The sequence below is a fragment of the Pelobates fuscus genome, chromosome 1 (assembly GCF_036172605.1).
Source record: "Pelobates fuscus isolate aPelFus1 chromosome 1, aPelFus1.pri, whole genome shotgun sequence".
NCBI classification, from domain to species: Eukaryota; Metazoa; Chordata; class Amphibia; order Anura; family Pelobatidae; genus Pelobates; species Pelobates fuscus.
The window spans coordinates 133,330,803-133,474,981 of NC_086317.1; the positions used below are offsets into that span (position 1 = coordinate 133,330,803).

Sequence of the window (144,179 nt, forward strand, 5' to 3'; positions counted from 1 at the left end):
CCTATCGTATCTAGCATCTGGCACAAACATTGTCAGAACATTGTCCAGAGCATAACACTGCCTCCACCGCCCTGCCTTCTTCCCATAGTGCACCTTCTGCCATCTCTTCCACAGGTAAACGACACACAGACAGCCATCCACCTGATCTAAAATGAACCGTGATTCATCAGACCAGACAATCTATTTCCATTGCTCCATGATATAGTTCTGAAGCTCACGTCCTCACTGAAGGTGCTTTTGGCAGTGGATGGTGGCCATCATGGGCACTCTGACTGGTTTGTAGCTATGCAGCCCCATATGATGCAAACTGTGATGCACTGTGCACTTGTCCTGGTGCCCCCCCATACGTCTACCCCCCACCCCACACATCCCCACCCCCACACACATGCAGTCAAACAGATACAGACGCAGACACGCATGCATGTAGACACACACAGACACACAGACACACATACAAACACACATAAATACAGACACACATACACACAAACACACATACATACATACAGACACACATACATACAAACACACACACATACACATACACATACACACAGAGACCCATACATACATACACACACAGAGACACATACGTACAGACACATAGACATGTAGACACACATACAATCACACACAGACATACAGACATACAAACACACACAGACATGCAGACAGACAGACACACACACAGATATACTGATACAGACATTCTCTATCACACACACACACTTTTAAGTGTGCGTTCCAGAGAGGGAGAGAGGGAGTTTTTCCTTTTTTTTTCTTCCATGTAGTCTAAATGCCAGAGTGTCTCTCTGCTGCACTGTGACTTTGCTACAGTGATTAATTTGTGTTTTTTAGTTTTCTGTGATTTAATTTAAATAAAAATTTTATAAAACAAAAGAAACCATAACGGATTGTCCACGTACTCCTCACATTCCCCCATCAAGCAAAGTGACTGAGGAAACTGGTAGTCGCCATGTCGCTCCTGGTAGTACCATTACTAGCTAGTCCACCAGTACAAGTGTTAAGAGGCAGAGCACAGGTAGTGGTACACTTGCTTCCTCTTCAACTCACCTGAAGCGGAGGCAAATGAAACCACAGGCGCTGCTAGTGCCACCTCCCTCTTTGCCCCTAGAATGCCTACCTTCCCTCCCACCACCCTCCCACAACTACCCCACTACCATCACCACCACAACTCTGGGGGACCCTACACTGCTCTCCCTAGTAGCCATCACTTGCTCTCACTTTGCACTCTCTCACACACAAATTGATCTAACTATCTGCTCTCACACTCTGCTTACTCTCTGCTCTCACACTCTGCTCACTCTCTGCTCCTAAACTCTCCACAACGATGGTGTCTCAGGGGTGGGATTATATAGTGTGCAAAAGTGTTGCATGCTTGGCTGCACTATCTGTGCAATGAAAATGTAATTTTGTAAATTGTATATATACTAAACTAACACTACTAATTATTAACTAAACCCAGACCACTTTTGAAGATTAAGGGGTCTGGGTACTGCTGTGGTCCACTATGCAATGTTAAACATTGCTGTTTAAGAAAAAAACACACAAATGTTTATTTTTCAAAACGAATGACATTCTGAACTGCCAAACAGCCAAATGAATGAAATGAATGGCATGCCGAACTGCCAAATGCCCGAAATGAATGCTGCATGCCCGAATGCCGAATGTCCAAACAGAATGCCATTTGGAAGTTCCAAAGTGCCGAACCTAACCGAATGCCATTGGTCCGAATTGCTGAAGCAGACAAATGTTTTTACTTACCCGAATTTACGAACCGAACCACATTTTTTACCCATGCACATCCCTATCTAAAGCACTCTAACACTCCACTCCAGCATAGTTAAATTGCAGCTCCCTTTTCCTCCTCAACATGCCTACTTATTTCAATGTACAGGCATTATATCAGTGACTAGTGGCTTCTGCTAGAGAAATTCATTCATATGAAGGCTGGCAATCATAACTAGAGTAAAAGTAAGGGTGAGTGGTCCTTTACGGATTAAATATCATACTGTATAATGCATGAAAAAAAAAACGAACCAAATTTATTGCCCATGCACATTCCTATCCAAAACACTCTAACACTCCACTCCAGCAAAGTTAAATTGCAGCTCCCTTTCCCTCCTCAACATACCCTACTTATTTAATTTCACATTCACTCTTTAAAAAAAGTGTTTGTTTTTTAAAAGTCCTTATCTTTAATATATGTATAAAAATCATTGCTGCCTTCCTTCTCCCCATTTCTTATATCCTGCTAAACCTCTATATCAGTGATGGCGAACCTATGGCACGCGTGCCACAGGTGGCACGCCGGGCCCTTTCTGTGGGCACGCGGCCATAGGTGTGGCATCACTGCAGAGTAGGCACCTGCCTGCCCGGAATGGCAGGCGCCTACTCTGCTTCCGGTTCGGGAGGCAGGGGGAGGCAGGGGAGGGATCTTTGAAGCAGCTCCCCTGTCCTCTCGCGAGCAAGCTGTGTGGAGCGTTGCCGCACGTTACCATGGCAACGCCCCACACAGCATCGCGCGGGAGGACAGGGGAGCTGCTTCAAAGATCCCTCCCCTGCCTCCCAAACCGGAAACCATACTTGCCACCACTGGACTACCAGGGATGACTGTGTCCCCCCCCCCTCCTTCATTAAAGGTAAGAAGGGGGGGGGACAAGATAATAATTTAACATATTTTTTTTTAAAAAAACGTTTACACCCCCCCACACCCCATCCCCACAAACACAGCACCCCTACCCCCCAGCAGTACCCCTACCCCCCACACACACAGCACCCCTACCCCCCACACACACAGCACCCCTACCCCCAGCAGTACCCCTACCCCCACACACACAGCACCCCTACCCCCCACACAGCACCCCTACCCCCACACACACAGCACCCCTACCCACCCCCCACACAGCACCCCTACCCCCCAGCAGTATATACCCTGACCATGCTTTGCAGACCAGGTATCAGTGGTCAGGTGGACCCTTGCCCCAACACTGTGTGCAAGAAATGCCATTACTTTTGCACAATCGAGTACAGGTTGGGGATTGCCTTTTGTGAAAAGAAATTTCGTCCGGGTACCTTCCACTGCGGTATCCCAATAGCCACAAATGTTTTGAACGCCTCAGACTCCACCAGCTTGTATGGTAAAAGCTGGCGGGCTAATAGTTCAGACAAGCCAGCTGTCAGACGCTGGGCAAGGGGGTGACTTTCTGACATTGGCTTCTTACGCTCAAACATGTCCTTGACAGACACCTGACTGTGGGCAGATGAGCGGGAACTGCTCAATGCGAGAGACGGAGTGGCGGATGGTTGAGAAGGGGCAAGGAGGACAGCAGTGATTGACGTGGCTGAAGATGCTAGACCAGGAGGAGGATGGCGGCTTTGAATTTGTGTGCTGCTTGTACTCATGTGTTGCTCCCATAGATGTTTGTGATGTGCGATCATGTGCCTACGCAAAGCAGTTGTACCTAGGTGGGTGTTGGACTTCCCACGACTCAGTTTCTTTTGGCACAGGTTGCAAATGGCATCGCTGTTGTCAGAGGCAGACACAAAAAAAAATGCCACACTGCTGAGCTCTGCAATGACGGCATTCTGGTGGTGGACACAGCATGCGTTGATTGGCGTGCTGTCGGGCTGACCCCGGGTGCCGATGCATGCTGTCTGACTGTGCCACTAGCTCCTTGCGACGACCTCCCCCTGCTTCCAGCTCATCTCCTCCTCCTCCTCTCTGTCTCCCCATCTGAACTTTCGCCCTGTTCTTCTTCTTGCCGAGCGGGCACCCACGTGACATCCATGGACGCATCGTCATCATCAACCGCTTCACTTGCATCTGACAACTCAGCAAAGGAAGCAGCAGCGGGTACAACATCATCATCACACCGTACGTCCACGTGTGTAATGCTGCCTGCCTGAGACATATCCCTGTTATCTGCATCCTCTGGCAATAATGGTTGCGCATCACTCATTTCTTCAAACGGATGTGTAAATAACTCCTCTGACATACCAAGTGAAGCGGCTGTGGTGCTAGTGTTGGTGGTGGCGGCAGGCGGGTGAGTGGTATCTTGAGAGGTGCCCAAAGCTAAGCTTGAGGAGGAGGGTACGTCAAGGTTCCGAGTGGAAGCTGTAGAAGATTGGGTGTCCTGTGTTAGCCAGTCAACTATGTCCTCAGAACTTTTCAAGTTCAGGGTACGTTGCCTCTGAAAACTGGGCATTATTCTAGGGCAAAAGGGAATCACAGCACCACGACCATGATGGTTCCTGCGGGGTGGCCTGCCTCTGCCTGTCATTTTTTTTTGGATTAGTGGTACTATGCGTGTAAGCTACTGTGAGACCAGATATGAGTGGCAATGTGCCCTGGCAGAGGTTGGCAGAGTACACGCTGTAGGCCTGACACCCGCTTGAAGACAACTAACTGCTATTCAATCTATAACAGTGGAAAAAGTTTTTGGGATTTAAATGCACGCTATAGTGACACCAGATATGAGTGGCAAAGTGCATTTTTTAGAGGTTGGCAGAGTACACGCTGAAGGCCTGACACCCGCTTTAATGACACTGACTGCTATTAGCTTACAGTGAAAAACTTTTTTTCTTTTTAAAGACACGCTATCGTGACACCAGATATAAGTGGCAAAGTATACTGGCAGAGGTTGGCAGAGTACACGCTGAAGGCCTGACACACCCGCTTGAAGGACACTGACTGCTATTAGCTTACAGTGAAAAACTTTTTTTTCTTTTTAAAGGCACGCTATAGTGACACCAGATATGAGTGGCAAAGTGCACTTGCAGAGGTTGGCAGAGTACACGCTGAAGGCCTGACACCCGCTTTAAGGACACTGACTGCTATTAGCTTACAGTGAAAAACTTTGTTTCTTTTGAAAGGCACGCTATAGTGACACCAGATATGAGTGGCAAAGTACACTGGCAGAGGTTGGCAGAGTACACCCTGAAGGCCTGACAGACCCACTGTAAGGACACTGACTGCTATTAGCTTACAGTGAAAAACTTTTTTTCTTTTTAAAGGCACGCTATTGTGACACCAGATATGAGTGGCAAAGTGCACTTGCAGAGGTTGGCAGAGTACACGCTGAAGGCCTGACACCCGCTTTTATTAGCTTACAGTGAAAAACTTTTTTCTTTTTAAAGGCACACTATAGTGACACTAGATATGAGTGGCAAAGTGCACTTGCAGAGGTTGGCAGAGTACACGCTGAAGGCCTGACACCCGCTTTAAGGACACTGACTGCTATTAGCTTACAGTGAAAAACTTTTTTTTCTTTTTAAAGGCACGCTATAGTGACACTAGATATGAGTGGCAAAGTGCACTTGCAGAGGTTGGCAGAGTACACGCTGAAGGCCTGACACCCGCTTTAAGGGCACTGACTGCTATTAGCTTACAGTGAAAAACTTTGTTTCTTTTTAAAGGCACGCTATAGTGACACCAGATATGAGTGGCAAAGTGCACTTGCAGAGGTTGGCAGAGTACACGCTGAAGGCCTGACACCCGCTTTAAAGACACTGACTGCTATTAGCTTACAGTGAAAAACTTTTTTTTCTTTTTAAAGGCACACTATAGTGACACCAGATATGAGTGGCAAAGTGCACTTGCAGAGGTTGGCAGAGTACACGCTGAAGGCCTGACACCCGCTTTAAGGACACTGACTGCTATTAGCTTACAGTGAAAAACTTTTTTTTTTTTAACAGCACGCTATAGTGACACTAGATATGAGTGGCAAAGTGCACTTGCAGAGGTTGGCAGAGTACATGCTGAAGGCCTGACACCCGCTTTAAGGGCACTGACTGCTATTAGCTTACAGTGAAAAACTTTGTTTCTTTTTAAAGGCACGCTATAGTGACACCAGATATGAGTGGCAAAGTGCACTTACAGAGGTTGGCAGAGTAAACGCTGAAGGCCTGACACCCAGACGCTTGCAGACAACTAACTGCTATTCAATCTATTACAGTAAAAAAAAAATTTTTGTTTTTAAATGCAAGCTTAAGCTATTGTGACACCAGATATGAGTGGTGGCACTGGGAAAGTGGGCACAGTATCCACTGTGAGCCTGACACAGAAGCTGGCAGGCAGGAAACTGCAATTACATTACAAAAAAAAAAAAAAAAAGCAGACTGATGTTCTAGCCCTAAAAAGGGCTTTTTGGGGTGCTGTCCTTACAGCAGAGATCAGATGAGTCCTTCAGGACTGTAGTGGACACTGAACACCCTAGCCTAGCTATCAATTTCCCTATCTAATGAGCAGCAGCTACACTTTCCCTCCTCTATCTAAGAATGCAGCTTCAGAATGAATCTAAACTGGATGCTGTACAGGAGGTGGGAGGGTCTGGAAGGGAGGGTCTGCTGCTAATTTGCTGGAATGTGTCTGCTGACCGTGAGGCACAGGGTCAAAGTTTACTCAATGATGACGAATAGGGGGCGGATCGAACTGCGTATGTGTTCGCCCGCCGTGGCGAATGCGAACACGCTATGTTCACCGGGAACTATTCGCCAGCGAACAGTTCGGTACATCACTACTGTGTAACTATCACCCTGATCAATACACCAACCAGCTTTAACTTATTTTTGGTAATGATCAATAAATATGTAAATAAATTTAATGTAAGATGTAAACTCACAATTGCAGAGTTGATGAAATGATCAATATCTTTCCGAAAATAATGAACATGCAGCACAAAGATACATTTTACATCTTCGTCCAATAAAGAAAAAAAAAGTAAAATAATTAATGGTGTACACATGTGTAAGACATTAAACTCACATAGCGCAGAGAAGAACATAAAACAAATTCATTGAACAAGACATTAATTTGTACATGACAGTCCCTTTAAATCACAAATACATTCTGCATTACTATGCCGCCTCTCATAGAAATGTAGAAGTTAAATCTAATATTTACTTCCAGCAAGCCTTCTTATCTCCTTGCATGTCAGAATAAGGTTTTCAGAGCTGAGTGCCATTCACAAGATCAGACAAGGATGCTATAAATACTCAGTGAGAATTAAATCTGCAGTAGGCTCTGGCAGAAAACACATTGTAGTAATTCTGCAGTGAATAAACCCCAGAAGGATTGAAGGAGGAAAAGACACAGGAAAGAGAATAAAACTCAGGCTACTGTGAAAATAACGGCTTCTGTTCTAATTGTTTTTTTGCCCTTGAAAAGTGGGAGATGATCTGTCTCGGTGCTGATGGAAGCTGGCTTTTGTTGTCTTAAAATCCCAATGTAATGCCTTCTTGATGTTGCATCCACAAGAGGGCACACATACTCCAAGTTGGAATAGATGTCATTCCTTAAAGCACCACGTTATGACATCATAGGATCAGCTATTTGACATTAATATACGCATTTCAATGCCTTGAAATAAAATGATTTACAGTCAATACTAATTTTTGTTTATTAATATAAAAATAGATATTTATTAATGGGAAAAACATTATATTTGGATTTTGCACTCCACAAATAAAACTTGGAAACCAGTGGAGTTTCGTATTTATTTCAAACATATTTTCTGCATCAAAAAAACCTAATAGTAATCTATCAGTTTTTAGCACATCCTGAAAATCCTTTCATTATCATATACAGACTGGTACATTTCACTAAATTATTGCAAATTGTAAAACTATTAACTATTTTTGTTTTAAAACAAAAATAAAACAACAACACTTGGAGTGGTTTTTAATTAACTTACATAAAGTATAAGCTGCTCCCAGTAACTCCTGCATCTCATAATTGTCCAAATGTGGTTGGAATTCGGTGTATGAAATTAAAGTAAAACACCTGCTTTATGTTGATGGCAACACAAGGTAAAAAAAAAAAAGAGGTCCTAAGAGAAGAAAGAGGGGGATATAGAGGGAAAGGTCCAGGTCAAGGGGAGGTTACCATGGAAGGTTTGTATACTTTTGGAAGTCATCCAGATGGAGACCAAAGCAGCAATGATCTCTTGAAAGTCAGATTCAGGAAGGGTCATCCAATGTAGCCATGAGGCCGTATACATTTATTAATTATCTGCAGCCAGCAGGACTAAGTCCTTAACTGACCAAATATCCTCAATCTTCTAAATTCTTGAACATACTTTTCAATATACTAGGCCATTAAAATTAATTATCATTATCACAATTCCAGTGCATTCAAGCAAACTCACGGCCAGGTTACATCACTAAGATAATTGACACTAACTGATCAAACAGTTAGTTGGAATTAATGTCAGCAGATGTTTAATAGTATCGTCTGCTTTACTGAAACCCTGAACCTGCTAAAGAATTCTAGCAACACACATTAATTTATTCTTAAATATTAAAGGACAACTGTCACCTACATACAATGACAACATTCACCTGAAAACTATATTTAACATAATAATAATAATAATAATAATAATAATAATAATAATAATAATTAATAATAATAATAATGTCATTAACTTTTAAAAGGGAATATACACTTTGAAATTAATTATATTTAAAGAAAATTAGATAAACTCATCCCTACCTTTTGCATATGACAGGATCCTTCAGCCATATACATACACCTTAGGTTAGAAAGTGTTTAAATACCGACATTTAGTCTCTATGGTTTTCCCTGCTTCTGTGCAAAGAGTGAAGAAGCAGGTAAGACCACAAAGACCAACTGTAGTGTTCAAACACTGTCTGACCCAAGGTGCATGTACAAGGCTTAAGGATCCTGTCATGTACTAAAGATATGGAGGAGTTTTAGTTATGGTTTTTACATATACGTAATTTAAAAAAAAAAAATTCCAAAAAAAACTTGGCAAATGGATTATTATATTAAATAATAGTTTTGATGTAAAAAGTTGTCCAGATGTCCTTCAACTTATCATGTGTTTAAACACATCCAGGTTCCTGCAGCTTTCATTGTGCATGGCCTTGATTCCCCCTCTTTGCTGAGTTTCTGCAGGGTCATGCCAGGTCAAAAACCTGCAAGAGTTGCTAGTTAAGATGATGTGACCTGGGTTGATGGTCATGCAGCATTGCATGGGGGCAAAGGCCTGTATCGTGCTGAGTGCCATCCCAAATAGTGGTGACGCAATACATTTCTTTTGCGGGTTTGAGGAACTTACCATTTTTTTTATCAGAAATTTCACAAGTGTGAAGTACAAAAGGTTACAAAAATAGTCAAATATGTTTTCATGTGATAATGAGCAAACAATACACATTAAACAGATAGCAATATGTTTGTGCTGGAATGAATACATAAAAAAGATGTGTAAATATGTATTCTGTTACATGAAGCAACACGACTTTTGAAAAAGGTGCATTTTTCACAAACACAACACGCACAGTTGTGCTGGTTCCTTTGAAACGGAATTGCCCTTAGTCATTTACTAGTGTATTCCTGAATCTGAATCAGAGAGGGCTGGATTCATTCATGTGCTGGAGATATATGATCGTAACAAGCCACTTCATCTTCCAGTGCCTTGGGCATCCAAAATAAATAAATAGTAGCCTCTACAGGGTGAAAATGCATGCTGCGGCTGAGACATTCTGTGCAGAGGATTGATATACTGACAGTGCTCTTTAAGACGAATATACACATATGACTGAATGGGAGAGCTGGAATCAAACTAATAATATGTGCCGGAATGTTGCTGATAAAACTATTAAATATTTTTAGGAAAATAGATTTTTCATTCTAATGTACACATGAGAAATACTGAAAATGCATGTCGAATACATGCTATGAATGCCAGAGGCATTTGTAATTCATTTATATGCAAATCCTCCTGTAAGAGAAAGGGTTAAGTCATTGCGACTGGTGATTATTTGAAGGAAAAAAAAAACAGTGGGTTGAAGCTGATAGGCTGAGATGTAATCCTAGTTAAAAGTCTTCCATCACTATAGGGGGGTATTATCAGCTGGTCTGCTGCAGACTAAAAGAGGATGCAATAGAGATCTGAATGCTTACGCGTAAAATTATTGAGCGTCTGTTCTTTCGCAGAATTCTTTAGCCACTTGCTAAAATGTCATTGGAATATAACTGAACTTGCTGAACAGAGACAAAAAAAAATGTGAAGCACACACCTGGTTTATGTCAGAAAGGCACTAGGACCTAGAGGAATTGCCCTGCCTTATGAGTCAGACCTAGTACTGGAGCTCCCTCAACTCTTGAAACCAGTGAATGAGAGAACAGACATGTGAATGGCTCAGCTGGGGTTCAAAGCACTTTGTGGACTAAGCTGCAGGAGGCTACAAATCAACTGGGTCATCCTGAACTTCATCTCTTTCTGGACCTCTGCATAAAGCATACAGGTAAGCATCTACCTGTATACTCCTGTTCCTGGATGTAGTATTATTTACCTTGCATAAAGTTTGCATTAGGAGTACTCTCTTATATTAATTGCTGTTTCATTTCTCTTAAACACATGCAGAGAAAGACACAGCCTGCCCTGTAAGCAAAGCATTTGAATGCATTTATCAGGGAACAGCTGTATGCTGGTTTGAAACCTGCATAAAATGTTTCAAGGGCAAAATTGCTATATAAGGGGAAAATGGCCATTTGCTGTTTCTGTTTATGGAGCATTTAAATACAGCTTTTGTATCTTTCTACCACAGTCTCAGAGAGAATTCTCACACATTATGAGAATTCTATCAACATGTACTGTAATCTATTCCTCTCCCTTAAACAACTGTTCAATCGGGAACAGTGTTCATTGCAGATGCTTTTAATAGTGGTTTATAAGATTTCTTTTTTAGGTTTAACGTTTATGGCTGTTGTTTAAAGAATGTAGCTAAGGAAATACTAACCTACGATGTATTTCTATGTGCACCTCTGGCAGGTGCTTTTGATTTGATAGTACCTGCTTTGCAGTTGATTTATAATACAGAACTTTAAATTGTAGGTGTCGGCCTGTTGCGTACATTTGAACAATTTTCCCATGAACAGGAAGGTGTGGTGAGGATAAATAAAGTGGTTTGCAGCTTCTGGTTCAACTTCTCTGTATTAGAGATATGCAGGCTTGACTAATTATGTGTACTGGTAACTCCTGTGAGATTGCACTGTCTGAAAGATACAGACAGTACTGACACTAAAATCAGTTTTAAGATTATTGAGAAAGATAATAAATACACACACACACACTTATGCAATATTTTTTTTATGAATATCCACATGAAATATATATATATATATATATATATATATATATATATATATATATATATTTGCATAAGTAAATTCTCAATAATTCCATAGTAGTACCAAGGGGGGGGGGGGGGGGGGGGGGGGAGGGGGGTGTTCTGTGTAACTGTATTTAAAAAAGAACACACACACACTCACTTATGCAATATATCTTTTATGTATATCCACGTGAAAAAGATACTTTGCCAAACTAAATTCTCAGTATTTCCACAGCAGTACCAAGGTGGGTGCTGCAAAAATGTTTATTTTTTTTTATTTTTTTATTCTGTGTAACTTTATTTAAAAAATAAAAACAAAGCATATCTTTAAATGTTACACCATAAAATCAGACAGTGTATAATTTAGCTTAGCCCTTATTCTCTAATCCACTTTGGCTGGCAATGTTCAGACAGCAAAAGGCTGGTGGTTACTAATGTAAGTTCTTACAGGATAAATCTTGGGTGTTTTCACGCATTAAACAGCATTAAGATGAAGCTTGAAAGGTATTAGTGGGAGCAAAGTCTGCCAACCATTAGCAACACGTTGAGCTGGGTATGGCTAGATTTTATATAATACTATTTTTATACTGCTGTGTGTGCCTGGCATGCAAAAGTTATTTAGCACTTTAAAGTGACAGACAGTTGTGTAATTTAACTCACCATAAACTCTGCACAGGCTGGCATGTAATAGGTTAAAAAGCAGAGCGCAAGAAAACATTTGACAATTGTTAACCTGTAATTCTGGTTTTAAAATGTGTTGGCCAAACTAAAATTGATTTTCCTGACTGCCTTAGATATTCTTTTTTTATTTTATTTTATTTTTTTCCTGTGATGCTTGTTGATTAAACTGGTTAAAATATACATTCTGCTGTGCGAAAGGAGTATATGAGACCCTTATATGAAGTGAGCGAGCGAGGGGTCATATTACTTAAAGTTTACAAGCTATCAGCTATTTAAACTATTTGTTTTCTGTTTCACTGTCAAACTTGATCAACTTCATGTTTGCAACAAAATGCTTTTATATGTCCCTCTGGCAATAAATGTGTTAACTCTTTAATTGCCAGAGCAATGGAATATAGGCTTTATTATATCCTCTCCTCTGGCACTCAGGGCTGTTGATATTTTTGTAAAAATGTTAAACGAGCAAATACTTAAAGCAACAATAAGAAAATGTATGTGTGAACATACATATACGGGCGTATGTATTGTGATATAAATGTATTAGTGCGTAACTACACTTTATCAGGTTATCATATTTGTAACGTATCAGTAAGAAAATAAGTTTCACAGCAAGTATGCCTACTGTACTAAACATTAGCATGAAAAGATCCACATATTTAATGCCAAACGCACATATTACTGCTTATTTTAACTTGAATCTGTTGCAGACAAGAGTAACAGAGACAGCTTAGGGGATTGGATTGTTCCCATACTAGTCCTGTATTCCTTGCCAACAATTTTAACCCCCAATGCTACCAGTAGATGCTGCCAAATCAGGCAGCAGAGTAAATGTATGTGTTGAAGCACACGCACACACAGACATCAGATATTTTTATGTTTTTGCATGCGAGTTTAAACGTGTGTGTTTGTGTGTATATTTGTTAATAATATGTATTGTATGAATTCACATATTATATCTAGAGCACTTATTGCACTAGAGCTTTATCTAGCTATAAACAATTGGGTTGTTCTATATGGAAATATTTTTTTTAAAACTGTAATATTAAGATTCATTGCTATTTCTGTTCACAAAACAATTAGAATGTTGGTTTTATTATGCTACTTTGTGGGATGCTCAAATCCTCAAATGCCGCTAAGAAAAATTGAAACCTCTTAATAGTCTGACAAATAGTGGTAAATATATTTTTTTCTATTACTTCTATGTCATAGGCTTACTTAAAATAATTTTAGCAGTATCCCAAAAGCATACAAACTGAGTAATTCAATTTAGGTTGAAAAGAGGCTAATATCTGTTGCACTCATGCATGGCGATATATTGCCTGTGGGAGTAATCAGAGCTTATTCAGAGTAAGCCATGAAAGCTTTGTGCACAATTTGCCAATTTCTGTTTGTTTCTAAAAAGGGAGAAAAAAAGACAAATGTAATCTATTTGACCAGTGGTCTATTTATCTTGGCATTTTGAAAAGTCCTCCATATTTACTAAATTATTTTAGCAACTAATCTTTAAAGAAACATTATCATTGTTTAGAAGAAAACATTTTAATGTTAAGATGGTGTAGCATCATGTTTTATTATGTCACTGATACTGTACAAATCATTCAATCGATGTATTGCTGCATGCTTTGAATAACTTTTTCTGTATGAATAGGTATGCAGTTGTTATCATGCCTTATTTTACAGTGGTGTATAATGAGCTCTAATGAACTCGAGTTATTCATACAATTGGTTCTGATAAAAATGATAAGTGAATAGCAAATTTTTAGAGAAACAATGTAAGTCAAGCATTTTGTTAATTTAGCTATTTTGGTTATAGATGGATTTTCCAAATACTGCACGAGGGACACTTTAAAAAGCTGTCCTTAAAACTACAATGCCCAAATAAAATAAAAAAAATCGCTTGTTAAGTAGATATATCACAACTGAAAACATGCATGCATTTAATAATGTTTTTTTTTCCATTGGGTTTATATCTTAAAACAACTTGCAAAATCTGTAGATCTCTTGTGTGAAGCCTTTGCAAGCCCTCCTCTTCTAACCCCACCCAGAAGTTCTGCGGCTGTCCAATCACAGACTTCCCAATGCAGCTCAGTGAGAAATCTTTGCAAGGCAGATGTTCTGGGCAATTGCTGCTTTTTGAGTTGAGCTCAGCAACCAGGAAGTACAAGTACTGCTAGTCTGATTGACAGCCAAGGTTAATTTATAAAATTGCCAATTTCTATTGAAATGCTCTTTCACACATATAGCATTTCAATAAGCTAAAGTGCTTGAGCCTACCATAAGGAAATCTTACTTGATAAATTATAGAGTGGTTATAGGTGGGACAACATTTTGCATACCTATTGGTTTGCTATAATGTTGGATTTCATCTAACTTGTGTGGGAAAATAGATATATTCATGTATATATAGTTATAGGGTTTCAACATGGCTGTTTGAAGCTGGCCTGTACTTGCAATAGTAGATTGTAAGGATAGAATTACAAAGTTGACATGTATTGACTTTAAGACTTATTTTGATGCTGATTGATTGCTTGGAAATGCTCCTTGATATGCAACTTGAAAAACAAATCTGTCAAGGATTATAGCATAACTGACATTGTCAGCGATACTAAACTGTCCAGCAGACAAAAAGTTAAAAATACGTAAAAATGGTTGAGGGACCTGCGATAAACCTGGAAGCAACAATATGGCTTCATCATCATTTCCAATGGCAAGAATGCTATTGACAAAAAAAATAATGTGCTGGAAAAAAATATCGGGCTCCCTACTAACAAAGGAGCCCTGTATTTTGGACTATGTTATACGCTAAATTTCTCTGACCACGCATCCAGTCACTGTCAATCTACTGAAGCTCACAATATTGCATATTTACCTGAACTTAAATAAAAAAAAAACATAGTTGACTAATACCTTATAGTTGGTATTTAATACATGATGTCCTTGTCTTGCTTATGAAGCCAGAGAATAAGTTGGCCGTTAAATTGTCCCTGGCTACATGTATGGCTATAGTGGGCCTTTGGGCGATCGATAAAACCCCCCTGTACTCCGTATGATCCTACAGAGAGTTGAGAAGGTAAGAGAGACGGGGACAGCTTACGGCCTATATTCACACTCTGAAACCATATTTTAGGGTTTAGTACCCTTTGGTTTTTGCTAATATATGACTTTGTCCTATCTTTAACTCTCTTTTATTAGATCCACTGACCAGACTCGTCTGTATCTTTGTTTAATTTTGTCCTTCTCTTTCTCCCTCATCTTCTCTACCCTTGTGCATTTCTAAATGTTTTGTCCTTCTTTTCTTTTCTTTCTTTCTTTCCTATTGTACATAGTTATTTCCATTCACATCCAAATTCCCCTTCAGGTTACCCCTTTAATCCCTTAAGATGTAGCTTGTACTTCTCCATGATTTTGGGTGGGTGTTACCAGAGTCTTGTACATAGTGTCATTGTGTGTCAGTGTTAGTATTTGAATTTGTGTCAGTGTGCAAGTGTGTATGTTTTCCTCTTTGTCTCTTTGTATCTGACTGTGTGTTTGTATTTGTGTCAGTGTGAATCTGTTTGTATCTGTGCCTGTTTATCTGTATGTGTGTAAGTGTATGTGTGCACCCATGTGTCTGTATCAAACGCCAAACGCCAACAATGCGCAAATATACGCTCCTGCGTTGAAACACCAACAATGCACACAAACACAAACCTGCATTGAAACAACACTATATATAAATACACCTCTGTATTCAAACACTACACACAAACAAAGCCCTGCGTTCAAACGCCATTAATGATACACAACAATGTATTCAAATCAAATGTAAGCACTAAATAGTAATACACCACTGCATTCAAAAGACAACACTTCACACAAATAAACATCTTTATTGTGGTAAAAAATGAATACATTACATTTATGACATCATGTGAAGATGTTCTTTGTGACTGATTTTTTTTTCTTGTTTGTGCATTTACATACATTTTCTATACCTATTTCAGTGGACAAGTTGGCCCTCCAGAACAAATAAGTTTGACACCCCTGCATTAGAGCATTTAGAGCTACTCTAACCTCTAGAGCTGCTACAGGTTATTTTTATGGTTTTGTTGTAAAGAGGCTGTGGTATTATAGTTTTTATTAAACTATTTTTGAGCAGTGTGGCAAAAATGGTCTCTCCTGGGTCCTACATCCCAACCCCTCTGGTGCGACTTGACTAATATAAAAAGGAACATTGGCCTCTCCTTGGATGACAATGATAAGCTATGTGTTCTTGGCTGAATTAAATGTTTTATAAAAATCAAATCTTTTGTCTTTTGATTATAAATGTATGGATTTGTTTTTTTGTTTTTTTAATTAGAGATGCCAAAACTATTCATATCTACATTTTGATAATTATTCTGTTTCTAACCCGAAGGTGACATAGATGTGTTTTATAAAAGACGCCAGCCAAAGTTTGCTTAAATACTGTCCAATATTAACAAACTTACAACCTGTGTTTGATATAGCGTTAGTTGATTTTTTTTTGTAAACAAAAATGTAATTTGAAATAATGCCATTCCATGCAGCTGTTTTATGAATGCGATATTGTTTATGTGATAGTTTAGCTATTGTTTTTAGTCCTCTGTCCCCTGATATTATACTCATTTTTCTAGACTTGCCATGTAACACACTTGGCTCCAGCAAAAGACAACTCCATATGAACCCTGATGCACAAGTCCATGTACTCAAGCTGGTTATAATTTGCTGTGCATCATATCTACAAGCATTCCGTATTTTATGTTTGTAAAAAAAAGAAGAGAGCTGCCAAGGACAAGAGAGCAGATCAAGAAAAATAGAATAAAAAATAGTGAAAGGGAAAAAAAAGGGGGTATTATGACTGTTCTAGTTTTAAAACTTCTCTGTGCAGGAGATGGCCATTGGGAACAATGTTTCATTATGTAGTCTGCTCCCCTATGTGCCAGGTAGAAAGAGCAGGAGAAGCTATTTAGTGTTTCCATACAGTAGCCCATATGATTCTGCACCCTAGACATGGTAATTGTTGAATCTACAAGGTCCCCTGGTTATTATGTAGCACCAGATACCACAAAAGATCTTATTTTATCACCAAAGCTATGATGGCAGGAAAAGCGTGCATCACTCTTGCAAATATGTTCTTGCCATTCTTCCCTACTGCCACAGGTAAGATATATACATTCTTATGTAGTGACGTATATCAACTTTACCGGTTAGCTTATATTCTCTACAGCGAGGCACAAGTAGACCTACCTGTAATGTCATCATTGTAATGTTACCCACTTCACACTTTCATGCTGCCAAAATATCCAATTTTGACAGAACAGTCGTGGTTTATGGGTCTTGTCTCACGGTTCCAACTTTGTTCTCTGAGGTCCCATTTTTGGGGACACCAGGGATCTGTCCCCCAAAAAGTGTAACGTGGGTGCATCATTAGATGCACTTGCATTAGACTCAGGGCACTAGGACCCTACAGAGAGCACTTAAACAATCCTTTGTTGGGACAAACCTCCCCTCTAGCAGATCACTTCACTGCCCTACTACTTCCACCAACATCCTGAGTCACTGGGCATTGATATTGGGAGGTATGCAGTTTGGTCTAATATTTAAGTAGATGCAAATAATTGCATTTTACCACCGACTAGTTCATAAATGAGAACATTAATTAAGATTTATCTTTTGTTAAAGGTAACTTATTATATCATATATCAAAAGAGAATAAGAGATACATATAATGTATTTACTATATCACTATGTTCATATTTCTATGTTCATTGTGAAGTCAGCTTGGCATTCAAACCGTTATCTACTCTCATAGAGTGTAAGTGCTCTGGACTAAAAATAATATATTTTCATGGCAATGTTGATATCAATATGCAGGAACCAGTGTCCTCTGTTACATTAAAATCATTAACAGAAGTTGTTCTACAAACAACTCTATACGAGGTTTAATGAAGTGTATGTTATACAATATGTCTGTTCCACAATATTCATTTAAATGTTGAAGCTGCTATTTGACGTAGCCAAGCATCTATCTTGGTTACAGTTTATTTGCACGATTATAGTAAAGACATGCCTTGTTTTTTTTTGTTTTTGTTTTTTTTCTTGGATAAAATTTGAACATCCAATAGAAAGATCAGAACAAAATCCACAACAACTTTAGCTTAAATTGAAGATCCTATAGGAGCAGATATGTCTGTGTGTACCATCTTACTTTCAAGGGTAAGCTCGTTTGAGCAGGGCCCTCTTCAACCCTTCGTTTCTGTATGTTTTCTTGTCCTATTTATAGTCAAATCCCCCCTCTAATAATATTGTAAAGTGCTACAGAATCTGCTGGCGCTATATAAATCGCAATAATAATAATAAAAGGGTTACTAAGGTGCTTTAACCCCAAAGTTGGACCTCAAGAGCCTAACACAGCATCCCCACCTTTTGTGCTCTTTGCTGCCACCATGGTATGAGCAGTGTTTTGTCAGGAGGCCACTGATATGCTGAGAGTGGCAGCTAAATCAAAGAAAACTCTTCCTGAAGTTGAGACAGTGAGATGAAGTTGTTATTGAGGGGTGCAATGTTCATTTGACTGTGTAACCTTTAGAAATCTGAACTTACTACACCAAATTGATGATCAAATATTTGTTGTACGCATTGATGACGTCTTCTCATCTGCTTACGTGAAGTGAGGTGAATATACATGCTATGTAAAAAAAATTAAATAAATAAATCATTTCTTAGGCTACATAACCACTATATGCCAGTAATTTAAAAATATGAAAAATAAACTTTACTGCTACTTATTGTAAAAACAAACAGGAAACAAAATACTAACTGGGACACACGAGATAAGAATGCACATCCAAATCTAAAAGTGATGCCAAAAATATATTTTGAGAAGACTTAAAAAAGCTGGTTTCCTGTTCATAACTCCCCAATAACCACGATATTAAATTAAAGTACAAAAAATATGTTTAACCCCTTAAGGACCAAACTTCTGGAATAAAAGGGAATCATGACATGTCACACATGTCACGTGTCCTTAAGGGGTTAAAGGGGAGATTTTCTAAAAAATCAGAATGGTCCTAAAATGTGAATTTCAGTATCAGTGTGCCATAAAATCTTCTTCTACCCATCAGTTGTAGTGTGTAAGTTCTGTACCTGAGCAATGCCGTGAGGGTTTGAAACATTTCACCTTGTGGTATTCTCCAGCAGTAGAACATGGTCAATTCAATATTTTGTTACTTTTAAGCAAAGTGAATGAGAACCTTTCTAAATACTTAATTTGGGGATATCGGTGTCAAACTCCAGAAAGGAGCACTCGAAACCCCTGTAATCATTAAAATGTATTACAGCAATTATGGTGCAAGGAATTTTGGGTGCTACCCCTCTCTTTTATAGGAGATAATTTTTGAGTGACTCTCGTGACACCCTGCCATTCAATCACTGTTGTGATAATTCAGTTTCACTTCAACATTAAACATTCATTCTAAACCATCCAACATTGAACATCAATGAGAAGCCCCCACCAATGCTTGCAACCTATCATTGCCATTAAACAGGTACACAACATCTTTCACCATAACCACTGCAATAAACTGTAGGGATCATGGCTTTTAAAATATCCCTTGAAGTTACAACTTGCAGCTTTATTTATGTGGAAAGTTATGGAACTTTAAATATTTTTTTTTTTTTAAATATCTGTAATCCGACTTGTAAAATGCTTCTCTGCAGATGGACAGTTAGAGTTTCATGATGTTTATCAAATGCTTGTGCATATTCAGTTATTGTTTATTATTGGTTGCATAAAGAATTTTTAATACTGTGAGAAAATATCAAGGAGTCCTAAGCAAATCCACAGGGTCCTCGAAACTGTGTTAGGCATGCTAGCTCTTCTACAACCATTGTCTATTTACAGAAAATCTCAAGGGTATTTGAAAACATGGGATTTGTACGTCATATTTATTTCGGAGAATGTGAGTACAATGCAGAAGGTCATAAATTGTTCCTGGATATGGGGTATATGTTGCATTGGATAAAGTAGACTCATCATTGTCTCCCTTTTAATTACAAACTAGTTGTAGAGTGTAATAAAAGGATTTCACATTTTTAAAATAGTAGCCACAAATGACTGGTAACATCAGGGGATTACTCAACACATGGCAATCAAGTGATTTGTATATAAAGCATGCTTGAAAAAAGAAATGGTTAATCTTTTTATCAGCTGTATTCTTAGGAGAACCTACATTACTTATAATTTTTATCAATAGGTTTCTGCATATTTCAAGCGATTCTATTCCTCACCAGTCAGAAATAGGTCCTTCCCATTATGTAATTACCATAAATAGTAAGGAGTAGATATTTTACCACCTCTTCCTAAGCAAGTAGATTATGTTCAGATGATTTGAAAGGACTCTCTGTGCACCATAACCACTGCAGCTTGCTGTAATGTTATGGGTCAAAGAGTCTTTGGGCACCACTACTGGTTTGTGTCACTCCAATCCTGTCTAAACCAGGCATCTCTGCTGCAGGGTGGTAATGATGACATGGGCATGATCTAACATTAACACAACACACTCATCTTTGCACTTTTTAAAATGCTCTCGTCCTACTGTTACCACCGAACGTTGAACAGGTAAATGAGGGACACTGGGAGAACTCTTCTCAAGCCACCCAAAAATGGTTGGACTCAAACTGGAGAGATGGCTCCAATAAACTATTTGGTTTTGGTGCCCACTATTCTTAAGTAAATATAAGCAAACTATAGAGGTGAACAGTTCACAGTTAATGCATCACTGTATGCATTTTTCTCCACAAAGATGTTTGTTATGCTAATTGCTTTCTTTGTTATTAAGTTATTCCTTTACTACATATGTTTTTATATATTCAGACATTAAAGGGTTAATCCAACCCCAAAACTTTTTTTTTTCATAAACCACTCGTTTTAGTTAGAATAAACCTTTATAGGGTGTGTGTCCCAACCCAACTTAAAAATAAATAAATTATAAAAACGTTAAATCTCACTTCCATTTCAGCGCCAAATCCAAGTTCTCCCTGCAGTCAGATTTTCTTTTACTTACTTTCCTTGCCAGAGGGTAGTGAGGTCAGAGAGGACAGACTGAGGGTGGACAGGGGCAGCATGGAGGGGGTGTCTATGCAACCGTTGGTTTCTCGTGTTAGCATGCTGTGCATTCTGGCTTCAAATACCAATTTTGCACAGAATTGACATTACCAAGCCTGGAACTTAGTTTTTGACTAGCTAATAAACCTGCCAGAGGTGGAGTAACATCTCTGGCAGCTAAGGGGTTAATTTCTCTGTATGCAGTGTTTCAAAGCAAAATGCTGGATGCAAAGACTCAAGGTACCATGACCACTTGAAATCACTGAAGTAATCATAATGCTTTAAATAACTCTTTAAGGGTCATTGGTACATACCAACATAATCATAAAATGAAAGCTGGTTGGTGGTATTCGTGTTCATTACCAATAAAATGTTTATCATTAAGTTGGGTAATAGTGTCACTAAGACATCATGACATACTAGCAAAAACTACATAAACCTTTGCTTTTACATCCTTTTAAATATTAAATGTCATGGGATTTTGTATTTGTATTTTTTATTTTACTGTTTTTTATGAACTTTATGCTGCTATGTGCTTTATAATGCAGTGGCTATAGAGTTAAACCCTTCTAAAACATAACGCTTGCACTTGTTCCTGACGTTTACTGTCACGGCCTGCTGACAGTGCAGACAAGTATTCTAATTCGTGACACGAGCGGCAGTCAGTGGACATGACACATAGACCTTTTATCAATAGTGGATAGGGATTCCAAAAAGCTTTGGCATTTAACATGTAACAACATAAACCACTAAGTCAATGAGAAGAAAGTACATAATCCGTAGGTCTTACTGCCAACTGTTTTGTCCTTATGTGCTTAACGGTGTGAATTGAACTTGATAACTCATTCTCCACAATCGTGATGTTAATAGAGAGTAAGAAACATCTGGGCTTTTCTGGGGACAATTATGACCACATTGCATTTTGGGTATAAAATGTTACAAACGTATTTTCTGAACAGTGCACAGATACATAAATGGATAGTAATACAGGCTCTCTTCTTTAAGCATCCATCATTCTACGAGAGAGAGAACCAATCTAAAAGCCTATAGTTAGATCAACATGGCTATGAAATGATCAGTAGTCCCCTACTGAAATATGTCAATAGGCATGTTATTATCATTTTTTTGTTGTTGCTTAATGATTAGCAAAAACTTTGCAGAATTATTTAGAAAAAATAATGTAATAAGAATAGTTGATTACTATTACTATTATTGTTTCTCTGATCTATGTGTGAGGACAAGAACGAGATATCCTAACGAAACACGATCTATCGGACTACTAAATATTGTACTATGGTTATTAAAAGCTTTGTAACAGTGATGCTACATTGTATTTACCTGAAGGCAATGTGACTGGTTTCACACGTCATTTAAGCATTTCACCATTGTAGTAAGCTTCTTTAATTGTCTCATTGAGGTAAATGCAAATGACTTATCAGTGTGATGAAAATAATACTTTTAGCATTTACTGCAGCTGTGAAAGCTTGTGAATATAGTGTTATATTGTGACTGAGGGTGTATAACATAAAGCAAGACCCTGCTGAGGCATTATAAGATTCATGTTCTACGTCATTGCAGATGACTTCAAGTGCCCAATGTACAAGGCTTCCAAAATTGACACATAATAATTAAAGTAGTTAAAAACGGTCATTAAATGTATCTCATTCCTTTTTTTTCAGGGCTGTAAATACCTCTTGATATGAGAATCTTTTTTTCCATATGCATAACATTAGACAAGATATCAACTTCTTGAACTCTTTCTTGTACTTGGTAAATAGATATGATTTTGCAGACTGCTTAAGTTATTTATTTGGACTGATTCAAATTCTTATTCGGCCATTGCTTATTTTGTCCTTTATCCTACAATCAAGTTCTTCTGATATGGCGTTCTTTGTCATTATTCATTATCCCGTGTGCATACATATATTTTATTTTAGGATCTAACACACATGGATTTTGTTCTTTTCATATTGTTCTAGATAGATAATTAGATTACTTAAAGAATAGTCATTAATAGCTTCAACGAGGAATAGAGAAGTATTTAAATATTATTTGGAAATTCATTTTAATGCACGAAAATGGCTCCTACCGAGGGAATAGGAGTCTATTTAATGAAGACAGCAACTCTATTGAGTTCCTCTCAAAAGTAGACAATTGAAGAGAACCAGATGGTAAACATCCGAAGAAATTAAGGGGTGTGATTGCAGCTGCATTGGAATTACTATTTAACCAGTTACCGCTAGCAACTGTAGTTACAGATGTTGTCCTACTTCAAGAAAACAAGATGAATCTAAGCAGCTAGAGCTTTGCATCTGTGATAATATGGAGACACTGTGGAAATCAATGGAACAATCACAATTTAAAACCAGGTTAAAAAAAAAAAGAAAAGAATAGGTTCCTAAAAGAATTGATCCAGGCAAAACTGATAGTTGTAGACTGCGCTGTATATCAGGGTTAGTTATATTTTGAATAAGCTTGTGCTGCATGTTGTGCAAGGCAAGCTATATGTAGAAGGGAAGTATGGATTAGCAGAAGATAATTGTGATTCAATGAAATTCTTTGTGTACCAGGGATGCCTCCAGTACAATGAGTTTTCTCAATGACTATAGCTCCTACCCTGTTTCCATTAGCCAGCTGTTGAAAGGGGAGAAGCCATTGTATGATAAATTGTCTAATTGAGAACATTTTACAGCAGTGAAAGCATTTTGCACCATTTGGAATTGGGAATTCACTAATGTCTGCTCCAAGCCATATGCTACAAACCATCTTACATGCCAGGGTTGATTTATACTTGGATATAGATAAAGAGATTCTTTGGGATTATTGGTGTAGCAAGTGAATTAACTGCCAGATAACAATGTATGATCAGCTATTGAAAATGAGGCAGTCTGTATCTGTTTCAGATCACATGATCCCTGATGTGCAAACCACCACAGTTGTGCAATGAAAATGCCTCTTGGCAGCTTTGTCACTGTTCTCCACCACCCAACCCGCATAAAATAAAGGTAGATATAAGTGTATTACCAGTCCTTGGAGTGGCCAGACGTAATGCCAAATAGAGTATAATAAATGAGCCAAGGGTTAGGGACAATAAAAAGGGAGAATAGTCTAGGATGGTGAAAACCAGGGTCAAGAAACCAAGAAGAGAAAGAGATAAATGCACTTTTGGATCACCTCAAAGGAAGGACCACAACAGGGCACAGTGTAAAGTGAATAATAGGATTATATAGTCTGCAGAGGGCAGTGGCAGTGCTAGGTCGGCTGAGGTCACATGACGCCAGAAAGTTTGTCCATGGCGTTGGTGTGATGATGCATTTACTTTTGCATTGTCAATAAAGTAAGAGAAGTGGGTGACATTTAAGAGTTTGGATGCACAGCGGTTAACATCAAGAAGAAAGTCAGGAGGAGGCATTCGGCCAGTAGGCATGGATGGAGGAGGAGGGAAGGACAGTGTTGGATCTGGAGAAATGACAATGCACTGCACTGGTGCCATGACAAGTTTTGAGACTCTAGAAAGCAATAACTAAGCTGGATTTCACAAGTATTAAATGCTTTTACTTTATAGGTCATTCTGATAACTGTTATGGGAAACCTTTTATTATGCCCACATAGTTTTGTTATTCTGGTACTGCATATTGGGTGGTAAAGTATAAGCACTATTATTGTCAAGGATATGGACACTCCCATCATAATATATGTTGGGTAGTACAGAACGGGCACCATTATTGTCGGGGACCTTGGTGATCCCATCACACCGCATGCTGCGTAATACAGAATGGGCATTGTAATTGTCAGGAATATAGACACTCCTATCACACTGCATGTTGGGTGATCCAGTATGAACTTTATTGTCAGGAGGTTGGGCGCCCATAACACTATATTTAGAGTAAACATGTGCAAGAGCACAACACATATGTCTGTAGAGCATCCTATGCGATCACAGGAGCCTCAATAGAAAATGCTTTTCTTTCTTCACAGTCCTCACTAATGACAGCTGAGGGAATTGACAAAACTTAATCGCAGTAGTGCTCCACCTTTTGTAAAATTTTTTAATGTGTAGGAAAAATGCAAAACGCATGTCTGATCATTCCAACACCGCTTCTGTGAGTATTTCATAAAGATTTTATCATTATGACATACTCTTTTGCTTTTTGTTTCATTTATTGGGGGTTGGTTGAGCTGATAGGACCACTTTAGCCCCTTTTGAACATTATAGTGAATATAATTTAAGCAAAGCCCCCAACTCAGCATTAATAAGTCATCACCCTAGTGCACATGGATGTTGATTAATCTCCCTACTTAGCTGACCTCCCGTGAGTCCTCTCTACATTGTTGAACCCTCAATTTCATGGTCAATTGCTCATTAATAGAACCATGTCTGTAGTGTGTTTTTGTCAAGCAAATTAACTGATTGTGTGCCAGCCATTCAGTGCTGTTAAGTGTATTTTTGTTTTCTCTGATAGCACTCTTGATGTTGATTGACTGTTATGTAATACCCCTGCCAAACAACATGAAAAAAAAAATCAGCTATCAAGGAGCAATCAATCAACTCTAAAATAATTGTCAGGGTTGGTTCAAGATGGCATAAATTGGCTTTAATTCAAGTCAGCTACAGTCTGCAGGTTAAAGGGTGCCGGCTTAAACCGACCTGGAAGAACTTTATTTCCATTTAAAATTTTGTTAGAATGTCCGACAGCCTCCAAAATAAGTATGGTGCAAAAGTTTTAAAAAAATGGAGCAATCAAGGTTGAAACTAATGAGTATATTAATTGTCACCTGTTAAGGACACTGCTTCAGAACTCTGTTACTAACTGCTGGTTATCCCAAAGCAAATAGAAATGCATATAGGGCTAGATACACCTAGGAGAGAAAGTATGTATCCAGAAATCTATGGGATGATAGGATGAAGAGGATAAAGAGAATTTAGCCATTATGTGAATAAATGTCCATGGCTAGGCTTGCCTTCCAGATTTAAGTCACATGTATTTATCCTCTGACTCATTATTATTGAAAATGTAGATAAATGAATCATCTAAGCACCGGTACTGTAGTAATTATGGTACTTGGAGTGCCATGATCCCCCAGTGTAAGAAGTCAAACAATTTTAGTACAGTGTTGCTTCCTGCCTCCACTGCTTACCCAGAAACTCTATGTCTGAGCTACGGCCTGTGGTGCAGTGCTGTAATCGGCACTCAGCAAATGAGGTAGTACTGCAGAGTTTAGCTCCGAGTAACTATTGGAGCTCCTGCATAGGAACTTCTGGTTCTCCCTAGGAAGTAGTGGAGTCTGTGAGTAGCGCAGAGTGTATACCAGTTAAAAAGTCAAATTACTCTAAAATGCTTTGACTACATAAAATTAGTGATGGGCAGGGTTCTACTTGCACCATAGTGAATGTAGCTCGATGTAGTGGTTAGCATGCTTGGACTGTTTATTTAAACAGCTTAAGGGCCTGTTTTGGATGCTGATGTAACCCGGCATTGGTCTGGATTCTCTTAGCAGAGTAACGGTTTACTCTGGTTAATACATAGCAGTTTTCATTAAACAGAATAAAACTATTACTCTGCTAAGAAAATCTAGCCTATTGTTTAGAAGTTCATACACACTTGATATTATTTTGTGTAATAGAGAGTTACTTAAAGTGAACCTGTTGTGAAAAAAACAACTTACCTCATAGGCGTGCGCAGCCTATTGCATTAGGGTGTGCACCCTAAAGCACAAGCACACGCCGCGTATATATATGTATGTATGTATGTATGTATATATATATGTGTGTATATATACATATACACATACACACACACACACACACACTGCTGTGTGTGTGTGCTGTTAGTGTGATGTGTGTAAGGGTGCTGGTAGTGTACTATGTGGGTGAGGGTGTTTGTGTGTGCGCGCTTGTGAGGGTGCTGTTAATGTACTGTGTGTGGGTGCTTTTTGTGTGTGTGTGTGTGCACTTGTGAGGGTGCTGTTAATGTACTGTGTGTGAGGGTACTGGTAGTGTGCTGTGTGTGTTTGTTAGGGTCCTGTTTGTGTTTGTGAGGGTACTGTTTGTGTGCTGTGTGTTAGGGTGCTGTTTGTGTAATGTGTGTAAGGGTGCTGTGTGTTTTTGTGAGGGTGCTGTATGTGTGTAGGTGCTGTATGTGTGTAGGTGCTGTATGTGTGTAGGTGCTGTATGTCTGTGGGTGCTGTATGTGTGTATGTGCTGTGTATGTGTGTAGGTGCTGTGTATGTGTGTAGGTGCTGTGTATGTGTGAGTGCTGTATGTCTGTGGGTGCTGTGTATGTCTGTGGGTGCTGTATGTGTGTGGGTGCTGTGTATGTCTGTGGGTGCTGTGTATGTCTGTGGGTGCTGTGTATGTCTGTGGGTGCTGTGTATGTCTGTGGGTGCTGTGTATGTCTGTGGGTGCTGTATGTGTGTGGGTGCTGTATGTCTGTGGGCGCTGTATGTGTGTGCTGTATGTGTGTGTGGATGCTGTGTATGTCTGTGGGTGCTGTATGTCTGTAGGTGCTGTATGTGTGTAGGTGCTTTATGTGTGTGGGTGCTGTATGTGTGTGGGTGATTGTGGGGGTACATTACTCAATATCCCCCCTCCCTTCTTGCTTTATGTGGGGAGGGGGGATTCTTGTTCCTTGCTACATTCCCTGGTGGTCCAGTGGAGGTGGGGGCAGATCAGTTAATATCCCCCCTCCCTTGTTACCTGATGCCTGGGAGGGGGGATCCTTGTTCTGCCATCCTTCCCTGGTGGTCCAGTGGTGAGTGAACTCTAGCCTGCGGGGCTAGAGTTCACTCTCGTGAGATCTGAGCATTGCCGCGTCAACGCTCAGATCTCGCGAGAGGAACCCGGCGGAGCTGCTGGCAAGAGCTCCGCCGGTCCTCTCCTGCCTCCCTCACTGCCTGTGGCTCAGTGGGGAGGGAGGCTGAGAGCAGAGCCGGCGTTTGGATAGCGCCGGCTCTGCATGAGCTGACATGGGGGATCCTGAGATCTCCCCTGCCGGTCTCAATACATAGGCATGCAGCGGGGATTAGGGTGTGCCCAGGCACACCCGGCACACACCGTGCGCACGCCTATGACTTACTTACACTTACTCCTATATATATATATATATATATATATCTTATATATAACAAAGATACATGATGTATTCAATGGAAAATATAGAGATTTACTCACCTTTCCTCTGTTAGCACCACTTTGTGGGTGTTATATGTAACACGCACCTGCAGGCCGTCCTCTGCTCTGCCTCCTGTCTTCTTTGATTTGTCCTGCTTGGGGACACATCCTCAAGCAGGGCAAACCTCCTCAGTGATGTTGGTACGTCTCTTCATTCGTATACTCTCTAGTCAGCGCTAGAAGCATGCACTGTGGTTGCTATACGCTGTAGTTGCTATGCGCTGTGGTTACTATGTGCTATGGTTGCTATGGTCTGGAGAGCCGCCTTGACTAATAGCTGGCAGAAAACCCTTTTTTAAATAGGTTTTTCTCCAAATCTATACATTTGCTAGCAAAACTGCTAGCACAGTGTATGGATAGAAGTGTATGCTCAATATGCTGAGCATAGGCTGTTTGGAGCATGGCAGGTCTCCTTTAAAAAATTAGAAATGTGAAATGCTGCTTATACTGTTGATGGTCCTAGAAGAACTGTCAGTTTTTATCTTAGGTCTGACAAACACACATGATCGTGTATTAACTGTGCTCAGTACATAGAACATATGGATCACTTCATCTTGACATTTAGCCCCATACAATATTTTGTTAGTTCCAGAAATAATAGACACACATTTGAACACACGTTTTATAGTATAGTGTAGTTTTAGTGTCTACATCTAGGAAATCATTATTTTCCCATTCATTGACTTTTCTAAAAGTCTACTTGAGACATCAAATCCATAATCACAGACAGTTGTCCGCAGAAGACACTGAACACCACAAATCACATAGAAAAAGTTAAAAAAATAAAATAAAAGCATGTTAAAATGTAATTTTGATTGCCGACTTTCTGAACCTAAGCCCTTTAAAGGTTGAAGTTTGCTGAAGTTCATATTAGGCTGTCACTGTCAGTTCAATAATGCATGACTAATTATGTCCTTAGCATGTTACACACCACAAATAGAACAACTTATTATCAGGGCAGTCAACGCATAGTTTCCTATGGGAAATTGTTTTCCCATTAGGAAAAGTCTGTAGTAGCAAAAATAAATTAATAAACCGCACAAAATACAGGGATTCTGGTCCTGTCTATTTCATTCTGCATTTCAAATAGGAGATTGAGAAATAATGCTGTATTCTTTAAACAAAGAGTATCGCTAAAGGAGATTTTACTGAAGTGGTGGATGCAAAGTTTCACACTTCTGTCATCGTGTGCTCAGTAACTCACTTGTCAGTTTGAAATGAGGCCAGAGCTAGGTTTCGGGCAGCATGTGCACTCATCCACATTTTTCTTGCTTAATCTTGTTGCAATGAATAGTAGCGTGTTTTCACTGTGAGCTCCGCCCTTGATATAATCAAGCACATTATTGCGCTGTAACAGGGTTATTCATAAAAAGTGAGAATTGATAATGATTCAAGTGAGTTTAAGATAAAAAATACCTGAAATTAAAATATTACCTCAGCTATGCTTCCAGTTCAGCTACTTTGGCCTTTAATCTAAAATTTACTTTGAGTTCCACTTGAATTCTCGCTTTAGAATAACCCTGGTGGTGGTTAAGCAAAAAACTATGAACGCTAGCAACCTCAACTTAAGATAACTCTAGTCCTGAGATAATCTGTTCTTAAAAATCCATAAATAAAAATACATTTGAAATATACATTTTAAATACTAAGCAAGGACCTTTGTATTATTTATACAGGTAATAACAAAGTGTTTTTTTCAGATTACTGAAAAAATTGCATAGTTAGCAGATGTGCCACCATCATATTATAAGAGTAATCACTGGATAGTAAATGACCAAACAAGCGATAAGACTTTTCCCACAGAAATCTCACATTTGCAGTGCTGTTACTATTGCAAGGGATTCTGGGTGGGCATATGCAAATGATTTCAGCAAAGAACAACCTTTTTGGCTCATTTATCCCACTGTATTCTTGGATTCCATGGAGTGCAAGGAATCCATGTATAAAGTAGAATAAATGAGGCAAAAAGGTGGTTCTTTTGCTGAACTAATTTGCATATGCCCACCCAGAATCCCTTGCAATAGTAACAGCACTGCAAATGTGAGATTTTTGTAGGAAAAATAAGTCTTATTGCTTGTTTGGTGTGTGCAGATTTGTGTTTAACAATGAATTTACTATACACTGACTTCGGTCAGTAAGACTTAAACTAAAAGCATACTTTAAAGCTGTGTTGAGTAAATTGTTGGCTGCAGACTCGATTCTCCCCAGTTTAGCCTTAAAGTAGGTAGTGAGTGTCAAAGTAAGCACTTTTTATAAGCGTCCCTGATTAAAACTGGCAATGTAATAACCCGAATGTTATTATTGTATTTTCATAAGCATGCATGTCTGCAACACGTGACCAAAGTTTCTTTATTCTCTCCCTTGTAATGTCAGGCAATGAGGACAATGTAAACATGTTTTTGTTTATGTAAAAACACATTTTGCTTGCTTGTAATAGCGTTCTCTCTATTTAATTGGATTATCTAGACTACTTACTGTTGAGCCTTTTGGTTATAAAACCATAGTAAAGTGCAAAAAGTAAGGCCCTATAAATATTTAAAGCTTGGTTAGAGACATTTGCCACCATTTTTTTTTTTGTCAATGGTTTAAAAGGGAGAGATCCTTTAATTTGACTTCTACATGTAAAATAAACGAAGTTTCAAACAACAGAATGTTAAGGCATGCTAAGACAACAGTGACCCCTACTGGTGTAATGCTCATGAATTAAAGTTAAATGTCGTTGTGCATTGGACTAATAGATTTTGAATGTATCAGCCTCAATTCTTTCTTAGAGGATAAAACAAAAGAACATGGAGAGTTTCGCACCAGGGCATCATTGCTTGTATGTATGCCACTGATATCATTGTAACACACAATGTAAGGCAAACTATATCTTAAAATAACTCATATCACACCTGCAATGTTTATTAATAAATTCTACAGGTGTGAGATATACTTTGTAGCCTTGAGCACTTCACAGTCAACATTAAAGTGCATGGGTAACAGCATGTGCAATAGTTATACAGACGTATGGAGAAATACACTAGACTATTATTATTATGTTATTATTTATATAGCGCCAACAAATTCTGCAGCGCTTTACAGTGGGTGGACGAACAAACAACCAATTTGTTAAAATACTAATATATTAGTAATAACATTTGCCTTGCACAGTGTCTCTGTTTGCCTAATGTTTCTCTTCTGACAATCTGTAAGGCTGTCTGCTCTTTTTGCTAATTTTAATAGGGCAAACTTAGTATCTTCCAGACATGTGCATGGTGAAAAATTTATTTAGATCAGAACCTCCGACACTTGTTTAGTTAAAAGTTCAGCTCATACGAATAACATCCCTTAAAAATATTCAGGAATCCCATTTGGAGAAACCAAAAAAAGTGTAAAAATGGGCTAATCAAATTACTGCAAAATATATAGATTATTTTTTTTCCTCACTTGATCTGTAAATATAAACACAATTTAGTGGCTGTTCCTTAGCCATCAGTCATATTTTTTTCCATCAATTATAAAAAAAAAAAAATTGTGCTGCAGACAGAACTCAGAATACCAAACCAAACGAACATGTTTGGCTAGTCGTCACTAGTCGTTTGTGCTGTGATATGTTTGTATGGCACTTTGGAGATATGGAATTCAGCCAGATAGCCGGTGGTCCTAAACTTAGACAAATTGCAAATAGGGCGAAACCACACAAATCTTATGTCTTCTCACTATCTGCCTTTTACTTTAGCATAATGAACTTTACAATAATAAGGAACAAAATATAATAGACATGGTTATTTTAACCTTGGAAAATCATTACATATATTGCACAATGGAACAGCTGAAACTTATGTTTCTTAGTATATTCTTCCATTTCCTCATTTTACTATTACATTGCTATAAATGTTGGAAAGCATTTGAAAAACCTGTTAAGTACTCTCCCATGTGGTAAGAAACACATATTCATAGATGTGTCAGTAAACTGACACTTTTCAAGCTATGCTATTTTAGACTACTGAATTCATAAATGTAGTCAATAATAGGAAATATATGTGATGTTACAACGTTTTTCTGCCTACATGTTCCATCTTCTTAATGATTCATATTTTAGGGCTTATTCAATTTGGATTCTAGTATGATGCTGAGTCAAGACGTTGTCATATTGTTACAGCAATTCATCTGTTCATGCATAGCATATAAGATCTTGGGCTGCTTGCATGTTCTCAGTCATGGATATTTGACATCGTCTGCAAGGAATTGTGCACGTAGATCCTTTTCTTCCAACTTTTGTTACAAACACTGCCAAACATAATATCAAAAATGACAAAATATAACTAGTGCCACCATAAACATGATTAATTTCCAAGTAAATAATGTTTCCAAGATAAAGGGTAAAGCAATAACCAAAGTCATGCATTTATTTTTGATCTCATCACGTACGACCCGTTGATGGATCTGGATTCTACAAGAACCAGGCTGTCGATTTTTTTTTTTCCCACCCCTGTAAGGAAGACAATTATATGTAACTTGGTGAACTCAAATCTTCCCATACTATATGTAACTTTCAAATATGTACCCAATCAAATAAAAAGAGAGATAGGGAGACCTCTTTAGTTCTTATATCCTTCTATCATGGCTGTACCCTAGTCTGTATTGTTAACAGGGGAAACCATGAGACGAGTTAAAAGCGTCCATGTTTGTAGCCTGTTCTCTAAGTGGCGAAGAATGATTTATCCTTCAAGTGATATTTTGGGTGTAACAGCTAAATCCTTTTTTTCTTTTCAGTATTTTATGACAATTTTGATAATGTATTTCTAATCTCTTGTGGGTACTCGATGAAGTTCTCTGAAAGGAAGTTGGAAAATATTTTGTCAGAGTACTTTCATATAATGACAGTCTGACAAGATTAAAGCTCATCCAGTAAAGATAAAATAACATAATAAACATATGAAAAGTAATGGTCGGAATACATTTACTGAATATTTACTAGTTATCTTGTTACTAGATGTGAGTGCGGAGCCACCCAAAAATAATTAGTTGGGAAAAAAAAAATCTGTAGAAATATGGAATTAATTGCTTGTACACTCTCTTCATTCAGATGTATTGACAGGTTTTTATGATGATATTCAAAAATAAGCCTTAAATTGTTTTTGCAAAATGCAATTGGCATAGAGTTAGTATAACGATGTACCTCCTGGCAGGTTGAAACTAGTCTAAAAGATAGGTTTCAAAGAAATGTCCTAATGGGCTACAAAATCTAACTATCCATCACATTTAAGATTATTTACAAAATAAATTTAAAATATATAGGTCTTATTTTCAAGTTGTATATTCTAGTCCTGTCACATCTAACTTGAGGTACTTTTGTCCCATTTAAGAAGTGGCTAAATCGGTGACATTTTTCAGTGATAAGAATATATATTTTAACTTAAAGTCAGGTTATATTAAAAAGTACATTTGGGGAAAAAAAACAATTTTTTTGGAGGTGTTTTTCTTTTTTCTTTTCTGTTACTACGTTAAACTATTTCTTATTGGGGGAAGTCTCCTGCGTGCTTCACTTTACCCTCTTGTATTTGGTAAACATAACGGACTCATTCTCTATAGCCTGTCCATCTCTGAAGGCCTGGAAGAATAAAGCGATACCAATGGCCAGTTCTTTTATGATGCATTCAGGCGACTTGGCTGTGTGTAGCTGATATCATTGCATGGCAATTAAACTGGACAAAGTAGATTTGTATCTGATGACACAAAATCAGTGTAATACACAGCAACATCATTGTGTCTTTACGATGACCGCATTTTTGTGTCTTTGTAATCTTCAAGTAGTGTTTATAGATCACAAAGTAACTGAAATGCCCAGAGCAACTCTAAACCAGTAGTTTGCCGACCAAAATTCCCGCTAATGAACAATGTCTGATAGTGTTATAGATAATTAACAAGCTCTCTAAGTGTTAGTCATTTAACCGCAATTTCTCAATGTCCACTTATAGTACGATATGTCTACATCTAGCCATGTAACATATTGCCTTACATCCTCTGGTCATGTGAGAGGACGCTAAGAAGCCGCACTGTAATTGATAACAAAGTATTCTAGCTTACATTGAATGTATCTCTCAATAATGAGATTCTGCTCACCTTATAGTTTATGTACTGTATGCGACTGTACAGGAAAATAAATTATGGTAATTGAGCGACCTAGCTAATAAATTCTTCAGAGTTTTGAAACATGTTTGGGGAAAGAGAGCATCAGGTTTGATTCAAGCCAGGAGTTTCAAGCTATTAAATATATGTACCATAGCATTACCATAGTGCTAGTATAGGAAAATCTTATTGTAGGGTAATTGAAAAACATTAGCTGATTTGAGATGGCTCAGAAAGACCTCAGAAAGATGCTGACTAGCCAGGAAACCAGTCAAAGCCAAGTAGCAGTAAACATTTAGCTACTAACCAAGGAAGGGATCCATGTTCTTGTTGTCTCCTTTTCTGTTCACCAGTATGAACGGTGGGAGATAAATAAAACAGAACATTCGTTGGACTTCATATCTTACATTTTCAGGGCATCTCAAACTAACCATTTTAATTTATTGCTTGCTATTTTAAATATTCGCTTACAGTTAGCCCTCTAATTACTTTAATAGACTTTTACGCTGAATGCTTGCTTATCTCAGTGCATTGGGGCCACTCACCTTGTAATACCCAATTTGAGGCCACTGACCCTAGTTACAGGAGCCAAATCTTTATGAATTCAACAATAGTATCAGGGAAGCATTCATGCCAGGCCATGGTTAACTGTTCTCTGCCTAAAACTCCAACCAAGTACAATAAAATGTTTAAAGCCCTTAGCTGAATTTAAATAGCCTTTGTCTTAGTGTCCATAAAGTCTGGTCAAGGCTTAACCTCTTCAAATCACTAACTTTGTTATGCTGGACAGTACAAATAGCTGATTTAATGATTTTGAATTATAATTGCTGGAGAATTTGAAATAAGATGATTATAGACAAGGATGATTGTGTATTTAAGTTTATTGAGTACTTGCTACCAATATACTTAATCAGGTTTTAAGGACATGGATTCATATTATCCTCTTTAATGAGCCCTATTTTACCCTATGCCATGGCTTTTATGCTTGTAGCTCATAGCATTGTTGAATGAAAAGTTGTATTTTAGTTGATGTTAGTATAAGCTAAAATAGTAACGTTAAAAAGCTTCTGAAAATACATTGCAATAAACTTAAAAAATACAGGCGTCACAAAATAACCAGCTGTGTTGAGTAAAATATTTCAACTAGAACTACACTTATACAGATAACTGTCAATATCCAAATTACACAATACAAAATTGGATTTTTGTGTTAGAAGTTCCATGAACAAATGAATATTATCCATAGTTGTCTATTTTATGTCTGTCTTGCGTGACTTGGCCAGATTAATATTGAATAATTTTATCTGTTATGAAGCCAACACTTGTACGGAGATGAGGTTTCTTTGGAATGAATAGACGTCTTTGTGGCTAATGAACTTTTCAAATCATCACTATACTTTCTTCGAAGTGGTGCACTGAGCTTTACTTAATGGCTTTTGGATACAACCCCTTAAATCCTTTCCATTCAATATTTAGTGCATAGCTGTGAGGTCAAAGGATGAAAAAAAAAAAAAAAAAGATTTTCTATATACTAATTCCAAGAGGTAATTATAAGATTTGGATGTTGTATTGAGATTTAAAGCTTTTGAAGTAGTTAATCCACTTCTGATTGTGCTTTTTAATAATTCATAAGAAGGCAAATGTTGTAGCTGTTTTATAGCTATTTAGTTTATAGATTTCTAAAAAAGAAAAAAAAAAAAGAAAAAAAAAAAAAGGAAGTGAGAATATAATATTTCCAATTTAGCCTGATTAATTTAGACCTTATTCTCTAAACATTTTGTATAATTTTTTTTGGCAATTTGTTTCAAGTCAGTGTCTGCACTATACTGAATCATCATGTAGTTTAAAAAACTTTAATATACATGTAAAAGAAAATTGAGCATTAAATGAAAAATAAAAGGTTGACACAATGTATAGGTTATTTTCAATGTTTTATTCAATGGTTTCATTTCCAGACAAGCGACCGTTGCCCTTTAAATTCAGCATCTGCAAACAGCAGAACACATCTAATCTCAGGCTTGCTCGCGTAATTCTAATCTAAAGTAAAAGCAAATCCATGGAATTTAAAACTGTCTCATCGGCTGCTGTCGAAAAACAGTAGACTAAACAAAATAAATCATGATTTATAAAAGATAAATACTAGTACTATCATTATCTAATGGACTATTTTCCTAAAATGTACACTTTCAGTGTCACAACGTGTTTTGGTGTTACATATCAGTAATTGTTCATATGGCTGCATGTGTTTATATAATCAACATACATATTTAATAACAAGGCATCAAACATTTATTAGAAATTCTTTAAGGTATATTGTAATGACGCAACACTTTTTTTGAATGTTTATGTTGGAAACACAAGAGGGTTAGAACGGATGCAAGTGTGTTTGACATTCACTGGATCTTATAACTGTAAAAAATGTTAAGACACTTTGATGAGAAGATAAAGTTTAATATGTCTCACATGTTTCATGTTATGTAAACTATAACATGTGAATAATATGTTATTACATGATTTATTAGCATATGTTTTATATAAATTATGTGTAGGTTAATATCAGTTTGTCTGATATTAAATATGTATTCTGCAAAAAGGCACATCCAGGATACTTAATGCAACTTCAAAATGTTTTTGCCTTCTTATGGATCAACTGCAGAAACAGATGTGTGGACGATTGAACTTAATAGACCCGAGCCTTTTTTTAACCTAGATTAAAATGTTAGTATGTATGTAGCTTAGCTTCGGTGACCAGTCACTAAAACAAACTCTAAAGTTTAGTCACCATGGAAATGTATGTGGATCTATTGCCTCTAAGTTGGCGTGTCTTTTAGAAATATGAGGAACTGTGGCAGGATGAGGAGCTAAGAGTAAATGGAACATTAAAAAAAATTCAAAATGGCTGCAGACTTTGACTGGCTTTATGTAAAATGAGTGTATAAATATGTAAATTTGCAAATAACAAAACCTTACATATCAGTTATATATATATACCTTACATATCAGTACCTTATACCTTACATATCAGTATATATACACTTACATAACTTACATATCAGTTATATATATATATATATATATAACTGATATGTAAGGTTTTGTTATTTGCAAATTTACATATTTATACACTCATTTTACATAAAGCCAGTCAAAGTCTGGAGCCATTTTGAATTTTTTTTAATGTTCCATTTTCTCTTTTATATATATATATATATATATATATATATATATATATATATATATATATATATATATATATATATATATATAGCAAGATGGTTACCCTATGAAGCATTAAAAATAGAAAATGGATACTTCCTCTATAAATTCAAACACTAGCAATTCAACAGACTTTTCTTTTATAACTGTATAAGTGAGAAAAACTGGTCAGTCTGGCTACCATGTATCATTCCTTTGGTGCTTTCATTTGTCAATAGTATACTTACAGCCAGGGCCGGATTTTCCTATAGGCTAACTAGGCTTCAGCCTAGGGCCTCAAGATCAACAGGGGCCTACATTCAAATTGTTAGCAAAATTAAAATTACACTATTCTAAAAACAGTGAACACTAAAACACTGAACCGAAAATAAGGAGAAATTCTACGCATATGATATGACCAGTGGCGTACTAAGGGGGGGTGGGGGGGTGTGGTCCACCCCGGGTGCCACTTACTAGTGGGGTGCCCGGGGCAGACTGCAATGCCCCTCCTGCCGCGATCGCCGAGACCGGCAGTCTGCAGCTCCGCAATGTGCAGAGCTGCAGAGCTGCAGAGCTGCAGACCATGGATCTCGCGTGCACTGCCCAATCAGAGCGTTGCCGCGGTTTACCACGGCAACGCTCTGATTGGGTCTCGCGAGATCCATGGTCTGCAGCTCTGCGGAGCTGCAGACTGGAAATGAGGTCCACCGGACCACCAGGGACCCCACCGGACCACCAGGCAGCCCCCACTGGACCACCAGGGATTTAAGGTAATTTTTTTTAGTCACCCCCCCTCTCTTCATCTTGACTTTTTATTTATTATCCGTGCCACATTTTTTATAAAGGTTAGTACCAATCACAACATGTTTCATTTAACATATTGATATATATCACAGTAATGATGCATTTTATTATCTCTCATGTAATTTACTAACTTAAAAATGGGAGGTGAAAGGGCCTCATAAGTGGAATAGCCTAGGGCCTCTTTTCATCTAAATCCGGCCCTGCTCACAGCAACTCCCTTCTATCACTTTGCTGTGTCTCTATTTTTATCTGTACAAACAGGAGGTGACTCTTCTCCATGGGAGTACATACTATTCTGTTAATGAGTGTGGGTCATGACTATAGAGTTTTAATAAAAAATAAAATATCTGGAAGAGTGATCCAGTCAGTTCATTAGTCATTCTGAGAAAGGGAATACACTGCCAGAAAGATTTTCTATTATCATTAGATAATAACACCTGACATTTTAAAACAAGCTCTACTCACCTAATAGACTTAATTTAATCAGAGGCTTGCAACATAAGGCATTTTGCAGGTACCACTCAATATCCAGTTGTGGCAAGATGAAACCTGAATTTGACCTTTTATTTTTTTATGATTATTCAGCTCTAGCCAACATATTTTTTATCTTACACAAAAAATTTAGCCCTGCCCTCAAACTCCCACAACTCCGGTGCGGCAGCAATGGATACAGTACAGATCAGCCCCAATACATACAAGTTTTTTAAAGTTTTTTTTTTAGTCACTCCAAATGCCATTAAAGTGCAAGCTCACTGCCCCTTTAAGGCAAACCTCTTAGGTTAGTCCTACACTAACAATTCACCTTCTGTCTTCAGCTAAAGCATAAACATCTCGAGTGAGAGGGATATTTTTCTGATCCCTACACACTTATTAACCCTTAATAGGGAACACAAGGGGTGGGCAGCAGCACTCTAACATTCTTTTTTGTCTTGTTATTTCTTTGCTGGGGGAATTTATAGCAATTCCTGCCAAGATTAAGGTGTAGGACATCTCTAAACAAAAGGTATACCCCCCCCCCCACCCCCCCCCCCCCCCAGATGTTATAGAGCTAAAACTGCGATTATGCTTTGCAGTACTAGTGTCTGGCAAAGCATAATGGCATTTCTAGCTCTATTACAAATGGTGATCTACCTGGGCAGGAGATGTGGAAAGCCGCTCTACATCTGAATAGATTATATAATGCTTTGGGCACATACGCTGGATTACTTTCCCTCATAAAGCATGCACATAATGGGACGAAGAGGGACCCCGATACTGTGGCTACTTATGTTTTGCTTTTCATTGTATGGTAGGAAGGATACGAATTGGTTCCTTTTGAAGGATACTTAACAATAGTTAATGTTGCCTATGATAGAAAAATATGTTTTTTGTCAACTCAATTCTTTTTGTACTTATTTGTTATGAAAACAAGTTAATGTATAACTTAAAACAGGTTATTTTGCTTTTTTTTTTTGCCATTTGATCGAGTCCCTTATAAAGTTAAAATAATTTTGTCATGCCAATTTCTGCCATTCTCTGTGCATAGGAAAATTAATTTTGCTTTTAGAATTGTCAACATTTAATGAAGCACTCACTGTGGCAACCAATAAAATGGACATTAAACAATATGTGGGTATACTAAAAAGTAAACGCAGGTAATAATATATACAGTTCTTTAGATGGAAATCTATGAGATTTTGTTTTGATGGGGGGGATGTTTTTGCATTAGTTTATTGGTTCTTTTTTTTGTAATATTCTAAAAGGCAAACAAGTATTTAAGATAAAATACTTTCTCTAATAGTACAAATAACATAAAGTATCCTATGACTAGAAGGAACAAAGTTTTTTAATCAGAGGAACAGAATAGAGTAAGGAATAGAAACAAGACTGCCCTCCTCCCTCCCCCATTTCTATAAAATAAAGCCATTTACTTACATTTTTACCTTTTCTTCCCCTCATGATGACGATATCAGATGATCCAATGCTTTTCTATAGGATTGCATTGGGAGGTTAGTGTGCAAGTGCAGCAAAATGCCGCACTGCGCCAGTCTAACAGAGACAATCTCATCTATTAGACGGAATTGCTTCTAGTGGCTGTCAGAGTGGCAGCCACTATAAGCGTATAAACCCTGCGATGTAAGCATTGCTGTTTTTACATGCAAGGTTAAAATGAGAGACATGACAACCAGACCACTTTACTGTGGTCTGGGTGCCTGTAGTGTCCTTTTAGTGGTACTCGTATTATGATATATAAATCACCTCATGCTACACTTAAAATGTTCATAGAGCAGTGCTGCATGAAAAGTTGCTCCAATTATCATTAAAAATAGGGTTTTGTTAATATATTATAGAGCTGTAAAAGGTGCATAATGCTTTATAGTTCTTCATTGTGATAAAATAGAAAGGCTACAAAAACAAGTGTGTCCAGTATAGTTTGCGAGCAGAGCATATATGTAGGGGTACCATCTCCATATCTATCTATTGGAAGTTGGCGAATGTTGTGCCCATTCACAAGAAGGGTAATAGGGAGGAGTCGGGCAACTATAGGCCAGTAAGCCTTACTTCAGAAGTGGGGAAAGTGATGGAAACCATGTTAAAGGATAGGAATGTTGAACATCTAAAAACACATGGATTTCAAGATCAGAGACAACATGGGTTTACTTCAGGGAGATCATGCCAAACTAATCTTATTGATTTTTTTGATTGGGTAACTAAAATTATAGATCAGGGTGGTGCAGTAGACATTGCTTACCTAGATTTCAGTAAGGCTTTTGACACTGTTGCACATAGAAGGCTTATCAATAAACTGCAATCTTTAAGTTTGGATTCCAATATTGTTGAATGGGTGAGGCAGTGGCTGAGTGACAGGCAACAGAGGGTTGTAGTCAATGGAGTATATTCGAAGCTTGGGCTTGTCACCAGTGGGGTACCTCAGGGATCTGTACTTGGACCCATTCTCTTTAATATTTTTATCAGTGATATTGCAGAAGGTCTTGATGGTAAGGTGTGTCTTTTTGCGGATGATACTAAGATATGTAACAGGGTTGATGTTCCAGGAGGGATAAGCCGAATGGCTAATGATTTAGGTAAACTAGAAAAATGGTCAGAGTTGTGGCAACTGACATTTAATGTGGATAAGTGCAAGATAATGCATCCTGGACGTAAAAACCCAAGGGCAGAGTACAGAATATTTGATAGAGTCCTAACCTCAACATCTGAGGAAAGGGATTTAGGGGTGATTATTTCTGATGACTTAAAGGTAGGCAGACAATATAATAGAGCAGCAGGAAATGGTAGCAGAATGCTTGGTTGTATAGGGAGAGGTATTAGCAGTAGAAAGAGGGAAGTGCTCATGCCATTGTACAGAACACTGGTGGGACCTCACTTGGAGTATTGTACGCAGTACTGGAGACCGTATCTTCAGAAGGATATTGATACCTTAGAGAGAGTTCAGAGAAGGGCTACAAAACTGGTTCATGGATTGCAGGATAAAACTTACCAGGAAAGGTTAAAGGATCTTAACATGTATAGCTTGGAGGAAAGACGAGACAGGGGGGATATGATAGAAACATTTAAATACATAAAGGGAATCAACACAGTAAAGGAGGAGACTATATTTAAAAGAAGAAAAACTACCACAACAAGAGGACATAGTCTTAAATTAGAGGGACAAAGGTTTAAAAATAATATCAGGAAGTATTACTTTACTGAGAGGGTAGTGGATGCATGGGATAGCCTTCCAGCTGAAGCCTTCCAGCTGAAGTGGCAGTAAAAGAGTTTAAACATGCGTGGGATAGGCATAAGGCTATCCTAACTATAAGATAAGGCCAGGGACTAATGAAAGTATTTAGAAAATTGGGCAGACTAGATGGGACGAATGGTTCTTATCTGCCGTCACATTCTATGTTTCTATGTTTCTATCATATCACGTATACATATTGATGGAAGGTGTAGAGGATTAAGTAATTAGGCAATGAAGAATCCTGCAGAATATATAACCCTTTTCATGCATTTCCTTAAATATGAAAAAATTATATCTGTCCCTAAAAACATGGTGGATATGGTAATTCTATATATTAGGTATAAATGCTGCTAAAGCTATATAAAAGTAAACGTATATAAAGTAAATGTAATAATTTGTAATTCTAATTTATGTTTTAAATACTAAACTACAAAATACTACAGTTGGGGTAGGCATTTTCTTAATGGCAAATTAGGTGCCTTCCTGGGTATCAAGCTGAAACAAATGCTCTTTTCAAGCATGCCCATGTCATATAAACAATATTTCAGGGGAATTGGTTGTATGTGCGGTGGTGGACAAAATCCTGGTTCCCTTAACCCCTTAAGGACACATGACATGTGTGACATGTCATGATTCCCTTTTATTACAGAAGTTTGGTCCTTAAGGGGTTAACCCCTTAAGGACACATGACATGTGTGACATGTCATGATTCCCTTTTATTCCAGTGTTGTGTTTGATGAGCTATGAACCTTAAAATAGAAATAATCAAGTGTGGATATTTTGTATTTTAGAAAAGGTTTTAAATGGCAAGTCAACTTTAGCACATTTTTATGACTAGCATGAATACAAATGCAGTACACATAGAGCTGTTTGAAAAATAGCCACAGGCATTAGAGAAAAATAGGAAATGAAATGTACTGTTCCTGTTCCTACATGCATAAACCATCTTCATTCAGCTGACTGATGTAAAATGCTCTTGGATAGAGAAACAATAACTTTTATTGCCATTGTGTTAAAAGCCATTGTTCAATAAAAACTTATTTTTTTTATGTATGTTCCATGTTAATCTACCGTGTTTAAAGGGATCCATCACTTCTCTAGAATGTGGATCATTGAATTAAGAAATATTGAATATCACCTATAACGTGCGTTAACCTATTTTCATATGATACACCATTTTCTTTCGAATTTATATTCAAGATTTGGCAAATGGCATCAAAATACAATTCAATCCAGATGCAAGCATGGTACACATTGCAAATAAGGGGGGGGACATAGAAATGTTTCATTTCTACTGTTCCCTGTCTCGTTAATAGGGCCCTCCATTGGCCAGACACAAAAACATCCACAAAAACTATTTAGTAGATATACTCACATTTGAAAATACGCATGCATTTAATTTTGTATTATTTCACTGTAGACATATCTAAAATCATCTGGCAATACCTTTGCCAGCCCACTCCTTCTAACCCAGACTTCATGTGGCTGTCCAATCACAGACTTCCCAAGGTAGCTCAATGAGAATGACACCTTTAGCTTGTCCATTCTAAAGAATATTCAGTTTCGTGAAAAAAAAAAGCCATTGAAAATCAAAGGAAAACTTCAACCCCATAACCATTTTATATTTGGAGTATGTGGGTGCCGTCTTACTTTCAGGGGTTAAACTGCTTTCAAATAATTTAACCTTAAACTTGGTACCCCAGCACCTGACATCTTTGCCGAAAAAGCAATTTTTTGTCCTATAAACTGCCATCAGTCAAACCTTCCAGATGACTACAGCAGCCGGATAAAATAAGAGAGGAGGTAGAACTGTATGTTGCCAGGGGACCAACTTCAAAGTTAAACCATTTGAAAACAGTTTAACCCATTAAGGTATGACAGCATCTAGGCACTATTGCCACCATAACAACTTCATTGAGACCAAGCTGAAATGGCACTCGATGTATTCCTTTAATGTTCAAATGATTATGTTATTCATGTTATATTAGATCAAAAGGTGCTTCATTAGCTTAGAAGAAGTAATGTTTGACATTTCTTGGATGGAGAGTTCTCCACTGACAAAAAAAAATGGAGAGAGAGTTGTTAATTTGCATGCTTGTTTAAAAAAAAAAAAAAAAGATTTCAAATTAAAAACAACAGAAAGATAGAAATGAGTTGGAGTTAGTAATTACTGAAATGTTTTGAGAATAATCCCTGCAACTTCACAGAAACCCTCGTCCATGCTTTGAATAATTTTATTTATGTATACACAGAGTATTGTGAGAGGTAGTAGAATTGCATGTGTCTTTTAAATGGCAAATCGTATGCAGGTCTGTTTTTAACTACTGCATTCTTAGAAGTTGGATTTCAGCTCCCATCTGCTATTCTTTTATCTGTCACACATTTATCTCTGCTTTGATCTCTGTATTTTCCTGTTGCTCAGAAAGAAAGCAAAAAAAAAAAAAAGTCTATTGACAGAAAAGTTTCATTCATGTTCACCAGTAACTGAATAAAACCTGGATATTGTAATTCTTGTTTCATCAGCAATCCTCAGTACAGGGTGTGTTTCCTTAAGTTGATGTTGTTTTCATACTGGAATGTGCGTATCATGAGATTCAGCTTTGGTTTATTACTACAATACAATGGATGGAATATACGGAGTTAAAGGGTTACTGCAATGTCCACTTCTGCTTTTAGAAGTAGTCATGGTGAATGGTATCTGTATTTGCCGTGTTTCTGCTTGACATGATGCACATACAGACATACTTGCACTTGTCCCAGGTGCTAGTTACACGCCCAGCACATATGACTGTGCTCCAGACTGCCAAAATGTATGTCTGCTGGAAATCTTGTGTCCTCCCTCCGTCTTTCATTGCAGCCCTACCACCTTCCTATCAAATACGTTTAATCTTTTTAGGGTACCTCATCTCCCTCCCCACTCCCCCTACTCTTGCCAACTCAGAGCCCATGTGTTCTGTCTGAGCCAGTTAAACGGTCCAATCAAAGGACCCTATTTATTTATTTATTTATTACTGGTATTTATAAAGCGCCAACAGATTCTGCAGTGCTGTACAATTAGTGGAGAATGTACAATATACACAGACAAATACAAGAGGTCGAGAGACCCCTGCCCATAAGATGATATCTAGCCATTGAATCTCTGTTATACAAAGTGCTTAGCTAGATAGCCTGTGAGCTTACAATCTAAAGGATACAATAGGGATTTGAAACAAGAGGTAGCAGAAGAAATTTGGAGGTGATGGCTGTGACAAACTCCCCTTTCCAAGTGAGTTTGCTACAAGCTCCTGAAGGAGCCTGCTTGCCAGCCTCCTGCCCACAGACTATGGACCCTGTAAAATGTAATGTAAAAGTCTCCATTCTAGTATTTGGACTGTATGGTTCGGGAACTGAACAGCCGCACAAACCGGAAACCACCCGGGAGCTTGTAAAGCCAAATTGCTACTTTGTAGCAATTTCCACCGCAGTGTTCTAAGTTTTCATCTGGGTGGCCGCATTTACTATGGACGACCATGAGGTGGAGGCCATCTTGTTTGTATGAACTTGGTCGTCGAGTTAATGGAACTATTTTCAGACACTGAAACTCCTGAACACAACTGGACTTCGGCTTTATAACACTTAGGAAGACACTGTTCTGTGGAAACGTTCCCACGAACAAGGGGAACAAGCTCCAGGGTAAGAATATTGACTATGTTAGGTAGTTTGTTCGGTTTTAAATTACCGAACTAGACCGACCGCTAGCCCTGATCTTGTGGAACTGTTTTGGGCAGGAGCTTCGTGTGCGGTCGCTCAAATTAAGACTTGCAGGGAATTCCTGAACCCCTGAACCAATCTGGGTGATTTTTGGATATGTTGGTCACCCAGATCTGGGCTATCGGGTGATGTAACTTTTAGGTTTTTTTAAAATGTATTTTTAAGGTACATTTGGAGTGTTTGTGAAATGTGTGTTTTTTGTACAGTTCCCGACTCCATTATCCCCCAGGCATAGGGGAGTGATTATCATGTTTTCTGTTTTCTGAGTGTCATGGGCATTCTCAACTGTATATAAAACTGTATAAAAGCAGGCCATCTGGCCATATTAAACATACTCCAACTTGTACTCCCAGAACTATATGTTGTCTGGTTACTGGAAGGGGAAAGGGCTACTGTTTAATCACTGTTCCAGTGTGGAGGATTCAACGGGGAAACGATCAGTGTCGTCCAGTGCCTGGGGGTGTCTAGAGCAAATTCCCCATTCGGCTCCTGGAGGGAGCAGTACAAGGACTCCAGTCAAGCCACGGCGACTGTGTGCAAGAGTGCTGAGGTTTGTGCCCTGTTCCAGCTAGGAAGCGGTCCTTGGTGGAGGTACCCAGCCAGGGGTACAGGGAGCTCTGTTACAATGGTTAAAAGAGTAAACAGAGAGAAGCAGCTATTGTTAAAATATAAAGGGAATGAAGAGGTAATTGTGTGAGAATCTCAAACAGCTGGAGGAGCATGCTATATATTTAGGGGGAGCCTAGGTGGGTAGTGCTGAGGAAAAATGCAGAGCTCGAGTATTGTATATGTGAGATTTTATTGCGAAACGGCAGGAGTGTCATCAGGAAGGGGCATGCTGAGCAGCACTGGGGACTTTGCCCTGCAGTAGATTACAAGTTATACTTTATTTTAAATTCTTTTTTTTTTTTCTCCTTATCATTAAGATTTAATCTAAATTGAAAATGAGTCTCTGTGGGCTTATATATAAAGTGAAATTCTAGGACAAACTTCTAAAAGATGAAGTCACTATTAAAACAATGAAATAGTCTTGTTGATAAGCTCTAACTCCTTCATAATAAAAGAAGTACCTGGACACTACATGATGAATGGCAGAAAAAAAAAACAATACCAATATATGCGCAGCAGTTTCCGTGCCTTTAAAAGGGAAAGTCTCTGTTCTCGTATTTGGACTGTATGGTTCGGGATACTACACTGGGATTTATTCCATTGAATAATACATTGAAATCACTTGTAACATGTTTTATTGAAATCACCTAGAACAATTTTTTCAGAATATGCTTGATTTTCTAAAAAGTTTTAATATAATTTGATATATAAAATAATTTATCTGAAGCTGAGCAGACATGCTTTCTGAGAGCTCCTGAGCCTGATCCGGATTCTTGCCAAAAATCAGGGGTAAAACACCCAAACCAGAACCCATACCTGCTTCACTGTGTACTACAGAGTCTGGGGAACCGGGGGACACCTCGCAAGCCTGAATGCCGGCAGAACTCCCGGAACGGAGACTTGAGCCTACTCTGCACAGGGCAGGGGAGAGACGGCCGCTCTCCCGGCCCACCTAAACAAGCGGCACCCGAAGTATTGGACCTCCCCCCCCCCCCCTGGGACCGGTGGGGGTTATCCCGGTCCTAACCATCTTGCCTCACAACCCAACTTGGTTTACAAATGACGGCAACAGCCTGAAACAAGCAACAAACGAGCAGACTGCCGGTAGCAAAATGGCGGCTGCGGGCCATGCGACCGACCTTGCACCCTCCCGGACCCTCCATGAGCGCCTGGAGACCCTGCTCCGACAATTCTGGGCAAAATTGGAGCACAGAGAGGCCCAACAACGCCCCACACGCCACAAGGAGGAGGTGCTGGCTGCAGCCATGGGGCGGCTGGAGCGGATCCCGGGCAAAACCGCCTTACCACGAAGGGCGGTACGCCCATCCAGACTGGGGGTCACTAGGAGACTTCCTCCAAAACGCCAACCACACCGCGGGAAGGTCACACACCGCCGGCGGTGGATTACCACCAGGACCTTGCACAGCGCCCATAAAGGGAAAGGCCCGGCCCCGAGAGGTAACCGAGCCTGTGGCCACATGGCGACGACCCCACGCACGGTCTGGAGCGGGGGAGAAACAATCCCCCACCGCACACTCACCCCCTCCTCACCCCCAGCTCTCCGGACAACCACTACCACAAAGCCCAGACAGAGCTATGACCCCGCCGATCGAAGAAGAAAGACCAACAGCCCATGGGTCAGGGCCCCCCTCTCAACCTGGAGCTGCAGGGCCTCAGAAATGCCATGCTGCGACACGCTGACAACAACTCTTCAACGCCTGCAACTCAGCCTGACTGCCCACATGCCAGATAAGGGAACCGGTACACCAGAGCAGAGAACAGATTATTCAGTGTGGCCTGCACTGGGAATTGGCTGAAGGCAGCAAACAAAACCCATCCACACGCCCCTCCTGGTGCCAGGCAAACGGACTGATGTAAGACAAACCTCATGGGCACACTGACCGCCCTTACCGAGCTAGAGACTTATGTGCAGTACTAGAATACAGCCTGCTAATTATCACTTAAATGTGTCATAGCATAACCTATACAAATATAACCGACACTTGAATATTTACTATGCCATAGGTTAAATTTGCAACTAGTATTGTGTACATATGCCACTTGCTGTATCACAGAGTCCACGGTGCAAGTAGCTTCATGTGCTATACATTTTAATTACATTACTTGTTGTCCCTACATTGTCGCCCCACAAACTCTTTTCTAGATAGTGAATAAGCCTACAAAAGTCAGGGTCAGTTCATGCCACAGATTTTTGTTCTTGTTTTAATCTCAGTTTAGCCTTAACGTTTAAACTCATAGCACTGCAGTAACTGATTGCAGACACTCAGCCTGTCACTAACACGTTTGTTCACTCAACTATACACCATGTAGTCCTCACGACATACCTGTCTAGGCTCATGCGCACACCGACCTCCCTATTAATGATGATGCTTTGCCTAGCTTAAAACTAGCCTATACATACATCTAGCGAGGTGCAGCCTCTCTGAACAGCGAATACTAATTCACGCATAAGCAGATAAATTACTAGCATGGGCATGTATACATTTTTTCCTTTATGTTCATATCATCTCCAGCACATAGTTTAGTTCATCTTAGTAGGCAAGCAAATACTGGTAACGCACGCTGTACTACAGCATACACAGAAGGATATACCATATGAAAATATGCATTTGTCTGCGTATAACATGTTACATGTCCTGTTATTTTAACAACCACGCTTGTATGTTTCCATGACGGTTTTGCAAAAAAAAACAAAAAAACTATGGCGATCTTTCTTTGAGGTGCATTGCACACCATCTTGTTATCATTAACTCATGTTACCCCACAATGCCTCCTCTTTCTCTTTTGTACCCCATAACGCATATGCCATAATAAAAGAAAGATTGACAAAAAAATAATTTATCTAATTACATCACAATGCCCTTTCGATAAAGCAGAGCCTAGCCATGGGAAACTTTGTAAAGAAAGAGGAGGAATTTAAACATTCTTCTCTCTATGCTTTCTCTATGCTGACTGCCAGGTGCAAAGGACAGACCTTATAACAATGATTCATTCAGTTACAGGTTAAAGAGGTGTGGATTTCTAGATTTAATGTCAATTTCACACCTGACAGACATGTAAGTTATGGTGATATGTAAACAAAATATGAAAAAAAATCTGGGAAATGACAGTGCATTGGGTGTAGAGTTGTTAAGATTTGCCTCCTAAGCAGCATCTCCACACATGATCGCTTTCAGGGAGAATAGTCTGCAAGTCTTGCCATCACTGAAAGTGGTGAAAGTAAGAATTGGGCATCCCTGCAGTGTGTAATCTGCTCTTTTGAAAGATTGATTAAACTTCTTAGTCATACAGTCAGAAAGGGAGACACCATGTCTAACTTACTGTGTTCATGAGTAGTCAACACATTGTTAAACACAGATCTGCACACACCAGTCAAGCCTTAAGACTTGCTTTTCCCACAGAACTCTCACATTTGCGGTGATGCTACTACTGCAAGGGATTCTGGGTGGGCAGATGCAAATGAGTTTGACCTTTTTGCTTCATTATTCCATTTTAAACATGTGTTCCTTAAAGTGTATGTCTGCTGTGTACATCAGCTTTAACCCCTTAAGGACACATGACATGTGTGACATGTCATGATTCCCTTTTATTCCAGAAGTTTGGTCCTTAAGGGGTTAAAACACAACTCAGGAAGAGGTGCAAAGTCAAATCACCACTCATGGACAGTTGATTCAATGTTAATGCAACTCATCATCATTAGGGTGGTTACAGGCTTGCTATTAAGGATTGGCGTTACTTGTGAAGCACAAACCAAGCAAGTTATGGTTGAGGAAATAAGTGATTGAAAAACCCTTCCACCTGACGTCAGTGGATAGTCAATACATTGTTAAACACAGATCTGCACACCAGTCAAGCCATAAGACTTGCTTTTCCCACAGAAATCTCAGCTTTGCAGTGATGTTACTACCACAAGGGATTATGGGTGGGCATATGCAAATGTGTTCTACAAGGAATCACATTTTTGCCTATAGGTTCCATTTTAAACATGAATGTGAGAGGAGAATCTAATCTAGTTACTGTTCTTATTCCCTCTAACATTCCAATCCACCTCCCTTAGTTTAGACAATTACTGGTGAGAACGTTTACTGGTAGGTATATTGACTGTTATAATCATTCCAACTGATCTTAACTACTACCCTTAAATAAAGTTAACCCCAAGTGTATATGCATGTATGTGTGTGTGTGTGTATATATAGATTGGATTAGCCGTAATAGTCCAGTGGACAAGATGCCAAAATACCAGAGCATTGCAGTATGCAATGATACCTTTTTTTATTGGACTAACATATTTCAGACAAGTTTTCGAGAGTTTTCCTCTCTTCCTCAGGTCTAAAGCAGTACTGATCAATCTGATAGAGTTTAACACTTAAAACAACAGATCTTAGAGAAGGGGAGGGAGGGGAGGTGCAATATCCGTTTTTTTTTTTCCTTGTGGTTCTTGATTGAGTGTCTGTTAAGGTTTATTCTGAGATGCAGTTTAAGGCCAGTTTCTCCACCTTTGTCACACACTGTACACTGTATCATGTACACCACATTTGCAGATGTGCACAAATATGATCCCTTAATATTGTATAATTTGTTATTGTGTCTGGCTATGTTATTGCCACATATATGTTGACACAGTTTGCAGAGTGATTTGTTGAATCGTACAGTGCCATTCTGTGTGAGCTCCTGTTCTGTGGTCAATTTGTGTCTAGTCAGCATAGATAAAGGAAATACTACACATTAAATTCATTAATTTCATAGTGTGATGACATATTTTATTGTTACATGTTAAGTAACACAAGCAGCATGCTAATATTTTTAAGTCAAAAAAGTTTAACATTTTGTAACGTATACTAAAAACATTTGTTTTTTTATAAAACAAGTATTTAAACATTGTTTTTAATGTTGTATTATATCATATTAGAAATATTGCTCAATAATCAGTTGCCTTGATGTGATGTATAGGAAGACTATAGAAAGCAGGTGTATTTAGACAGTGAAATTAAAATCAAAAACGATATGACAGTGATAGCCTTGAATAGTATAAGCTTATCTAAGGTCAGAAGCCTCTCACTAATATAATGGCTTTTACAAAATAATGCTTTGCATCTGCTGGATTTGTTAGAGAACAACATTAAATAAAGTGGAGTGCATACAGGGATATATTTATTACACGAGAATTGGTTTCCCGCTAAACCCAAAGAAACACTTACCTGCGGCTGTTAATGGTTCAAGGCTTTAGGAGTATTTAAGGTATACACTAAATAATATATTTATTAGTAAAAAAAACAAAAAACTGGAGAGTACTCTTGATTGAGCAATTAGAGCCAAGTGCAATGGTCCTAATAAATATAGCCCAGGGATTCCTAAGCTAAACCCAAAATGTATATTGTTAACAAGGTTATTTATTTAAAGAAATATTCTAATGTATAATGTCCATTTAGCTTTAGTCCCCACTACAAAAATTGTAGTAACTTATTTTAAATCCAGCACCAGGTCAATCTCCTCAAAGCCTTAACCCTGCCTACAGTAAAGCCATCATCCTTAATGACTTTTGTCCCATTCAAAGCTTCTGGTAAAAAAAAATATTGAGGCCCTACAGCGCAGGGAATGGCTGCATCCTGGTAATCGGTTGCTTCTCACAGAGAAGCATTGACTCCAATTCTTCTCTATGAGATGCATTAATCAGCTGTCTATTTCCAAAGGTCTGTTAAGAGGAAGGACCTCTAATGGATGTCAGTCTAAAGTTTTTATGTTTTCTTTAAATGTAAACACTGCAATTTCATTGAAAAGGCAGTGCTTTACATTGTCACAAAAAAGGGACAACATATATGCACCAAGACCACCTTTTTAATTAATTTCGGTGCTTAGAGTGTCCATCATGGGCCAATGGGCATAATGACCCCAAACATGAATGCCTTCAATTTACTAAGGTTTTACTGTAGAAATGCCTTTAGAGGCTGTCAGTGTAAAATCCACACAACAGGCCTGCCTGTTACAACTATAAACATTGATAACAAATGTTTCTAAGAATTGGCAATGTTTACATTTGTGAGAGAAAATGGGCAGTGTCTATGCACCAACATTACTACATCAAGCTACAGTGGTTTTGGGGCCTATAGTGTTAATATCACCATGTTGTGTCATTAATAAACCAGAGAATTTCAAATTTAAGACCAAAGTAGTTGAGCTAAAAGCATAAGTGAACTAGAGAATGTTTCTAATTCATCTATTTTGACTTAAAATGTTTAATTTTAATTAATCTCACAAGGCTTTCTAGAATTTATCACCGCCAGCAAATGATGAATCCTACATTATACTTGATGGCACCAAACGATTTCAGAGTATTTTTCAAAGCTCCAAATAATGTCTGTGTTTTTCTATGCATTTTTAAGGCAATTTGAATTAAGCGAACATCCTTTTCATTGTGGCATTTTAATAGTATGAGTATCATTTAGAAATATTGGTTTGCATAAAACTGTCTAAACTGATTTCATCATAACATTCACCATCTGATTTTTTTCCTTCGTTTTCAAATGGAAATTTAGAACCTTTTTGGAACTGATAAAACACAGCATTTTTACTCTAATGAAAAATCTCTGATTTTCCAGAGATACACAGTTTTGTGGCCCAGACATTTTTGAGGACATATTTGTGGAATGTTAGGACCAGGATCCATTTCTCATAGATCTGTATATAAAAACACTCATGGAAACTATGTTGTGGCTTTGTTTTGTTTGAATCCAAGTAGCCATCTTGAACTAGTTGGATATTAAATTGCCAAAAATGGTTATATTGTGTAAACAATACCATCTGACAATCATATTACATATATTTTACATTTATTTTTATTTTATTTAAAATGGTCCTTTATAGTATAATAGTAATCCTTAAAATACACATTTCAAATGTTATTGTTATTATAAATGGTGTTTATAGGTTAAAAAATTACAGTTGTGCTTTAGCTACACATCTCAAGTAACCTTGAAAAGTCACCTCGGGCACAATTTTTCAATAATTCTCCCAGAATTCCCAGCTCAACTTGCAAATGAGCCCAGATAGTCATTGTATTGCAAGCTTCATTTGCAATTCTACAGTGACCCTAAGCAAAGGAGTACTGTTTTATATATAGTTTTTTTAGCCAAAATATGGATTATGATCCAAAATGGCAGATATTAACCACAGACTATACAAATTCAAACTTTTGGGTCACCATGCATTAGTTCTGGTCTAGGAGATGAAGTCTTTCTGTCAACATATAGTATAGTACTAATTACCGTGTGGTGAAACCAGACAGGATAAAACTACCCACAACAGTAGTTTCTAAAAGATTTGAGAAACAAGTGTGAAGCTTGATGCCTGTCTGTGCTCATTTGCATGTTCTGCTGGGAATTCTGGGAGAAATACAGAAATATGATTTTTAAGAATTATTGTTTTCCAAAGTCCTACTTGAGCAACAGTAATTTTTGAATTCTTTTTCTCATTTCTAATTTTTTATTCATGTTTCTGTGAAGATAATGTTGAAATCCAAACTATAGCCCATCTTGATTTATTAACTATATTAAAATGTACCAGCAATACTGCTTGTGATGAATTGGTCCTATGTCCTACTCATTATTAAAACACATTCCGTTGCAGCACGGATAAAGCAAATGACTGCTAGTGGCCTTGTAAAGGATGTACACTGGTCGGTCGGTCCCTCAATCTCTCTAATAAAATATTTATCTGAGGTGCTTTCCCTTTAAGAAGTGTGTATGTGTATATATATATATATATATATATATATATATATATGTATATGTATATGTATATGTATATATATATATATGTATATGTATATATATATATATATATATATATATATATATATCTTCGATTTATATATATCCTGTGCCGCTGTCCTCTATTTCCCCATAAATATAAAAACTCAAAATTCAATCTTTAAAAGAAATGAGTTAGCGCACAAAAAATGGTAATAGCTCTCAAATTGCTGTAACCCTTGGGGTCCTGGAAGATTTAGAAAATAATATTATATACACACTGGGACAATATCTTGACTTGCATTAACTTTCTGCTGGATGTAATTTTTTAACAAGTTTTATTTATATTTTTTCGCTCAGTTTGATAGCTATTACCATTTTGTGCGCTCACTCATTTGTTGTAAAAACCCTCAATCTCTCTCCTTTCCCCATAATTTCTACACGTGATCAATTAGCATGTACCTTTAAATATACATGCAATTTTAACCTTGAGCTAAAATCAATATTTTAAACTATTATAACACCGGTTTATAAGGGAAAATTTTGATTTTGCATTGCTACGCAATTCAAGTTTACCTTTAATCTTTGCTCCAACTCCAGGTTTAACCTGGAAAATAAACACATTTTTGTAGGGTCTCCACTCAGTCCTTTGCACACCTACCATAAATGTCATCTTCTTCCTCCTCCCATACATACGGTTTGGCTTTAATGGACTAATTTAAAATTCCCTTTGAATTCAATTTGAAACCCGACAATTCTCTCTTTAGTGAATAACCCTACCAGTATTGTTAGTATAAGCTCTAACACCTGCCTGAGCACCAGATCTACAAACACTAACTTTCTGTGTCCAGCCATCTAATAGAGATATTATTCACACAGGTAAAAATATGACGAGCCTTCACCTGCACGCTGGATACTCACAGAGTGTAATTAAACATAAATCCAGTGCCCAGGCACTGCCGCTATAAGAGAGGGAGAAACTTAAGGATAAATAGAGTGAGAGTGAGTGGAATTGTCTATGTGTTGCTGGAGGCCGAGGGAATGTAATTGCAAATTTGGGAAAGGGGGCAATTGGACTATATAGCTACAAAAAATGGAAATTGTGGCATTATAGCAATTATGGGAGTGCTTTGGAACATATGTGGCATGGATTAGGAGCACATAAATTGTCAAAATTTAACATATTCAAAACTGTATTTGAAGTGTGATTTTGTCATATTTATCTTTGTCATTATGCAATTTGTTCTTAATACTTTTCCTCTCTTTAAATGAGCATTAGCAAAGATATTTGTTTTTGACATTAAAAGTTGTGAAATCTAACCTATGCATACATTGAAAATACACAGAGATACAAATGTATTCAATGTAAAATTGTGAGATATACTCACCTTACCTCAGATCCAGTGTCGCTATTTCCTCAACTTCATAGATGTTACTCTTCTGTAACACCCACCTCTGGTCTGCCCTCCTCTTTGCCTGTAGTCTTTATTAATTTGTCCTACTTCGGTATGCCTCTCTTAAGCAGAGGAAGCCTCCTCTGTTGTGCCACATCGTTACCATAGTTGATGTATGTGGAGAGCAGAAGGACTGCCTTTGGGAGGTATTTTTTGCTCTCCCTTGTCAGCCAATTATTTAGCATAAAGTCTATGCCAAATAATTGACTGACAGGTGGGAGAAAGACATATGTTTTAATATGCCATGAATGAAATTCTATGCTCTTTAGAGAGAACACAGGTTGTAAGTACTGTGAAGGTACCCTTTAAGTGAAATATTTAGAGCTGTAGATTGGTGTGGTGTGCTTTTAATTTAATGAGATCTGTTGTGTAGAATTTACTTTCGAGATTTGTAAATAACTCTAGAAACTAGTGCAGCTACACTTTCTTGAATACGATTTTTATACCGTTGTTCCACGACTCAGGAACTTGCAGTGACAGGCTATTGAAAGGCACACAATGTGAGTTCAGAAACCTCCCTAAATTACTCAATCACCTGTCCGACCAGCCTGGTCACATGTCTGATTTAGGTTTTGTATTTAACACCTTCTATACAAAAACATCCTTGCAAAAAAAAATACTTCTTTGTACATACAAGCTATCAGGATGTCCAATGAGAAGCCTCCAAGCATTCAGTAGGCGGTGCTTCGTTAAATATTAATGCTGATTAGGATCCTAACAAATACCCACTGATTTTTGTGGCCCCTTCCAAATGATGTATGTGTCTATATATATTTTTTTTAATATTTTTATTTATGAGGTTTTCTTTTTTTTAATATCATAATTATTTAGGAATGTAGTCACTAAACAGGAAGAAGTGAAATTTCACAGTTAGAAAATTTAGAAGATTTAAAAAATTCAGAACAAAATTATGGAGTTGACTAATTTTTCTATGGGTTATTTTGGTCACTTTTCCAGCTGACCACAATTTGCTGTATAGTAATAAAACCATCAGTTTTTTGTATGATTGACTCGAGCAGAGGTTGGGGATATCTGTTGTAATCTGTGGCTTCTTTAATTCTCTGCTGGGATAATGCTTGTCGTTCTAAAAGATGCTATACTAGAGCATTGGTGTATTTATTGCAGCGACATTATTGCACGACTATACATGATTAGTAGGCTAGGTTGACTAAATGGCTGTTTTCGCGCGTGTGTATGTGTGTGAAATCTAGTAAATATCTGTGGCTCTCTCTCATCATGTGGTCATAGTGTATTACACCATCATTTTTATATAAATGCCTCATAGTTATGTTTTTTTTTTTTTCAAATATAATATTATACTATTTTACAGCTCGCACTAATTTGCTGACAAGCACCTAACATTTTTTTAGCCATTATAGTTTTTTCTTCTGGTCTCCCAATTCTGAGGCCAACCAGAGAAAAGAAAGCAAAATGCCAATACAAGCATAGTGCGTGGCATTTCTACAAAACAAGCATGCCGCTTCTGTGCTCAGGAAGACCTAACTGATCTCCTGGCATACACTCGCTGTGTTTCCAGCCCCATCCTGATATCATGGGACGTACAGTATGTACTAGGAAGGTTTAACACTTTGTATTTGTTTTTTGTTTTTAATGTGCTTTTGTTTGGTTGTTTAATTTATTAGCACTGAAATTTCTTTAATTCTTTCTCCAGCTCTAGGTTAAAGAGCAAACTATGTTTATCAATTAATTCACTTGTCTCATTTGCCTGTTTATATCTCAATATATCTTGCTTGTTTTTAAAACACACTGTCTGTTTCTACAATATGTAAATTCATCATAACATCTTCCCTTAGTTGTCCTTTCCAAAAATATGGCTAAATTAGTTTATTAAGGAAAATATATTTGATTAATGAGGTTAATCAGTGACATATTTGGCATGAAGTAGGTTTCAAATTCCTTTTAAATTATGAAAGTTCATCTAGATATCCTGTTTCAGTTGCCAAGTTTTTATTTTATTTGTCAAGTTTAAGCAATATAGTAGGCAGAAAAATAGGAGTTTACATACTGTTGTATAGAATTTTACAATGTGCTTTGACCAAGAATGGCATGATTGCAGCACTGCAGTTACACTGGTGGATAATTGCTATTGCCGTATATACCCGAGTATAAGCCGACCCGAATATAAGCCGAGGCCCCTAATTTTACCCCAAAAAACTGGGAAAACTTATTGACTCGAGTATAAGACTAGGGTGGGAAATGCAGCAGCTACTGGTAAATTTCTAAATAAAATTAGACCCTAAAAAATTATGTTAATTGAATATTTATTTACAGTGTGTGTATATAATGAATGCAGTGTGTGTTTGTATGAATGCAGTGTGTGTGTATGAATGCAGTGTGTGTGTGTATGAGTGCAGTGTGTGTGTATGAGTGCAGTGTGTGTGTGAGTGCAGTGTGTGTATATGAATGCAGTGTGTGTATATGAATGCAGTGTGCGTGTGTGTGTTGCAGTGTGTGTGTTTGTGTATGTGTTGGTGGGGGGTGGGCATTTTGATTATTTGTTATTTTATTAATTATTATTTTAATCATTTTTTTGTTCTATTATTATTTACTTTTAAATTATTATGTTAATATTTTTTTTATTATTATTTTTATTTTATAAAAATTATTTTATTTTATTATTTTATTTTATTAATATTTATTTTTCTCCTTCCCTGGTGGTCCAGTGGCATTGGCAGTTCAGTGGGGTGGGAGGGGGGCTGGCAGAGAGCACTTACCTCTCCTGCAGCTCCTGTCAGCTCCCTCCTCCTCCGCGCCGGTCCATGCAGCTCCTCTGTCAGCTCACACTGTAAGTCTCGCGAGAGCCGCACTATGACCCCGCGGCTCTCGCGAGACTTACACTGGGAGCTGACAGAGGTGCTGAAAGGACCGTCGTGGAGGAGAAGGGAGCTGACAGGAGCTGCAGGAGAGGTAAGCGCTCGCTGCCAGCCCCCTGTCTGTATTATGGCAATATAAATTGCCATAATACAGACAGTGACTCGAGTATAAGCCGAGTTGGGGTTTTTCAGCACAAAAAATGTGCTGAAAAACTCTGCTTATACTCGAGTATATACAGTATATGGTTGTTTAGTAAAACACTGTTTTTGGATGGTGTAAGCTTTGCTGGTATAGTTCCCCTCAGCATTCCCATAACAGAAAAAAAAAAATAATGCAAAAAACTAAGGACATGTTCTCCATCCAGACTGATTCTTTTTTGGTAAAGTTATCGCCTCCACCCCCTTTGTTCCAGGAGGGAGGGACATCCCTGAGGATGGGCATATGGAGGACTATTTTCAGTGTGACAGAGTAACAGTACTCCAACTGAGTACCTTCGCCAAGTCCACTTCTTCGCTGCCACAGGAGACTCTGGAACGCTTCAGACCTAATTGCCAAAGCTTGACTGGGGTATCTCTCCAGAACTCTTCCACCTGACCAGGCTGCAGCTCTCTCCTTCCAGGCAGGTATCCCCACCTCTGCCTGTAATAAAATTAGCTCCTGCCTTCATAAAGGTACTTGTGGCTCTCAGGCCTAGCCATTTTGATTGTGTCCCAAACTACAGTGACCATGCAGCCAGCCAACAAATCAGAAGACTATATTACCGATATCCCTGAACAAATCAAAGACACACACATTTAAATGGAACTAGTATACAAAGCTTTATTTTTTTTACTTGGGACTAGCCCATATGCACATTACATTTAACTGTGACATACTTTATACAATAAAATAACTAGAACATGTCAGAAAACATACTGGAACTTATAATAACATAATAGCATATTTTTAAAGGGGTGGGAAAAACCATAACTAACACAAAATATCTTCCCTGCCCGCAGAATTCATGATATGCAAATCTAGTTGAATACATGCAAATTAACCAGCAAATCCATCAAGTGCTCTAAAGTGCACAGAATTACTATAGTGCTCTAAAGTGCACAGAATTACTAAGGGACACTATAGTCACCAAAACAACTTTAGCCCAATTAAGCGTTTTTTATAGATCATGCCTCTGAAGTTTTATTGCTCAATTCACTTAGGAGTTATATCACTTTGTTTCTGTTTATGAAACTATAGCCACAGCTCCCCTGACATGGCCTACATGAAAAAAAAAAAAATTTTTAGATGCAACTTACCTTAAATTATTTTATCTTCTGCTCTAAAAATGTAACTAAGCTATTAACAGAGCAGGCAATAAGAAATTCTGAATTAAACATAATTTGCAATAAAGGAAGTGTAAACATTAGATGACACTTTACAGGAAGTATTTATGAAGGCTGTGTAAGTTACATGTAGGGAGGTGTGACTAGGTGCATAAACAAAGTGATTTAACTCCTAAATAGCAGAGAATTGAGTAGTGAAACTGCAGGAGCATGATCTATACACCAAAACTGCTTCATTAAGCTAAAGTTGTTTTGGTGACTATAGTGTCCCTTTAACATGGGCCTCATTCTCGGCTAACTCTTATTTCAGGTTGGCTCCAATGTGCTATGTCTCTGCATATGCAGCATTTCGTAATAAACCCCTGCACATACAGACTCCAAGCAACAAGACCACTTCTAAACACTGACGTGCTTGGCGAAATCCTTTAACATGGATGATTATCAGAGTTGCAGTCCGATAATTGAATGTAGTAACACTGATGTTAAGTGATTCAGAAAATCAACAAACAGAGACTCATTATAAACATGGTATCCAATTAACTAGTAGATGTTGCCAAGAAATACCAGTTGCTGTTTGTAGCCAAACTGTTTGGTAGGAGAGCTTAGATAGAAACCACAGACCCATTTGATGTTTATTTTGGGACATTGCAGATTTGCTGGCAAAAAAATGCATTGCTTTTTAGTTACATTTTTAAGTTTCTAGTGATCATTCAACAAATGAAAGAGACTGCCACTCGTCAGACTGTCTAACATAGTCTGCCAGAGTACGCAAGATGGCACGAACTGCAACACTTTGAGTGGCAAGGCTGAGAGAAGAGCATTGTCTTGTTCTCTTTTCTGACTATGAAAAGAAACAATAAAATGTGAAACACAAAAATACGCACATGTCAGCCCAGTCTACCCAGCCACTGCCACGTGTCTCTACTACCTGGTTACATTTTAAGTTTACCTTGAATTCCCCAAATTTTGAGTAGCCCCATACGATTTTTATCAAGCATCTTTAAATGTATACCATTGTCAGGGTGTATTTTATGTCTATACTGCCTTCAGAGGTGGAGATTCGCATTCAAAATAGATCTTAATTTGTAATATTAATAATTAATTTTAATAATGAATTAAAGACAAATAAACGTGAAATCGGCAAATAATGATAGTAAATAAAAAAAAAGCAATTTTCAATGATGTCTGTACCAGCCAGGGGGAAATATTATCTTTTGGATTCATTTAACAGATTATGAATGTCAAAAATTGTTGTTGTTTTTTTTACATACTCTATGAAGTATATTTCCTGAAATATTTTCAAAAGGCAGTCAGGGCTCTTAATTCTTATGACATGAGCCTGTTATCTCGCAAAACTCATGTGGAATACTGAATTGAGGATCAAGATTACTATCTGTTAAATACACATGCCAGGTAATTTTACTTATTCTTTTTTTTAGAACAGCTCCAGATTGCACAGATCAGTAACAAAGCACTGTAACCATTCCATATTTAATTTTATCATAAAGACTAAATTTAAAGATTAAAGACTTAACTTCTTAAGAAAATAAAGATTTATATTTTGTTCCAATCAATGTAATTTGCGTGGCTTTTAGTTGTTATAAGATAGATAGATAGATAGATAGATAGATAGACGACTTACCCACAGCCGGAGAGTGATTTTGAAAGGTTTTAAATTGCTTGAATAAAACTCTAAAGTGAATGCATCGGCTGTGAGTCCTTACTGTTCGGATAATGGATCCTACGTACACAAGGGGTTGATCCCCCCAAGGCTGAATAGTGTTAAGTGGCACTCTATCTAATCTTACTTTGTGAGTTCTGGTCCCCACAGATACCGTTTTTGGTTTTGCTTTATACTGGTACTACAATATTGCACTAGGTCTGTAACTTGTTTTTTTAATTTTTTTTATTTAGTGTTAACTGCAATTACATTTTAAATGCCCTATTGCTTATTTAGTGCGATGGGGTCAGTGGTAAATGGACTAAAGCTCTAGGAACATTTAAAAAAAAGAACAAAGGGGGGCGGAGCCTGGCAGAGTACCGGAGCAGACACGCTTTCTCCGAGCTCCGCAATAATCCATGAAAATCGCAAGTTTTGCGGCTGATAACGGGCACATAGACGGTCCACAAAACATATTTACGATACAGCAACCGACATGGGCTGAAAAAATAAAAAGCCGAAAGCCGATAAGGACTTCCCAAGTCGAGATATCGGCGAACTGTTCCGCAATAAGCAGCAGGCCGCGTGGGACAAGATGGCCGCCCTGGGAGAGGATTTCTCCTGTTCCTCGGAGGAATACTCCGTCGACCCGGAGGAAGGAGCTGCCGCTAACCTAAGTGCTGGCCCCGGGCACAAGAAGCGGGACGACGGGGAGCCTGTTACGGCAACTATGCTGAGGGCGATGCTTGCTGAACTGCGCGCCAACATTGCGGGAGACATGGCCCACTTCCAAAAGGCGGTGGACTCCGCGACAACCAAAATTGCCCAACTGGAGGCAGCGCACAGCACCCACGACTCCAGACTATCTGTAGTGGAGAAGAGGTTGGAAGAGCTGGAAAAGCTACACGCTAATACAACGGGCAGACTGGACACGCTGGAAGATGTGAGGAGAAGGTACAACCTCAAGTTCAGAGGGGTGACGGAATCTGTAGGGGTCTCCGACTTACCTCACTTTCTTCGAAGGTTCATTGCGGCCTACATGCCGCCTAAACAAGCGAAGGCAGTCAAACTCGATGGTATGTTTCGGATCCCGGTACCAAAAACTGCTCCACCTTCTACAACTCCAGACCTCCTAGTTCGTTTCCAGTCGCTACAGGACAGGGCCCTGCTCCTCGCAGCAGTGAGGGGGAAGAATCAAATAATATTTGAAGACGCCACGCTGCAGATCTTTCCGGACCTCACCAGAAACACACTAGCCTGGCGCCGCTCCCTGCGCCCTCACCTGCAGCTTATGCGGGCAAAGGACATTACCTACCGCTGGGGCATGCCGAGGTCTCTCCTTTTCCAGGTACAGGGGGAAGCATACCGAGTGAGCACCCTGCAAGACCTCAAAGAACAACTGCACAAGCTGGGCTTTCCCTCCCCGACTGCTACTTCTGGGTCCGGACTGGCTCGTATTGACCCGGCTGAAATCTGGGAGTTCGTGCCCCGCGCTGCACGGGTCTCCCCAAAACCCGGACCTGCAACCTGACTGCAGAATCTGAGACCGTCCCAACAGCAGCATACTAGGGCTTTACAGCCCCTTAAATATCGGGACTAGCCGAAAGATGACATCCAAATGTTTGTTTTTTTTTCCACTCAGTTTTATTACCACCGTATGGTCTTTCATTTTAATGTATTCTATTTCCTTTTTGTTTAAAGTACCGTGCACTTGCTATACTCTGTCATAGGTACACGCATACGATAACTACGACACATAGTCACATACCGGGGAGAGCTTCTTTTTGCCTTATAAGGCTGCTTATACAGCTCGGAACACAGACCAAACCGACCCCTAACACGCTGATACTCTGTCTAACATGACACATAATCTACTGAATTACCCCCCCCCCCACCTCTCACTTATCATAACCCACAGGGACTCTTGAGCCCCCTAATCCTACCCCAACAGGAAAGAGAGGGTGACCCCATAGGTGGTGGCACCTATTAGTTCTCATAGCGATTTGCATCACCACCAATGTTATGCCTTTTCTGACACTAACTTTCTGTTAACATAAAAATGTGCAATGCTTATAATGTCACGTATGTATACAAATATGCGATTGTGAAGCCTGCATACGCTGTTGTGGCAATGTATGCTTCTATTGTTCTTTCCTGCACAACCAAAATAAAGAATTAAAAAAAAAAAAAAAAAAGAACAAAAAAAACATTCCTATATCTTTTTATTTGGTGTTTAATACATTTTCTTTTAGGCAAGCGTTTAACTTGTATAAGCTTTTTAGATTAAAATATTAGGAGCACCATAATTGTTATCATATCTTGGAGAACGATTCTTGCTGGGTTTGAAGCAGTATGTAAATATTGCTAATTAGTAAAATGTAGACTAGCTAATAATATTTTAACATCGGAGCTGGTTTTATCTAACAAGCATTGACCTTTAGTTTTTTCACAAAAGTGAGAATTCCAGGTGAATGCAAAATTAATTTTCAATATAAGGCCGGAAAAAATTCTCTGTCAACTATGCTTCTGTCCCGTCTACTTTGGTTTTAGATTTGAAATCCACTTTGAATTGAATTATCACTTTAGTGACTAACACCGTTTGTAACGGCCATTTAGTGACTAGTAGACTTGAAGTCTGGTTTTGGGCTTCATTCATGAGACATTGTTTCTGACAAATGTACCTGCAATCAATTAGGAAAAAAACATTTTGATCCAACCAAGGTGCGAGAATGCCATCATCACTGTACAGCAAAATATTAATTCTGTATTTTGTAGTCCACTCAGTGGTGTATCCTGGTTTTGTGCTGCCCTAGGCAGGACAAAACTCAGGCGCCCCTCTCCCAACTCCCCCCCCCACCGGCGACACCCCCACCCAACCCTTCCCCACCCCCGTCCCGCCTTCTAAATACACACACACACACACACAAATTCACTGACAGATACGCATACACTAGCTAACAGACAGACACACACACACTCACTAGCAGACACACACCTCACTAACAGACACACACACACACACTCACTGTCAGACACACACACTCTCTGATATATAATACATTATAATATAATATATAATAAAATATATAATATAATATATATAATATAATATATAATATAATAATATATAATATAATATATATAATATAATATATAATATAATATATAATATAATATAATAATATATTATAATATATAATATAATATATAATATATTATAATATATAATATAATATATAATATATTATAATATAATATATAATTATAATATAATATATAATATATATATAATATAATAATATATAATAATATATAATATATATAATATAATAATTATAATATAATATATAAGATATAATAATATATAATTATAATATAATATATAATATAATAATATATAATATATATAATATAATAATTATATATATTATATATATTTATTATATATATTATATTATATATATTATTATATTATATATATTATTATATTATATGATATATTATATTATATATATTATATATTATTATATTATATATTATTATATTATATATATTTAATATATATAATATATATAATTAATATATAATATAATATATATAATATATATATATATATATATATATATATATATATAATTCATTTAACCTACCCCCCCAGCCTCCTTACCTTTGGGAATGCTGGGGGGGGTTTCTTTACCTCCCTGGGGTCTAGTGGGGCTGCCGGTCGGGCTGCTGGGCTGGTTGCTGGTCGGGCGGCTGGCGAGGGAGCACTTCCTCTGAGCTCTCTGCTCAGCTCCCTCGCGCGCCGCAGAGTGAGTCTGGGAGCCGGAAGATGACGTCATATTCCGGCTCCCAGCCTCACTCTGCGGCGCGCGAGGGAGCTGAGCAGAGAGCTCAGAGGAAGAGCTCCCTCGCCAGCCGCCCGACCAGCCCATCAGCCCGACCGGCAGCCCAGTTAGCCGCAAGGCTAACAAGGCACTTGCCCTGGGCATTTGGGGGCGGCGTTTTTTGCCGCCCCCTGGAAAATGCCGCCCAAGGCAAATGCCTTGTTTGCCTCGCGGCTAAAACGCCCCTGAGTCCACTGATTCATTTTTGCACAATTTAATTCACATATTAAGTGAGAATAAGTAAACATAAATGTAAAAGTGAGCAGTATGATATTTAAATATTATATATGCATTAAATATATAATATACACATGTAAACTTTAATTTTATAGCCGATTTGGACATTTTTCTCCAAAAATTCGTATTTCACCCTGAATTATGCAAGCTGTTTACCAAGCTGTAAAATTGTAAGTTTAGTAGATAAACCCTTACAATAAGTACCGTATATACTCGAGTATAAGCCGACCCGAATATAAGCCGAGGCCCCTAATTTTACCCCAAAAAACTGGGAAAACTTATTGACTCGAGTATAAGACTAGGGTGGGAAATGCAGCAGCTACTGGTAAATTTCTAAATAAAATTAGATCCTAAAAAAATATATTAATTGAATATTTACTTACAGTGTGTGTATAATGAATGCAGTGTGTGTGTATGAATGCAGTGTGAGTGTATGAATGCAGTGTGAGTGTATGAATGTCGCGTGTGTGTGTATGAGTGTCGCATGTGTGTATGAGTGCCGCGTGTGTGTATGAGTGCAGTGTGTGTGTATGAATGCAGTGTGTGTGTATGAATGCAGTGTGAGTGTATGAATGCAGTGTGAGTGTATGAATGCAGTGTGAGTGTATGAGTGTCGCGTGTGTGTATGAGTGCCGCGTGTGTGTATGAGTGCCGCGTGTGTGTATGAGTGCAGTGTGTGTGTATGAATGCAGTGTGTGTGTATGAATGCAGTGTGAGTGTATGAATGCAGTGTGAGTGTATGAATGCAGTGTGAGTGTATGAATGCAGTGTGAGTGTATGAGTGTCGCGTGTGTGTATGAGTGCCGCGTGTGTGTATGAGTGCCGCGTGTGTGTATGAGTGCCACGTGTGTATGAGTGCAGTGTGTGTGTGTGTATGAATGCAGTGTGTGTGTGTATATGAATGCAGTGTGTGTGTATGAATGCAGTGTGTGTATGAATGCAGTGTGTGTATGAATGCAGTGTGTGTGTGTATGAATGCAGTGTGTGTGTGTGTATGAGTGCAGTGTGTGTGTATGAGTGCAGTGTGTGTGTATGAATGCAGTGTGTGTGTATGAATGCAGTGTGTGTGTGTATGAGTGCAGTGTGTGTGTGTGTGTGTGTGCAGTGTGTGTGTGTGTGTGTGTGGGGGGGTGGGGGTGGGCAATTTTTTTTTATTTTTTTATTATTTTATTTTTTTTTATTATTATTTATTATTATTTTTATTTAATTTCATTATTATTATTTTTGTATTATTATTTAATGTCATTATTATTATTAATATATATATATATTTTCGTCCCCCCTCCCTGCTTGATATATGGCAGGGAGGGGGGCTCTCCTTCCCTGGTGGTCCAGCATTGGCAGTTCAGTGGGGGGGCTGTGAGAGATCGTTACTTACCTCTCCTGCAGCTCCTGTCAGCTCTCTCCTCCTCCGCGCCGTCCGTGCAGCTCTTCTGTCAGCTCACACTGTAAGTCTCGCGAGAGCCGTGGCTCTCGCAAGACTTACACTGGGAGCTGACCGAGGTGCTGAACGGACGGCGCAGAGGAGGAGAGAGCTGACAGGAGCTGCAAGAGAGGTAAGTAACGATCTCTCACAGCCCCCACAGCCCCTGTCTGTATTATGGCAATGCAAATTGCCATAATACAGACAATTGACTCGAGTATAAGCCGAGTTGGGGTTTTTCAGCACAAAAAATGTGCTGAGAAACTCGGCTTATACTCGAGTATATACGGTAATTTCATTAGTAAACATTAATAACCCCTATGCAATTTATCTGAAGTAAACAGTAAAAGCAATGTTTTATTTAAAGGACCACTATAGGCACCCAGACCACTTCAGCTTAATGAAGTGGTCTGGGTGCCAGGTCCACCCAGGATTAACCCTTTCTGCTGTAAACATAGCAGTTTCAGAGAAACTGCTGTTTACTTTAGGGTTAATCCAGCCTCTAGTGGCTGTCTCATTGACAGCCGCTAGAGGCGCTTCCGCGCTTCTCACTGTGACGGGGAAAGGAGGCGGAGAGTCTCCAGCACTGAGGGAGCCCGGCGCTGGAGAAAGGTAAGTGTTTAACCCCTTCCAATCCATCCAGCCCGGCGGGAGTGGGACCCTGAGGGTGGGGGCACCCTAAGGGCACTATAGTGCCAGGAAAACGAGTGTGTTTTCCTGGCACTATAGTGGTCCTTTAACAATTGGAATATTGTACTGGAAGCTTCGTTTTTTGTTAACAATGTATTACATATAGTGGGCATTTCATTCACTGATTGCTAAGTGAATGCATTTTGAATGCCCCAGTCTGACTTTGTACTTATTCCAAGAGACGGATTTGTGTGGAACAGACTGTGGAGATATGTACATATAAGGAGAAGTAGTATACATTACTGTGTTTATAAAACTCATTAGCAATTCTTTGTTTTCCTTTCTGTCTTAACATGTCTTGTCCTGGCTCCACTTCTATCACCAAGTTCCCCAACTGTAAGACCTGTAGTTAATAGCTTTACAGGAACACGTTCGATATTATTATATCCTTAACCTAAATCTGCCCTGCTGTACAAACTCTTAATAGGAAATGATTTACTTTTCTAGGGCTGAGTACATGGCAAAAAATAATGGTCATTAATAGAATGCAATTTAAAATAAAATAAAATATTAATGCTGCTCTGTAAACAATTCCATTGCCCCTTGTTTATGTCCTTGAAACATGCTTTAGAATGGTTTGTCTTTTAATGCGAATAAAAAGTGCAAGAAAGTCCCCTGGCTGTCGCTATGGATCTGCACATAGTGTTATGACTGTAAAGATTGCACCAAATACAAAAGTATTGCCTAACTCTCATAGGAATATTCCCTTAAAATGGATTTACAGTTTGTCGATTTTAGCCTTAAATTTGAAATTCAATTTGAATTTACTTTGAATGATCAGTCTAGTGAATAACCCTATTAGATATCACAGAAGAAAGCATATGTTTCCCACTGTCCATCCAAGGACACGTACAATGTGGTCCCACCACCTAGAAGGTTCCATCATGACATAGATGTGTATATTGCTCAATTTTACAAATATAAGGATATAACTATCCATATTTTTATTTAATAAAGTAAACTGCTAACAAGTACCCAACTCTATATCCCATAGACCAGGGGTAGACAACCTTTCGGCACCCCAGATGTTGTGGACTACATTCCCCATAATGCTCTTACAGCGATAATGCTGGCAAAGCATCAAGGGTGATATAGACCACAACATTGTGGAAAGTCATGTTCGTGAGATTGGATGCTTAACAATATGGTGGAGTGTGGAAGGTTGCCTACTGCTGCCATAAACCTTTACTGGGTAGGAATTTGTCGGGCATGCTCATCTGCCACTGAAAGAAAAACTAGAATAAGTTAGGTGTCCACATATGGGTGTGGACAAAGCTCACTGTGGGAAGCTGAAAACCCTGGGCAAGAAGTAAAATGGGGAACATCCAGGGCAATCATCTTTTTTAATTCCTATTCAATCATTTAGCTTTTTCAATACATATTTTATCCATTGTATATGATCAGTATTTATTTATTCACATAACCAGAGAACTTCATTTATTGCTGATCTGTCGTATCTTTGTTTGTTTTATTTGTTTTTGCATATTGAAATAATTTACAATCATAATACAGCTGTTTATAAAATTCAAGGTATATGCTATTTTGTTTTTCTAAAATGTATTGCTCAGACTCTTCTTCGTGGAATCCCAGTAGGAATTTTAAATGACTTTCAGTGTGACAGCCCTCCACATTATACTCACAAGTCACAACTCACACCATGTGACTTGACTATTAGCTAACCTCAATCTGTAATAATGAGTTTTCTGTGTTAAAGAAAATACGGTTCTGTTGAATCTCGTGCATAGATTGTGAGATGCAGACTAAAGATTTAAAGCACGGTCAAATACTGAGAAATTCATACTAATTGTGAAATACACAGTTTCCACTGATGCATTTTATGTTACAATAACATATTACTTTGTCAAGTCCACGCCATATTTTTGTAGCCTGCTTTAAAGGTAGTTTTAGAGAAACTATAATGTTGATCTTGTTCTGGAGAAGACAGAGAGAGAAGCTCATTTTAACAATGAGGCATTAATAGAAAGACTCACCGGGTCGGAAGTGGGAATCACCTCAATTACCAGAAGGTTAGTCAGGTTAGTTATATGAACCTTCTTTATTCACTTAAGCAGATTATTTGTTTTCTGTAGATAAATTGTTTTCTTTGTTTACTCAGGTTACATACTGAAAACCGTATCAGAGTCATCTGCCACAGGATACTATGGTTTGATTTGTCCACTTTTCACCATTAACCTCCTGTGAATTGGTGTGATTGAAACATTCTCCGCCAATAGAATGACAATTTAAAGCAGATATTTATCTAGAACCGTTAATGTTTGGTTCTTCAGATATGTTTAATCATACATTTCTCACTCTCTACTGTGGAACTCATTGGGGGGAAATTATAAAACAAAATAAAATAACCTAGCTGCAAACATGATTGGATAATTTTAACATTTAGCCTAATTTTTTTATTCTAGCCCTAAATTAATAATGGAGTGAATAAGCCCCATTATGATTCAGTCTCTGGGAACTCACCTTATATAATATATCGGTTGTCAAACGTTTAAGAAATTTGTGAAAAGGGCAGCTGAATGCTGGGGAATAATAATTTTTTTCTATTTTCAGTTCAGCGTGAAGATGGGAATTGTGTGTACAAATACTTGGACAGATCATTTAAGAAATGTAAACGTATTTTTTTTAAACTTCCTCATTAATCTAAAGTGTTTTTTGTTTGTTTGTTTTTTTAGGTGATACTACTTCTTTAAACAAACTGGCAACTTTGCATGTAAAATGCAAATGTTAATGCTAACGTGACCCTGCCATCAATAGCAAAGGGTAAGGGTAAGTTCCCTTTTTTTGTTTTTATGTATTTTTATTCACCTTTGATTTTATAGAAATAAATAATGGATTTTAGCACTATTTTGTAGTCTGTCCTATTCCAGGTTCCTAATTTGGGAGTGTCACCCCACAAATTGACACCAGGCATTTACACCTGAGAGCCAAGGCTCTTATTTAGGTGAGAGTCCCCTTTATAAAGTGATTTTAGTTTATTATAGACACAGACATACTGCACTATAATCTTGTATGTTTTGCTTGCCTTGAGATCCAGTTTATCCAAGAAAGTTGGGTGCTACCTACAAAAGTACTGCTGCGTTATTATAGAACCTTATCCTCAGGCTCTGAAGATTGTGCGTGTGTCTACTTTTCTTTATTTTGCGTCTAGTACATTGTAAATACTATCTGCACTAGATTTGTTCTATGTTTTTCTCTTTTTCATATTACCCCATATTGAGATTTATATAACCATACAGAGGGGTAAGCTATTATCTGATTCTCTCCTATTCAGCGCTCCACCCACTGATTATAGGGTTTATCCTGTTAATCATTTTTTTTTCTACAAGTATTTTCCATCTACTTCCTTTTTGTTTGATATTATTATCTGTAAACAGAATTGTTCATCACCAGTTTTTTGATAGGGAGTCATTATACCTTGATAAAAGTAAAGGAAATATTTGATTGACAGTATTCCACTTTAAGATCCCTTTAACCCCTTAAGGACACATGCCATGTGTGACATGTCATGATTCCCTTTTATTCCAGAAGTTTGGTCCTTAAGGGGTTAAGCAAAGGCATTTGTATTTTTTTTCCAGTATAAAAGCCAAACATTTGATGAATATTTATTAAGTTTGGACTTGTTTAAAACAAATTGCTGCCAATATATCAAGCATTACACAAAAATTCTTAGATAAAGTGCTGGTTTCCCCACTCTTATCAAACATTTTTCACTGCTCAATGTGCTTTAAGAAATACTCTGCATTTTCTTGGTGCCGAACAGCTGAATTTCTGCCAAAAACCAAAACATGGAAAAATAACACCCAATCTAGACTAAAATAGCTAATCTGTGGCTTTAACTGAGTTTGAGAATTTTACCATCTAGTTTCGCTTTATATTTTTATACTAACTTTAACAAATTATCCAACACTGGATTGCAGCGAACTGGAATCTGAATGAAAAAACATTGTGTAAAATAGTTATTGTAAAAAGTCTCCATCTCGGGCATAGTAATATATTGTCCATTTTAGCCTTAATTTTGCTTTCTGATTTGGATTCACTAATCATAATGGTTTAGTGAATAATATAAATTCCACTGTTTAGGAATTCATGTGTGCATACAGAGTATCAGTGTAACCATCAAAAAATGCATGGTTAACTTTCACTTCCATTGAACTTCAGAGGAGGTGAAGAGTTATTTTCCAGAGAAAAACATTTTTACTTCCTTAAATGTCAGTTGAGTAAAAGTATGCTCATTTTTCTTCTTTGTCATGAAAATTTAACATTTAAGGGAACATTCCTCTTCATGTCTATTTCTGAAAAGAGGAAAATTGCCATTGAAACATTAAAGGGACACTATAGTCACCCAGACCACTTCAGCTCAATGAAGTGGTCTGGGTGCCAGGTCCCTCAGGTTTTAACCCTTCAGATGCAAACTTAGCAGTTTCAGAGAAACTGCTATGTTTACATTTGGGGTTAAGCCTGCCTCTAGTGGCGCATTTGCGACGCTGGAGGCATATTATGCCTCCATCTCGCAGAGCGTCCATAGGAAAGCATTGAGAAATGCTTTCCTATGGACGCTTTGAATGCACGCGCGGCACTTGCCGTGCATGCGCATTCGGCTCCGCTGACGTCGGACGGGGGAGCTGACGTCGGCAGGGGAGGAGAGGTCACCAGTGCCAAGGGAGCCCGGCACTGAATTAAGGTAAGCTGCTGAAGGGGTTTTAACCTCTTTAGGGCCATGAGAGGGGGACCCTGAGGGTGGGGGCACCCTCAGGGCACTATAGTGTCAGGAAAACCGCTTTGTTTTCCTGACACTATAGTGATCCTTTAAAGTAAAACTCAAAGCACTGTAGTGGTTGTGGTGTCAGAAGTGCCCTGCTCCCCTCCCCATTGTAAGTTGTCAAAAAAAAAATGAACTTTGTAATTCTTACACAGGATCAAGCCGGCAGTGGTTATGGTGGTTAGCATGAAAACGGTGGTTCGCAAAAAAAGATAAATATATGTGAAAATACTCTTCCCTTAGAGAAATATTCCCCAGGACTTCACCAAATACCAGCTCTGTGCAGATATGATAAGATTAAAAACCAATTATAATAAACTAAAATAACAGCAGGTCCAACGCCTATCGTCTGTCTGACCATATTTTTTCAGGGACACTCTGTATCTCCAATGGCATATCATTACCTCCTGTAAAATATCAATGTAATCATCGAAAAATGCATGGTTAACTTTCACCTCCATGAACATCAGAGGAGATGAAGAGTCAGATTTTCCAGAGAAAAACATTTTTACTTCCTTAAATGTCAGTTGAGGAAAAGTATGCTCATTTTTCTTTTTTTGTCATGAAAATTGAACATTTAAGGGAACATTCCTCTTCATGTCTATTTCTGAAAAGAGGAAATGGCTTTAAGAAAAAAAAAAGAAGATAAATGAATATTAACAAATAATTAATGCTTTCAAATAAAACCAAATGTCTTAAAATTGTCTTCCTAATTTTCTATTACAATAATGAGCTAGCAGACTCTTTTAGATCTTAAAGAACATCTGCCATTGAAACATTAAAGTAACACCCAAAGCTCTGTAGTGGTTGTGGTGTCAGAAGTGCCCTGCTCCCCTCCCCGTTGTAAGTTGTCAAAACATTTTTAACTTTGAAATTCTTACACAGGATCCAGCCGGCAGTGGTTATGGTAGTTAGCATGTTCCTTTAATATTAGGTTGACAGTAAATCAGATGATGCAGCCAAGCAAGCTTGCCTATGCACATAGTGCTGCTGAAGGTATCTTGTATGGACATAGGTGCCAAGAAGTAGCTATGTACAGGCATAACATGTTCTATAGTAGCAACACAAGTGTGGAGAATGCTAAATTGTAAACCAGAGAAACACTCTAAACAAACAAATATAATAAATATATGTGAAAACACTCTTCCCTTAGAGAAATATTCCCCAGGACTTCACCAAATACCAGCTCCGTGTAGATATGATAAGATTAAAAACCAATTATAATAAACTAAAATAACAGCAGGCCCAACGCCTATCGTCTGTCTGACCATATTTCTTCAGGGACACTCTGTATCTCCAATGGCATATCATTACCTCCTGTAAAAAACTGGGAGAAAGAGAATATGCCATTATAGAGATCCAGCGTGTCGCTGAAGAAGACTGCGCAGGCATAAGACCTATTATATTTTGTTATAGTTGTTTTTTTTTTTTTGTTATCATGGCTATACAGATCTGGTAATGGACAGGTTGTTTGGAATTCCCTTTAGATGAGACCAGGGCCGGATTAACATAGGGGCTGATGGAGCTATTGACATTAGAGGTGTTCTACATTACATTGACATTAGAGGTGTTCTACAGTACGCTCCTGCTGTGATTTATAGTATAGGGCAGGAGTCTCATTCATGACTGTGGTATGCAGTTTTTTTAAAACACATATACTGGATAACTGCATACTGGTATCAGAACCTTGGTGTAGCAATATGAGGGGTGAGAGAGACACTGTTGAACAAGACTGGGCTTACCCTGTAATAACATTTATATCTAATGGTCTAACACAAGAAATGAGGCTTCCGTCACAGAGATATATTTTCCCTGTTACCACATGCTATATTACAAACATTATTTTATATGAAACCATAACTCAAAACTTACACAGCGATGAGAGTGGACAGACAGAGAAAAAAAAACAATGTTTTTTTAAAGGTCACAAATCCACTGCAATGGTCACCATCCACCCACTAATTGACTGATCTCTTTAGCTCTTCATCCCTTAAGATGAACAGAAGGAATTGATGACCCCCCCCCCCCCCAATTCTGCCACTGTTACATTCCCCCCCACATTGCATGGATAAAAACATTGATGAGAAATGAAAAATCTTTAATTCGTGCGGAAACATGGTACAATATATACATTCATTCAAAACGTTCTAAAGAGTATTTTAAATGATACTTTAAGAGTCCAAAAAGAAAAATAATTTGTAATATGTATGTGCCAGCTGCTGTTTTAAACACATTCTGGTCAAGATTTTCAGCATAGATTAGATCTGCATACACTATAATTGGATAATTGTTTCCTTTTGTGCCAAACAGGGAGAGCAGGGCTGAAATCCATGGGCTCTCTTCTCCAATTACTCTTTATAAAATTCTCTTCCATAAACCACAGGGCATGTTGTTGCTATTATAGAATAGTTCTTAAGTGGTTATAAAACCAAGCCCTTTACACGTTAATTTGTCATGGTCAGAGGTTCTACACCAATGTAGAAAAAATAGTAGATGCTTTGCGGGAAGAGTGATATTTCATGTGAATAGCTGTTTGAACCATTGTTAAAGCAGGAATGTCATATTTGAGATTAGCTAATATTTGAAACCAGCAAGGTTCATATAATAATAATAGACACACCTCATGTACTTGTTCCCAACAACCACCTCTGCCTTTTCTTTCTAAACAATCTCCATAATGTTTAGTATTATTTGCATGATGGTCGTGTAATTATTAAGTGAAATATCTAGCATGTCAATGTTTTGAAAAAGTTTAGCAACTGGTAGAAACCAAATAGAAATAGGCATAGTGCAATAATTAAAAATGTTGCTTGTATTTTTCTATTTTTGTGTTTAATGTATTATACATTTTGGAAGAAAGCATATGTTTTAGGAAACCTTCTTGAAAAAAAAGGAGTGTTTTTCACTTCTTTTGTATAGTTTTTCAGTCTTTTGAAATTGGAAGAACACTCCTGGCACTATAACTACTACATTACCTTGAACTCCCTTGTGCTGTTCCGCAATTCAGTGTCAAGCCATTTTTAAATGCGTAGCTTGAAGGTCACCATCTTTCCTGCTTCTTGATGATTTGTCCTCATTAGCCTGAGCACTGACGGGCAACAGGGATAGGCTGAGAGTCACCCATTGCTGGTTCAAATTGGTATGGGTAAGGTGAGTGCAATCTCAGCCTTATAATCACGTAAACCAATAAACTTACATAAATTAATATGGAAAACCTCAGTTGCTCAGCATGTCCTGCAGGATTCATATACACAGGGCTAGAATAACAGGATAATGGAGCTTTTTTAGTTCTCTTTATGTGCTTAGGACGGTGGCCAGTCTAAGGCACACCTGTGCAATAATCATGCTGTCTAATCAGCATCCTGATATGCCACACCTGTGACGTGGATGGATTATCTCCACAAAGGAGAAGTGCTCACTAACAAAGGTGTGTGAACAATATTTAAGAGATAATAATAGGCCTTTTGTGTACATAGAAAAAGTCTTAGATCTTTGAGTTCAGCTCATGAAAAATAGGGACAAAAATAAAAGTGTTGCGTTTATAATTTTGTTCAGTGTGTGTGTATATATATATTTGATCCTGAAAGTCCTATTTGTTGGACTGAAACGTTGATCTTATTTTAAAATGCTACAATAAAGATTAGATTTTTTAAAACTCCGTGAGTGCCGCTATCTCGTTGGATATTATATATATAATACTAAATTGCTTGCACTCCTGGAATAGGTAAATAATCTGCCCGGTGCTGGTCAGGCAAATAGCATAGAAAAACAGAGAATGACCGCACTCAGGGACTTGTAAATATCACAAAAACGTAACTTTTAATGTTCAAAATAAATCAAATCAACGATTCAGCCCCATATTTGGGCTTTCATCAGCCCCATCAAATATGGGGCTGAAACGTTGATTTGATTTATTTTGAACATTAAAAGTTAAGTTTTAGTGATATTTACAAGTCCCTGAGTGCGGTCATTCTATAAACAGAGAATGACCGCACTCAGGGGCTTGTAAATATCACTAAATATCACTAAAACTTAACTTTTAATGTTCAAAATAAATCAAATCAACGTTTCAGCCCCATATTTGATGGGGCTGATGAAAGCCCAAATATGGGGCTGAATCGTTGATTTGATATATATATCTGTATATATACGCAATTTTCTCTCCATTTGAAAAATACATTTTCAGGAATAGTGTTCAATTGGATAAATACACTGTAGAACATTAAAAATAGAAACATGTCAGCTTTTTTAATGGTGATCATGTTGGCAACTTGTAGCAGCATCGCTTACATATTAAGTTTATTTACTCAAGCAGCCTTATATTTTTACTTTATAATCCCAACTTGAAAAGTTTTTAACAGGAAAATAGCAATTTTAAACAATGTTTCTTTTCCAAATGCATGTAACATAAAGAAAACTGTTATTTTTTTTTTAAATCCTGCAAAGAAATTACAAAGTTTTCAATGAATAAAATATCCAAAAAAGTGCAAAAATGTGTGAATATAGGCGCGTATATCAATCAATAATTAAAAAAAATAAGCTGCTAACTACACTTGTGTACGGATTTCTCTTGTAACCAACACCAAAACAAAACCATGTATACAAATGATTTTATGAAGCGCATAAAAAAATTGCAATTTGTTAAAATTAATCCCTCAAAACACAGGTATTATGAGTGTTTCATAAAGATTTTATCTTTATGAAATGCTTAGATTACTTGGAGGGTGACAGATGATTTAAGGGGTGAATCAAGGAAACCGTCTGGTATTTTTTTAGCTGTCTTCCAAAAACAGAGGGATAGTAGGTTTGTTACCTACTTGGTGAACAGCAAATTCACATACAAGGAATCCTACAACTTTATGCAGAGCAAATGTATACCAATACAAATAATGAACAAGATTTAAACATAGGTAAAAAGATGCATACAAAGTTACATGCAAATACATACAAAGTAAAAATCTTGTGCAAGACGTATCTCAAAAACAAACAAAAACAACAAAAATAGTGTAATATTGTTGAAGGCACACTCACATTTGACAGAGCTATAAGAGCCCTGCTGTTATAAACATGAACGGTATAATCCCCATCTGTGGATATCAGGATGAGGGTCAGCAGTCTCAGATCCAGGTAAGGATCACCAATATGTATAAAAACAAACAGAAACAAGGAAGACCAATAGTGCAATATGTTAGCTAACCATAGAAGGTATATAGGTAGTATCCTAATTACAGGAACTACAGAAATGACCTGTTCTAGTAATGTGGATCTTAGGTGGGATGATTCCCATCTGAGCATGTGCAGGATATCCATGAAGTCACACAGATTAAAACATATATATATAAAATTCCAGGGACTGGAATAAATTTTAAAAAGTACTTAATTTAAAACAAATGTGTATACAATAAAGAGTAGGAAAAACCTAAAATACAGAAAATGTACCAGTCCACACGGGAATAAAAAGTTCTCACTTGATGCGTTTCACCAAAGCCTTTTCAAAAGTAACATTTCTGTGAAATATCTGTTGAGTAAAATGGCAACCACTGCGGTCATAAAGATTGTTTGGCCCTTGACCCCTCATAATAAAGTATCTAATGTGGTCCAATTTTAAGTCTTCCTTGCATTTAAAATATTAGTAAAGTGTGGAAAAAGGTAACCATTAATAAAATTAAATACAATTAAGAACTATTGCCATACATTTCCGTGGTGAACTGTGAAGTAAATTGTCTATTTGTCTCAATTGCACAATATGCTCTGTACACTCATTTCAGCCATTTTGCCCTCTTACTCCTTATTTACGTAATTGTGAGTGTGAGGATACATGCGTCTGCTTATAGCTTTCAGAGCTTCCACTATACATTTGGGTAAGATACTGAGAACACCATTTACAACTGATCAAAGGACTTATCTTTAAGGTAATGTTAGGGGAAATGTCCCTGAACACAGACATGCACACCAGAGCAGGGATTCCCTCTAATCTATGCTCGGGGAAATTTCCCGAACATAGGTTAGAGGCATTCCCTGCTCTGGTGCGTTCGGATTCCCTGCTCTGGTTTCTTAGCTGGTTGCATCTTGTGAAGCAACAAAAACATGAAAACAATGTAAATCTTAAATTACAGGTGGTGCTCGTTTTGCGACCTACCTGTTTTATGACTACTCACACTTACAGCCAACTCTCTCATGGGGTGGTAAGGGCGAGCCGTCGTGGGAATTGTTCGGGGACATTTCCCTGAACATAGGCAAACACAACAGAGCAGTGAATCCCTCTAATCTATGTTTGGGGAAATTTCCCTGAGCATAGATTAGTGGGATTCCCTGCTCTTGTGCGTTCATCTATGTTTGGGGAAATGTCCCTGAACACAGACATGCACACCAGAGCAGGGAATCCCTCTAATCTATGCTCTGGGAAATTTCCCGAACATAGGTTAGAGGGATTCCCTGCTCTGGTGCGTTCGTCTGTGTTTTCCCCGAACATAAACAAGCGCACCAGAGCAGGGAATCCCTTAACCCCTCACTTACCGACCAATTCGTTCTACGACCGGGTCGTAGGAGCGGAACCCGTTCGATAAGTGAGGAGTACCTGCATACATTTATAAATAGAGATAATAAATTTCATTGCAAGTCAGGACAATTTTTCTGATCCTTTAGACTTCAGAATTACTTCAGTTTGCTGCAGGCAGGCCAGATAATGTGTGGACCAGAAAACGTGAGTTATATGGTTTTGTTTACCCATGTCAGACTATAAATATGTTTGAAAAAAGACAGATGTTGATCTCACATTAATATAGCTTAGGTCACGGATGGGACATGTCCAAACTATCATCTTTTCTTAATTGGATTAGATGCAATACACATTATTTTTTGTGGAATTTGGAAATATTTTCCAAATAATATGTGTTATAGCTCACCAGTTTTGGAAAGTAGGTTTTGTAAAGTTAACTGTTTTGATATCACACTTTTTCAACCTCTGTTGCAATGAGTTTCCTGTCCATTGTCTTGTTACTAAAGAGGAAATGTCACGGGAGTTTAGTATTATATTTACATATCCCTGTATTTAACTAATATGTACTTGTGAGGTGAGAATGTTACTATTGAATTCCCCAGTTCTTTATCCTGTAACTGGGTGCCTCCATCTTGGTTTCCAGTCAGTCATTGTTGGAAGCCTTTGTATGGGACAGGGGACATACAGAAATCATGCAGAGAAGGGGAGACATAAACAATGTTTCTATTTCTCCTGTTTATTTGCAATATTTGCCTGGCTTTACCTGTCTGAACTGGATTGTGCTGTCATTTGCTAAATCCATAAAGGGTTAGTCCAACTCTCTTTTAAATATCAAATGTAGAAGCTGACTACAACTCTTAGGGGCACGCTGTTTTCAAAATGGTAAATGTACAGAATATTGGCAAGTTATCGGCTATCGGCCTGAAAGTTCACAGATTATCGGTATGGGCTCTAAAAAATCAATATCGGTCGATCCCTAATATATAGAGCAATAGAGCGTGTGTGTGTTTGTGTATATATATATATATATATATATATAGAGAGAGAGAGAGAGAGAGAGAGAGAGAGAGAGAGAGATATAGTGTGTGTGTATATAGATAGCCATATAATGTGTGTGTGTATATATATATAGCCATATAGTGTGTGTATATAGAGAGCCATATAGTGTGTGTATATAGAGAGCCATATAGTGTGTGTGTATATAGAGAGCCGTATAGTGTGTGTGTATATATATAGCCATATAGTGTGTGTATATAGAGCCATATAGTGTGTGTATATAGAGAGCCATATAGTGTGTGTATATAGAGCCATATAGTGTGTGTGTATATAGAGAGCCGTATAGTGTGTGTATATAGAGAGCCATATAGTGTGTGTATATAGAGAGCCATATAGTGTGTGTATATAGAGAGCCATATAGTGTGTGTATATAGAGAGCCATATAGTGTGTGTGTATATAGAGAGCCATATAGTGTGTGTATATAGAGAGCCATATAGTGTGTGTATATAGAGAGCCATATAGTGTGTGTATATAGAGAGCCGTATAGTGTGTGTGTATATAGAGAGCCATATAGTGTGTGTATATAGAGAGCCATATAGTGTGTGTATATAGAGAGCCGTATAGTGTGTGTATATAGAGAGACATATAGTGTGTGTATATAGAGAGCCATATAGTGTGTGTATATAGAGAGCCATATAGTGTGTGTATATAGAGAGCCATATAGTGTGTGTATATAGAGAGCCGTATAGTGTGTGTATATAGAGAGCCATGTAGTGTGTGTATTTAGATAGCCATATAGTGTGTGTATATAGAGAGCCATATAGTGTGTGTATATAGAGAGCCATATAGTGTGTGTATATAGAGAGCCGTATAGTGTGTGTATATAGAGAGCCATATAGTGTTTGTATATAGAGAGCCATATAGTGTGTGTATATAGAGAGCCATATAGTGTGTGTATATAGAGAGCCATATAGTGTGTGTATATAGAGAGCCATATAGTGTATGTATATAGAGAGCCATATAGTGTGTGTATATAGAGAGCCATATTGTGTGTGTATATAGAGAGACATATAGTGTGTGTATATAGAGAGCCATATAGTGTGTGTATATAGAGAGCCATATAGTGTGTGTATATAGAGAGCCATATAGTGTGTGTATTTAGAGAGCCATATAGTGTGTGTATATAGATAGCCGTATAGTGTGTGTATATAGAGAGCCGTATAGTGTGTGTATATAGAGAGCCGTATAGTGTGTGTATATAGAGAGCCGTATAGTGTGTGTATATAGAGAGCCATATAGTGTGTGTGTTTATAGATAGCCATATAATGTGTGTGTGTGTGTATATATATATATATATAGCCATATAGTGTGTGTATCACAGTGAATTGCTGGAGAGCTGTTGTGGAAGGAGTTAGAACCCTAGACTGTAAAAAAGCTGGTTCTTTTAATCAGCAAGCAGCTGGTACTGTTGATATAAAGCACAGCTTGAGTGGAAGTGTTCACAGGGAAAATGATGCCTATGTGTACAGGGCAGGCTGCTGCGATAACCTGTATCCCTTGTGCTTGGGTGTGAGGTTAGTGCTTAGACTCTGGGGAAAAATGAAAACACTTGTTTGAAATAGATAGAACATTCTTAATGATGTCATGAGCCCTGTTTGTTTCAGGCTGAAATGTGCCATATTTTGCCATAATTCTAGGCAAATGTAGGCTAGCAGACTACGTTACTACACCAGCAAACTTGTAGGGCCCCAATACACAACACTTAAAGGGGTACTACAGTGCCAGGAATACAAGGCTGTATTCCTGACACTATGACTCCCTCTGCCTCCCTTTTAAAAACCCTTTATTTACTAACCTGATCCCAGCGCCGATGTCCCCTGGGACTGGGTCACAGCTATGCCTTGTCCAGTGTAGCCTGATGAAGAGGCGATAATGCGCATGCATGACAAGTGCCGCATGTGTATTAGGCCATCCCTATAGGAATGCATTGAATCAATGCTTTCCTAGGGGGAAATAGCTAACGCTGGATGTCCTCATGGAGAGCGTGAGGTCATCCAGCATCAGTTACCGTCAGTTACCGGACCAAAAGTACCACTAGAGACTTGTGTGTTGGATGGGGATCTGTGAATGTTTTGTTGAAACCAGCTGCTATTCTCCAAAGTCATACTATATGTTGCTCTGCTTCACTTGACCCTGAATCTCTTTAATATTTTATAAAAGTTTCTGATTGTCCTAACCTTGGCTTTGTTTACATTTTTCTGCTTTCTGGAATCTTTGACCTGTGTACACAGCAATGAGTATTTCTGGTATCTCTGCTTTGGTTTGAAATAAGGTTTACATAAGCCTTTATTCTTTTTTGCTTCTTTAACCCCTTAAGGACCAAACTTCTGGAATAAAATGGAATCATGACGTGTCACACACGTCATGTGTCCTTAAGGGGTTAAGGTGTTTTGTTAAGCTCGGCGGTTGTTTTTTTAAGGTGACATATCTTTCTGTCTCTGAGTATAATATCACCATTACAGCTATATACAATATGCTTACATGTAAAATTGCTTGCAGAGCTCGTGTTCCACATTTATAAATTAATAGTCACTCACTAATAAATCTGCTTAATTGTCTCTCTCTCTCTCTTTCTCTCTCTCTCTCTCTCTCGCTTAGTTTGCATTTTTACATTTTAAGTTCAATAGATATATACAGAGAATATATTTGAAAATGGGTCCACCTAAAAAAGTATAATTTTATGCTGGCCTAATGAGATTTCCGTTCCGGCTTTTGTTGTGCTCACTAGACTTGTCAGTATTCAGCCTCTCTAAAGGGAAGCCACAATAGGATACATGGTAGAAAGATTTGTGGGACCATAAGCAGATATCTCCTCTGTCCTTCCAATATATTGTGTTTCTGAAACTTTTCAGTCTGTGCTCCCCACCCAGGTATCCCACATTTCCATTGAGTCTATTTTCCCATCATTTTTGCTTTTCCAGTTTTCAGTCTGTCCATGTCTCTTCATTCTTTCTTGAAGGTTCTTTATTTCAGTGTCTTTCTGCCTGACTCACACTGCATGTGTCTCTGTTCTCAAACTTCTGCCTTTGTCTCGCTACTTCTCTGCCAGTCTCTCTTTCTTCTTTGTTATTTTCATCCTATTTCCCCCCAATGAGTTTGCTGATGGAGATGACTGCTTTTATGCAGGGACGTATTAGCCGCGAGGCAAACAAGGCATTTGCCTTGGGTGGCATTTTCCAGGGTGCGGCAAAAAAAGCCACCCCCAAATGCCCAGGGCAAATACCTTGTTAGCCTTGTGGCTAACAGTCCAGGTGGGCAGTCGGTCCGGCGGGCGGCGCTAGCGAGGGAGCACTTCCCCCTGATCTCTCTGCTCAGCTCCCTCGCGCGCCGCCCGCATAGTGATCATGGGAGCCGGAATATGATGTCATGGGAGCATGGGAGCTGAGCAGAGTGCTCAGGGGAAAGTGCTCCCTCGCCAGCGCCGCCCACCCAACCAGCAGCCAAGCAGCCACTGGACCCCCAGGGAATGGGAGAAACCTCCCACAGGTAAGGAGGCTGGGGGGTTAAATTAAAAAAAAAAAGTGAGTGTGTTACTGTGAGTGTCTGTGTGTCTGTTAGTGTGTGTGTCTGTTAGTGTGTGTGTCTGTTAGTGTGTGTGTCTGTTAGTGAGTGTGTGTTTCTGTTAGCTAGTGTATGCGTATCTGTCAGTGAATGTGTGTGTGTGTATTTAGAAAGCGGGGCAGGGGGAAGGGTTGGGTGGCGCGCGGGGGGGAGGGCAGCACAAAACCAAGATACACAACTGTGTGTGTATGGGAAGGCTGTTGTGTTGTGTGTGTTGTATGTGTGTTCGCAGGCAATGTTTGGGGGGGCATGCTTTGTGTATGAGTAGGTTACATGGAGTGATGTCTATATTGATGTCTATATTGTGTGTGTTGTTATTATTAATTTATTATTTATATAGCGCTAGCAAATTCCTTAGCGCTGTACAATGGTTTGGAGTTTGCTGTATCTGTGCGGGGATGCTAGTGAATGTGTTTGAGGTTGTATGTGTTTGGGAGGCTGTGTGTGCGCATTTAAGAAGAAGCTGATTGTGAGTTTGTTGGGCTGTTTGTGTTTGTGAGGCTCTGTGTGTGTAATAATGTGTGTTTTGCTTTGTTTGTTTGGGAGGCTGTGTGTATGTGTGTGGGCTGTATGTTCATTAAACAATGCCCTGTTGTGTACTCCTTGCACATGGTGTTACTCATACCTCAGGTTTAGAGCCAGGGCACTAGGAATATCACACCCACATTTCCTCCATCATATAATTATACAATGATTTGTTGGCAGAGAAAGTTATCAGTGGCAGACACCCCACATTCTGGTTCTACTATTGGAAATATGCATATTTTGTTTTGTAGACTTTCCTCAGCAATTTTCTCTACACCTAATGCTCTCAGGTTTTCCAGCTGGTGAATAAATATTGATTACTGCTTGCATTACTGTGACACTGATTAAAGAAAGGTTTTCATGCATCAATAAATACTATAAATTACTATTAGTTAACTGATTAGAGAGAAAAATTTATGTCTAGTTTTAGGTTGTAGCGATAAATTCACACCCACAAAGTCAAAGTATGGTCCAAAATAAATATATTAGATCACCTGCAGTTCACATGTAAACATGAAACAAGGCCTGAGGTTATGTTCTTTAAATTTCCACTTCAATGGAAGGAAGTCGGAAATCTTCAGGCACATTAGCTTTTTGAAACCAGTTTATTTCAAAAGTATGAAGTTTCCCTAGGCTGGAATGAGACAATGATCTATAGCAATCACATTGAGTCTTCTCCACCTGTTTGGTCTGTTGCCACCAGACCTTTTAAGAGGCTCTTACCCAAAGTAATCCAAAGGCTGGCCTAACATGCACATGTAGAAAACATGTATATGTTTTCAATTAATACTTTTGCAATGGCTATCCTTTAATCTCCACTTTCAACCATTCTTGCGTATTAATTTGGACTAGAACAAAGAACTGACATCACCTCTACCATATTGAATTACAGTTTATAAAGAACACAATTCTTAAGAAGAAAAACTGTATTTCAGTGTTAAAGAACAGGTTTTTTTTTCCAAAATGCCTATAATCAGAGGCAATGTTTGTTCTCACTACACGTTTGGATCATTATGTATCTTTTAACTCCTTCATAACAAGAGTTGCTGTAAAAAGCACTGGAATATTTATTGTATGTATTTATTTTTGTGGTTTGTGTGTATGTACAGGCTGTGTGTGTGTTTTAGTGTGTTTGGATCAGCCCATAATAGATACCAGTTGGTCTCATGGTACCCGATGGCACAGAGGTGAGGGCAGCACTCTGTCATCCTACTTCTAGAACTATTCTTAAAAAAGGGGTGGGGGGCGTTGATGAGTTGCATTTATAAGAATCAGCTGTCCATGAGTGGTCAACTGGCTTTGCATCTCTTCCTGAGTATGGTTAAAGATAGTATTTGCTTAGTCTACAGGGTCACTAAGTGTTCCATGTTTGTCAGTACAACACCACATTTTAAACTCTTGTCCTGGATCCCTGTATATGTCCAACATTCTGAAATATGCCTAGCAGTTCCACTATTAAATTACGTGACAGTCAGATTTCAAAATGCAGGACGTGGCTGTCTCACATGAAACATAAGGCAGGGCCCTCAGACCATGCATGGTCTGCTCTGCGTGGGCCAGCCAGGGAAGCTTGTAGTCGGTCTGGCAGGCACACATGCCATGGTGACCTGCTAACTTTATGGGTGGATCTAATCCTGTAATAGATGTGCTCACCCCCTCGTTGATGCCCACTTTTGGCCTGCACACTAAACTTAAAGAGACACTATAGTCACCTGAACAACTTTAGCTTAATGAAGCAGTTTTGGTGTATAGAACATACCCCTGCAGCCTCACCATTTAGGAGTTAAATCCCTTTGTTTATGAACCCTAGTCACACCTCCCTGCATGTGACTTGCACAGCCTTCCATAAACACTTCCTGTAAAGAGAGCCCTATTTAGGCTTTCTTTATTGCAAGTTCTGTTTAATTAAGATTTTCTTATCCCCTGCTATGTTAATAGCTTGCTAGACCCTGCAAGAGCCTCCTGTATGTGATTAAAGTTCAATTTAGAGATTGGGATACAATTATTTTAGGTAAATTACATCTGTTTGAAAGTGAAACCAGTTTTTTTTTCATGCAGGCTCTGTCAATCATAGCCAGGGGAGGTGTGGCTAGGGCTGCATAAACAGAAACAAAGTGATTTAACTCCTAAATGACAGTGAATTGAGCAGTGAAATTGCAGGGGAATGATCTATACACTAAAACTGCTTTATTTAACTAAAATACTTCAAGCACAGTGCTAATTCTGTTCTCATTAAAGATTATCCCTAAATTCTCAAAGCAGCACCATATCTTGTCAATGTCCCGCTGTTAGATGAACAGTCCTATGCTGGAACAAATCCATACATATGACAGTATCTGACAGTTCACCGCAATAATACTTGTATTAAAGGGAAACTATAGTGCCAGGAAAACAATGTTGCGATTAAAAACTGCAGTAATTACCTTTGCAGGGTTAAAGGACCTGGAACTATGCATCCTGATAACCTCAATGAGCTGACGTGGTCTGGGTACCTATAGTGTCCCTTTATGTATTCATATGTGTTCACATGCATGATACCATAGGCAACAGCACTGGGCTAAGTTGCATATGAATTAATTAGCACTTTTGTTATCACAAAAGGCAGCCCTTCACCCCCCTTCAGCTATATATTATAGGGCTACTATATTTAAGGGCTTCTTCACCACTGCTAAATAGTGTGTTCAAAAGGAGTAGTTAATGTAGGTATGAGTAGTTAATGTAGGTATGAGTAGTTAATGTAGGTAATGTAGGTACAAGTACGTATCCAAGTCCTATGATGTTTTGTCCATAAACAGATATCAGAAACACACCTGTAAGCATGATCATAGGCTGTCTAAGGGACACGCGACATTAGTAAGAACTAATATAGCTTGTCTACATTTTTGGATGTTTTTTAGAAATTGAGATTTGGCATCAGAACGAGACATTGTGAGCATGCTGGCAGTTAACAACTCCAATAAAAACAGGAGAGTGAAATCAAATAATTTCCTCTGGCTCCAGAGCAGAAAGAGCTCTGGATCGGAAAAAATAAATCTCCTTCAGAAACTTTTTTTGGAAATCCTTTTCATTCTCTTGTTTTATGACTCTTTATTACAAAATAGTGTGATAACAAGACTTGTGCATAGCGGGAAAATTTGGTTCGGCAAAAACATTTTTCCTAAAATTTAATTAGGTCAGGACCTCTGACACATTTGATGATCTGACTCGTTTGAATATCGTCCATAGAAAATATTCAGGAAAATGTTTCTGACAAACATAAAAAAGAAGCACAAAAATGGGCCACAAGAGGCACTATAAAATATGTATGTGATATAAATAGTATGTATATATTTCACAGTAGACTGATAGGTGCATTTTCCTGGTATTTGGTTCACAGATCAAGTGAGAAAAAGTAACCAATGCAGGGAAAACGAGGAAGAGCAGTAAGAAAAAAATATTTTTATAAATGTAGAATTTTTTTTAAATATATTATAAATAAACATGGGTGTTTTTACTGCTCCTCCTTTTCTCCCCTCTATCAGTCACTTCTCACTTAATCTGTGAAGAAGAAATGACTGTTCAAATAAGAAACTATTTCAAATAGGAAAATAAAAAAAACCCTAGAAAGGCAAACAAAAGCTTAATAGTTTTGTTCTATAGTTTGAGACAAATCATGGCATCTTTAATGGAATTCATTTGCGGAGTTACAGAGGAGACATTTGGGCAAACGTTACAGAGGAAACATTTGGGCAAAAGTTTGTATATTTTAAAACTGTATGTATATGTGTGTATAAATTATAAATATAGAGATATATAAATGTATATACTGGTAATCCAAATTATTCAAATCCCATTAAAAAAACAATGAACAGAACAAACAAAAGCAATTGAAATAGCTCAACACAACGAATGCATCAAGTGGTTTCCTCAAATGCAACTGAAAATGCAACTTATATTGACTTCTCCAGTCTGAAAGTTATTCAACCCCCTGAATGGAATCCCTTACAACAGCACAAATATACAAAACCGGTATTGTGTCAAGCACACCTGATGCAACTAATCAAGGGCTTCATTAGTTGCACCAGGTGTGCTTGAGCTGGAACACTTGAAATTCCTGAACTGACTAGGGGTTTGCTGAGTGTCATGTTTGACTCCATGTTAGAAATATAGTTATAGGTATTAAAAAATGTGGATATATATATTTTAAAGGCATATACAGTCTAGACAGTGTGGTTCATCATTTGTTATTTAAATGTTCTCTAATGTAGAACTTTACAATCTCATTACTGTGTATTAAGGAGTTTATTCTCTGATGCAATCTGAAATTAAGAGCATATTTCTTTATTTCTACAGCAAATCATTATCTAGACTGCACCTTGTACTGATGGTATGCTGGGCCTCAACTCAGCTCAGCGTCTGGACGCAATAAAGACGGAGCAGGTTTCCCTTTTGAAAACTCAAAGGTATGGTATAAAATATCTACATAGTCCACACGTACTCACAAAAGCCGTTTACACTATCTTATGGCTCTAGGCAAAAGAATAGCTCCCAAATGCTTATGCAGTACATATATTTTTTCCTGAGTATTTCAGAGGTATTGAGTGTATGGAGTAACCTTTGCACAGTAGAGGTGACACAAGAATCCATAACAAGTAAATGTATTCTTCCGGAATCTTCAGTAGTAGCCAGTGAATTTTTATCATCTAATTACATATGTAGTGAAACTGACTTTCCAAGGTTGATTATAGCTTTAATACTCTAGGGAACGAGTCATCTGGTATACTTTCATCGAGAGAATCAAGTCAAGGTTATGGTGTGATATTGGTTTGAAATACTGTAGTACTGAGTAAAAGAGATGAACCTTGATAGTCTCCACGTTTTGCTATAATGGTCAGAGCGTGTCTACCTTACCTATCTGCAGTTAATCTTAAATAAAGTGACCGGTTGATAGCCGAGTTTCAAAGTTAAGCAATTTTCATCCATTTTCAGGTTACAACTATCTATTTTAGAGTATTGGATGTGCCATTAAGGTTTAGAAGCAAGCAGTAAATTTCCATATTCTGAATGTCAAATGTCACTCAGCATTTGGATGTCCTTGCGGGAAGTGCATTATTGTGATAATTAAGATACTGTCACCATTTGTTATGAGTCTCATGGTGATATATTTAAAAGATGGGTGTTGTTGATGGCACGGCTTTTGTTGCAAAGCATGTGTTTACTAAAATCAACACCACTCTTTGTCTAATGATTGTTCTATTTTGTATCCTCCCCATATAATTTAATAGCGTGCTGACACGTTGTAGCTGGTAAGTCAGCATTTCGTAAGAGCATAAATACTTTTTCCCAACATGGGATAAAGGGTAGCTGTTCTCTCAAAGGTGTTCGAAATAAGCTTAATGATGGTAAACTAAAACATTATAGTCACCAAGCCAGATCTTGGTGACTATTTGGAAATAAAACTTGAAGTAGCATGGACATACCGTATATACTCGAGTATAAGCAGAGTTTTTCAGCACATTTTTTGTGCTGAAAAAACCCCAACTCGGCTTATACTCGAGTCACTGTCTGTATTATGGCAATTTACATTGTATGTACATTGCCATAATACAGACAGGGGGCTGGCAGCGCTTACCTCTCCTGTAGCTCCTGTCAGCTCCCTTCTCCTCCGTGCCGGTCCGTTCAGCACCTCTGTCAGCTCCCAGTGTAAATCTCGCGAGAGCCGCGGGGTCATAGTGCAGCTCTCGCGAGACTTACAGTGTGAGCTGACAGAGGAGCTGCATGGACCGGCGCGGAGGAGAAGGGAGCTGACAGGAGCTGCAGGAGAGGTAAGTGCTCTCTGCCAGCCCCCCTCCCCCCCACTGAACTGCCAATACCACTGGACTACCAGGGAGTGAGAGCCCCCCTCGCTGCCATGTATCAAGCAGGGAGGGGGGACGAAAAAAATAATAATAATAAAATAAAATATTAAAAATAATAATATTAAAAAATAAATAAATAAAAATAATAATAAAAAAATTGCAATTATTATAATTAAAAAATAATAATAAAAATGCCCACCCCCCACCAAGGCTCTGCATCACACTCTGCATCACACACACACTGCACTCATACACACACTGCACTCATACACACACTGCACTCATACACACACTGCACTCATACACACACTGCACTCACACACACACACTGCACTCATACACATACACACTGCATTCACACACACACACTGCACTCATATACACACTGCACTCATACACACACACTGCATTCATACATACATACTGCACTCATACACACACTGCACTCCTACACACACTGCACTTATACACACACACTGCACTTATACACACACACACTGCACTCATACACACTGCACTCATACACACACACTGCACTCATACATACACTGCACTCATACACACACACTGCATTCATATACACACACACTGCATTCATACACACACACTGCATTCATTATATACACACACTGTAAATAAAAATTCAATTAATATATTTTTTTTAGGATATAATTTTATTTAGAAATGTACCAGTAGTTGCTGCATTACCCACCCTAGTCTTACACTCGAGTCAATAAGTTTTCCCAGTTTTTTGGGGTAAAATTAGGGGCCTCGGCTTATATTCGGGTCAGCTTATACTCGAGTATATACAGTATATAATTAGTGATCTACAAATGTACAGAGAGGAATTGCTTATAGGTCTTAAGTAGCACCTAATAACTGTCTCTTTAAATTGAAGTTTCTATTATGCGCAATGAGAGTTTCCTTGAATATTTGCCGTTTTCTTATTATTTGGGTTAATGCGATGAAATCTGCTGGAGATTTTCAGGAGCAAAGCTGTGTTCCCGAATGTTGCAGTAAATAATGCATTCATAAAACATTCTAACATAATAGAATTATGCTTTGTGTGAATGACAAGCTGTTAACATAGTGCATTCCTGTACAACACTACACTTTAATGAGCTAAAAACATACTATAATGAATTAAAGGTAAACGTGGAGGTATGTATGATAACTTTCTTTTTATACCAGCGGAATAGTAAAAAAATAAAAGCAAAATAAAATTCAGATTCATATAAATATATGTTTGTGTGCTATTTTTGACATATTCTAGATCAGTTTTGTTATGGAACCTGTTCTGCATTACAGTATAGCGTGTCCCAAACACTATGCGCGTAGAAACAAAACATCATAGAGCGTTTGATGTGGCATATAAAACTGCTCAGGAATCTTTAGCCTTGATAATCGCTTCCTCGTGAAAAGTAGGTCACTAGTTCTATATTTTAAAAAAAAAAAACACAAAAAACACATGCATTCAGTGTCATCTGAAAATGATTACAATGGCCAAAAAGGTTATCAACTATTTAATATATGTTGGATATATTTGGCAGAAAATAATCATCCAGGTTAATCTAAAACAAATATATTCAGTGTCTTTTGTTTTGAGATGCCAGTATGCTTTTGCCAGCGAAGGGATTATAGGATTGAACCAAATTTATAGGATTATGGTTTCGAGGGAAAGAATATTCTCTCTGCTTTGTATTATCTTGCAGATGATGGACAGATTTAGACCATTTCAATATCTATATTATTGTTCAATGGATTCACTTCTCAATTCACAGATGGGCTTTACAATTTTTCTAGTGTCTTCCAAACCAGTTATTTAAATTATGTTTATTTACACAAAACAAATGATTTATTTACGCAAAATAACAACAAACGGTTTTCTTTTCTTTTAAAGGGATGTCAGTTTTTAAAATTCCAGATGAATTCTGCTGCTATTGGGATTCACATTTTTTTTATTCTACCGCATTACTTCTGGTTAGAAACACTGGATAACAGCTAAAATTAAGAAAAAAACTATTAAACGTAAAAAAAAAAAAAAAATTAAAAGAAAAAAGGTACATTAGTATTGAGCAGTGATATATATCCCTGGGCTTGAATCTCTGAGCCCCGTTTTACACATACCTAGACCAAGGGATGCCCAGTACATTGGTTCTAAGTGCCACTTCCCTCTCCTGCCATTATACTCACTGTGGCTAGGGACCACCATGTCCCCGGGCATACATACCGTTTTACCTCTATATAGTTGGAGCAGGGGCTATCCAAATACCCTCATTTTGTTTAATATGTGATCAAAAGACACTTAATCGACTACTAAATACCAATTCTACTTCACTAGCTCATGTCCAACATCAAAATGAATAGATAAAATAGAAATGGTGTATTTACATTCTTAACCACACCAAATAAATTCTAGAAAATGGAGTATGGAGGTTAAATCATAAATTGTTTAACCCCAAAGTTCTCAGATCAGTGCTTCTTAGCTCTGCCCAGCTAATTCTATTTAAGTCTGAGGTTATAATCAGAAATCCTCAGACTGGGCACTGCATTTTTACTCTATTTCAAGGATATGGAGCTACTGATAGGCTCAAAGCATCAGCTGGACCTCCAGTGGAATTCTCATTACGTTTTTATGGTGCCCGGGGTATTCTTTAATGCATAACATGTTCTATCTAAATGCAAACTGATCAAATGTTGAGGGATGTGATTGTATCTTATTGTTTGCCCCAACCTAGCACCTGTTTTTGCCTTAAAGAATCCTCCATTAATCTTCTGTGATAACTTTTTAAAAAGGTTTTTAAAGGAATATTTTTGCACAAACAAAACAGGGAAGTTTAGTACATGTTTTTGTACACATACATACGACTTACTAAAACTGAATTTTATAAGTCTGTGGCACATCAAAGGTGGTCATTTCCACCCAGACATCAGCGGTTATTATCAAAATATCTGTTTTATCTTAATCTTCTTAGCGTTCACTAATCTCTAAGAAAGAGCTTAGTGTCTCTATCAGTTGAGCTTTTCTCATTTTATTTTTAGTTTAAACATAGTTTTAAATTGGAAAATAGTTATAGCTTTGGAAACATTAAAATGCAATATATATATATTTTATATATAAATATTTTAAAACCCTAGCAGAGAGATTTTTTTTTTTATAGAAGCTATACATTTACAGCTACAGTATTAATCTGCTGATGCTTGTTTAAAACAAATAAAGAATTACAATAATGTTCTATATCTTGAATCACAGTAACCTTGAGCATGTGGAGTGTAATAGGTTATTAGCTATTTTCCCACTGGTGGATCTAGCAACCAGTAGGCATATGATGGAAATTGCCTGTGGTGTCACTATGACCCCCACGTTAGTGCAAGGGAGGTATCATAACTCCCCTATCCATTGACTGTTTTCTGTAATAAAGACAAACAAGTGGGCAGGTATTGCTGCAAAGTACCCCCCTCTCACCATGCCCCCATGCTTTAATATAAAGAACAATGGGTGAACAGATCACTGCCCATTCCCCATGCTCTTACAGCGGGGCACATGTAGGGCTCCAATCAAATAATAATGTGTGACATTATTAGACCTAGTGTGTTAATATTGATAAAGGGAATATCTTTGAATAAAATCAACATTTAGTTGCTGTCCCTAGCCATCAATGATGTTTTTTCCATCATATTTGTATGTGCCAAGGACAGAACTCAAAATCATGCAATAAATAAATTGGCTTGTCCCTTTCCCATTCTTCATATGTCCATAAGGTGTTTCAGAGATGTGGGAAATAACCAAATCGCCCAAAATTTGGACAAATTGCAATATGTTTGGATCCAAGTGCACAATGGTTGAGTCACATTTTATGGCTGGATTCTGCCAGCTGAAAGATGGGAGAGGCGGAGAGGGCTCTGAGCACTCTACGTGTTTATGAAAGAGTCATTGGCAGCCTGTAAGCTTTATTTCATGCACATATATTTGGTGTAAATGTATTTACAGCATGTAGGCATTATTTCAACACATGGGAATTATTTGTACTTTGTGGTGGCATTTTAGAACGCTTCATTGCCAGGAATGCAGTCAAATTGCTCATGCATAGCCATACGTATTTGACCATTTTTTCAAACAAGACCACAAGTTTTTCCATTGATAATCTCATCACATTACTAAAATTAGGAGACAGGGAAGTGAACTCAGTAACATAATTTGCAGAAAGGCATACAAATGGCAACATTTTATATGGCAAAGTATATTTAAACGCAATATAAACTGAAGGTCTTGACTGTTAGTTGTCTGATTCCTGATTACAATAGTTTTAAAATAGGATGTATTTTAATAATATACATTCTTAATACAATATATTTAATGTATGTTTTATTGTTTTTTTATTCTTCTAGGTGGATAAAGTAATGTCCATGTTATATTACACTCTGATTATAGCATTTTTGATTGGCATACAGGCTGCACCAAAGACCAAGGACCATGCTCCAGCAAGGTCTTCTACAAGACCTCGCATTCCACATCATACACATCGGACTAAATCCCTTCATCGTTCTCATGGGAAGATAGATGTAAATGGACCCTCAAACTTTCAGAATTTTACAGTGGACCCTAAACTTTTCAAAAAAAGGAAATTTCGCTCTCCAAGAGTTCTGTTTAGCACACAACCGCCTCCATTGTCTGAGGACTGGCGGAACTTGGAGTATTTGGATGATGAGGAGTCTCTCAATAAGACTATCCGGGCTAAGAGGACGGTGCATCCAGTTCTTCACCGCGGGGAGTACTCTGTGTGTGACAGTGTCAGCATGTGGGTTGGGGAGAAGACCACAGCCACAGACATTAAGGGAAAGGAGGTGACTGTTTTGGGGGAAGTGAACATAAATAATAGTGTTTTCAAGCAGTACTTTTTTGAGACCAAATGCATGGACCCAAAGCCAGTGTCAGGTGGATGTCGTGGGATTGATTCAAAGCATTGGAACTCTTATTGTACCACCACGCACACCTTTGTCAAAGCATTGACCATGGAAGGGAAGCAAGCAGCATGGAGGTTCATACGGATTGATACAGCTTGTGTCTGCGTGCTAAGCAGGAAAGGTCGCTCCTAAGTGGATACTTTGTTGCTCCCAAGCTCCTCCCCACCCCTACCTCAGCCTGTAAATTATTTTAAATTATATGGACTGCATGGTATATTTATAGTTTATACTGTAAAAAAGAGAAGCATTATTTATTATTAAACAGTTTTCAAAATTGCTTGTTTGCTTTTATTGAACGGTATTCCTATTTCATTTTACTTTTTTCATGTATGAATTGTCCTATCTATGTATTTAGAACACGTACAAATTAGCAAATAATTAGATTGACATTTGCACAACACTTGAACTCTGTTCTAGATGCCCAGTTAGCCCCATGGATGTGCAATGGGAATGTATTCCCTGATCTAGCATCCTTCTTTCATTAAATACATTCATTTGTGACATGAAATTTAGCTAAACAGGTTCTTGTGCGCATGAAATGTCAAAATGATTAGCTGTTATTGCAAGATCGTGAAAAGCCATGAGAATAATGAATTAAAAAAAAGTAAAAATAAATAAATATATATATATAGATAGATAGATAGATAGATAGATATTATGAATGACAAATTATGTTTAATACATTTCTGTCTATACTCCTATTTTCATACTTGCAGTTCACCGTGCTATACTGGACATGATAAAGATGTGAATCCTACATTGTGCCATGCAAAATGTTTAATTAGAACAAATTAACTGCTACATGGAAGTTTCAAAATATATGTTCATATTTAAGAAAATGGAAACTACTCTAAATATATCATTACTGAAAGGCACACTCAGAACACCATAACCATAATGGTTTCAGAGGTTCCCTCTTGTCCCACTGGGACAAGTAGTCAAACCATTTGAGAATGGTTTAACAACTTACCTTGGGTCCAATTGGTGCTGGTCATATAATCCTCTAAAGCCAGAAGCTCCAGCAAGGAGCTTCTGTTAGCATCACTGAACTAAGCCCTGCAGTACAGTGCTGGCTCATTGGATGAGAGAGTAAGCCGAGTACCAGTTTAACACAGTTCAACACTTACCTGGGCTCCCTTGAGTGCATTTGTTGAGCTGCATAAGTCAGATGTTAATTAATGCAAAACAGTTTCTCTCAAGTTATTCAATGACTAAGAGCAATTTGCTTAAAGTGCTCCTATATTTCCATCTGGTGTTTCCAGCTCAGAAAAAAATAGCCAAGAGGGATGTGGTGGTTGGTGGTGGTCCTTGGAGTGTACCTTTAAAGGTGGACTTGAAGTAAGGAAATATAATGTATCAGAAGATATGTTTTCATGTGAATAAACAGGAATACAAAACAGATTTTTTTTTTTTTTTAAAAAGGAGCCGAACATAAAAGATGAAAAATGTCAAGAGTTAATTTTTTCTTGATTAACTCTTTCTTGATCAATTTTCTATTTAATTAAATACTTTTTGTAATTCATGGAGTGTGGTATTACTTTAATGATTTTTCAAATTGTTACCTAGCTAAAAAGAGACGTGTCCATCAAATTTCTCACATTTGTTTTTGCTGTTGATCCAAAAGAAGGCAAAAAAAAAACCAGTTTGAAGCACTTCCAATTTTGCAACAAACTAGGAACAAATGTCCTCTTGACCAAAGAATGGCAGTCAGATCTTTCCTTTAATCGAGAAGCTTTTACCCCACTAACTAAAAATGATGTCCCTATATATTATGTTCTTGCTAGCCTCCTCTCTGCCTAGCCTGCCTAACTCCTACACAAATATCCCCTCCCCAACCCGCTCCAAAAAAAAGGGAAGTGAAGGCAGCAGGAACATGTCGGCCTGCTTGGTAGTGATGTTGGCGCCATGCTAAGAAATGCAAAGTTGGAAGCCCCTCCAAATATGAACATTGCCTTCAAAAACAGGACATGTTCAGGGAAATCCGGATGTATGGTAAACCTAGTGAATGTCGTCTCATTCAAGAACTGTGAATGGGAAGATTGGCAGATCCTCTTCCAAGTCTCATAGGTACCCATTGCTGATGATGCTTACCCATGCAAGTACAGCATCAGGAACATTAAAGGGTCACTAGGGGCACCATAACATCTTCATCTCAAGGAAGTCTTTATGGTGTCAGAAGGTCCTTTTACAAACAGTTTACCACCAAAGTGCTCTCAACAGAGCTAATCATCAGCACCAACTCCTCCGACACTGCCTTGACAGTGGAAGCCTTTCACTACCAATGACAGTGATGAGCTTAGAGTGTCAACTGATGCCCTCAGTCTATAATTGGCCTTCTGTTGGAAACAAATGCTTTAGACATAAAATAAAAATACAAACATTTGAACTCTGTATTGTCTTATAACAACTCATCAGGGTAACTCATTAAACCTAGAAAGGTGGAACTTGTCAAGGAAATTGCAATTATTATTCCAGTATATCCAAGTTGGAAAGATTAATCTCAGCCAATGATGGGCATTACTTCTGGCTGAGGTAGTCCAAGCAGGGATCAGTACCCACGGACCAGAGGTAAGATATCAAACTATAAAAAAATAGTTGGACTCTTAACAATGGGGGGCGATGTCTGGGATTAGTGGTTATGGTATTTGGAGTCTACTTTAAATAGGCTAAAGGATTTAAGGGGTTTTGGATCGCAGCATGGAATAGTTCAATATATTAAATGCTCAGTTATGTTGAAATGTTCCTTTACTAAAAAAAAAGTAGGTTTGAGGGACTGTTATAGCATGGAGTATAGGTGCATTGAGAGGTTTTTTTTTAAAATATATTATTGGACGTATGTTTCATTTAACAGTTCTGGAAATATTTTTTTCTGGGCTATTTTAGGGACTACAAGGTTGATTTGATTAGCACATGCTACTGGTTGGTGTTTTGGGCACATATCCAGTTCCCATGTAGTTGGGTGCAATGTTTAAGGGATTTGAACAATTTTCTTCTTTATCCACAAAGTCAATATTAGAGCATGAATAATAGAAATATAGAAACAGAGCAAATTACACAAATTCATATAAAATTAACTCTTCTCTGAGCAGTGGATTCTAGTGAGCAGACCAGGACCGTATTTACATGTCAGTTGCCTGACGGCACAGAATTCTAAAGTGCCTCCTGCACTACCCCCTCCCCCCCCTCCCCTGCTTAAATGAATCTTAAAAAAACATACATTAGAATGTGAAAACTGCATATCTATATAATATAGATGTATGTCAATATCTCTGCTTGCAATGTATTTTGTTTGAATATGTTAGTATTGTAAGTGTATGCAGCTGTGTAAAAGGTGGGTTAATGTCGAAGTTAGATTACATAGGGTGTTCAGAGTTGAGGATTAGAACATTGATGTTCTAGTTGTGTTATAGGGGTGCTTAGAATTATTGCGTTTAGGGTTACCATTAAACTTGTACATGGAGGGTCCTGCTATACTCAGGAGACTTCGCTGAACACATAAATGAGTGTTTTAAAAGAGTAAAACATATCACAACAATGATATCGTCAGTGAAACGTGTGTGCAAAACGCAAAAAAAATGCACATTCACTGAACCAGTTCACGAAAAACGGGAACTGCACATTAGAAAACAGTAGAACAGCAGAATTAGAAAAAAAAAAAATCTCCTTCAATTTTTCCAGTGAGGCTGTTTTGAAGAAAAAAAAAAAAAGGAAACTTTTCTTGTCAGTCTTCCATAATTGTTACTGGGAAAATCGTGTGGAATATGTGTCCAAATATGCTTCAAAAATTTAAATGGACAATGGTCACTTTAATTTTAGGAATGTGACTGTGTGTGTGGTCAGGGGCTGGGCTCTCCCGAGGGAAAAAAATAATGTATAAGTATTTTACTGATATTTTTAGGTAATAGGATAGATAAGATTTTATGCTTTCTTGGCTTCTGGAGTGAGGTTGGTAGATATACTCAGGGAGTAGAGGAAGCTAGCAGTCAGTGATAAACTGCATGTCTGACCATCTGACCAAAACTTAGTTAATTTTGAGCATGACCAAGACAGGATTTTTTTCTGCCATGTCCAGTGAAGTGTATGTCAGGGGAGGAGCATTATTCTCTCTCGTCAACTCCTCTCCCAACATATCATCTGTAGAGACTGGCAGGATTATTCACTAAAGTGAGAATGCAAAGAAATTCAAACTTAAGGCCAAAATAGCTGAATTTGAAAAATTATCTAAATTAGCTCTACTTCCAGTTTGGCCTATTATTTGTAATTCACTCTGAATTCACTTTGAAATCTCACTTTAGTGTATATAACCTCGTTCTAATATAACGCCAAACAATTTCAAGCAGACAATGACCAGGAACAGTTTTCAATATCTAGTATGCTTGGTTTCTATGTTTGACAACTGTCTCAAAAACTAAACTACATGCTCAAAAGTAATCATTTAAAAAAATGACAACCTAGAGGATTTGCCAGATGCATTTTGATTTTCTTCACTTGAGCATTTTACCACAATTATGAGTGGATGGTGCAATTATTGCAATTATTCCTTGACTTACAAAGAATATCTGACAAAAGCGCTGCATATTGGAAATATCGTGCTAATCCTTTCAAACAACCTCAACAAACATGATATAGGTGTAGGGATTATTAGAGCATGGTTATTTTTGGTGTCTGGTCCTTAACCCTCTATTTTGTTGCTAGGGCTGCATTTTCAGCCTTTTGTATGCTCTTGAGTTGGCTCAGTAAAATAAGGGGATAAACATAAGAACTGTATGGACAGTTGTAGGGAGAGGAGAAGGATGGGAGAGGGAGTGAGTGTCAGGATCGGGACAGGGATCCAACACGCAGAGTACAAAGAGTGGAAAGGTACGTATACCGGGCCTTAGAATGGCCGGACTAACGTACCGAGAGTAATAGAGAATAGTCAGAGACAAGCCGAGGTCGAGGGAACGAGAAGACAGATAAGCGAGAGACAAGCCGGGTCAAGGGAGAACAGAGAAGCAGGGAAGTACAACAAGCCGAGTCAAAACCAAATAGAGCAAACTAGAATACCAGAGCACTGAGTGACTAGACAAGCTAGAACCACGACAGGGCAATGAGCTGAAGTGAGAAGTAAGCTTAAATACCCTGGCTCTGGATGGTAATCACGCCTCTGACAAGTACCGATTGGATATCGGACACTTGAGTGACAGGTCGCTCGTGATAGCGTCATGACGTCACGTATTGAGCGTCCTGCTAGAAAAGGACGTGGATTCCTCGCGGCCGGTGTTTAAGTGACTGGATGAACCGCGAGGAACGGAGGAAACAGCTCGCCTGGACGGATAAACCACCAAGTCTCTACCTCCCTTAGAGGTAGAGGCCTCAGGTACCCTGACAGTACCCCCCCTCTCAGATACGCCCACCGGGCGGAATGAACCGGGGCGAGATGGGAAGCGGAGGTGAAATGCTCTGCGAAGGCGAGAAGCATGAACGTCCTCCTGAGGTACCCAACTCCTCTCCTCAGGACCATATCCCCTCCAGTTGACCAGATATTGCAATTTTCCCCTTGAAATTCTGGAGTCAATGATGGAGCTGACCTCGTACTCCTCCCGACCCTCCACCTGAACAGGACGAGGTGAGGAGACCTTAGAGGAGAATTTGTTGCAAATAAGAGGTTTCAACAAGGAGACATGAAAGGAGTTAGGAATGCGTAAGGCAGGTGGCAGAGCAAGGCGATACGCAACCGGATTGATACGAGTGAGAACCCTGTAAGGGCCTATGTAACGAGGAGCAAATTTCATAGATGGAACTTTTAGGCGAATATTCTTGGTACTCAACCATACCCTATCCCCAGGAACAAAAACAGGAGCCGCTCTTCTATGCTTGTCAGCGTGTTTCTTGAACAGTGAGGAACTATGTAATAGAATTTGCCGAGTCTGATCCCATAATTTCTTCAGGTTGGCGACATGATCATCAACCGACGGTATCCCCTGAGAAGAGGAAACCGAAGGAAAAATCGAAGGATGAAAGCCATAGTTCATGAAGAAAGGGCTAGAGCGAGTTGAATCGCAAACAAGGTTATTGTGTGCGAACTCCGCCCAAGGAATCAGACCGACCCAATCGTCCTGGTGTTCGGAAACAAAGCAACGTAGATACTGTTCGATCTTTTGATTAGTACGTTCAGCAGCTCCGTTAGACTGAGGGTGATAGGCAGAGGAGAAGTTCAATTTGATGCCCATTTGAGAACAAAAGGATCTCCAGAAACGTGAGACAAATTGAGAACCTCTATCAGAAACAATCTCTGAAGGAATCCCATGTAGGCGAAAAACCTCCCTCGCAAAAATCTCCGCCAATTCAGGAGAAGTCGGAAGTTTAGGTAATGGCACGAAATGTGCCATCTTAGTAAATCTATCCACCACCGTGAGAATAACAGTCTGTCTCTTGGAAGCAGGCAAATCAACTATAAAGTCTATGGACAAACAGGACCAAGGTCTCTCAGGAATGTCCAAGGGGTGTAACAGGCCACATGGAGATGCATGAGGTAGTTTAGTCTTGGCACAAGTCTCACAAGCTGCGACGAACTCCTCAATATCTTTACGAAGTGAAGGCCACCAGAAATCCTTGGATATCAGAGAGTATGTCTTGCGAATACCAGGATGACCAGCTATTTTACTTTCGTGAAAGCATTGTAAGAGCTCCAGTTGAAGTTCAGGAGGAACAAAGTTTCTTCCCTCAGGAGTGTTTCCAGGAGCTAGATGTTGTGACTTCAAGATCTGGTCAAGTAGCGGAGAATGAATTTTGAGACTGGTATTAGCAATAATATTGCATTTGGGTACAATGGAGGACAACAGTGGTTCAACTGAGGCAGAGGGCTCATATTGGCGAGATAGCGCATTGGCTTTAGAATTCTTTGACCCAGGTCTGTAAGTCAGAACGTAATTGAAATGGGTAAGAAACAACGACCAACGAGCCTGCCTGGAGGACAGACGTTTGGCCTCTCCGATATAAGACAAGTTTTTGTGGTCTGTCAGAATGGTAACAGGATGTAAAGTACCTTCCAATAAATGTCTCCACTCTTTCAAAGCCTTGATAACCGCTAGTAATTCTCTGTCACCAATGTCATACCTGCTCTCAGTACCGGTCAATTTTTTAGAGAAAAATCCACATGGATGTAATGGTTTATCAACACCCAACCTTTGAGATAGGACAGCACCTAAACCCGTCTCTGATGCGTCTACCTCAAGTAAAAAAGGCAGAGAAGTGTCGGGGTGGACTAAAATTGGAGCGGAAGCGAAAAGCTCCTTGAGAGTTTTGAACGCCAGGAGAGCTTCAGTAGTCCAATTCTTAGTATCAGCCCCCTGTTTGGTCATGTTAGTGATAGGTGCGATAATGGAAGAATAGCCCTTAATAAAGCGCCTATAATAATTAGAAAAACCAATAAATCTCTGTACGGCTTTAAGACCTTTGGGTAAAGGCCACTCTAGAATGGATTGGAGCTTATCCGGATCCATCTTAAATCCCTCCCCAGAGATCACATAGCCGAGAAAGGTTACCTGGGTTTGATCAAAGCTACATTTCTCCAACTTGCAGTACAAGCCATGCTGGAGAAGCTTGTGCAAAACCCTCCTGACTTGCTTGTGATGAATCTCAATGTCACTAGAATGAATGAGTATATCATCTAGGTATACAATGACGCAATCTTGCTGAAATTCCCTAAGAACCTCATTTATCAGATCCTGGAATACAGCTGGTGCATTGCATAACCCAAAAGGCATAACAGTATATTCATAGTGACCATATCGAGTATTGAATGCCGTCATCCACTCATGTCCCTGCTGGATTCTCACCAAGTTATATGCCCCTCTGAGGTCTAACTTGGTGAAAATTGTAGAGCCCTTCAAACGATCGAAGAGTTCGGTAATCAAGGGAATTGGATAGGCATTTTTAATGGTTATCTTATTTAGGCCTCGATAATCAATACAAGGTCTCAAAGAACCATCCTTCTTTTTAACAAAAAAAAATCCAGCCCCAGCAGGGGAGGAGGACCTTCTAATGAATCCCTTGTCTAAATTTTCGTGAATATACTCCTCTAGAACTGAGTTCTCTTTCGTAGATAACGGGTATACATGACCTCTGGGTGGCATGGTACCAGGGAGTAGGTTAATTTTGCAATCAAAGGACCTGTGTGGGGGTAAGGTATCGGCTTTCTTTTTGTCAAATACAGCCTTTAAATCTAGATACTGAGACGGAATTTGTGTCTCTGTAGAATTATCAGAGTTAGCCGCTGTATTGGTTAAGCCGAGAGGTGAGACTTTCCGCAAGCACTTCTCTTGACAATTCTGTCCCCACGAAACTATCTCCCCTGACTCCCAATTAATAATAGGGTTATGTCTCCTCAACCAGGAGTACCCCAGCACTATGGGAATAGACGGAGAAGAAATGAGCAGTAAGGATATGTCTTCTCTATGTAGGATGCCAACAGTTAAGTTAATCGGTATGGTCTCATGGAAGATAACAGGCTCAAGTAACGGTCTACCATCGATGGCCTCAACGGCCAGTGGTGTCTCTTTTAACTGGGATGGAATAGCATGCTTGGCAGCAAAACCCTGATCTATAAAGCTCTCAGCAGCTCCAGAATCGATTAGTGCCATAGTCTTAACTACTCCCTTCTCCCACTTTAAAGAAACGGGTAACAGAAGCCTGAGCTCTTTGTAGTTGTGAATAGAGGACAAAGTAGAGACACCCAAGGCCTGTCCCCTAGAGGAACTTAGGTGCGAGCGTTTCCCGAACGATTGGGACAGTTTAGGCGTAAATGACCCCTGACTCCACAATACATACATAAGCCCTCCCTTCTCCTGTACTGTCTCTCACTCTCTGTGAGATGAGTACTGCCTATCTGCATAGGTTCAGGAATACGTAAGTCCTCGAACTCAGAAGTTTGAAAAGTAGGCGCTAGTTTAAAGGAGGGTCTACGGGTCCTATCTCGAGTGTTCAGCCTCTCTCTTAAGCGTTCATCAATACGAGATATAAAAGAAATTAAATCCTCCAAATTTTCAGGGAGTTCTCTAGTAGCGACCTCGTCAAGAATTACATCTGATAACCCATTCAGAAACACATCTATATAAGCCTGTTCGTTCCACTTAACTTCTGCCGCCAAGGACCTGAACTCTAGTGCATAATCCACAAGTGTTCGATTGTCTTGTCTAAGGCGCAACAGTAATCTAGCTGCATTGACCCTCCTACCAGGGGGGTCAAAAGTTCTTCTAAACGCAGCTACAAAGGCATTATAATTATAGACTAGTGGGTTATCATTCTCCCATAAAGGATTGGCCCATCTCAAAGCTTTTTCAATGAGTAGAGTGATAATAAATCCAACCTTCGCTCTATCAGTAGGATAAGAGCGGGGTTGTAATTCGAAATGGATGCTAATCTGGTTTAGAAAGCCACGACACTTCTCCGGTGACCCGCCATAACGTACTGGTGGGGTAATACGGGAAGAAGCACCTACAGTGGCTACCTCTAGACCTGAGACTGCAGGAGAAATAGAAGGAGTACGTGTCTCCTCAGGTGGGTTACTAGCACGAGACAAAAGTGCCTGTAGTGCTAGGGCCATCTGATCCATCCTATGCTCCATGGCGTCAAACCTGGGATCAGAAGAACCAAGCTGACTGTTTGTACCTGCAGGATCCATTGGCCCTGTCGTAATGTCAGGATCGGGACAGGGATCCAACACGCAGAGTACAAAGAGTGGAAAGGTACGTATACCGGGCCTTAGAATGGCCGGACTAACGTACCGAGAGTAATAGAGAATAGTCAGAGACAAGCCGAGGTCGAGGGAACGAGAAGACAGATAAGCGAGAGACAAGCCGGGTCAAGGGAGAACAGAGAAGCAGGGAAGTACAACAAGCCGAGTCAAAACCAAATAGAGCAAACTAGAATACCAGAGCACTGAGTGACTAGACAAGCTAGAACCACGACAGGGCAATGAGCTGAAGTGAGAAGTAAGCTTAAATACCCTGGCTCTGGATGGTAATCACGCCTCTGACAAGTACCGATTGGATATCGGACACTTGAGTGACAGGTCGCTCGTGATAGCGTCATGACGTCACGTATTGAGCGTCCTGCTAGAAAAGGACGTGGATTCCTCGCGGCCGGTGTTTAAGTGACTGGATGAACCGCGAGGAACGGAGGAAACAGCTCGCCTGGACGGATAAACCACCAAGTCTCTACCTCCCTTAGAGGTAGAGGCCTCAGGTACCCTGACAGTGAGACCCTGATGGCCTATTTGCCCTGTTCTTTGCCCATTACGTCCAGGGGGTCCATGTTTTGTTGAATTTGGCTGAGGAACCTAGAAGTCGATGAGTAATTTCTTCATTTTCCATCACATGTACTCAGCGTATTACTTTTGTAATCGAGGGAGGTTTTTAGGCTTCCAGTGAAGTGCTAGTTCCATCTTGGAAGTCATGAGGATATGCAGCGGGAACTAGAAGAATATCAGTGCCCTCTTGCCGTCTGCCTCCTCTCTCTCCCCCCCATCCAGTATATTTCGGCAGAGTAGGCACCTTCCATGCAGGTAAGCACGTGCCTCTGTGTTGGTCAGGGGTGTATTAGCCGCGAGGCAAACAAGGCATTTGCCTTGGGCGGCATTTTCCAGGGGGCGGCAAAAAAAGCCGCCCCCAAATGCCCAAGGCAAATGTCTTGTTAGCCTTGCGGCTAACAGACATGCGGGCCGGGCGGCTGGACGATCGGGCGGCACTGCCTGGTGGGCGGGCGGGCGGCCGGCGAGGGAGCACTTCCCCTGAGCTGTCTGCTCAGCTCCCTCGCCAGCCGCAGAGTGAGGCTGGGAGGCGGAGCCGGAATATGACGTCATATTCCGGCTCCCAGCCTCACTCTGAGGCGCGCGAGGGAGCTGAGCAGACAGCTCAGGGGAAGTGCTCCCTCGCCGGCCGCCCGCCCGCCCACCAGGCAGTGCCGCCCGATCGCCCAGCAGCCACTGGACCGCCAGGGAGGAAGAGACACCCCCCCTCCCCAGCATTCCCAAAGGTAAGGAGGCGGGGGGGGGGAGGGTTAAATGAAAAAAAAAATGTGTGAAAAATAAATTCAAAATAAATGTGTGAAAAATAAATTAAAAAAAAATGTGTGAAAAATAAATTAAAAAAAATGTGTTAAAAATAAATTTTAAAAAAATGTGTTAAAAATAAATGTAAAAAAATTTGTTAATGTGGGTGGGTGAGTGTGTGTCTGTGTCTGTTAGTGTGTGTGTGTGTGTGTCAGTGTGTGTGTCTGTCAGTGTGTGTGTCTGTTAGTGTTTGTGTCTGTTAGTGTGTGTGTGTGTCTGTTAGTGTGTGTGTGTCTGTCAGTGTGTGTGTCTGTTAGTGTGTGTGTGTGTGTGTGTGTCTGTCAGTGTGTGTGTGTCTGTCAGTGTGTGTGTCTGTCAGTGTGTGTGTGTCAGTGTGTGTGTCTGTTAGTGTTTGTGTCTGTTAGTGTGTGTGTGTGTGTCTGTTAGTGTGTGTGTGTCTGTCAGTGTGTGTGTCTGTTAGTGTTTCTGTCTGTGTCTGTTAGTGTGTGTGTCTGTGTCTGTTAGTGTGTGTGTCTGTTAGTGTATGTGTGTCTGTTAGTGTGTGTTTGCCTGTGAGTGTGTGTGTGTATGTTAGTGAGTGTGTGTGTCTGCTAGTTTGTGTCTGCTAGTGAGTGAGTGTGTGTCTGTTAGTGAGTGTTTGTCTGTTACTGAGTGTGAGTGTGTCTGTTAGTGTGTGTGTTTCTGTTAGCGAGTGTGTGTTTCTGTTAGCAAGTGTATGCGTATCTGTCAGTGAATGTGTGTGTGTGTATTTAGAATGCGGGGCGGGGGAAAAGGTTGGGTGGGGGTGGCGCGGAGGGAGGGGGGGCGCCTGAGTTTTGTCCTGCCTAAGGCAGCACGAAACCAGGATACACCACTGGTGTTGGTAAATACCTGTCCGCTTTTAGGGGTGTCCTTTGGTGGCCAGATGGCAACCTTCTGGGCCCCCTGTGATGGGCCTTTGGCCTGCTCCTCATGGCACATAAAAAGTGGACCGCCCACCCCCCCCAGTTATGCCACTGTCAATCCTAAAACACTTTCATGTATCCAGCTCTACTGTCTATAGAACATATTTCAAAAGCACACAAATACACAAACATTGGAATTAATCAGTGACTCACTTATCATTTTGGTTATAAATATCACAGTACCACTATTTTTATTTATTCTTCGCTCATCTAATATTCCCGAGTAATATTTTGAAAGATACATACAATAGGTTGATCACACGTCTGCCCGTCTCAGCAATGTCTCACCGTTGCAGAGAGCATTCTCTACTGTAACATTGTATTCAGCAAAAGCAGCCCTTGCTGAGATGGGCAGGGTGGAGTTCTCCCGGTGATGCTGTAAGGAGATACATCAGACGTGGGATCCACCTATTGTAAGTACCGTATTTATTGGCGTATAACACGCACTTTTTCTCCCTGAAAATAGGGGGCAAATGATGTGTGCGTGTTATACGCCGATATACATATTTAACGCTCCATAAGACACACTTTTTTTCCCCTCAAAAGTGAGGGGAAATGTCTGTGCGTCTTATGGAGCGTATGTGAAGGTTTACTTACCTGTCTTGAAGCGTGGGCCGGTGTTCAGCGCGCACCGCGGTACTGGAACTTCAATTTCAGGTTCCAGTTTCCGGCGGGACTGAAAGGAAGTGTGCACACTTCCTTTCAGTCCCGCCGGAAAACGGAACCTGAAATTTAAGTTCCTGTAACGCGGTGCGCGCTGTGAAGCCGGCCCACGCTTCAAGACAGGTAAGTAATTATGGGACAAGGGGAGGGAAAGTGCACTATGGGACAAGGGGAGGGGGGGGACACTATGGGAGGGGGAGAACACTATGGGATGAGGGGGGGAACACTATGGGAGGGGGTGGAAAATACTATGGAATGGGGGGAACACTATGGGATGAGGGTGGGGGAACACTATGGGAGGGGGGGAGAATACTATGGGAGGGGGGGGAAATTTCCTTCTTAAAATGAGGTGCGTGTTAGACGCCGGGGAGTGTTATACGCCAATAAATACGGTATTTTTGTTAATTCTTTAGAGTGGTATAAGGGGTTCCCACTCAGGTGGTTTGTAGCGGTCACTGCTACCACACACATCGATTCACTGTGTATTTCATAGTTACATAGCTGAAAAGAGACTTGCGCCCATCAAGTTCAGCCTTCCTTACATTTGTTTTTTTGCTGTTGATCCAAAAGAAGGCAAAAAAAAACCAGTTTGAAGCACAATTTTGCAACAAGCTAGGAAAAAAAATCCTTCTTGACCCCAGAATGGCAGTCAGATTTATCCTTGGATAAAGCAGTTATTACCCTACATTGAAAGATTATATCCTTGAATATTCTGTTTTTGCAAGTATGCATCTAGTAGCTGTTTGAACATCTGTATGGACTCTGATAAAACCACTTCTTCAGACAAAGAATTCCACATCCTGATTGTTCTTACAGTAAAAAAAACCTTTCCTTTGCCTTAGTCGAAATCTTCTTTCTTCCAGTTTAAACGCATGGCCTCTTGTCCTATGTAAAGTCCGGTTTGTGAATAGATTTCCACACAATGATTTGTATTGGCCCCGAATATATTTGTATAATGTTATCATATCCCCTCTCAGGCAACGTTTTTCTAAACTAGATAGGTTTAAATTTGCTAACCTTTCTTCATAGCTGATATGTTACATTCCTTTTTATTAATTTTGTAGCCCGCCTCTGCACTTTTTCTAGTGCCATAATATCCTTCTTTAGAACAGGTGCCCAAAATTGCACAGCATATTCAATATGTGGTCTTACCAGTGATTTATAAAGAGGCAAAATGATATTCTCGTCCCACGAATTAATTCCCTTTTTCATGCATGACAATACCTTACTGGCCTTAGCCACTGCTGATTGACATTGCACATTGTTGCATAGTTTGTTGTCTATAACAATTCCCAAGTCCTTTTCGTGTGTTGTTATCCCTAATTCGCTTCCCTTGAGGGTATACGTTGCTTGTGCATTCTTTACGCCGAAGTGCATAACTTTGCATTTTTCAACATTAAATGTCATCTGCCATTTGAGTGCCCAGTCCCCCAGTCTATCTAAATCCTTCTGCAGCAAAGTACTATCTTGCTCACATTGTATTATTTTACAAAGTTTTGTGTCATCTGCAAACACTGAAACATGACTTTCAATGCGGTCTTCAAGATCATTTATAAACATGTTAAATAGAAGGGGTCCCAGAACAGACACCTGAGGGACACCACTTGCCATCTCTGTCCAGCTTGAAAATTTACCATTAACGACAACTCTTTGTACTCTGTTTTTAAGCCAATGTTCTACCCAAGAACAAGCATTTTCATCTAGACCGATTTCCTTGAGTTTGAACACTAATCTTTTGTGTGGAACTGTATCAAATGCCTTAGCAAAATCCAAATAGATCACATCCACTGCAACACCCTGATCTATACTTCTACTTACTTCTTCGTAGAATGCAATCAAGTTAGTTTGACACGACCTGTGCTTCATAAAACCGTGCTGATTTTTGCTGATAACCATGTTCTTCTCAAGGAATTCTTGAATATTATCCCTTAATAACCTTTCAAATATTTTACTAGCCACAGAAGTTAAGCTCACAGGTCTATAATTTCCAGGCAAGGATTTTGAACCCTTTTTGAATATAGGAACCACATCTGCCTTCCTCCAATTCTCTGGAACACTTGCTGAAAGAAAAGAATCTTGAAAGATTAAAAACAAAGGTTCACTTATACCTACACTTAGTTCCTTAAGTACACATGGATGGATACCGTCAGGCCCTGGAGCTTTGTTTATTTTAACTTTCTTTAGTTGCTGCAGCACCTTGTCTTGAGTTAACCAATTACAATTATTCTGCAAGTTTTAGTAGCAATCATTTGCACAATCATTTCACCTTTTTTACAATATTTTGAAAGTGTAGACTAAGTAAGCTAAGACTAAGCTAAGTATATATGAAAATAGTGACATCTGCCTGTCAATAAAATACAAGTTAACTTATTGACAGGCCAGTTGTCAACTTCTGACTTCACAGTGGCACTTTAATTTATAATGGTTCTTTTATCTTCAAGGGCCTTTGCATAAAATAATGCAAAAATTATCATTTTGATGCATGTTTTTACATCCCCCTTGGTATCCGGTGGTCCTAAATTACAGTGGAAGTAAATTATATCTGATTAAATCTTTCCCCCGTGGGCACCACCATCTTCTGTCATAAACTCTTGGTTCTTCAGCCCACTAGGAGCCATGCCAATATGAGTATACTGGTATATTGTATTTTATTTTGTTTCTCATCTTGACTGTTATCTATTATTAAGGATTTACTGTCCCTTTAAGTTAACATCAGTAAGTGCTTGATTATGTTTATGGTAATGTGGTAATGCATCAGCCTAAGGGCCTTACAATCAGGAAAATGAATTTTCCATTACAAGAAAAGCAGGAGACTCCTACAGAACCCAAACATTGTTTGATCATGGCTTTCACTCTTCATATTCTCACTGTATCCACAGTTGGTGATTAAAAGGGCGTGTTGCTTCTTTATTATTGCTTTCTTTTTGGAAGCTGTTGAATGATTTACAACAAAAGAAAACTAGTGTACTATACATTTTCCACTAATTGCCTCTTTTGCTGTCAATGTCATTTACCTTTTGGTTCGGGAAGACTTTTCTCTACATATGCATTTGTATCGAAAATAAATAAGTAAAATTGACCTTGTACTGCACACTGTCATTTATTGTGTGTACAATGTCAAAATTTTTACATATAAAATGCAAACATCCAATCACTGTTTTTCGGTAACACCGGCCGGTAGGAAGATCTAGAGATCTCCCTGCACGGCGCTCTGCTGATCACTGTACATGCTGCCTCTGGCTGAGAGTAGTGCTTGGCAAATAATCCCTCCAGGTCAGAGACTGTAAGGGTGCTTTCAGCAGATTCCACAGGTAGCCCAAAAGGTCACCAGGGAAGGTGATCAGATCCCTCGCTCAATGTACAATGGTAAGCAGATGGTGGGGTCATCTAAATATAAAAAAATGAGCACTATGTGGGGAGTCTGAACAAGGAAATACATCCACCCCGCACACAATCTACCCCTAAACAGTCACCCTGTCAAGCAACCCATTCCCCACAGACACACAATCAATCCCCCTGTCATGATACCCCTCCACATACACTCAGTCACCCTGTCACAACAACCTGCCTCCATACATAATCCGTTACTCTGTCACATCACCCCCACACACAATCAGTCCCCATGACACATCACCCCCTCCTCCACACACACAATCAGTCACAATGTCACAGTCACCCTCACACTATCCCATTATCGACAGTCACCATGTCACAAACATCCTGACTTAGGCACCCTCATAAGCACCCAGGCACCCCTTCACAGAAGTTAAATATCATACTTACACAATCACTCCTCACACAGACATCACAGCCCCACCGAATATACAATGCACACAGCAAGATCACAAGCAGCCCCCGCCCCCCCACACACACACTGCAAACAGCTCCCACCACACAAACGCTCACAGACACAGAGTTACACAAACACACACAGACACAGATATGCAAGGCAGGCACAGTAATGGATACAAATACACACAGATACAAACTCACAGATGCACAATTATACTAACTGCCTGACACACACTCTCAGGTACATACACACTACAAATTGCCAGACATGCACACACAGGTACCAATACACAATACTGGACACACTATGTTTGGATGACTGTATCTATTAATGTATGTGTGTGTTTATGGGTCATTGTACATCAGTGTGTTTGTGTGTGTGTGTATGTGTGTGTCATTGGATGTATGTGCATGTCTATTTTTATGTATGTCCAAACTGGCAACATGGCTGCAATGGGAGGATAATATGGCATGGGTAGTGTCATGGTAATGTGGCAACATATACAATATACATAGGGATATATACATATACATACACAACTGTATAGGTGAGACAATTATAGGCTATGTGAGGAAGACATTGTATATATTTACAACTCTGTTTTCCTGTCTGTAACCTCATTAATTGGTAAATAACTGTTGGGTTAAAGAATGCTCTTTTTCTGCAAAGCGCAGAGTAGTGAAGGGGTTAAGAACCTTATCTTATTTGAAAAATGTATAGCAGGAAAGCAGAAGTAGATCCAGTAGTTTGATAAGAAATTACACTTTGTAAACGTGGCTTCCTTTTAACAGTTATTATACAACTATAATGTAGCTAGTTTAAACCTGTTTGTGTGTGTGTGTGTGTTTTAAGTATATGAGTTTTTGATTTACAGCATCTGTAACAAGAATACATCTACAGTAGCACCACGGATAATACTATACAATGTATGGTGATGGAATCGGTAAAGAATAAAGACACAGTATTGACATATAAAGTACCAGGTGCAAAATACCTATATACACACTAATAAAAGCATGACATATAATTTTTTATTTATTTATTTATTTCACTGAAATTGTTTGACAAGCAAATTAAGGTGCACGTTTAGACTTGCATTTCTATGTGATATTTCATATTTTTGTGTTAGAATAGACCAATATACATTTATGAGTGATATTTTGTTGACTGATATTTAAATTACAACACTCCAGTAAGAGTATGTAAAGGGAACTAAAGAACTTGGCAGGATTCTTGTGTACCGTGCCAAAAACTAAATACGCCAAGTAGTCACTGTGGATTACTGTAGACATTTACCTAAGCTGGGTTGAAAAAAGATTAGACCATTGGACCCCTTGAAGGTATATTTTAAAATGATGAAACAACATCAAAAAGTGGCAAACTCTGAAGATGTGCCAATGAAACGCTGGCAATGAAACTCTTAGTAACGATGCTTCATTATTTAAATAATGATGTTATGTTTTGTGAATGAAAGATGAATTCCTACACATTTTGTATGTAACAACTGTTCATAGGATGCAGGAGTTAGTATATATTTGACCATACTTACAGGGTTAGTCAATGCACCATAACCACTAGAGCCTGGTGTAGTGATTTTGATATGAGGAGTGTCCTGGCCCTGTTCCCCAGCAGTGGTGTTGTTTGGAGTAACCCTATAAAGTGCCCCAACAATCTTTCAGATGGTGAGGAATCATATTTTGTTAAAACCTAGATCAAGTGCAACATTTCACTCTAATTCTTTTGTTGACAGTGGTTGCAAGATCGTGCTGGCAATTCAAATAGATATCACTAGCACAGCCTTGTAATATATATATCAAGACTTGTAATATACCTTTCGGAGATGGTAGTAAGACATTAAAAATAATCCAGATTTTTATTTTTGGTCTTTTTTACATTTTAGAGTCTCTTAAAATTTTTCTTCCAGGCACCCTTCACACCATTAAGTTATGAAAATGTAATATGTTGCATATATAATAGGGATGTGCATGGGGAAAATTTTCGGTTCGGCATTCACGACTTCGGCAATTCAGGACTCCAGGACTTCGGAACTTCTGTTCAGTTCGGCACGGCGGAACTTTGGCACTTCAGAATTTCGGAACTACGGCACTTCTCTTGCAGCCACTTAGTAGATAACTCCCTAATTCCCACAGTATTAGGGAGTTATCTACCAAAAGGCTGAAAGACCTAAATTAGTCTTTCAGACAAATTTACTAATACCAAGTAAAAATTAGTAAATTTTGCCCCTACTCGCTATACCGCGAGTAGGGGCATGTCTATTAAACAGCCTGTGGCTGCTCACTGTGAAAAAAAGAAGTGTCCCCCCTCCCGAGACATAAAACACTCCTATCCACATCAAAGGGTCAGAGTCATGGACATTACAATAATAACAGAAAAAATAGCCTCTTACAAGATTAAAAAACTGAGTATATGCAGTCCCAGCTGCTACTCAGAAACGCTTAGTGGTGTCCCTGCACGGGCTCGATCAACACAGCAGCCGGCTTCCACACATCCTCCACAGATAGATAGTCTCACTGTGATCTCTGGCCACCAGTAATTTAGAGCATCGGCTTGGAGTCATCCGGGTACTTTAGTAGCTCCGCCCACTTTGCGTCAACACGTAACCTGCGTGGTTGTCACTGCGTCGTCTACGCGTTTCGCCGTAAAGCTTCCTCAGGACGTCAGACAGTGGTACTTCAATCCCTTGCAAGTCCACTATTTAAGGCAATCCTCTTACACTCTATTGGATGATCGCAGGCAACCTCGTTTGCATAAGTGCCGCTGAACATGGAAGTCCAATGAGCGGTAACTAAATAAATATTCAACCTACAGTCCCAGATACAAGTTGCATTAACACAATAAAAACAATATCATTAATCAAATACTATTATAACCATTGTAACAAACTTTTCTTTCACATAATACATCTTTATACTTATTTTTAAAAACACATAAAAAATACCCTATTTATTTAAGGAGAAAGAAAGAAAAAGGACATAATTAATATTTCATCCTCATAATAAAGGTCTCAGTGCACCCACATTAATATCACCTTCCCAGCTACATATCCATACAGTGCATTTTCCCTTGGTAAAGTGCATTCTCGGATAAAGTGCTCTAATTTAAAGTGCAAAGAGGAACATAAACTCTAAAGTGCATAGTAATGTTCTTTTGACAGAGCGCAAGCAGTAAGGGTGTTATTCCAACTTGCAGATTATGTAGTAATACTCACTTTTACCATACCTTAATAAAAAAAGCTTATTAAAATCTAAAATACCCAAAAATCCTGATAAAAAAGGGAGTAATTCATAAAAATGACTCATAAAAAATTCAAAATCGTTATTAAGGCCAAATGGAATGAGAGTATTGAGTTCAAAAATCCATCTCATTTCCATTTGGCCCAGTTTCCTAGTGCAATCTTCACCTCTCCAATTATAAAGTGCTTTTTGAATGCCCAAAAATAAGCCAGAGGGGTCACTATTGTGGTGTTCTTTAAAATGCAAGGAAACCTGATGTAATGCAAAGCCTCTACGAATGTTGTACACATGTTCCCTTATCCTAGTATTCAATTTGCGTGTGGTGCGTCCTATGTATCTCAATCCACAGGGGCATATAGGCATATAAATCACGTTGCTTGTATGACAAGTTATACATTCCTTTATCTTATAAGACTTAATTTGTGTAGTGAAATGGTCCCTAAATGCCTTCTGAGACCCCGTGGTTCTACACGCATTGCACGTCCCACAATTATAAAAAACATTCTTTAATCCCATAAATTTGTCCATGGACCCCAACTCCTTATTATCTCCCTTATTTGATTTAAAAGTTAAAATATTTTTAATATTCAGGACACCCCTATGGACAATTCAGGGTTGGGTGGGTAGAATGCCATGCAGCACAGGATCCTATAACAAACGGTGCCAATTCTTATTAATAATGTTCCTTATTCTGTCATTATGACTACCTGCATAGTGACAGATAAAAGGAACACCTTCTTTTTCCTTGTCTATCAGTGCGGCATTGTACTCCAATAGGGACCTCCTATCCATCAGTTGTACCTCTTCCATCGCCCTATTTAAAGCCCTCTCTTCGTAAACACTGGCCTTAAAATCTTCAAAAAATTTCTGTCCCTGGTCTAAAAATGACTCATTATCTGTACAATTCCTATGAATGCGGATCAATTGGCTTTTCGGTACATTCCTTAACCAGGGACTATAATGACAGCTGGACATCTCTATATAGCTGTTTACATCGACAGTCTTAAAGAATGTTTTCATTTTGATGGTCTCATCCTCCATAAAAATAGAGAGATCAAGGAAGTCTACTTGAGATCTACTATAATTAAAAACGAGGGATACCCCCCAATCATTAGAATTAACTTCTTTAATAAAAACATCTAAAAGATCTTCACTCCCTTTCCATTTAAAAAACAGACCATCTATGTACCGCTTGTACAGCACCAAGTTCCTCCCCAAGCCACCTCCCATGTCAATAAAATGTTGTTCCCATAGTGCCATAAATAAATTGCCGTCGCTGGGGGCGAACCTGGTGCCCATAACAGTCCCACAGAATTGTAAAAAAAAAAAAAAATCCAGGTACCAGAAATATTATTGTGCAGAATTAACTCAATGGCTTCCAGTACAAAACCAATTTGTTCCTCTGGATCAAATTTAACAATGGACAAACTGAAAGCATAGCTTTAGCTATTTTGACCTTACATTTTAAATTCCCTTTGAATTGACCTTACATTTTCACTTTATCGAATAACCTACCAGTTTTTAATAAACAGTGTGATGTCACCCATTGATAAGTAAGGGATTAAAAAAAAAAATCTGCCAACTGAATTAATAACAATGTACTATTTTATATGATAAGTAAAGCGCTTACAAGTAATAACAAAATAAGTACTCTAGGGTTTTAGAAGCTATACTTCATTCCATCATCTTTATTCCATTCAATGTTGAAGAGATCTTGTAATTAGAGAACACATTTTCAATCTTTACTCTTGGTCTGGAACCTGAAGCACATTCAAATAAACTGATAAGAAACAAATGGAAAATTAAACCAATTTTTTTTTATATTAATTTTATTATAAATCATTTATCTACTCACATATGATGAGATTTACAAGGCTTTAGAAGCTTTGATAATAAACTGTGTTTAGAGGTGAGGTTTTTTTTTTTGTATGTGTTTTCAAATACTCTACATCACTTAATTCAACTTCTTTTAAATGTATGATAGGCAAAATTTAATTTTTCCCCTTGCTGAAGGTAAATATACATATTTATATATTTCTTACATGTTCTATGTTAACTTTTGTATATATTGTGTAATAATATTGTTTTTGTATTTTATTGTACCCTATTGTATCAATGCAATGTTTTGTGGACCCAGGACATACTTGAAAACAAGAGAAATCTCAATGTATCCTTCCTGGTAAAATATTTTATAAATAAATCAGGTTTCTTCCTATCACAAGTTTTTCCTTGTCTTCCGCCAACGAAGACATTTCTGTCTAGTTAAACCAGCCCTGTATAACTTGGACTGTATCACTGCTCCAGTTTCCATATGGATAATGGCTTTAGGTAAATTACTTAAAGGGACTCTCCAGTGCCAGGAAAAACCTGCAATGCCAACCTTCCTCCTGCCCCCATCCCATGTTGCTGAAGGGGTTAAAACCCGTTCAGCTACTTACCTGAATCTAGCGCCGATGTCCCTGGCGCTGGGTCAGGCTCCGCCCATGCTCCTACCCTGCTGCTGGCAGCCGGCGGGGGAGACCTAATGTTAATGTGCGGCAATGCCTGCGCGCGCATTAGACCTCATAGAAAATAATTATTCCGAGATTTCCTATGGGGAATATCTGATGCTGGGGGTCTGTGAGGATGTCCAGCATCAGATAATGGACCAAAAGTCCATTATGAATCCGGGAGCTCCCCCCAGTGGCTGTCTGATAGACAGCTACAGAGAGCAGGCTTAGAGGTGCAATGTAAACATTGCAGTTCTTTGGAACTGCAATGTTTTACATTGCCGCACTAAGTGCAATAGGGGCACAGTGTCCTGGAGTGTTACTTTAAGGAAATGTCATTTAAAACAAATTGCAAAATTGGCTTGTAGTGATGTCCTGAACGGTTCGCTGGCGAATAGTTCCTGGCGAACATAGCGTGTTCGCGTTCGCCACGGATGGCGAACATATGCGATGTTCGGTCCGCCCCCTACTTTTTTTTTGTGGTCATTCAGCCAAATTTTCTAATACTAAGTAAAAATTACTTAGTATTAGTAAATTGTGCCCCTACTCGCAATACCGCGAGTAGGGGCATGTCTATTAAACAGTGAGCAGCCTGTGGCTGCTCACTGTTAAAAAAATAAATAAAAAAAAACGGGTGGGGGCCCTAAAGTAAAAAAACGTATTGTCCTCCCCCCTGGCCCCCACCCCTGAGCGGTGGGTGGGGTCCCTAAATACCAATGGGGGGACCTATTGTCCTCCCCCCGGCCCCCACCCCTGAGCGGTGGGTGGGGTCCCTAAATTCCAATGGGGGACCTATTGTCCTCCCCCCGGCCCCCACCCCTGAGCGGCATGTGGGGGCCCAAAATACCAATAGGGTGGGAGGGCCTAATGTCCTCCCCCCCGGCCCCCACCCATGAGCGGCGGGTGGGGGCCCTAAATACCAATATGGGGACCTATTGTCCTCCCCCCCGGCCGCCACCCCTGAGCGGTGGGTGGGGGCCCTAAATACCAATAGTGGGGACCTATTGTCCTCCCCCCTGGCCCCCACACCTGAGCGGCGGGTGGGGGCCCTAAATACCAATGGGGGAACCTATTGTCCTCCCCCCCGGCCCCCACCCCTGAGCGGTGGGTGGGGTCCCTAAATACCAATGGGGGGGACCTATTGTCCTCCCCCCGGCCCCCACGCCTGAGCGGCAGGTGGGGGCCCTAAATACCAATGGGGGGACCTAATGTCCTCCCTCCGGGCCCCACCCATGAGCGGCGGGTGGGGGCCCTAAATACCAATAGGGGGGCCTATTGTCCTCCCCCCGGCCCCCACCCCTGAGCGGCGGGTGGGGGCCCTAAATACCAATAAGGGGGGACCTAATGTCCTCTCCCCCGGCCCCCACCCCTGAGTGGTGGGTGGGGGTCCTAAAAAAAATGGCCAAAGTACGCGGCGTGCCCTCGAAGGGTGAAGAAGGATTAATTTTTTTTGCGCAGAGTTTTTTTTTTCAAAGTGCGACGGTTATATTGGCTTTTTGGGGGCTGAAGAAAGAAGATTTTAGAAAAAAGACGACATCTAATGGTAAGTTTATTTTTATTTATTTACAGGTTTTTAGTTTTATTGACCCCCCCTCATTATTTTTAAGGTGAGGGTGGTAGGTAGGGGGACCATTTTTTTTGGGGGGGGAGGGGTGACTAAGGGTTTGGGGACCCCTAGTCACCTGGGGGGGACATTTTTTTAGGGCCCCCACCCGCCGCTCATGGGTGGGGGCCGGGGCGGAGGACATTAGGTCCCCCCTATTGGTATTTAGGGCCCCCACCCGCCGCTCAGGGGTGGGGGCCGGGGCGGAGGACATTAGGTCCCCTCCTATTGGTATTTAGGGCCCCCACCCGCCGCTCAGGGGTGGGGGCCGGGGGGAGGACAGTAGGTCCCCCCCTATTGGTATTTAGGGCCCCCACCCGCTGCTGAGGGGTGGGGGCCGGGGGGGGGGGACATTAGGTCCCCCCCAATTGGTATTTAGGGCCCCCACCCGTCGCTCACAGGTGGGGGCCGGGGGAGGACAATAGGTCCCCCCTATTGGTATTTAGGGCCCCCACCCGCCGCTCATGGGTGGGGGCTGGGGGGAGGACAATAGGTCCCCCCTATTGGTATTTAGGGCCCCCACCCGCCGCTCATGGGTGGGGGCCAGGGGGGAGGACATTAGGTCCCCCCCAATTTGTGTTTAGGGCCCCCACCACTCAGGGGTGGGGGCCAGGGGGAGGACATTAGGTCCCCCCCCTTATTCTTGTTTAGGGTCCATCACTATTGTGGCCAGAAAGAGTCCCTGTGGGTTTTAAAATTCACCTGCCTATTGAAGTCTATGGCGGTTCACCCATTCGCGAACATTTGCGGAAGTTCACGTTCGCCGTTCGTGAACGGCAAATTTCATGTTCGCGACATCACTATTGGCTTGTAATCTGGGTGGAATTTGATAGCATGGAAAATAATTTCTATAAACCTGCAAAACTTCATAGCAGGCATAGTCAGTATTGGTCAATCTTTGAAAGCCAACATTCCAGCCAGGTCTCTCGTGATCTGCTGTGTTTTCAGATGCTTATTGTCAAATGTTTTCCAATTTTGGAAATATCTTATTACAGTTAGTTATTATTATTATTATTATTGCCATTTATATAGCGCCAACAGATTCCGTAGCGCTTTACAATATTTTGAGAGGGGGGATGTAACAATAAATAAGACAATTACAAGAAAACTTACAGGAACAATAGGTTGAAGAGAACCCTGCTCAAATGAGCTTACAGTCTATAGGGGGTGGGGTATTAGAAACATTAGGATAGGAAATATCAGGTAGGAGTGAAGCAGAGCTGGAGAAGAGAGCAAAGCACTATCCCATAGGAGAGAGCAAGAGACAGGTATGTAAGGGAGAGATTACTCTGGGAGGCCATACGCTTTCCTGAAGAGATGGGTTTTAAGGCCCTTCTTAAATGATTGAAGACTAGGGGAGAGTCTGATGGCAGTAGGCAAGTTATTCCAAAGGAGAGGAGCCGCCCGTGAGAGGTCCTGCAAGCGTGAGTTGGCCGTACGGGTGCGAGCAGCGGTCAGGAGGTGGTCGCGGGCAGAGCGGAGGGTACGAGGAGGGGCATACCTCTGGATCAGTGAAGAGATATAAGAGGGGCTGGAATTGTTCAGTGTTTTAAATGTATGGGTTAGCACTTTGAATTGACTCCGATAGGATACAGGGAGCCAATGTAAGGACTGGCAGAGGGGCGAGGTGTGAGAGGACCGACTGGATAGGAAAATCAGTCTAGCTGCAGCATTCATTACAGACTGTAGCGGGGCAGTACGGCTTTTGGGGAGACCAATCAGGAGAGAGTTACAGTAATCCATGCGGGAAATTACTAGAGCATGGACAAACTCCTTGGTAGCATCTTGCGTAAGAAAGGGGCGGATGCGGGCTATGTTTTTGAGTTGGAACCTACAGGACTTGGCAACAAACTGGATGTGAGACTCAAAGGTGAGACCAGAGTCAAGTATGACGCCAAGACAGCGCGCTTGTAGGGATGGACTTATGTGGATATCACTGACTTGAAGGGAGAGTGAGAGAGGAGGATCAGTATTAGGAGGAGGAAAGACAAGGAGTTCAGTTTTAGAGAGGTTAAGTTTGAGAAAGCGTGACGACATCCAGTCAGAGATGGAAGAGAGGCAAGCAGTGACACGTTGCAGGACGGCCGGGGAGAGGTCCGGTGAGGAGAGGTATATCTGAGTGTCATCAGCGTACAGGTGGTAGTTGAATCCAAAAGAGGCAATAAGTTTTCCAAGAGAGGCAGTATAAAGAGAAAATAGAAGGGGACCAAGGACAGAGCCTTGGGGAACTCCAACCGAGACAGGGCGAGGGGAGGAGGCATCCTTGGAAAAGGAGACACTAAATGAGCGTTGGGAGAGATAGGAGGAAAACCAAGAGAGGACAGAGTCACAGAGACCGAGTGATTGAAGAGTTTGAAGGAGGAGAGCATGATCAACTGTGTCAAAGGCAGCAGAGAGGTCAAGGAGAATTAATATGGAGTAGTGACCTTTGGATTTAGCAGAGATTAGGTCATTAGTCACTTTGATAAGAGCGGTCTCAGTAGAGTGGAGAGGGCGGAAGCCAGACTGAAGAGGGTCAAGGAGAGAGTTGGAATTAAGGAAGTGAGACACACGGGTAAAGACAAGTCTTTCCAAAAGCTTTGATGAGTAAGGGAGCAGGGATATGGGACGATAGTTAGAGGGGGAGGACGGGTCAAGAGATGTTTTTTTCAGGATAGGTATTACAGTGGCATGTTTAAGGTCAGCAGGAACAGTGCCAGAAGAGAGAGAGCAGTTAAAGATGTGTGTTAGGATAGGCACAAGACAAGGGGAGAGAGATCTGATAAGGTGAGATGGGACAGGATCAAGTGGGCAAGTGGTGGAGCGAGAGGAACGGAGAAGTGCAGCCACCTCTTGTTCAGTAGCTGGGGAGAAAGTCTGAAGGGTAGGGAAAGCATGATTTATGTGTGGTTGAGAAAGAGAACGGCAAGGAGGGGAGAATTGTTTCCTTAGCTGTTCAATCTTGTCAGTAAAGTAATATGCAAAGCTATCAGCTGTAAGGTTAGTTTTGGGGGTGGCCACAGCAGGGCGGAGAAGGGAATTAAAAGTGTCAAAGAGACGTCTGGGATTGCGGGAGCATGAACTAATGAGAGAGGAAAAGTAGGACTGTTTGGCGAGGGCAAGGGCTGCGCTGTATGAAAGCAACATGAATCTATAATGAAGATAGTCTGCCTGGGTGCGGGACTTCCTCCAGGAGCGTTCAGCACAGCGGGAGCAACTCTGCAGATAGCGTGTTGATTTATTATGCCAAGGTTGGGGTTGTGTTCTCCTCGAGGTGCATGTTTGGAGTGGGGCTGCAGTGTTCAAGGCAGATGTGAGGGTAGTGTTATATGTGGAGATGGCCAGTGAGGGACAGGAGAGGGAAGGGATGGATAGCAGTTGTGAATCAATGTCAGCCGACAGCTGCTGGAGGTCAATAGAGTTAAGGTTCCTCCTGAGCTGAGGGGGGTTAGGCTGAGGTTGTTGGGTGAGGGGGTAATTGAGAGCAAACGATAAGAGGTGGTGATCAGAGAGAGGAAATGGAGTATTGAAGATATTAGATAATGTACATGAATAGGAGAAAATAAGGTCAAGGGTATTGCCAGCTACATGAGTGGGAGAATTAGCCCACTGCAATAGTCCAAGGGAGGAAGTAATTGAAAGTAGTTTAGTTCTTTTTGAATGTGAATAAAAATATTTCCTGCCAAGGACCTGGCTATTTTCTGCATTTCAATAACATCCGAGTGCAATATAGAGTTGGAGAGATGGCGATTCTAATTTGGTATCGGGAGGTCTGAGTGAAGAATGGATATCCATATCTAATTCTTTATTGATTAAGGACAATCGAAGTTACAGTCTCACCCACTTGGTAGACATTTTGATCATTTTCTGTTAGCTGTTTATTGTTAATAAACTTATGGTGGTGCAAAATAAAAACAAAAATAACTACTGTCTTAAGACATTGCTCAAATTTGTTGGTGTTCTACATTCCTATACCATAAGACACATATAAAAGCCTGATCCTTGCACAACAGGGCTTAAAGACACACAGAATACCTGAGGATAGCAATAGTACACAGAAAAGCATAAACTGCATTGACAACTCAGATTGTGTGTTCACAATTTTTGATTAATTTCTACTCACTACTCACGCATTCTTCTTTATTATTTCTTTATCAATATTTTTTGGGTGGGACTCAATCACTACAGCACTAGGTTAGTTTGTGGAGGAAGTCTATCAGATAGGACATGTTTTAGTATGTATAAGGTTGTAATGAGGCAAAACAGTAACACAATTCTGTGCTGGAAAGGGTTACTCCAAACAACATAACCACTTCCACCCACTGTAGTAATTATAATGGAGGGCGTAATCTAACATTAGTCTAATACTATCCATACCTTTTGTGTCACTTTACCCCACTCCCTCTAGCATGTAAGCTCATTGAGCAGGGCCCTCAACCCATCTGTTCCTGTGTGTCCAACTTGTCTGGTTACTACTACATGTCTGTTCGTCCACTCACTGTAAAGCCCTGGGGAATTTGTTGGCGCTATATAAATAATAACACCATTTTCTATTAATAGCGAAAACTGTTTTACAATGGATTTCCATTATACCTGGGCCTACCAGTCACCGAGTCTCCTCTGTAGGCAGTTTTATGACATCTGGGTGCTAACGAGCTGCATAAGTCAGATGTTGATTGTGTAGCTCATTGATTGGCTGAGAGCATCGGCTGACTGCTCAGGAAATAAATAAGTATTTGTGCAACAAAATTTGCACAGAACTGACATTAGCCAACCAGGTAACTCTTTTTCTAGGCTGACTGATTGCACTACATGATGCAGCCAGAGGTGGAGTTACAAGTGGTTAAACTCAGTATTAACAGTGTTTAATTCAAACTCAAAGTGGTTATGGTGCTTTAAGTACATTCTAAAATATACCAGTATGAGAAGATATTATACAGCAGATTCCCTTAGCTTGCTACTCATAATCATAAGGCAATGATGTATAACCTCTTCTGTACCAATTACATTTTGCTTGAAAAGATATTGGCAGTACAGTTATTTGAAACAAAAAATGTTTAGCTAGAATATGAACATAATATGAAAAAAAAACACAATTTGGGCAGAGACTGCTTTTCAGACAAACTTTGTAATTATGTAAATCTTCACAATTTTAATTTTTTAATTATTCATCCTTTATAGTGCTGTAGTGGTTTTGCTGTTGAAAGTGTGGTGATGCACCCCCATTGTAAGTAGTCAAGCCATGTTAGAACACTGATTTCTAAACTGAGGTCCACTGCTGTGATGTAATTCCAGTAAAATAAAAGTTTAGCAGGCTAAGATTGCCACAAGGCATATGTATGTACATGTGTTTGTAGTATCAGTTAGTTAGTTACACGTAGCTAAGATACTGTCATCACTGTACTGAGCATGTGCAGGAATGTTGGAACTGGAATTACGCGTCCCTCTCCTTTGTTTCAGATGAGCCACGTGGTTAGACCGGATGGATGAGTTTAGACTCTATTCATTGAATAGGTTAAGGGTATGTGTGGGCGTAGTTAATTGTGGGAGGAGCTACAGTGCTATATAAGGAATGTACTCTATGTATTCAGTGCTCAGATCTTTGCTGTTTTTGGTGACATTAGTCCCTCTGAGTCCCGATCGGTGAACCGAATAAATAATCTCTTCCTTCCTGAAGAAACCTGTGTCCATCTCTCTGTGCTTGGCTTCCGTCAGTTTCTCCGGTATCATTTGGTGCATTGGCCGGGAAGCTCATCGTTCAACGGTAGCTGAGAAGCAGAGGCGTGAGACGGTCTATCTTTGCCCACGTTCTCTACGGCTGCACCCCTGAACTTCTGCGTGGACCTCCCTTCGTCTCGGCGCCACTGGTCTGTTGTCCAGGAGATCATCGGCCTCTACGTAGTAAGTGCTGGGGTGTCCGTCGATGAGTGTGAACTCAGGTTCAGGAACGAGGAGGTAAGACGACCACTGTTTTAGACGGCGGACCCACTAGGGGTATACCGATTGTGCGGTAGGCCCATAAGGGGTTTGAATGGTGTACGGAATCTGCCCCTCCAGTGGAGGGAAGGAGCGAAGGCGCACCGCTCAATTGAACGCTCTTTAGTAAGACCGTTTAATTTGGTTTGGAGTCAGGCGGGGTTCTGTGTAAATAGCCCTAGCCGGACACCGGTGTCTTGTCTAGACTAGCGTTCTAGGGTGTACATTTTGTTCGCTAGGTCGGAGGGACCGGGAGACTAAGCGGCGTCTGTGTAAATTCGGTCCGCTAGCTCTCAACCTATCTTGGCTAAGTGGGAAGGCGTGTAAATTTGGAACCCACTAGACTTTTGATAGAGTAGATAGACTAAGAGGGTTCTGTTGTAAATTCCGCCCTCTAGTTCGCTATATGTGGTGCTTGGGCAGTGTGGCTAACCAAAACGGATGTAGATAGTTTTAGGTAGTCCATCAAGGTACTGGCCAATAGATTAGTTGGGAATTGTATATGTGTTAAAGATTGTTTAGTAGCGTGTATATCTTGTTAGATAGCGTGAGCTCTGCCGTCTAGCGAGAGTGTTAATAGTGTGTTGCTGTATTATAGTGCACGGTACCATAACCCTGTATATTTACTGACACTGTATATAAGTACTAATAATTGTCGTCTATTGCATGTCTAACACCATAACCACTAATAATTCTATTGTGACCTTAAATTGTGCTTTGACCTGTGCTAACCGTACTGTAACTGCTATTTGTAAAAGACGATGTTACTGGGGTATGTTATAGACGGGTAATTCATATATATGAATTATAGCGTGGGTGACGGTATAGTTTCGCCAAAGGGCATAGTATCAGTTATTTAGTGACAGGTGTAACAGCTGTGTGTGTGTACGGGAATTCCCTGAGTGTTTTTTATTGTGTACGTTTCACTTGGTAACTGTACCACGTGGTGCTGTTGCCGAGGGAACGGGTGTGACCGTTGAATAGAGTGCGTGTATAGTATTCGTTGGAAACGACGCTCCATTGCTAAGTATGGGCGCGTCGGACTCTACGATTTTGGATCCCTTAGGATGCATGTTAAAGAATTTTAAAAAGGGATTTACAAAATGTGATTTTGGGGTTAAAATGTCTTCTGCACGTTTGATCACTTTGTGTAATAGGGAATGGCCTACTTTGGTTGCCGCATGGCCGCCACGTGGCAGTTTAGATCCAAATCTGGTACAGCGTGTACACGTGGCTGTATCAGGTAGGCCTGAACTTTACGGACAGTTTCCATACATTGATTGTTGGAGGCAGGCCGTAAATGACTCGCCAAGATGGATCCGAGTATGCCACGAGGAGCAATGTCGCCTCATGGTGGCCAGGACTCGTTTGTCCACTAGGGCCATGATTACGCCCTTTTTGGACACGCCCCCTGAGTCCGAGACCCCTATGCCTCCCCCTTACTCCTCCTCCACAGGAAGAGGAAGAGATACAGGAAGCACTTTCCCCGTTGTCCCCATCGACTTCTTCCTCTAGTTCAGAATCCATCCCCCTCATTGCTAAACCTCCCCTTCCGGTACCAACCCCCGTTAAACCCACATATCCTGATTTGGCGCCATATCAAGCTTCCGGTCAGGCTTCCTCTAGCCCGGCCCGGAATATTTTATTCACCGACCTTCCCCACAATAAAGCTTCCACATCCCCATGCCTTACTACCCCTCGACTGGAACCCCTAATCGACGCACCTCAATGAACCCCTATACTAACCCGACAACTGACTGGTACCCTAAAACCTAGACACTATCAAATGCCACTTCGTTTGACTCCCGGCGCAGCATACCTTAATGATGAAGGTCAAATGGTACATGCTGACTCAGTCTTCGTATACGTCCCGTTCACAACTACAGATCTCTTAATTCCTTAATTCCTCATACACCGACAAACCACAAGCTATGACCGACCTGTTCACCTCAATAGTCCAGACGCATAATCCTACTTGGGCTGATTGCCAGCAATTACTAATGACATTATTTAACAACGAGGAGAGGACTAGGATAAACCAAGCGGCCATTAAAGCGCTGGAAGAAGAAGCCCGTACATTAAATCAAGCTAATCCAGCAGCATGGGCCACAGCCCATTATCCTAACGCTGATCCCAAATGGGATGTTAATGGCGCAGATATTGTTCATTTAAAAGCCTATAGAGACGCTATAATTGCTGGCATGAAAGCCGGAGGGAAGAAACTATAAATATGTCTAAGACGGCTGAGGTGATACAGAAAAGTGATGAACCGCCCAGTGTCTTTTATGACCGATTATTGGAGGCATACCGCTTGTATACCCCCTTTAATCCGGAAGCCCCTGAGAATTCCCGAATGATAAACTCTGCCTTTGTCAGCCAAGCCTACGGAGATATTAAGCGCAAGCTACAAAAGTTAGAAGGGTTTGTAGGAATGTCCATCACCCAACTAATGGAGGTAGCTAATAAGGTTTACATGAACAGGGAATCAGAGTGTAAGAAAGAGGAAGAGCGCAAGATGCGTAAAAAGGCGGATATGCTAGCGGTAGCGATCGCAGGCATAGACAGACGGGGACCGGATAAAGGCGATAGTAAGTGGAATAGGGAACCCCTGAGTAGGAATCAGTGCGCATACTGTAGAGAAGAAGGGCATTGGAGAAGCGAGTGTCCAAAAAGAGAGCAGTATGAGAGAGACCAACCCAGGGCAGGATATGGAAACTTTAGAGGTAGAGCGAGAGGTAGAGGAGGTCCCGGAGGGAGTAATGGTAACAACAGAGGAAGTGTTAGGGAAGATAGATATTATCCCGCAGCGCAGAGATCCCGCGATAGAGAAGACAGGGACTTTGTAGGATTGGCTGACACGGTCATGGATGACTATTGATACCGACCGGGCTCCATCCCCCTTGGCCGAGCGGAGCCTATGGTCGAAGTATCAATAGGGGGGAAAAAGGAGTGCATTCATGATTGATACTGGTGCTGAACATTCGGTGGTGACTGATCTAGTTGCTCCTCCATCTGGAAGAACTATCACCGTAATAGGAGCAACTGGAAGGAGTGCTGCAAAACCGGTTCTTAAAAGTCGACTCTGTACATTGGGAGGCCACGTAGTGAAACATCAATTCCTTTATATGCCTGAATGTCCAGTCCAATTGCTAGGACGTGATATGCTATCAAAACTACAAGCACAGATAACGTTCCTACCAAATGGGACAACATCCTTAAAGTTTAATGGACCTTCAGGTATTATGACATTATCAATACCAAAGGAAGAAGAGTGGCGACTTTATACAGCGTTGACTAGCCAAAACCCTAGGAGTGATGAATCCTTATTCAACATACCAGGAGTTTGGGCAGAGAACAACCCACCAGGACTGGCCCGCAATATTCCACCCATTTGAATTGAACTAAAACTTGGGGTTTATCCAGTGAGCCTACGGCAATATCATATCACAGCACGGACACTGGGGCCATCGAAGGGACGCATATGTCCCGAGCGCGCAGCCCATTCACAAGGAAAGCCCTACGACTGACTTCAGTCCACTTCTAACAGAGCCTTATACTGCCGATTGACTTCATTAACCACAACAGGTTTGATCAGCCACCAGCGGATACAGGGTGGCGATCATTTTTTCTACCATCAGGAATTCGTTCCATCCCTTCCATTCAGACCACCTTTCACAGACTACAGAATCTTCCTACAGGATACAGCATAAAGAAATAGACGACATTGGTGAGATCAACCCACAGATAGTGGGCAAACATATAGTGCACTATATACTGGACTGCCACTTATCAGGACTTTAGTATTTTGTAATTTTTCTATTTCTTTCATTCAATTTTTTTGCATTTTTTCTCATTTTTTCATTTTTTTCATCTTTTTCACAATTTTTTCATTTTCATTTCTCCAATAGTTTTAATTTTTTACACTTTTTTGAACTATTCATTGCACATAGGAAGATACTGTGTCTAGATAGATATTTGTACATAGTTTGTGTATATAGGATGAATTATGTGCTACTTTGATGAAATACCATTACCTTTATGAATTATTCTTATAAGCTTTTCAATAAATACTATGAAATTAAGCATAGGTTTAATAATTATTTAATGTTATTGATTGAGTGCGGTATTCATATTTAGTTTATGATATTGATTAGGAGTTTTTTTGTGGGGTTATACCTCGAATACCGGCACCTAACACTTAATTGAGTGCCAGCACATATTGTTTTTTTGTACGGCAATATCATCTCCCGCAGAAGGCTAAGAAGAATATTCAATCGTATCTGGATAAGTTCATACGGTATGGTATCCTAAAATTCTGTACTTCCCCCTGGAACACCCCATTGATGCCTGTTCAAAAGCCCGGAACAGATGAGTATCGCCCTGTGCAGGACTTGAGAGCAGTCAATGATGCGGTTGTAAGTATACACCCAGTTGTGCCCAATCCATATAACCTGCTTGCTTTAATTCCGGGCGGGGCTACCTATTTTACAGTCTTAGACCTCAAAGATGCCTTCTTTTGCCTCTGAATTGCTGCAGAAAGCCAATGTATCTTCGCTTTCCAATGGGAAAATGCTGTAACGGGCTCGAAACGCCAGATGACTTGGACAAGACTGCCCCAAGGGTTTAAAAATTCACCTACCCTATTTGGTTCAGCTTTAAGTCAAGACTTACTGGATTTCAAGTCCATCCCAGGAGAGTGTGTACTATTACAATATGTAGATGATTTATGGATAGCCGCAGTTACAAGAGAAATATGTCAGCAAGCAACACACGATCTACTACACATTCTCTGGAAGGCAGGATACAAGGTGTCTAGGAAGAAGGCTCAGTTGTGTCTGCCAACTGTCAAATATCTGGGATTCCATATCTCTGAAGGTCAAATAATAATGGGGCCAGAGAGAAAAGAAGCTGTGTGCCAAATACCAATACCCAAGAATAGAAGACAAGTGCGAGAGTTCTTGGGGGCAGCAGGCTTCTGTAGGATATGGATTCCCAGTTATGCGATATTGGCGAAACCTCTGTATGCAGCTATCAAGGGTACGGAACACAACCCCTTCCTATGGACTCAAGAACAGCAAAAGGCATTTGAAGATGTGAAGAAGGCTTTGATGAGTGCCCCAGCATTAGGTCTACCTGATCACACACGACCATTCTACTTATATGTACACGAGCAAAGAAGAATGGCTGTGGGAGTATTGACACAGTACTTGGGATCATGGCAAAGACCTGTTGCCTATATGTCTAAGCAACTGGATGCAGTGGCCAGTGGTCTTCCACCTTGTCTAAGAGCCGTAGCTGCAGCCGCCCTGCTGGTAGCTGAAGCCGATAAACTCACTCTGGGTCAAGAACTTTATGTACGAGTCCCACACGCAGTACAGACGTTGTTGGATTACAAAGGCAATCATTGGTTCAGTAACAGCCGTATGACTAAGTATCAAGCAATGTTGTGTGAAAACCCAAGAGTGCATTTAGAGACTGTCAATACCTTAAATCCAGCTACCCTTTTGCCGCAACCTACTGAAAGTCAACATGATTGTTTGGAGGTGATGGATGAAGTATTTTCAAGTAGACCAGATCTTTGTGATTTTCCCATCCAGAACCCTGATGTCCAATATTATACAGACGGCAGTAGTTATGTGAAAGAAGGGATTCGCTATGCAGGATATGCTGTAACAACGATAGACAAGGTGATAGAAGCTCGGCCACTGTCAAAAGGAACATCAGCACAAAAGGCAGAATTGATAGCACTAACACGAGCGTTACAATTGGCTGAAGGTTTAAGAGTGAACTTCTACACGGACTCCAAGTATGCGTTTTTAACCACTCATGCCCACGGAGCTTTGTATATAGAAAGAGGACTATTGAATTCAGAGGGCAAAGAAATCAAGTACGCAGCTGAAATACTACAACTATTGGAAGCAGTATGGGAACAAAAGAAGTTGGTATTATACATTGTCGAGTGCATCTGAGAGGCGATGGTGATGTAACTAAGGGAAATCGGATGGCAGATAATGCAGCTAAGCGTGCCGCTGAATCAGGAAGACAGGAATATGTGGAACATATAGCTGCTCTTATACCGACTCCACTGTCTCAATGGACTCCAGATTATACAGCTCAAGAAGAGGAGTGGTTAAAGACTGAACCTGGAAAGTACCTGGAGAACAAATGGTATCAGTTAGAAGATGGGAGAATAGTTATTCCAGCATCACTAGCGGTAGAAATTGTCCAAAACTATCACAACGGGACACATTCTGGAAGAGATAGTACAGAAGAATCTCTCAGAAAACATTTCTACATACCAAGATTGTCCAACTTAACTCAAGCCATTGTACGAAGATGTGTAACATGTGCTAAAAATAATGCAAGGCAAGGACCAGTAAAGCCACCAGGAGTTCAGTATATGGGGGGACTCCCTATGTCCGATCTACAAATTGACTATACAGTTATGCCTAAATCTGGTGGACATCGCTACCTACTGGTAGTTGTGTGCACCTATTCAGGCTGGGTAGAAGCATGTCCTACTCGTACAGAGAAAGCAGGAGAAGTTGTGCGATTCCTGCTACGAGAAATAATACCCCGATATGGACTACCCTGCTCTATAGGATCGGATAATGGTCCAGCCTTTGTTCACCTGTGCCTACAACAACTGACTCATATGCTTGGTATTAAGTGGAGACTTCATACAGCATATAGACCTCAGAGTTCTGGTAAAGTAGAAAGAATGAATAGAACTATTAAAAATCAGTTGGCAAAGATGTGTCAGGAAACCCAACTCAAGTGGAATGTGCTTTTGCCCATAGCTCTGTTGCATATTCGAAGTACACCTACCAGAAGGATGGGTCTCTCTCCTTTTGAAATCATGTATGGGCGTCCACCTCCCGTACTTGGTAACTTAAGGGGGGATTTGAGTCAGTTGGGATAAGGAATTACCCGGCAGCAGGTTGTAGAGTTGGGTAAAACTATGGAGGAGGTACAGAAATGGGTACAAGATAGATTACCTGTGAATATTTATCCCCCTGTTCATAGTTACCATCCAGGAGACCAAGTGTGGATTAAAGAGTGGAATAATATACCGTTAGGGCCTAAGTGGAGGGGTCCTTATGTTGTTCTTTTGTCTACCCCTACAGCAATAAAGGTGGCCGAAGTGACTCCGCGGATTCATCACTCCAGGGTTAAACCAGCAGCAGTAGATTCTTGGCAAGCTACAACAGATCCAGAGAATCCCTGCAAGATCCGGTTAAAGCGCACGACTCAGTCGGAGTAACGAGGAAACCTTGTGGATTACAATTATTGTTGTTACAGAGATTGGTAAGTGAGTGTTTAGACGGCCATAATAACGCCTGTCCGCTCACCAACGTGTTATTAAAAGCCAGGAAAGTCTCGAAGGGACCCCTGTGAAGACGAGCAGAACTCCATTCCCTGCAGCCCTTACCCCTGGAAGCTGAGGTGCCATCGCACGGACGAAGACTGAGGATGCAGCCGACGAAAGAAGTGTTAATGATAATGTTTATTTATATGTCTTTTTATATTCAGGAAGGTACCGACACTCCTAGCTGTGAGGTTTGCATTAAGACTACTAGAACAGGTAATCATATTTCCCAGACCCTAATTTGGCATTCACAATATGAGTGTAAAGGTGATGTGTCTCGGTGTAGATACCTAAATATAGAGTATAGTGTATGCCATTTAGGAGTAGGAGAACCTAGGTGCTTCAATCCAGAGTATCAACCTCGTACAATTTGGTTGACCCTCAGGAATGGAGATCCTCAGGGGACCCTAATAAATAAAACTGAGTTAGAAACCGTACATTCTTCGGGTGTTCTGCTATTTGATGCATGTAAAGCGATATCAAGTGGTAGAAAGCCATGGAATGTATGTGGGGATCTTAAGTGGGAGAGAACGTATGGGTCTAATGATAAATATATTTGTCCCAGTAGTAAAAACAAGTATGTAAGTCCGAGATGCCCAGATAGGGAATATAATTTCTGCCCATATTGGTCTTGTGTGGGGTGGGCAACTTGGGGACAGACAGCATACCAGGATATGATTGTTACCAAGTTGCCTACCAAACCATACTGTAAGTCTATGGAATGCAACCCAGTCCATATTCTTATAAATAATCCTGACCGATTCTTAGATAGATATGGTAACTTATTTGGGTTTCAAATATATGGGACGGGTTTAGACCCTGGGACAATATTGTTTATAGGGATAGAGACCGATACTGTAACATCCCAAACTCATCAGGTATTCCATTCTTTTTATGAAGAGATGAGTGTAGATAATAAGATTCCCCATAACGCTAAAAACCTGTTTATAGATTTAGCTGAGAGTATTGCTGGTAGTCTTAATGTAACCAACTGCTATGTGTGTGGAGGTACTAACATGGGAGACCAATGGCCTTGGGAAGCAAAGGAGGTAATGTCCGGTTCTGAGGCAGTTGAACAATTAATATCTTCACAAGCCGATTATCAGATGAGTGTTAGAGGTAAATCTGAGTGGAGATTAAAAACCTCCATCATAGGTTATGTTTGCATAGCAAGGAAAGGAATGATGTTTAATACTTCTGTAGGAGAATTAACTTGTCTAGGGCAAAAAGCTTATGATGATGATACAAAGAATACGACTTGGTGGTCGGCTTCAAATGTCTCAGAACCATCTAACCCGTTTGCAAGATATGCCAATTTAAAGGACGTATGGTTTGACTTATCCATCACATCTAGTTGGAAAGCCCCAGCAAATTTGTACTGGATCTGTGGTAAGAAGGCCTATTCGGAGTTGCCACAGGACTGGGAAGGGGCATGTGTGTTGGGTATGCTCAAACCATCCTTCTTGTTGCCTATTGAAACAGGTGAGACTTTGGGAGTTAAAGTGTATGATGTGAATCATAGGAAGAAAAGAGGACCCATAGAGATAGGCGCCTGGGAAGATGAATGGCCACCCCAGCGTATTATAGATTATTATGGACCAGCCACTTGGGCAGAGGATGGTACTTTCGGGTATAGAACCCCAATATATATGCTCAACCGCATTATAAGGTTATAGGCGGTGGTTGAGATAATTACTAGTGAAACCTCACAAGCTCTCAATCTTCTAGCGAAGCATAACACCAGGATGAGGACAGCAGTGTACCAAAATAGATTAGCCTTGGATTACCTATTGGCAGTAGAGGGAGGTGTATGTGGGAAGTTTAACCTGAGCAATTGCGGTCTTCAAATAGATGAAGGGCAAGCAATAGCTGAGCTTACTAGCCATATGGTTAAACTAGCGCATGTGCCTACTCAGGTATGGAAAGGGTATAATCCAAGTAGTTGGTTTGGTAACTGGTATGAGCAGTTTGGAGGGCTTAAGGCATTGGTAGGCGGGGTCATGCTGATTTTAATGTTGTGTCTACTCCTGCCATGTCTTATTCCTTTAGTAGTTAGGTCAGTGCAGAGCCTGATAGAAAATATAGCAGAGAGAAAGGCTGCAGCACAGATAATGGCCATATATAAATATGAGGCTCTAGATCAGGGAGAACCAATGCAGGAAGAGGAGTGTTTAGGGATTCACATCATAGAAAAGTCTGGTCCGGTTCATGTAACCTGAGGTATATGCAAACCAAGGTTAAGTGATGCCTCAAGTAATTGTGAAATATCAGAGGCATCAAAGGGGGGAATGTGATGTAATTCCAGTAAAATAAAAGTTTAGCAGGCTAAGATTGCCACAAGGCATATGTATGTACATGTGTTTGTAGTATCAGTTAGTTAGTTACACGTAGCTAAGATACTGTCATCACTGTACTGAGCATGTGCAGGAATGTTGGAACTGGAATTACGCGTCCCTCTCCTTTGTTTCAGATGAGCCACGTGGTTAGACCGGATGGATGAGTTTAGACTCTATTCATTGAATAGGTTAAGGGTATGTGTGGGCGTAGTTAATTGTGGGAGGAGCTACAGTGCTATATAAGGAATGTACTCTATGTATTCAGTGCTCAGATCTTTGCTGTTTTTGGTGACATTAGTCCCTCTGAGTCCCGATCGGTGAACCGAATAAATAATCTCTTCCTTCCTGAAGAAACCTGTGTCCATCTCTCTGTGCTTGGCTTCCGTCAGTTTCTCCGGTATCACTGCGTGCCGCACCAATCTCCACTACATCAGTCTTCAATAGGGAATTGTATTTACATTTTAATCATAGAATTGGTTTTACTGTTTTATTACATTTAAAGGCCTATACTTACATTTAAAAGAAACGTAATTTAACACTTTTTTAATACTTTTTCTGAAGCTAGTAAAGGCTGAAACCCGCCGTAACCCTTTAAGGACACATGACATGATTCCCTTTTATTCCAGAAGTTTGGTCCTTAAGGGGTTAAAGGGACACTATAGACATCAAAACAACTTTAGCTTAATAAAGCAGTTTTGGTCTATAGACCATGCTTCTGCAGTTTCATTGCTCAATTCGCTGCAATTTAAGAGTTAAATCGCTTTTTTATGCAGCCATAGGCATAGTTTCCTGCATGTGACTTACACAACCTTCCTTAAGACTTCCTGTGTATACTACCTTTATTGCATATTCTGTTTACTTTAGAATATTTTATCTCCTGCTCTGTTAATAGCTTGTTAGATCCCCCTGTGCTGGATAAGAGTGATACCGGAGAAACTGACGGAAGCCAAGCACAGAGAGATGGACACAGGTTTCTTCAGGAAGGAAGAGATTCTTTATTGGATCACCGATCGGGACTCAGAGGGACTAGCGTCACCAAAATACAGCAAAGTCTGAGTACTGAATACATAGAGTACATTCCTTATATAGCACTGTAGCTCCTCCCACAATTAACTACACCCACACATACCCTTAACCTATTTAATGAATAGAGTCTAAACTCATCCATCCGGTCTAACCACGTGGCTCATCTGATACAAAGGAGAGGGACGCGTAATTCCAGTTCTTACATTCCTGCACCTGGTCAGTACAGTGATGACAGTATCTTAGCTACGTGTAATTAACTAACTGATACTACAAACACATATACATACATATGCCTTGTGGCAATCTTAGCCTGCTAAACTTGTATTTTACTGGAATTACATCACATTCCCCCCTTTGATGCCTCTGATATTTCACAATTACTTGAGGCATCACTTAACCTTGGTTTGCATATACCTCAGGTTACCATGAACCAGACCAGACTTATCTTATGATGTGAATCTTCAACATTCATCTTCTTGCATTGGTTCTCCCTGATCTAGAGCCTTATACTTATATATCGCCATTATCTGTGCAGCAGCCTTCCTCTCTGCTATACTTCCTATCAGGCTTTGCACAGACCTAACTACTAAGGGTATAAGACACGGTAGGAGTAGACACAACAGTAAAATCAGTAGGACTCCACCTACCACTGCCTTAAGCCCTCCAAACCACTCATACCAGCTACCAAACCAACTACTTGGATTGTACCCTTTCCATACCTGAGTAGGCACATGCGCTAGTTTAACCATATGGCTAGTAAGCTCAGCTATTGCTTGCCCTTCGTCATCTATTTGAAGACAGCAATTACTTAGGTTAAACTTCCCACATACACCTCCCTCTACTGCCAAAAGGTAATCCAAGGCTAATCTATTTTGGTAGACTGCTGTCCTCATCCTGGTGTTATGCTTCGCTAGAAGATTGAGCGCTTGTGATGTCTCATTTGTGATAATCTCAACCACCGCCTGTAATCTTATAATACGGTTGAGCATATAAATAGGGGTTCTATAACCAAAGGTACCATCCTCAGCCCACGTGGCTGGCCCATAGTAATCTATAATACGCTGGGGAGGCCATTCATCATCTTCCCAGGCGCCTATCTCTATGGGTCCCCTTTTCTTCCTATGATTCACATCATACACTTTAACACCTAAAGTCTCACCTGTTTCAATCGGTAACAAGAAGAAGGATGGTTTGAGCATACCCAACACACATGCCCCTTCCCAGTCCTGTGGCAGCTCCGAATAGGCTTTCTTACCACAGATCCAGTACAAATTTGCTGGGGCTCTCCAAGTAGATGTGATGGATAGATAAAACCACACGTCCTTTAAATTGGCATATCTAGCAAACGGGTTAGATGGTTCTGAGACATTTGAAGCCGACCACCAAGTTGTATTCTTTGTATCATCATCATAAGCTTTTTGCCCTAGACAAGTTAATTCTCCTACAGAAGTATTATACATTATTCCTTTCCTTGCTATGCAAACATAACCTATGATGGAGGTCTTTAATCTCCACTCAGATTTACCTCTAACACTCATCTGATAATCGGCTTGTGAAGATATTAATTGTTGAACTGCCTCAGAACCGGACATTACCTCCTTTGCTTCCTAAGGCCATTGGTCTCCCATGTTAGTACCTCCACACACATAGCAGTTGGTAACATTAAGACTACCGGCAATACTTTCAGCTAAATCGATGAACAGGTTTTTAGCATTATGGGGGATCTTATTATCTATACTCATCTCTTCGTAAAAGGAATGGTATACTTGATGAGTCTGGGAGGATACCGTATCAGTCTCTATCCCTATAAATAATATTGTCCCAGGGTCTAAACCCGTCCCGTATATTTGAAACCCAAATAAATTACCATATTTATCTAAGAACTTGTCGGGGTTATTTATAAGAATATGGACTGGATTGCATTCCATAGACTTACAGTATGGATTGGTAGGCAACTTAGTCACTATCATGTCTTTGTCTACTGTCTGTCCCCAAGTTGCCCACCCCACACAAGACCAATATGGGCAAAAGTTATAATCTCTATTTGGGCATCTAGGACTTACATATTTATTTTTGCTACTGGGACAAATATATTTATCGTTAGACCCATACGTCCTCTCCCATCTAAGATCCCCACATACATTCCACGGCTTTCTACCACTCGATATCGCTTTACACGCATCAAATAGCAGAACACCCGAAGAATGTACGGATTCTAACACCGTTTTATTAATTAGGGTCCCCTGAGGATCTCCATTCCTGAGAGTCAACCAAATTGTACGAGGCTGATACTCCGGACTGAAGCACTTAGGTTCTCCTACTCCTAAATGGCACACACTATAATCTATATTTAAGTATCTACATCTCGATACATCTCCTTTACATTCGTATTGTGAATGCCAAATTAGGGTTTGGGAAATATGGTTACCTGTTCTCGTAGTCTTAATGCATACCTCACAGCTAGGAGTGTCGGTACCTCTACCTTCCTGAATATAAAAACACATATAAATAAACACTATCAAAAGCACATCTTTCGCCGTCATCCTCAGTCTTCGTCCGTGCGATGGAACCTCAGCTTCCAGGATGTGAGGGCTGCAGGGAATGGAGTTCTGCTCGTCTTCACAGGTGTCCCTTCGAGACTTTCCTGGCTTATACACTATGTGATGGTAAGCGGACAGGCTTTATTATGGCCTTCTCACTCACACCTGTAACAATAAAATTTGTAATCCACAATAATTCCTCGTTACTCCGACTGAGTAGTGCGTTTTAACCGGATCTTGCAGGGATTCTCTGGATCTGCTGTAACTTGCCAAGAATCGACTGCTGCTGGTTTAACCCTGGAGTGATGTATCCACGGAGTCACTTCTGCTACTTTTATTGCTGTAGGGGTAGACAAAAGAACAACATAAGGACCTCTCCACTTGGGCCCTAACGGTACATTATTCCACTCTTTAATCCACACTTGATCTCCTGGATGATAACTATGAACAGGGGGATAAATATTCACAGGTAATCTATCTTGTACCCATTTCTGTACCTCCTCCATAGTCTTACCCAACTCTACAACCTGCTGCCGGGTAATTCCTTCTCCCAACTGACTCAAGTCCCCCCTTAAGTTACCAAGTACGGGAGGTGGTCGCCCATACATGATTTCAAAAGGAGAGAGGCCCATCCTTCTGGTAGGGGTACTGCGGATTCGCAATAAAGCTATGGGTAAGAGAACGTTCCACTTAAGTTGGGTTTCCTGACACATTTTAGCCAACTGGTTCTTTATAGTTCTATTCATTCTCTCTACCTTACCAGAACTCTGGGGTCTATATGCAGTATGAAGCCTCCACTTTATACCAAGCATATGAGTCAGTTGTTGTAGGCACTGATGAACAAAAGCTGGACCATTGTCCGATCCTATAGAACAGGGTAGTCCATATCGGGGTATTATTTCTCGTAGCAGGAATCTCACAACTTCTCCTGCTTTCTCTGTACGAGTAGGACATGCTTCTACCCAGCCTGAATAGGTGCACACAATTACCAGCAGGTAACGATGTCCACCCGACTTAGGCATCACTGTAAAGTCTATTTGTAGATCGGACATGGGGAGTCCCCCCATAAACTGGACTCCTGGTGGCTTTACTGGTCCTTGTCTTGCATTATTCTTAGCACACGTTACACATCTGCGTACAATGGCCTGAGTCAAGTTGGACAATCTTGGTATGTAGAAATGTTTTCTAAGAGATTCTTCAGTACTGTCTCTCCCAGAATGTGTCCCGTTGTGATAATTTTGGACAATTTCTACCGCTAGCGATGCTGGTATAACTATTCTTCCATCTTCTAGCTGATACCACTTGTTCTCCAGATACTTTCCCGGTTCAGTCTTTAACCACTCCTCTTCTTGAGCTGTATAAACTGGAGTCCATTGGGACAGTGGAGTTGGTATAAGAGCAGCTATATGCCCTACATACTCCTGTCTTCCTGATTCAGCAGCACGCTTAGCTGCACTATCTGCCATCCGATTTCCCTTGGTTACATCACCATCTCCTCTCAGATGCGCTCGACAATGTATGATACCGACTTCTTTCGGCTCCCACACTGCTTCCAATAGTTGTAGGATTTCAGCTGCGTACTTGATTTCTTTGCCTTCTGAATTCAGTAGTCCTCTTTCTTTATACAAAGCTCCGTGGGCATGAGTGGTTAAAAACGCATACTTAGAGTCCGTATAGATATTTACTCTTAAACCTTCAGCCAATTGTAACGCTCGTGTTAGTGCTATTAATTCTGCCTTTTGTGCTGATGTTCCTTTCGCCAGTGGCCGAGCTTCTATCACCTTGTCTATGGTTGTTACTGCATATCCTGCATAGCGGATCCCTTCTTTCACATAACTACTGCCGTCTGTATAATATTGAACATCGGGGTTCTGGATGGAAAAATCACGAAGATCTGGTCTACTTGAGAATACTTCATCCATTACTTCCAAACAATCATGTTGACTTTCAGTAGGTTGTGGCAAAAGGGTAGCTGGATTTAAGGTGTTTACAGTCTCTAAATGCACTCTTGGGTTTTCACACAACATTGCTTGATACTTGGTCATACGGCTGTTACTAAACCAATGATTTCCTTTGTAATCCAACAACGTCTGTACTGCATGTGGGACTCGTACATAAAGTTCTTGACCCAGAGTGAGTTTATCGGCTTCAGCTACTAGCAGGGCGGCTGCAGCTACGGCTCTTAGACAAGGTGGAAGTCCGCTGGCCACTGCATCCAGTTGCTTAGACATGTAGGCAACAGGTCTTTGCCATGATCCCAAGTACTGTGTCAATACTCCCACAGCCATTCTTCTTTGCTCGTGTACATATAAGTAGAATGGTCGTGTGTGATCAGGTAGACCTAATGCTGGGGCACTCATCAAAGCCTTCTTCACATCTTCAAATGCCGTTTGCTGTTCTTGGGTCCATAAGAAGGGGTCGTGCTCTGTACCTTTGATAGCTGCGTACAGAGGTTTTGCCAGTATCGCATAGCTGGGAATCCATATCCTACAGAAGCCTGCTGCCCCCAAGAATTCTCGCACTTGTCTTCTATTCTTGGGTATTGGTATTTGGCAGACAGCCTCTTTTCTCTCTGGCCCCATAATTCTTTGACCTTCAGAGATATGGAACCCCAGATACTTGACAGTTGGCAAACACAACTGAGCCTTCTTTCTAGACACCTTGTATCCTGCCTTCCAGAGAATGTGTAGTAGATCGTGCGTTGCTTGCTGACAGATTTCTTTTGTAACTGCTGCTATCAACAAGTCATCTACATATTGTAACAATACACACTCTCCTGGGATGGACTCGAAATCCAATAGATCTTGACTTAGGGCTGAACCAAATAGGGTAGGTGAATTTTTAAACCCTTGGGGCAGTCTTGTCCAAGTCATTTGGCGTTTTGAGCCCGTTACAGCGTTCTCCCATTGGAAAGCAAAAATACATTGACTTTCTGCGGCAATTCGGAGGCAAAAGAAGGCATCTTTGAGGTCTAAAACTGTGAAGTAAGTAGCCCCGCCCGGAATTAAAGCAAGCAGGTTATATGGATTGGGTACAACTGGATGTATACTAACAACCGCATCATTGACTGCTCTTAAGTCCTGCACAGGTCGATACTCATCTGTGCCGGGCTTTTGAACAGGCAGCAATGGGGTGTTCCAGGGGGAAGTACAGAATTTTAGGATACCATACCGTATGAACTTATCCAGGTAGGATTGTATGTTCTTCTTAGCCTTCTGCGGGATGTGATATTGTCTCAGGCTCACTGGATAAACCCCATGTTTAAGTTCAATTTTTATAGGTGGAATATTGCGGGCCAGTCCTGGTGGGTTGTTCTCTGCCCAAACTCCTGGTATGTTAAATAATGTCTCATCACTCCTAGGGTTTTGGCTAGTCAACACTGTATAAAGTCGCCACTCTTCTTCCTTTGGTACGGATAAAGTCATAATACCTGAAGGTCCATTAAACTTTAAAGATGTTGTTCCATCTGGTAGGAACGTAATCTGCGCTTGTAATTTGGATAGCATATCACGTCCCAGCAATTGGACTGGACATTCAGGCATATAAAGGAATTGGTGTTTTACTACGTGGCCTCCCAATGTACAGAGTCGACTTTTAAGAACCGGTTTTTCAGCACTTCTTCCAGTTGCTCCTATCACAGTAATAGTCCTTCCAGATGGAGGAGCAACTAGATTAGTCACCACTGAATGTTCAGCACCAGTGTCGATCATGAACGCACTCCTTTTCCCCCCTATTGATACATCGACCATAGGCTCCGCTCGACCAAGGGGGATGGAGCCCGGTCGGTATCAATAGTCCTCCATGACCGTGTCAGCCAATCCTACAAAGTCCCTACCTTCTCTATCGCGAGACCTTTGCGCTGCTGGAATATACCTGTCTTCCCTAACACTTCCTCTGTTCCCATTACTCCCTCTATAACCATTACTCCCTCCGGGACCTCCTCTACCTCTCGCTCTGCCTCTAAAGTTTCCGTAGCCTGCCCTGGGTTGGTCTCTCTCGTACTGCTCTCTTTGCGGACATTCGTTCCTCCAATGCCCTTCTTCCTTGCAATACGCACACTGATCCCTACTCAAAGGCTCCCTACTCCATCTATTATTGCCTCTATCTGGGCCCCGTTTATCTACGCCTGCGATCGCTACCGCTAGCATATCAGCCTTTTTACGCATCTTGCGCTCCTCCTCTTTCTTGCTTTCTGTTTCCCTATTCATATAGACCTTATTAGCTACCTCCATTAGTTGGGAGATTGACATACCTGCAAACCCTTCTAACTTTTGTAGCTTGCGCTTAATATCTCCGTAAGCTTGGCTGACAAAGGCGGAGTTAACCATTCGGGAATTGTCTGCGTCTTCCGGATTAAAGGGGGTGTACAAGCGGTACGCCTCCAATAATCGGTCATAAAAGACACTGGGCGCTTCATCGCTTTTCTGGATCACCTCAACTGTCTTCGACATGTTAATGGCTTTCTTTCCTCCGGCTTTCATGCCAGCAATTATAGCGTCTCTATAGGCTCTGAGTTGAACCATATCAGCACCATTTACGTTCCAATCGGGATCAGTGTTGGGATAATGTGTTGCGGCCCATGCTGCTGGATTAGCTTGGTTCAAAGCACGGGCTCTATCCTCTAATGCTTTAATGGCTGCTTGATTTATTCTTGTCCTTTCCTCATTGTTAAATAAAGTCATTAATAACTGCTGGCAATCAGCCCATGTCGGATTATGTGTCTGTACTATTGAGGTTAACAGATCAGTCATGGCTTGTGGTTTCTCAGTATACGAGGAATTATGGGTCTTCCAGTTTAAAAGGTCGGTAGTGGTGAAAGGGACATATACGAAGACAGGGTCAGCGTGTGCCATTTGACCTGCGGCATCGATATAAGCTGACCCGGGATTTAAGCGAAGAGGCATCTGATAGTGCTTTAATTGTTGGGCACCAGTCAACTGTCGGGTTTGGATGGGGCTACGTAGGGAAGCGTCAGTCATGGGTTCCGGTCGGGGAGAGATAGGGTATGGGGATGTGGGAGGTTGGTTTTGGGAAAAGGTAGTGAATAGAACACTTCGGGCCGAGCTAGATGAAGCTTGACCGGAAGTCTGAAGTGGCGCCAAATCAGGATATTCATTTTTAATGGAGGTTGGTCTATCTGGTTCCGGAAGGGGGGATTTAGTACGAGGGGGGGTGGATCCTGCACTGGAGGAGGAAGCGGAAGTGGATGGGGGTAGTGAGGGAAGGGTTACAGGACTTCCTGTATTTGCGTCACTTCCTCTTACCGGAAAGTAAGGGGGCGGCAAAGGGATCTCGGACTCAGGGGGCGTGTCCAAAATGGGCCTAACACCAGTCCTAGTGGACGAACAAGTCCTAGCTACCATGAGGCGACACTGCTCCTCGTGGCATGTCCGGAGCCATTTTGGCGAGTCATTTACGGCCTGTCTCCAACAATCAATATAAGGAAACTGGCCGTAAAGTTCAGGCCTACCTGATACAGCCACGTGTAAGCGCTGTACCAGAGTTGGATCCAAACTGCCACGTGGCGGCCATGCCGCAACCAAAGTAGGCCACTCCCTAGTGCACAAAGTGACCAAACGTACAGGGGACATCTTAACCCCAAAATCACAAACTTTGAATCCCTTTTTAAAATTCTTAACCATACATCCTAAGGGATCCGGAATCGTTGACTGCGACGCACCCATATTTAACAGTGGAACGTCGTCGACAACGATTACTATACACGCGTACTATTCAACAGTCACACCCGTTTCCTCTGGCAACAGCACCACGTGGTACGGTTACCAAGTGAAACGTACACAATAACAATAAACACTCAGGGAATTCCCGTACACACACAGCTGCTACACCAGTCACTATATAATCAATATTATGCCCTTTGGCGTAACTACACAGTCACCCACGCTATAATTCTCTATATACGAATTACCCGTCTATAACACACCCCAGTAACATCGTCTTTTACAAATAGCGGTTACAGTACGGTTAGCATAGGTCAAAGCACAAGTTAAGGTCACAATACAATTATTAGTGGTTATGGTGTTAAAACATGCAATGGACGACAATGATTAGTACTTATTATATAATGTCAGTAAATATACAGGGTTATGGTACCGTGCACTATAATACAGCAACACACTATTAACACTCTCGCTAGACGGCTGAGCTCGCGCTATCTAACAAGATATACACTTTACTAAAACAATCGTTAACACATTTACAATTCCCAACTAAACTATTGGCCAGTACCTTGAATGGACTACCTAAAACTATATACACCCGTTTTGGTTAGCCACACTGCCCAATCACCACATATACATAGCGAGCTAGAGAACCGAATTTACACAG

General features: G+C 39.8%; 1 protein-coding gene across 3 annotated transcripts; it reads left to right on the forward strand.

The window, feature by feature from the left end:
- The first annotated feature begins 9,910 nt into the window (after positions 1–9,910).
- On the forward strand, positions 9,911–95,082 carry NGF (nerve growth factor). 3 transcript variants are annotated; one of them, XM_063444310.1, is made up of 4 exons: positions 9,911–10,293; positions 70,276–70,369; positions 88,337–88,446; positions 94,231–95,082. In XM_063444310.1, exon 4 carries the CDS (start codon positions 94,243–94,245, stop codon positions 94,936–94,938), a length of 696 nt encoding a protein of 231 aa, XP_063300380.1. In that variant the 5' UTR covers positions 9,911–10,293; positions 70,276–70,369; positions 88,337–88,446; positions 94,231–94,242; the 3' UTR covers positions 94,939–95,082. The 3 variants fall into 3 exon arrangements, with proteins under 3 accessions (XP_063300380.1, XP_063300381.1, XP_063300382.1); XM_063444311.1 differs by having other exon boundaries at positions 70,276–70,363; XM_063444312.1 differs by lacking the exon at positions 70,276–70,369.
- Positions 95,083–144,179: the final 49,097 nt, after the last annotated feature.

Excerpts from the sequence above, each read along its gene's own strand:
- NGF (XM_063444310.1), top strand. The coding sequence starts at position 94,243 with ATGTCCATGTTATATTACACTCTGATTATAGCATTTTTGATTGGCATA.